The sequence below is a fragment of the Canis aureus genome, chromosome 34, assembly GCF_053574225.1.
Source record: "Canis aureus isolate CA01 chromosome 34, VMU_Caureus_v.1.0, whole genome shotgun sequence".
NCBI classification, from domain to species: domain Eukaryota; kingdom Metazoa; phylum Chordata; class Mammalia; order Carnivora; family Canidae; genus Canis; species Canis aureus.
Window position 1 is genome coordinate 29,212,666 of NC_135644.1, and position 144,179 is coordinate 29,356,844.

Here is a 144,179-nt window from a genome sequence, read left to right on the forward strand (position 1 = left end):
TTTCTTATTTCTAAATAGACTTGTTAAAAATTTTTTCCTTTACTGTTAGATGTGTGAAAAAATACAAAGTTCATGAATAAATTCAAATTTGTTTTGAAGTGCTGATTAATCATGTTCTAACATAACCCAAGATTCCTGACTCTGACCAGCTGCATGTCATTTCCACAGATTCATAAGGGAAAAGATGCAGAAGAGATTCTTCATGTCAAATTACTTACTCTATTACAAGACCTTCCATTCATATCACAGACAAGTCTTCAGAGGTAATAGCAACCACACTTGGACTTCTGCAAAGGCCACCAGAGGCTAAGGTCTCTACCAACAACAAATGGAGAAACTACTTTGGGAGTTTTCCAAAAATACTTTATCACCCTACTAGCATGAAGAAGTGAACCTGTTGTGGGAGGTGAATATCTATATACAGATTATTTACACTATTCACTCCATTCATTCTTTTTTTTTAAGATTTTATTTATTTATTCATGAGAGACACACACAGAGAGAGAGAGAGGCAGGGACACAGGCAGAGGGAGAAGCAGGCTCCATGCAGGGAGCCCGACATGGGACTCGATCCCTGGTCTCCAGGATCAGGCCCTGGGCTGAAGGCGGCGCTGAACTGCTGAGCCACTCAGGTCGCCCAACACTCCATTCGTTCTTTCTTCTAAGGCCCTCCACCTTCTGCTTGATTTTTTTAAGGGATGGGGTGAAATTGGAGAGTAGATTTCCAAATTTCTTTCACTTATGGCTTTGAATAATACCTATATTCCAAGAAGGCCTGCCACCAGAAACTGATTCCAAAGAAAAAGAAATAAAACAAACACATAAAACAAAGTAACCAAGCTTGTAGAAACTTTTTTGGTGAGGCAGTATGAAAGCAGAGGCTGTGAGGAATTTGATTAGTAAAGAAAGAACAGAACAAAAGCCAATTCTTGAAGTTTGAATGCTGCCCTACACTTAACTTTCCTCAATCCCTACATATATGTAGACAATAATGTTTGTCAACTATACTTCGAAACACCTGTCAAATCCATACCAACTGCTTACTTCTGGCCTCTATCATTTCTGGCCTCAGATATTTCAATTTTCATCTCCTTCCATGTCCTATCCTTTCCCCCCTTTTCCAGTTTTTCATTCTGCAACTAGAGTGATAGTTCTTAATTGAACTCTTGTTGATATTTGCCTGGTACATGAAGGATCCTAGAATGTTGCTAGATGAACATAGGTGGGAAGTTAAAACAGGATTTTCTAGTGGAGGAAAAGACACCAGAAAGGGGAGTCTGAATTGGAGAGTGCAGAGCTTAGAGTATGTGTCAGCAGGTTGGAGGTTTTTGTGGTAGAACCAGGAATTGATCAATATACAGCTGAACAAGTAGAGTAGTAGAAATGGAAGAGAAAGTTATTAAGAGAGATGGGCAGGAAAAATAAAAGGTGCTAAGAACTATTCCAGTAGAGAGCGTGAAAAAGAGGTAAAACTAAGTGACTCCAAGAAATTGAGACTGAATGGGTAGAAAACCAAACGAAGGAATCAGGGTTTTGTTATTTTAGGGCAGAAATAATCATTTGATTGTAACCCCTTAAATTTTATGGTAAAGACAAGACTATGTGAAAATGTTCAGAAGAAAAGCATAGCAAGGGAAAATAACTCACAGACAGAACTGGTTGCATGACAGATTTGATCCCAGCAAATTTTACCACCATTTAATGAGCATATGTAAGAGGGTGAGTATTTATTGTCATAAGTGATGGAAAAGTCCAGGCTTTCAAGACATTTAAATTGTTTCCATGTAGGGGCACCATGGTGATGCTGTTGGCTATGTTGGACTCTCAGTTTTGGCTCAGGTGCTGATCTCAGGGTCATGAGATCAAGCCTCATGCTTGAGATTCTCTCTTCTTCTCCCTCTGTCATTCCCCCTTCTCATAAATAAATAAATAAATAAATAAATAAATAAATAAATAAATAGTTTCCATGTAATTCTGCACATTATTCAATTAGCACATGGTCTTTGGTGTTTAATTCTTACTGTTTGGGTAAAATGTACCCTCATTCATCAACTATTTGTCCTTTGGCTTTATAGATAGTTTTCAGGCTTCCATCACATCTAGCCACTCCCTAGATTCAATCTCCTGTTGAGATTTTTCTTGGAAAATTTCCACTATGTGATTTCAAGCACGAATCTATAATCTGCCACTTTAAAACTGTCTCCATGAATAACTTGTATATAAGAACTTTAAAGACAACGTAACACTAATTTCTATGCATATTGTAAAGGCAATGTCAAAATAACACCAAACAGAATGAGGACTATGAGAAGAATCTTATGGTTGGCCTCCGTTTTCTTCATAAACAATTCAGCAACCGTTTCATATGTTAATAGAAAGTCTTACCTATTATTTATTTACATAAATACTTACTTGCTTACTTATGTTTGCAAGTTTACAACATGTTGCTGGCACACAGTCATTGCTTGACAAGTTAAGATGATCCTAAAAGTGCAGAAACTATTTCAGTGTACATTTGAATTTGGAATTCCTTGGCTATCCTAACCTGATATCTGCTATGATAGGTGTAGCTCCATGAGCCTAACCATTGAAATTTATCCTTATACTTAAGCTTTGTACTGTGGACTAGAAGCTTGTCTTTTCACTTCTATTTTTCTTCACCTGATAAATTCTATTACAGATTGTTTTCATTTAATGGTGATATTTAAATTGCAGACATCAATTCTAGTTTATAGACAAGATTAAGGTATATAATCCAATTAGTAAATATGCGCGTGTGCAGCAAGTCATACAACTATTATGGGAATCTATCCATTGAATTTCTTATATTTCATCTATGAGAATGTCGACTATAATTATATGGATTATACAATACAGTATTGCTTCATTTTGAATTTTAATATCACTTAGATTTAATAGATTTTTTAATCTTACTTTTTAATATTAGGACTTAATTAGTTAAAAAAAATTGAAAAGACAACTTAAGAAAAAGTTTGCATCAAACAAAAGAAATAAGTGGGTTTTTTTCCAAAAACAATTTTGTACAGATGTGAAAAATCCATACTCAATATTGGCTTATCTGGAACGGTTAGCCAATTGGGCCATAAGAGATTTTATAGAGAAATTATGTATACAAACCAATCAATTTTATATCTTTGGCTACATGGACCCATACAGCTAAATTTATAGTTGTCCCAGAATGTTCTCTCATGTCTATTTTTAAATTATTTTCTTCAATTTTCAACATTTGCTGTAGTTATGTGACATTTTGGAGGACCTTATTGTATTGGGCTTCCATTTAATTGAAGTAACACAAACTAGTTCAGAAATGTACTCACTAGGGCAGAATGAGAGATGAGAAAAGCTATCTGGATTTTAGTTAATATTCTTAGGTAGAAGAATTGCACAGATTGAGCCAGTGTCCAAAAAAATTGGTAAGCATAGGCGTAACTGGCAATTATCAGCAGTAAATGGTACAACATCAGAGATAGAACAGAATGGTGGGACATGTGAGTGGCCGATGATTGTTTAGAGTTAAATAAAAGGTGGTCATTCCTGAGAGACTAGATATAAAAAGAATTTTTCAGAAATAAATGGGATATAGGGACAATATGACTCAGCCTTTTTAAATGGGGGTGGTATTGACAGGAGCTCTGCAGACTCCATGATCCTAGTCAGGGGACATGAGTCAGAGTGATCAGTTTCTGAATGGGGCTAGGCAGAGGGACTTGTCACACTGTAAAGAAGCTTCAAGACTGATAGGAGTATGAACGATTGAAACTTGAATGGTCCATTCCCAACAAGTGCTACAGGTCATGGATCATCCCCAAAGTTAAAGAAAAACAGTCATGATTGCTACTAAGATATGTGTCTGGGGAACTTATGCCAGACCTGATAGACATAGGGCTCCATATAGTCTTCCCACTTGTGGCACAATTGGCTCAAAACCACACAGATCTAGAATTGTAGATGGTCATTATCCATAGTCTTAACTTTAAAAAACTGAAAAAAGAAAGACATTGCAAAAAAAGAGACTGACATCTTTCCTTGAATACATGAGACAGATTATTTTATAGTTAAAATGAAATATGTAAGTCTCCTCATTGATGACTGCATAAAATAGATATGGTGAGTAGATTTGTGATTGACATGAACTTTAATCATCTACCAAGTAAGTTGCATTACATTACAACAGAAAAACATGAAAGGTCATGTTTGATGAGAATCAGCTTTGGAAGAAACCACAGTTCATGAATAATAAACTTCAATAAAAGGAAATGTAAATCATAGAAATGTTATCAAGAGAGGAAAGTGAGCATCAGTGTCTGATATGGTAGTCTATTAACTGATGTAATGGAAATGAAGATCTTTCTAGTGAAAAATCTATAAAAAGGAAAATGGACCAGCTGTTCATAGCTCATCTGTCTTTAAAAATCAGCTCAGCGATACTGAAAGGACAGTGATTTCTTAAGCTAAATACGAATTTGTTTAACACATTTTGAAAGGAGTCAAGCACCTCATTTACTTTCACTTTCCTTATTCATGCTGAGTAACATTTTTCCACTTTTCACATTTGAGCTAATATATTTGTTTGTCCTTCAACTATGTATATGAAAGAAATCATCCACATTTTTCACTGATAACATTTCTTATATAGTTTTGAGTTTTGAAGTTTAACATGTATGTTAAAAGACCCATGAAATAGAAATGAGCAACCTAATTTCTTAATATACAGCAAACGGCCATACAAATTACCAACAAAGCCAAGAAATATTTAATACAGCACTTCAGAATGCCGCACCCTATCTTTTATAGCTTTCTTATAATAACCTCATTCGTGCCCCATAAAAATTACCACCTTCCTGAATTTTATTTTAAAGAAAAGAAAATCTTGTGTTTTATTATCTCAGGGGACCTCTTGTCATTAGTTTTCCCCATCTTAAAGCTTTAGTTAAAAAGAATCATGAAGTATATACTCATTTGTGTCTATCTTCTTTTACTCAAATACTGAAGTGAAAATTTCATTATAGAAATTCAATGGCAGATTTTAGCAGGCAGAAGAAAAAAAATCAGGGAAATGCAAGATAGTGCATTTGAAATCAACCAGTCTGAAAACTGAAGAGGAAAAAAGAAGGAAGAAAAATGAACAGAACATAAGAAACCTAAAAGACACCATCAACAATACAAAAATACAGAGAATGCAAGTCCCAGAAGGAGGGGAGATTGAGGAATGCACAGAAAAAAAAATTGGTAGAAATAATGACTGAAAATTTCCTAAACTTGATGAAGATATGAATCTATATATCTAAGAATCACAATGAACAAGCAGAATATATTCAAGGAGACCCATTCCAAAAAATATTATAATCAAACTGTTGAATGAAAACAAAACCAAACAAAAACCCCAAAACCAAGAAAGCCCAGGATCAGATGGCTTCACCAGTAAATTCTACCAAACATTAAAAGAATTGAAATCAATCCTATTCAAACTCTTCCAAAAAATAGAAGACACACTTTCTCACAGAATCAATGAAGCAACATTACCTTAATCTCAAACATTGCACTGACAACAAAGCCAAAAATAGCACAGGAAACAAAAACTACAGGCTAATATATTTTATGAACATAGTGCGGAAATACTCAACAGAACACTAGCAAATTGAATCAGACAGCAAATGGAAATGATAATACATGCTATGCAGGTGGCATTTATTTCAGACGTGCAAGGTTGGTTTGATATAAGAAATCAATGTTATCCATCACATTAACATAATGAAACAAAGAAAGATCCCATAGGATTGTTTCAATAGATGTAAGAGCATTTGACAATATTCAGCACTCTTTTATGATAAAAATAAACTAGAAATAGAAGACAATTTGCTTAAAGCAATGAAGCACACTTATCAAAACCCATAGTTAACCTCGTAACTGAATGGTGAAAGACTGAAAGCTTTCTTTTTAAGATCAGAAACAAAATAAGAATGATTGCTTTCACCACTGCAATCCAGAAGTTCCAGCCAGAACAATAAGGCAATTGTGTAAACGCCATTGCAATCAAGATATAGACTACTCACATTACCCCAAAAATGTACCTGTCCCCTTTTGCAGTCAATCTATTGTTTTTTGGGTTTTTTAAAATTTTTTATTCATTTATGATAGTCAGAGAGAGAGAGAGAGAGAGAGAGAGAGGCAGAGGGAGAAGCAGGCTCCATGCACCGGGAGCCTGATGTGGGATTCGATCCCGGATCTCCAGGATCGCGCCCTGGGCCAAAGGCAGGCGCCAAACCGCTGCGCCACCCAGGTATCCCTGCAGTCAATCTATTGACACCACAACCATCTCCTGACACCCACTCATGTATTTTCTGTCTTTTAATTTTGCTTTTCTAGAATTGTCATGTAAGTTTCATCATATAGGAGGTAGTCTTTGAGTTTGACTTTATCACTTGGCATAGCACACTTGAGATTCATCCATTTTGCTACCTATATATCGGTGGGCAAGATAGTATTTTATTGTATAAATATGTGACAGTTAGTTAATCCCTTAACTAGGTGAAGGACAAACGTTGTCCTAGGTCTTGGAGATTACAAAAAAAGTCACTGTAAGTACTTGCTTACATATGGTTTTGCATGGTCATGTGCTTGATTCCATCTATTTCCTCTTAGCATTGGTACTTTGTGCCTTTAAAGACTAGTCTCTTTCACCCAAGTCACCAAGTCTCTAAGCATAAAGGTGTCATAATATCCCTCATTGTCTTTTTCATTTTTATGCATAATATCTATTTATTGTGTAAGCATCTAAACACATTTGTTTAAGGTATTTTTATCAGACTCTTCAATGATTTAAATCCATTTAGATTAAACTGCTTTCATTGTTTCTTTGTGTCATTTGGGAGTCTAGCTTGCCAGCTATTTTGAGGGACATTCCCCCAAGGTTCCTCACCCCCACCGTAGTCATTCCTAGCTTCTCAAGTGGGTTATGTTGTCTCTAATGCTTTTGGACGGGCTGCAGCACAGATGTGCATTTTGCATAAATGATTTGGGCCTTCTGCATCTCCGTGTATTTGGGCATTTTGAAATAGCAACCAGACACATTACGTGTTTAGTTGTGGTTGCATATTTGTATGGATACCTTTTCTTCTGATGTCATGCCCTCTTGGAGGCCAGGACCCCCAGAATGACTAGTCACTGTTTTTCTTCTAATTCCTTTCATGAGCTGTACCCTTCCTTCCTAGACTTTCTTTTGAGGAAACGTATTTTCCTTTCAGCCTGACTTTAGTCTTCCACCCTACAAAGAACAAAATTTGTGTCTATCTTCTCCCTCGGGAGCTGAACTTCTGAGCACCTCTGTTTCTCCCAAGACACAGAGCCAAGCAGGTCGGCCGTATCAGCACTATCCTTAGCTCCTTTGTGTGAAACAATTCATGCAGTTTCAGGTGCAGGTTGATATTCCACTTTTTATGTGAATAAAGTTAACTGTTTCCAATGTTCTCTTTGTGTATCAAAGAAAGGAGTTGCCTCAATCTTGCACCTTAATCAGAAGTTTAACCTCTATGTTTTTCAGAAGCTCCTAGTCACAGATTTTACAAAACTAAGATATTTTGGGGGATGTGGTTACAAATATAGCAGAATAAAATCAGGCATTTTTTATGCCATTCAGACTGTGCACATAGATTAAAATGCAAATTAAGTTAAAGATGCTAAAAGGAGGAATATTATAAAACAAATGAATTGATTTTTTAAAAATAAATATTCCAAACTTCACTTAACCAAATTAGAATTTCTGAATACAATTATATTGATTAGTTTGAACAGACCTTTTAGAAAATGCTCTAAAAGAGAGAATTGTTGAAGAATCAGATAACTATGAGAACAACACAAGACACAAGGCCAAATATAAATCATGCGGTTTTCCCCCCCAGAGAAAGCTTTAAAAAAGAGAACTGTGAATTCAATGTAAAATTTCTGTCCCATTAAACTAGTATATTTACTCATACAGCTTCATGTGAATCTCTAATCTTGTCTAGAGTTTAATAGACCTTGCTGGGGGCTTGTGGGTGGCTCAGTCAGTTGAGCATCTGGCTCCTGGTTTCAGCTCAGGTCATGATCTCAGGGTCCTGAGACGGAGCCCCACATCTAGCTCCACACCCAGCACAGAGTGCATTTTAAGATTCCCTCCCTCTGTCTCTCTCCCCAATTCTCTCTCTCTCAAATAAACAATACATTTTTAAAAAACAGAGACCAAGCTGTTAGTGATAGTATTTACATCAGTAATGCAACAGAAGACATTATATCTTTAATTCATAAAAGATTTAAAAGAAAATAAAAACACTTCTTTTTTACTTAGTTGACTTTGACTCAATGGAAAATTTTATGCAAAATCTTAAAAGGATGAAATATAATTTTCAGTAGATTAACAAGAGTCAAAATGCTGAATCTTTACTAGCTAATCTTTTGGTCTTAACATTTTACTTTACAACTTTATGCGCTTCTATAGAAAGGGACACTCTTAAAGGCTGGGCAGCCCGGATGGCTCAGCGGTTTAGCGCCGCTTTCAGCCCAGGGCGTGATCCTGGGGACCCGGAATTGAGTCCCACGTCGGGCTCCCTGCATGGAGCCTGCTTCTGTCTCTGCCTGTGTCTCTCATGAATAAATAAAATCTTAAGAAATAAGTAGAAGCTATGGCATGCTCGTAAATACGATGATTTGTAAGCTAAAACGTGATTTATTTTAAAATATAATATGATCTATTTCTTTTTTTTTAAGATTTTATTTATTCATGAGAGACACATAGAGAGAGAGAGAGAGAGAGGGAGGGAGAGAGAGAGAGAGAATGAGAAGCAGAGACACAGGAGGAGGGAGAAGCAGGCTCCATGCAGGGAGCCCGACATCGGACTCGATCCCGGGACCCCAAGATCACGCCCTGGGCTGAAGGCGACGCTAAACAGCTGAGCCACCCGGGCTGCCCTGATCTTCTATTTCAATGAAAAGTTTTAAACCTGATTATTTTAAGTTTATGCCCTCTATTTTTATTCCTTCACAGTCCAACATCTTTATCTGAACTTTTATGACAAAATACAATGCGATACTGTATTTTGAACAACAAAAAATAATTAATTTATAGTTGTTATTTTAATCCCAGTTAGTTAACATACGTGTTATATTAGTTTCAGGTGTATAATACAGTGACTCAACACTTCCATGCATCGTCCAGGGCTCATCACAAGTGCCCTCCTTAAACCCTATCATCTATTTCCCCCATTTCCCCACCCACCTTCCCTCTGGGAACCAACGGTGTGTTCTCTATAGTTAAGAGTCTGTTTCTTGGCTTTTTTTCTCTCTTTTTTCCCTCTGCTCATTTGTTTTGTTTCTTTAATTCCGCATATGAGTGAAATCATATGGTATTTGTTTTTCTCTGATTTACTTCGCTTAGCATTGTACCCTTTAGCTCCATCCATGTCTTTGAAAATGACAGGATTTCATTCATTATTATGGCTGAATAAAATTCTGTTGGACATGTATACCATATCTTCTTTATCCATCCATCAATCCATGGACACCTGAACTCTTTCCATACCTTGGCTATTGTAAATAATGCTACTACAAACATTGCAGCATATGTATCTCTTTGGACTAGTGTTTTTGAATTCTTTGGGTAAATATCCAGTACTGTGATTGCCGGATCTATTGGGTAGTTCTATTTTTAACTTTCTGAGGAAATTCCATACTGTTCTTCAGGGTGGCTGCACCAATTTGCATTCCCACCAACAGTGCACAAGTGTTCCTTTTTCTCCACATCCTTGCCAACAGTTATTTCTTCTGTTTTTGATTTTATCTATTCTGACAAGTGTGAGGTGATAGCTCATTGCAGTTTTGATTCATATTTTCCTAATGATAGCTAATGTGTCTGTTGACCATCTGGATGTCTTCTTTGGAGAAATATCTACATTTCTTCTGCCCATTTTTTAATTGTTTTTTTGGGGGGGGTATTGAGATGTATCAGCTCTTTATGTAAATCAGATACTAACCTACTATTGGATATGTCATTTGACGATATCTCCTCCTATTCCATAGATTGGCTTTTAGTTTTATTGATTATTTCCTTCGCTGGGCAGAAGTTTTTTATTTTGATGTAGTCCCTATAGTTTATTTCTCCTTTTGTTTCCCTTGCCTCAGGAAACCTATCTAGAAAAATGTTGCTATTGACGATGTCAGAGAATTTTCTGCATGTGTTCTCTTCAATTTTCATGGCTTCAGGTCTCACATTTAGGTCTTTGATCCATTTTGAATTCATTTTTTTTTTTTTTGTAAATGGTGTGAGAAAGTGGTCCAGTTTCACTTGTTGCTGTCCAGTTTTCACAACATCACTTGTTGAAGAGGTTGTCCTTTTCCCATTGCATATTCCTTCCTGCTTTGTCAAAGATTAATTGACCATATAGGTGTGGGTTTAGTTATGTGTTTTCTCTTCTGTTCTATTGATCCATGTGTCTATTTTTGTGCCAGTATCATACTGTCTTGATTATTATAGCTTTGTAATACAACTTTGAAGTATAGAATTGTGATGCTCCTAGCTATGAATTTTTAGATCACTTTGGCTATTCAGGGTCTTTTGTGGTTCCACTCGTTATAGGATTGTTTGTCCTCACTCTGTGCAAAATGATCTTGGTATTTTGATAGGGATTGCATTAAATACTTTGGGTCACATAGACATTTTAACAATATTTGTTCTTCTAATCCATGAGAATGGAATGTCTTTCCATTTCTTTGTGTGGTCTTCAATTTCTTTCATCAGTGGTTTTTAGTTTTAAGAGTACAGGTCTTTCACCTCTTTGGTTAGGCATATTCCTAGGTATCTTATTATTTTTGGTGCAGTTGTACATGAGATTGTTTTCTTAATTTTTCTTCCTGCTGCTTTATTATTGGTGTATACAAATGCAGCAGGTTTCTATACATTGATTTTGTACTCTGCAACTTTACTGAATTTGTTTAGCAATTCTAGCAGGGTTTTTTTTTTTTTTTGTGGAGTCTTTAGGGTTTTCTATTATAGTATGTCATCTGCAAATAGTGAAAGTTTTACTTCTTCCTTACTAATTTGGATGCCTTTTATTTCTTTTGTTGTCTAATTGTTGTGACTAGTACTCCCAGTACTACATTGAATATCCATGGTAAGAGTGAACATCCATCCCTCTCAGTTTTTCCCCATTAAGGATGATGTTAGCTGTGAGTTAGCACAAATTTATTTTTCACCGCTCTGAAGGCTGGAAAGTCCAAGATCATGGTACATGCAGATTTAGTGTTTGGTTAAGGGTCTGCATTCTGGTTCATAGATGGTGCCTTCTCATTATGTCTTCAAATGGTGGAAGGGGTAAGGGATCTTTCTGAGGCCTTTTTTTCATGGGTACTGTCCTTATAACCTAATCATCTGTCAAAAACCTCACCTCCTAAATCTATCATCTTGGACTTAGAATTCCAAAAGATGAATTTTGTGCAAACACAAATATCCAGTCAACAGGCCTGGGAACCAAGCTATTCAATACATGTCTCCACTCTTTTCATTACTTGCTGTTTCTCTTAGTCAATGTATTGAACTCCTCATTCATAGTTAACTCAAATGAATATGCACAATATTTATTTCAAGTAATAATAAAATTATATTTTTAAATAAGTTAAAGCACATGAAAAGGTTTAGTAAACTGCAGTAGACTCTAAAAGCACATGATTCATGAGGAAGTATAACAAAACTTGGGAAGAATCTGGGTTGAAGTTCTGGTTTAAACATTTATTAGGGTAGCCCGGGTGGCTCAGCGGTTTAGCGCCGCCTTCCGCCCAGGGCGTGATCCTGCAGACCCGGGATGGAGTCCCATGTCAGGCTCCCTGCATGGAGCCTGCTTCTCCTTCTGCCTGTGTCTCTGCCTCTCTCTCTCTCTGTCTCTCATGAATAAACAAATAAAATCTTCTTTAAAAAAAAAAAATAATAAATAAATAAATAAATAAACAAACATTTATTAGCTGTGTGATTTTGATCAAGTTATTTCTCTTTTTGGTGTCTCAAGTCTCTTGGAAAATGAGACAAAGTGTTTCCTCGTAGAGTGGTTATGAGGATTAAGAGAGATAATAAATGTATGATGCCAAGACTGTGTCTGAGGGATAGTAAGCACTCTATAAATGTTTATTTCATTATTATTAATACTTTACCTCCTTGAAAGCACTGGGCTTAATCTAAGGATTTATTTGTAAAGATTTTTAAAAATTATTTTTGGGTAATCTTTATACCTAACATGGGGCTCAAGCTCACAACCTTGAGATCAAGAGTCATAGGCTCCACTGACTGAGCCAGCAAGGTACCCATAGCCCAAGAATTTTTTGAGCTTCCTCCCTTTTCTAAGACATACATTATATTTTTAAAATATTAGGTTATTCTCTTGGACTACTCTGAATTACTGTGCACCTATGAAAATTTTTATATAGATATATTATGAAAAGCATTACCAAAATAGAAGATATTCAATATATGACAGCATATTTTTTTATTCTAGATAGCAGAGATATATGAAAAACAACATAGCTTGGTTTATGGATTGACACTGAAGAGCAATTGGCTAATATAACTGGGGCTCAGGTGTGCTATTATTTGCTGAGACAGATCATGAATTCTAAAAATGCTGAATAAAGAAATTAATATGTACATTTTGGGTAAATGTTATTAATTCAGTTTTAAGTTTAATTAGACAAGCATGGTGTGTAAATTTTTGTATATACTGAATATGTTTTGTGCTATTACATTTTTATTATTGTTATTTAAAGGTTAGCAATTACACAAATTGCCAAAAAGGTGAGGCAAATAACATTAACAGCTTCTATGATAAGTTGTTCAAGTTAGTAAAACTGAGAATATATTTTGATATAAAATTTCCCTTTGTGTATGAATTCTAAATAATAGTTATGGATATGCACAGCAGATATATGTTAGTTATAAATATAGAGCTTTATTTATACTTTACTTTATAATTTTACTTCTTTTTAAATTAATTATAAAAATTAATGAAATTAAAATGTCAGTTTTATTTTCCCTGATTTAGTAAATAACAGATTTCTGATGGCCATACCCAAGGTTAAAATGTTTTAAAAATAGCAATAAATTAATTTAAAATTACATTTAAAACTTAAAAATTATTGTGAGAAAAATATTCTTTACTCTCCAAAAGAATAGACAGTAAAAGGTGCATTAAAGTAACTTAGTTTGTGTGCACACAATTCTGACATTCCAGACAATCTTGAAAACTTTATCATAGACAGAATTGTGATCTTATGAAAGCAGGATCAAATGTTTATTCCAAAAATTTATTCCACTTGATATTTTCTGATATTTTTCTTGCTCACCTTGTTAAACAAAGGGCAAATCAAGTTCTTAGAAAAGTATAATCCTTCTAATAGCTTTAGACTTCATAACCTATGGAGTATATTAGAAATGAAAAACAAGATTTTCCAAGAAGAATGCCAAGATGAGAACTAAAGACACAAATGCCACTAAATAGGTATCTCTGGCATCATATTTAATGATGTATATGAGGCATGTTAGGTGAAAGCATACGTCCTTTATGGTCTCATCTAGGTCCCATATGCTATCCTGCAATAAAAAGATCAACAATAAAACAGCAGTGACAACAGCAGCCACCATTAACTGCATAGATCTTATAGGTTAGATTCCTATTGCCTTGAGAGGTTTTTTTTTTAATTTTATATTGTAAACAGTCAATAACAAGCACATAGATACATGGAAAAATAGTACAGATTATGAAATTACTATGCATTCTGTAGAATAATGTGATGAAGAAAGTGAGGTTGTGCCTTCTACTTTTTCCCAGGTTCACTGAGATATAATTGGCATATACATTATAAGTTTAAGATGTTATGTTAGGCATTTTACACATATCTTATTTCATAGCTACAATACTTTTACAAACATGGTAATGAAGGATATTTGAAGAACAAAAGTTAAGAAACTTTCTGGTTATCACAAAGATAGTAAGTGACAGAGTAGAGATCTGAAGCTAGAGTATGATTTCAGAGTTCCCGTTTCATATATAGCCTTTAGAAAAAGAACAATTATATTTTGAGTAAAACTGATCTTGAAATGAAATAATGTGGTTTCCTGAACTGTCCTAGCTTAGATTGTTCACAAGTACAAACCTCCAGGCAATCCACTTTCTTTTTTTTTTTATTATTAATTAGCTAGCTACTTTATTTATTTATTTATTTATTTATTATTTATTTATTTAATTTATTTTTTATTGGTGTTCAAATTACCAACATACAGAATAACCCCCCGTGCCCGTCACCCATTCACTCCCACCCCCTGCCCTCCTCCCCTTCTACCACCCCTAGTTCATTTCCCAGAGTTAGCAGGCTTTACGTTCTGTCTCCCTTTCTGATATTTCCCACACATTTCTTCTCCCTTCCCTTATATTCCCTTTCACTATTCCACTTTCCTTTAAGCCTTGTTGGACGGTTTAAAGGCAGAGAATGCAAATCGGAAGGTAGTCTGTTGGCGATCATATGCATTCAAAATTTTACTGACCTGTGTTCATAATCTTATTATTGCCTTTTAAATGATCTATAACTTTAGGAAAATTTCCAATCATCTTAAGCTCTTAATTTTCCCAGAGTTAAAACGGAACTCAAACCTTCTTTGTACAACTATTACCACTATTAATGAGATAATAGCAATATTTAAAGTTCTGTGCACTGCGTCACAGCAGATGGACAGTAAATAGTAGCTTCTTGGGGATTTTGGTAAGAACACTTATCACGTGATCTACCCCTTTAACAAAATTTTATATATATAGCACCATGTTGTTAACTATAGGCACAATGTCATACAACAGAGATCTGGAACTTAATCATCATGAATAACTGAAACTTTATTTTTTTAAAGGCTTATTTATTTATTTATGATAGTCAGAGAGAGAGAGAGAGAGAATGAGAGAGAGGCAGAGACATAGGCAGAGGGAGAAGCAGGCTCCATGCACCGGGAGCCCGACGTGGGATTCGATCCCGAGTCTCCAGGATCGTACCCTGGGCCAAAGGCAGGCGCTAAACCGCTGCGCCACCCAGGGATCCCTAACTGAAACTTTATACCTGATAAATAACAACTCCCTTTGCCTCCCCTTCACAGCCCCTGGCAATCACTATTCTAATTCACTGATTCTGTGTATTATTTTATATGCCTGATAAAAATGATATCATACAGTAATAGTCCTTCTGTGACTAGTTTATTGCATTTAGCATAATTTCCTCTAGGTTCATTCATGTTCTCACAGGATTTTCTCTTTTAAATCTTAATAACTATGTAAAATGGATATTCACATTAAAAACAAATAAAATTGGCCTCTTATTGTATATTATTATACAAAAATCAACTCAAAATGGATTAAAGACTTCAAATAGAACAAGACTCAAAACTGTAAAATTCTTAGCAGAAAAACAAGACATAAGGGAAATGCTCCATACCTTGGTTTTGGCAATGATTTCTTAGATATGGCCTTAAAAGCACAGATAACTAAAGCAAAAATATACAAGTGAGACTACATCAAATTAAAAATCTCCTGCAAAGCAAAGGAAACAATTAGCAAAGTGAAAAGGCAACTATAGACTGTGAGAAAAGATTTATAAACCATATATCTGATAAGGAGTTAATAGCCAAAATATATAAGGACCTCCATTAACTCAGTAGCAAATAAAAAAAAAATAGAGCAAAACCACAAAAAACAAATAATCCAATTAATAAAAGGGCAAAGAACTTGAAGATACATTTTGGGAAAGTAAAATGGTGCAGCCATATGGAAAAAAGTATGAAGGCTCTGCAAAAAAATTGAAGAGAGACCATACCATTTGTTCCAGCAATCCCCTTCTGGATATATATATATATATATATAAAAAAAGGAACTGTGAAGAAATATTTGCAATTTCATGTTTATTGCAGAGTTATTCACAATAGCTAATATAGAGAAACAACATAAATGTCCATCTCTGGAACAGGGCATGAAGAAAATGTGGTGTATACAGAAGATGGAATATTATTTAGCTTTAAAAAGGAAAGAAATCTATTGCTGTTTTTATGATTATTAGCCTCCTGTTAAAATTATGATTCTTTTCAATGTTTTTAAAAATCCTATTTAGAATTAGATTAATTCACTTGTGCCTATGCTACTTGAGAATTCTGATAAAATATATAAATTATTTCATATATTTTTGTATTTAAAAATGAATAACAAAAAAACTACTTTTATATCACTTATAAAAGGACACAGTAATATAATGTACTAGATCACATGCAACGAGACTATTTCTGAACTATTAAGTGTGAAAGATTCTGTGATATACTAATACATTTGATTGACTAACATGATCAAGTGGTTGATGAGTGGTAAATATTTCTGCTAGGAAAGTAATTGAACATTCTTGGTATAGAGAGAGATTTTTCAAGTGGTGGCATGATGAACTCTCTGAATTCAAAAATGTCCTCAGAACTTGCAGAAATTCCATTTGAGAAATACACTGAATAGTATAAGATGTGGAAAAATCAATTTAAAAAAAAACATGAAAATTATGTTTTTGTTGAAGCGATTTTGATATCTCAAAAGTGTTATCTCAAGCACAGTTCTTAGTCTGTATTATATACAAAGTTGATAAACTAGGTCTTAAAATGCTACAGCCATAAGGGGGAGAAGAAATTGAAACATATATTTGAGTTTACAGTTTGGTTTTAATGAAATCATCCAGCTGAGTGTAGAAGCAACATCTGCATCCTTGTTTTGTGCAGGAATCTGTGGCTAATTTTTGTGCAGAACAAAGAATAGAGTAATTAGAGTGTTTGATGAGTTTTTTAAAAGATATTTTCACTTCCCAAAGAGAACATATAGTTCTCTGATCAGATGTTGGGCAAACCTGAATTAATATCTGTGATTTTCCCACAACACTGAAACAACAGAAAGGGGATTGTTTTTCCACTTTATTCAAAATCAGTGAAATTATCATTGCTCTCTAAATTTTATATAAATACTTTCTGGATAACACTCTCATCTGCTCATATTAATTCATATGGGGGATCTTGAATACTGATTTTGTTTCATTAACATATTGGAAAGTACAGATCTTCATTAACCTATTACTAGCTATCACAACTCCATTAGTCTAAACTAGAGTTTCTGAAAAGTTTTGGCAGTTTTGACATTCCAGGCTAGATCATTTTTTTGTATACAGGGAATATTTTGTGTCTTCTGTACCGCTGAGCTGTAGTCTGACCTCTCCCACTAGATGCCAAGAGCTACCCACCAGATGGCAGTAGCAACTTGCCTCTCTACAGCTTTGACAATGAAAACTGCTGTTTGAGGCCATGTCAAATATCCCCAATGGGGTGAATTTAAAACCAGTTGAAAATCACAGCTAAATGAAAACTGAATAACTATTTACATTTAAAATTCATCATTCATTCACCCATTTTTTGAACTTAGACTATGCAGGAAATGTGGCCCAATGCTATTTTGAAAATTAGAGACATAATCACTGCTTTTGTTTAATGTGGGTGTCTGAAAAGTTTAATTTGATGAACCTATAAACCCTCGGGGTCAAAGATTTAGCTCAATTTTTAACCTTAAACATTGCCTACCTCCTTTAGTGTGGTTATATTTTTCATTGGTAATATAGTTAGCTTTGGGGGTTTGGGGGGTTTTTTGTTTTGTTTTGTTTTTATTGCATGTATTCCAGTCTGGGTTCCCACCACATCCATTTTAAATATTTATTATGGGGCATGTGAACATGAATATAATTTTAAGAGTAAAAGCTATACGAAGTATGCTCATTGTAATGTCCCTTCCTCTTCATGCCTATTACTCAATTTTTCTTTCTTTCCACACTTTTCCCATCCAGCCCTTGTAAGTAATCAATCTCTTTACTTTCATCCTAATTTTTTTTTGCACAAATGTGCATGTATGTGTGTGTGTGGTGTCTGAATGGCCTGAATGTTTCTGTTAACCCAAATTCATATGTTCATATGTTGAAATCCCAATACTCAAAATAATAGTATTAGGAGGTAGGGTTATTTTTATTAAGTTTTTATTTATTTATTTGAGAGAGAGAAGAGAGAGCCCACAAGCAGTAAGGAGGCTTAGAGTAAGAGGGAGAAGCAAGTCCCACTGAGCCACCCAGGCATGCCTAGGAGGTAGAGTTTTTGAGAGTAATTAGGTCATGAAAGTGGAACCATTATGAATGGGATTAGGGCACTTAGGAAAGAGATCCTACAGAGCTCCTTAGCCCCCTCCACTTACTTGAAATCTGCAACCTGAAAGAGCACCTCACCCAACCATGATTAGGTCTCCTGATCTTGGACTTCTGGTCTCCAGAACTGGGGGGAATTTATGTTATTTATAAGCCATCCAGTCTGCAGTATTTTGTTATTGCAGCCCTCACAGATTAAGTTACACAGCTATGGGTGTATTTTCCCCTTAGATCCCCTTTCCTGTAAGAAAGATAACATACATCTATATTCTTTTGCATTTTGCTTTTTGCAGATTCTGGAAATGATTCCAAATCAGTTTATAGAGATTTCCTCAGTCTTTTTACAGCCAGATAGTATTTTTTATTTGGATCTACCAAGCGTTTCCAACTATTCTTCTAAGTTTGGGCACCACGTGTCTAATATGTATCAATTACAAAAAATGCTGCAGTGAATAACCTGGTGCATATCTATGGTTGCAGGTATATTTTCCAGTAGTTTCTTGGCAGCGGGATTACTTGGTCAAAAGGCAAGTACATTGTAATTTTGTTACATATTGTCAATTTCCTCTCTTGAAAGATTGTACCAGTTTGCATTTCAACCAACAACATGGAGCATGTCTTTTTCTCTCCTACTTTGCCAACAGAATATGCAGTCATACTTTTTTTTTGCCTGATAGATGACTGTTATTATGTTTATATCTATGTCTCTTTGCACCTCTTATAGATTTTTGCTTAATAACACAGTCTTTATATATATGAGGAGTCTGGCTCCTGGCCAAGTCCTAGGTGTGATCTTTTAGGCCCGACTGTAGGCAATTACAAAGACTTCACCTGGCCAGCACGTGGCTTAAACAACAAGTATTTGTTTCTCACAGCTCTGGAGGCTGAAAGTACGAGACTGTATACCAGCAGGGTGAGGTTCCGGTAAGCATTCTCGTCCAGGTTGCAAACAGCCAACTGCTCCTTCTGACCTCACTTGGCAGGAAGAGTGTTCTCTGGGGTCTCTTTCATAAGGGCACGAACCCCACTCATCTCTCATGAACACTCATGCTCATGACCTAATTTCCTCCAAAAGACTCCACCATTCAGTATCATCTCAGTAGAGGTGATCACATTTGAGCATATGAATTTTATGGAACACAAACATTCACACCACGGCCTTTTTTTTCTTTTCCCTTTGTCGCCTGGTTACCAAAGAGTGCTTCTTTTTTTTGTTTTGTTTTGTTTTCTCTTCTTTTTCTTTGCCTTTCCTTTCCTTTCCTATTTTTTTTTTCTTCTTTTCTCCTCCTCCTCCTTCTTCCTCTGGTTTTGTTTTGTTTTGACTTTTTGCTTTTCCAGAGTTGTGCATCTGTTTCCAGGAATGCCCATTTCGACCCTGCCTGCCTCTGTAAACCACATGCACATTGGAATCCCTTCCCTGCAGCCATTGCTATTTTCTGGCATACTGTGGTGGTGGTGGTGGTGGTGGTGGTGGTGGTGGTGGTCGTGGTCGTGGTGGTTGTGGTCGTGGTGGTTGTGGCTTTTAGTCGTGGTGGTTGTGGCTTTTAGTAATTTTAGACTTAGGAGAGATTTAGACTTTTTTGGCAGTAGTATTAGGCAAACACGCACAATCATCAATTTCCCTGTTTGTCTTGCCCTCAGATTTTCTCATTTTGCCTTTGCTTGCCACAAATTCTCAGGGTGGGTGGGGACTGGAAAGGAAGCACGAAGTTTGTGTGCAGCTTTAGGGTTTCTAGCTTTTTACGTACCGCTATTTTGAAGTTTTGGCAATATCTGCCTTCAGCTTATGTTGAGAATGTGGTTTAGGGTAGAATTTAATTTTTACTTCTTGTTCTTTTATTGTATGGGAGGAGGTGGCTATTTTTGTCACCATTGCTATCGGCTATCTCGAAGTATCAGACTATTACCTCGTAAAAGAAATCCTTGCAAATAAGTTCTAAGAGAGAGATTACACTTTTATTAAACAAGTCAGAAGAACCTGCAGAATAAATTCTATGGGCTACAAACAAAAAGACATAATTGATATTACACTCATAGCCTTATTCATACAACTCCACTACTTACTACGTTTAATTACCATCTTGCTTTTAGTGTCCATAAGGCTATAGCAACTATGTGCATAGAAAGGTAAGAATAATTCTACAGAAAAACTCACATGATCCTAAGGTTTTGAGACACTCTACAGAATCTAGGCTGTATCTGCTGACCCTGAATATATGACATCCAACCGATGGATGAATACTTCAGGTAACAGTTGTTTCAACACCTATTGTAACTGCTTTGAAATATCTTTTATTTTTTAAATGGGGTTATTTATTTATATACAAATGTCTCATTTTTGTACTTTCAACTGATGAAATGGTTTCTCCATTAATCAAAATTATTTATAAACACTTTTAAGTTAATAAATATGTATAAGTCTATCTCTTTATTTCTTCCCCAATAGAGCTGTAGAAATGTTCATGAAAGGCCACATATCTTCATGGTTTACTGCAGTATTTCTCAGCATCTAGCAGACTGACTAGCAAAACATTCAATGAATATAAGTTCAAAGTGTGGGGCAGCTTGGGTGGCTCAGCGGTTTAGCGCCGCCTTCAGCCCAGGGTGTGACCCGGGAGTTCCGGGATCCAGTCCCACGTCAGGCTCCCTGCATGGAGCCTGCTTCTCCCTCTGCCTGTGTCTCTGTCTCTGTCTCTGTCTCTCTCTCTCTGTGTCTCTCATGAATACATAAATAAAATCTTAAAAAAAAATAAGTTCAAAGTGTAAATATCTTCTAGGAATATGTAGAATAAATCTAGACCTTCGAAAACATTAAAAAACAGGCATAACACACCCTAAATATTATGAAGTCTTTTTATTTTTGAGTCGCTTTTTCATTATGGTAACCATGCTTGTAAATGCTAGATTCTTTACTGTTACTCAAAAAGCTATACACAGTAAGAAAAAAACCTCTATAGTCTGACCAATCATGTTAAATTCTTTGAGCTACAATTTAAGACTCTTTAAAATGGAGAAACTATTACTTTGAAAGGTTATTGTAAATATCATAATCTATTACAATACTTGGTACATAGAAACTGCTCAAAAATAGCAATCTGTGTTATTTTTAAGAATACAGTTTTTATAAAACACCTTTAAAATATATTCCCTCAGTTAATCATCAGTTGATCTTTTGATAAGAATGGTAAGAACTATTGCATAGTAGCTTGATCACACTTAAATTATTTATGTGCAAACAAGAGATTTATAAAGAAATACTATATATGAGAAAAATTTGTGCTAGAAAGATTGTTTTGTAATACATCTATATATTGTACAATTTACTTTGAGTGGTTCTCTTGGATCCAATATAAGAACTTCTGCTAAAAATTAATGTATTTTCCATTAAAAATAGATTATTAAATGGATTAATAAGTACTTGGTAGTATGTATATTTAAACATGCACTTCTTGGTAGTTATCTTATTCCAAACTCCTTCTAGAAAATAAAAATATAACAAATAATATGCCCATCAAATAGCCTGGAAGTTTTTCCTTAACTGAGGCATGACAGTTGTTTTTCCTTTTTTGAACTTTAGCATAGTATAATAAATATGCTTATCTATATCTAGAACATGTGATCTAAAAATTCAGCAACTGTTGAGGATGTGAGCAAATTATTGACCTGTTTTCTGTATACGCAAGAGAGTAGCTTGGTCAGATGAGATTTTTTTTAGAATCAAAATCAAACAACCCAATCCTATATCCTTTGTCTAGAAGTAGAAAATAAGATGTTTAAAAAGCTTACCAAGGCTTGTGGAGAAGTAACATATGCATATGACTTCTGAAGGAGTAAAGCAGATATTCTATGGCCATTTCATTTCCACGGTCATTAATATGTGAGGCATGTGTGGTTTCTGGTACTCCTGTTGGGAGTAAAATGCCATTATAGAAGGAGGTCAGAAGATCAAGGGGAGGAGAAGGAGCTGGGACAACTGAAAACAGACTGGAAAAAATCACTTTAAAGTGGACAAAGGGGCAGGGAATGTAGCTGGCCTTTAGAAGCTGGAAAAGACAAGGGAACAGATTGTCCCATGACACCTCCAGCAGAAATATAGCCCTACCAACCCCTTTGTTTGTTTGTTTGTTTGTTTGTTTGTTTTTAAGACTTCTAACTTCCAGAACTGTAAGAAAATAATTTTGCATTTTTCCCCCATGGCCCTAAGTATGTTGATATTTGTTACTGAAGTAATAGGGAACTAATACTTCCTCACCTGCTTAAATATTACCTACTTCATGTAATGTTTAATGCATTGCAAGTGCTCAGTAGATGTTTTCTATGATAATAGGGATTATTTTTTTAAAGGATGATGTACAAATATGGGATCCAATGGAATGCAACCCACTGGCATTAGGTAGTACAGCGGGCCATTGGAAAAGAGAAAAATATTTGAGTTGGGAATTCTTCAGAGGATTAGAGCAACAGGAAGTGTAAAAAAGAAAAAAAAAACAATCTGCAGAATATTTAAGTCAGCACTGAGTGATAAACATCAGTTTTGCAGAACCAATTAACATAACAGAATTTATATTGCATATTTTAAAGAGGAAGTGAATTGGTTTTTTTCCTGAAAAGTACCAGGTGATGACAATTTGAATGTGATTTTATAGATTTTGAAGTTAATTTTCACACAGGTTCTAAAATTATGATGCTATCTTGACAAAAATAGATCTGCTACATTGCCTTAAAATAACAGTATGTGATAAAATTAGACACAAATTGTACATACAAAATCCTTTTTATCTTGAAAGAAAATGGAAATTTGCAAGTGCATAAACTGACAGCTTATTGCCGTGTAAGTATGGGAATAGATTAAGTTAAAATAGATTTCTCTTTTCACCATATTAGATTTTTCATGTTTCCAAAACATCAAATAACTAGGTCTATTATTAATGTAGAATATTAGAATCAGTAGGCATCTTTCCATAAGTAAGTTTTACAACTGAACTTTTTGTGTCTACTGAGATTTGGTCCTAGATACACAATTTCTTATAAGTTATTTCTTAATGTTTATCTTACTATTTGACTTATTATGCCAAATATTGAATTAATCATTCTCATGTACCAATTTTCCTGTCAAAGTTTTCAGTATTTGCTTAGTTATCCAAAATAATAAGAAAAAAAATCCAAGTAAAAATATCCTATTTAGTTTTTTCTTTCTTTTTGTCTCATCATATCTTGCATGTTTTAAGTTCCATTGGTTCTTTTTTTTTTTTCAATCACTCTATACCTCTTCCTTTCTAGGCCAGTTGCTGATATCCCAGTTTTAACCATCTCAAAATTAGTATGATGGAAAAGTCATATAACATGTTGTAAATTCCTTTAGCTTCCAAGTTCCAGTTATTTTCTTCCAAGGCATCATGTATACTTCCATCTTAATTATTGCTTATATCATGTAACCCTATGATAAAAATTCTCTGAAATACTCTGTAGCTCAAAAAAAATTAATTTACCACTGACCATAATGTCTGATATATTATCATCCCTTTGAACTTGAATGCAGGCTCCTTTCAGGGATCAACATGGAACAATTGCCTCTAGCACCTTTTTACTTGAGCCTCAATCACTTTTTTTCTATTTTTCTTCATTGATGTCATGAAGACCATTTGGGGGTAACTATTAGTGTAAGTGCTGATAATGAAGAGATTACCTATAAGATTGTAATGTCAGATATCTTCTAGAAGTATATATTAATACCAGTTTATTTGTAAGTAACTTCAAATTTATAGGAAAAACGCAAGAATCTTGCAAAGAACTTCTAGGTCCCATTAACATATTAGTCAGTTGTTGATATCTTTGCCACATCTGCTCTATCATTCTCCTATTACTATGATTAATTCATTTAAGATCATGATACAGCAATATATTCCTTTGTGCCTAAATATTTCAATGCATTTTTCCTCAAATTAAGGACATTCACTTACATAATCAATGTTCAGTTATTAAAATTCTATTATCCTAATAATATTTTATGGCAATTTTTTCCGATCCAGCATCCAATCCTGGATCAGGGCCTACAATTAGTTTTTATCTTTAGTCTCCTTTACCTAGAATGATTCATCAAATTTTATGCTTGATGACATCAACATTTGTTTAAGATGGGACCAGGTATTTGTAAAATGTCTCTGTGGCAGACAGAATGATGGTTTCTTAGGGTTGTCCACCTGCTAAATCCCTGAAACTTGTGATTATGATATCTTGCATGGCAAAGGGAACTTGGCAGATGTTATTAATTTGAGCATCCAAGATGGAAGTATTATCCTGGATTATCCAGGTAGATAGAACAGAATCAATAACAGTACTTATAAAAAGGTTAAAATCAGAGAATATTTGTCAATGAGAGTAGAAAATAAATGAGAAAAAGAGAGAGAAGAGAAAAGGGAGAAGAGAGAAGAGAAGGAGGACGGAGGGAGAGAAAGAGAGAGAGAGATTTGAAGATGCTAAATCACTGGCTTTGAAGATAGAAGAACGGGCCACAAGTCAAGAAATGCAGGTAGCCTCTAGAAGCTGGGAAAGGCCAGAAAACAGATTTTCCTCTATAGGCTTCTGAAGGAACACAACTCTACGGATACTTTGCTCTTCGCTCCATAAAACCCATTTCAGACTTCTGATCTCTAAAACCACAAGGCAAAGCATTCCTGGTATTTTGAACTACTATGTGTGCAGTAATTCTTTATAGCAGCAACAAGAAGTGACTACAATCTCCCGGTCTGTATTTGCCTGGTGTTTTCTCATGATTGGATTCAGGTTGTATCTTTTGGAGAGGAATACCACAGAAGTGATGTTGTGTCATGAGTGCACCGCACCATGGGAGACATGGTAAGTAAATTTGTTCCAATGCTGATGGTGTAAAATTTTGATCATTTGGATAACTGGTGCTTATAAGGTTATTATTTTTCTCATCGTATACTCTGTGTATGTGTATATTTTTTGGTAGTAGTGTAATTATAGGATAAATTCTTAGAAGTAACGTTTTCAAATTGTTCTTCACAAGTGTTCCATTTACTGCAGGGTAAAAAATGTGCTGCTTCTCTTAGCCTTATTAGCAGAATTTTCTGTCGGACTAAATTTTTGCCGACTTAATAATGTAGGCATAGTTTCTTCTTTTGTTCTGCATTTCTCTTACTGTGTGAGAAGTTGAACATCTTTACACAGGTTCAAATTGTATTATTATGCTTTATTTTTGACATTGTCTTGTCATTTATTCTGCCCATTTTTCAATCAGATTCTTGTACTTTTTCCACTTCAATTTTAAGAGTTCCTTTTATACTAAGGATGTTAGTTCTTACAAAAAAAGATGTTCATTCTCTATTAGTGATGTATAAGTTGTGTCTTTCCACTGAGTTCGCCATTTGTCTTTTGATGTTTCTCATAGTGTTCATTGCCATCTGAAGAGGATTTAATATTATTTATTTAAATTTGCTGGTCTTTCATTTTGTCTCATCCTGATATTGAATTGTTATTAGGAAATCTCCTCAAAACTCAATTATAGAAGGATTTGTCCATATAATACAGTACATTTTAAAAACTATTTTTCATATAATCTGTGATCCATTTGGAAGTTTTTTTTTTATTTATGGTGTAATATATGGATCCAATTGTATCTTTTTCTAAATAGCTGTCATTAGTTCCAACCCTATGTATATAAAATTCTATCTTTGCCTCAGTTGAGATACAATATCACATAATAGATTTCTCATTATGTTTGGGTTTATTGATGGACTTTCTATTCAATTTTACTGGTCCATCTATATTTATATGTCAGTAACATGTGCTTGGTGTACCTCTGTTTCTGTTTGTCAGACTCTCTATAGGTTTATCACTGTATTCATACATCAGAACCATACTTCTAGGATATTTTAAGACCTCTATAGCTTTACTTTTTCATTATAGAAAGTGCATTTTAATAGAAGGATATTGGATATAAAAAAAGCACTCAAGATTCAAAGATTCCTGTTTCATGTCTCCTATCTCCTGCAAATAAAACTACTTTTCCCTTTAGAGTGATATTGCATTCTTACATATTTATTACTATATATCCCTTCTTAAGGGAAAGTATCAGATTATATTTTTTCTACCTTTGTTTCTTCAAGTTAATCTCTTCTTCTGGGATGAGATACCTCTCCTCCCTTCCAACTATTCAAATATTACTATACCTGTAAAATAAAACTAAAGTTGTATCTTCACTTTGAATACATCTTAGTATTAAACATTCACTGTACTTTGTACTCTCTAGTCACATCTGGCACTTTTATACAACATAACTTAATTATTTATAATATATTTGCTGGGCACTAGTGCCTATTATAAACAGTACACAATAATCTTTTTCTCTAAACAAGAACAGAATAAGCTTTTTGAAAATAAGATCACATGATAAATACCCTTTATAACTCCTTAGCTCTGCAACAGTAAAAGTATTTTGTACATAATTGGTATTGAACACGAATTTCTTTAGGCACATTTACACCAGATAAGGAGGTCCTTCTGCCTTTTTTCTAGAATTAGACAAGAGTAAGAAAAACAAAATTTACCCAAAATAATTGGCAAATATGTAGCTAAAAAAATCTTTCAATTTTCCAGTAACATTGGCATATATGTTTATTTACAAAAAAATAGTGATATTAACTCAAAATCATTATAAACTCACTAAAGCAAGCACAATGGGCAATATGTGTAAAATAGGTGTAAATATCATCTAAAAACCAAATAATATTTACTATTTGAATAACTGAGTAACTTTTGCTTATTTTACTATAAGAAAGTGAAAAAGAATCCTAAATACTAACTTCAAAAAAGGTGCTGCTATGGGTGATCAAACAAACGTTAGGTAGCCAAGCAATTCAATTAAACTGGAGATTTTTTTTTAAACTGGAGATTTAAATAAGACAGTTAAGTACACAAGATCTTGTACATAGTTCTTTTGTTTCCAATTAGTATGCAAAAAATGTGGATTTTAAAGTAATTATAATTCGGTGGGAAAAAAACATTAATCAGCATATTACATTTAAGGCAACTACCATATGGACTATATTTAAAATATATTAAGAATATATATTATTTTATAAATAATTTATGTATGCTCGCTCTCTCTTTTTTTAAAGGTTAAATATACTCCCTTTTTATACATGAATTTAAAAAGAGGTAAACCAGAGACAGAACTCTAAGGAATAGTCATTTCATTTTTTCTTTTTCTTCTTCTTGTCTTTGTTTTCTTCTTTTTATTTTTGGAATATGTTGATTATATATTGAAAACTCCAAATCATTATGCAAGTTATGCAACAGAACATTTTAATTGAAGGGTCAGGTCTTTGCATTTAGGTTGAATTTTCTTATAAAAGCTCAAAGCCCTGTGCAGACACTTCGTTTTCCATAGAACATACTAAAAAGTTTCAAAAGTGCTATCAAATTCTGATTTTTCCACTTTTCATGGACGATATACTATCTTGGAATAGAAGGAAAGTCCTCCATTTCAAAATGATGACTTAAACCAGCACATTTAAGTTTCCTTCCTTTAAAATTCTCATTGAATACCACAGCACATGAGATTTTTCTGGAAAACATAATGTAGAAGGGATTGGAGAATGAGAAATATCACCATGTCTGTTGGATGATGAATTCAATAAAAAAGTTCACTTGAGCATAATTTGAACAGAATCTTCTAAAAAAATAAAAAGATATTTCAAGTTAGAATGCCAAGTGCTGAAAGTGAAGGTGGCCCTGACAGACCCAGGAAAGTGTTTAGGTATGTATTAACTTCAAGAAGCACAAAGAATTGTTGAGTAAATGTCAGCAAGAGGAGGGCTGCCACCATGTATTATCGCTGAGCTTCAGTAGATACACAGAGATTATTGTGTAGGGACTTAATGCCAGGACAGGCTCTCAACAAGACCAAATATGCCAGTGTTTAAAAAAAAAAAAAAAAACTTAAAAAAAACCCAAAAACCCAGACATCAAGTGGAGTCATTTGTGCTAAGCCCTACATCAGTAAAGACTTAAAACCTAACTTCTGTATTTTCAGCCTCTCCCAGGAGTATAATCTTAAACCAATGGATGTGGAATTTCCTGGTCAGCAGTGGATGGGTAGTCAGACTGATAGCTCCCTTCTGTCCTTGAAGGAAAGATGAGGTAATCAGCTTTTTCCTTGTCTCGGCCTCCTTCTGCCTGTAAGTTTTCCATTTTGTACCACTCTTTGAAGCTTCTTTCTAATAGCTACATGAAATGCTGTCTGATTTATGAATTGTTGAATAAAGCCAATTAGATCCTCAAATTTAGTCTGCTCAATTTTGTTATTTAACTCCATGTAGAGAAGAGAATATTGCCCCAAGCTGATACTCGACTATCACAATTAATCGCCACAATGGTAACTTTTCCTTCCATCCCACACTCTTCTCTGCAGAGCTCTCTCTGTTTTCTGTGAAAAACCATGGTTCTCAGTTAATAACACAACAATGCAAATCATCCTCTCTCTTCCATCTTTGTCTACTACTGTTTTTAAATTGCACCTGTAAAAAATCTAATTGGACAATCTTAATCATAATGAGGAACAAACACATACTTTTCTGAAAGAATAAGCAAAGTAAAAAATATCAGTATATATAAATATTTTAAAGAAGGAAATTTACATAAAGATGAATAAATAAGTGTTCACCTCTTTGAGAAACACTGATAAACAGGAGAAACATTTTCAAAATACTCTTTTTATAATTTTAACAAGGCTTAAGATGTCAATGAATTTATTAAAAATCCTGAGAGAAAATATTGAAGTTTTTAAAGATTATCATTATGAAATTCAAAAAAACAATCACCCAGCAGGAAGTAGTAAATAGCAGAAAAGAGTAAAATTGAATCAGTGAAGTAAAACCCGCTTGAAGAATCCCCTAAAGACTAAAAGAAAAAGGCCAATAAGATTTTGTCACAAACAAAAGAGCTAGGGATATGGAGGTAATTCACTACTGATCTAATATATTCATAATAAAGATGCAGAAGAAAAAATGACCTAGAGAAGAAATTCAACAATCAAATGAAAAGTAAAGACAGATCTAAGTTCTTCGATCAACAGGGTCTACTAGGTATTAGGAAAAAAAGCCTTTGCCAGTTTGAGTCAAAATTGTCTTCCTGCTTTAAAGAAAACCAAAACAAATATGAAGTCCATGATAATACAGAGATACTGATTTATATTCTGTTTTCACACATTTTTTTCTCTTTTATCACAATGGTTTCTTTCTTTGCTTCAGGTTGGACTGTATAGTTATGCCTAAAGCAGAAATTGGGGGGAAAAAAACAAAAAAAAATAAACAAAACATAACAAATAAGAAAAACATAAATAAATCTTGCTTTAAAAAAATTAATCTTGCTTTAGTTTTTAAAAACAATTGATTGAGAAAAACATAATTTATTGTATTCAGGGATTTTATAGGAGGAAACGAGAGGCAAATGCTTACAAGGGGTGGATGAGAAAGTGGAGGTATTAGAGAGAGTGGTAGAAAATATGAGATATATGAAGTTACTAATTAATATAGTTGATAAGGGGCTGATACCTAAAATATGTAAGGAACTCCTACAATTAATAGCAAACAAATAATTTGATCAAAAACTGGATAAAGAACTTGAAAAGATACTCAAATAGACAACAGGTATATGAAAAGATGTTCAACATTACTAATTATCAGGGAACTGCAAATCAATACTAGAATATGCAAAACCTTACACCTGTCAGGATAGTTGTTATAAACAAACAAACAAACAAAAGACAAAGAATAGTACACATTGGCAAGGATCCAGAAAAGTTGGAACTGTCATATATGTTGGTGGGAATTTAAGACAGTGCAGCCACTATGGAAAACAGGATGGAAGTTCCTTCAAAAATTAAAAATAGAACTACCATATAATCCAGCAATTCCACTTCTAGGTATTTATCAGAAAAAAGTTGATATCAGAATCTTTCTTTAAGATTTTATGTATTTATTCATGAGAGAAACAGGGAGAGAGAGGCAGAGACACAGGCAGAGGGAGAAGTGGGATCCATGCAGGGAGCCCGATGTGGGACTCCATCTCAAGTCTCCAGGATCACACTCAGGGCAAAAGGCAGGCGCTAAACCGCTGAGCCACCCAGGAATCCCGGTATCAGAATCTTGAAGAAATATTTGTACTTCCATGTTCATTGCAGGATTATTCACAATAGCCAGGATATGGAAGCAAATTTCTAAATTTCTACTGACCGATGAATGGGTAAGATATAAGATTTATGTACAATGGAATATTTTCAGCCATAGAAAGGAGGAATTCCTGTCACATGCTAAAACATGGATGAAGCTGGAAGACATTATAATAAGTGAAATAAGTCAGTTACAAAAGGACAAATACTAAATGATTCACTATACGAGGTATCTAAAAGCTCTCAAATTCCTAGAAACAAAGAGTAGAATGATGGTTGTGAGGGCCTGGGGGTAAAGAGAAATGAGGGGTTGTCCAGCAGGTGTGAAGTTTCAGTTATGCAAGATGAAGAAACTCTAGAGATCTGTCGCACCACAAGCCTACAGAGGTGCTAAGAGGTAGATCTCATGTTAAGTATTCTTACTACACAATAACACAATGACAAAACAACAAAAAACAAACAAAAAGTTCAAAGCAGAAGGAGGATACTGAAGGAGGTGAGAGAAATGTGGTGATGGTTTCAAAAGGGTGTTTGCAATGTCTCCAAACTCGTTAAATTGTATGCGTTGAAATGTCCAGCTTTTGGTGTATGTTTATGAATCACATGCTAACAAAGCTGTTTAACATTAATTTAAAGTAAAATAAGTGGCAAGTTAGAACTCTGCATTAACATGAGCAGCAGGGATGGAATCCAAATGAGAAGCCCATTTATTAACTCTCTAATTAGGAACAGAGAATAAGTGCAGGCATGGGGATATTTAAGTACACAATTGGAATTTTAAAACCGAAACCAAACTAACCTATCTTCTTTTAAACCAAAAGCTCACTATAAATTATTATAAACTGTAAAGACACTTAATCAAGGTCAGTGCTTTCTTCTTGAATCCAGTCTTATCAGTTAATAACAGGCAAGTTTTTTTTCTTACTTTTTGATTCAGACACAAATGCCTCCCCTTGATGTATTTCTTTTCATGTTTCTTTCTAGACCTGCAAAGTTTAACTTTACAACTGTTCCTGTTCTTTAAAGTCTCTCTTGTTAAGTGATGAGTGAAACATTTCTCCATACCCTGTCGTTCTAATTCTTAGAGCCTTTTCCTACCACTAACACATGTTTAACTGGTCTACCTAGCTCCAGGCCCTTAAAAATCATCCACCTGACCAAGGGCTTTTCCACTGGCAATTTATAAAAGGTTCTCTGCTCCAAATCTAGACCTTGTAACATTGCCTCCAGGGATTTTTCCAGCCCTCATTTTCCTTAGAACTTATTTTCAGTTGCTAGTTTCTAAACTTGTTTTTACTCCTCTGGGCTTAATTATTTTTGGTATGCTCCTTTGTTTCCGAGCCAACTTCTGCCTCTCCAGTACAGCCCACAGCCCAGATCCATCCTCCTCCACACCCCTATTCATCCTCACTCAGAGGATACCAGAGAAATTGCACACTTAGCAGAAAGAACATTCAAAGTACTGATCCAGGCATCTAGCTAAAAATGTAGACATAAATCTTTCCAGACAGAGAGATATCTTTCAATGTAAATACTTTCTGGAGGAAGATCTGATGACAAGTTAGTCTTTCAATGTTTAATCGTTTTGTAAATAAACTCTACTATATCTGGATTTGGATTATATTGTCTCTTTATTTTTTTCTTCCACAGACACAGACATGAAGCAGCAATAACACTCTATATTACAACGATCCTTCAGAAGTTTAAGGTACATATGTTTTTACATTGTCAAATAATGCCATTAAAGCTTAATCTTAATAATTCAACATATATTGAGATTTTAACATCAACCAGGTACTATGCCAATTTTTTTTTGAAAAAAAAGTATGATTTTCACCATGATCTTAGAAAGTACATGTTGTTGTCTTATATGATACTTAGAATGGTTAAGGAATCTTTCTCCGATGGCTATTTATATGTTTTCAGAAGCATTTGTCAGATGAAGGATTTCAAATTTGGTCTCTATGACTCTAAAAACATTTTTAACTACTTACTATGTTTACCATTGTCACTTGAAAAAACTAATTTTGTTGAATTGGCAAATATTTATTAAATGAAGTGACAAGAAATTTTCTAATTTCTTATCGTTGCTTTACATTTTAAGAAGTTTATGATACTGGATAAGTACCATATTGCCTTAATTCTAAGAATATACTGATTTTTCTAATGTACTGTGATGCTAACACGTTTTTCAGGAAAAGAAAGTCTATAATATTAAATATACTCTTCAATGTTTAGTTACAACTCTGTTTCAAAAAGGTTAAATCGGGAACCCTGGGTGGCGCAGCGGTTTAGCACCTGCCTTTGGCCCAGGGCGCGATCCTGGAGACGCTGGATCGAATCCCACGTCGGGCTCCCGGTGCATGGAGCCTGCTTCTCCCTCTGCCTATGTCTCTGCCTCTCTCTCTCTCTCTGTGTGTGTGACTATCATAAATAAATAAAAATTAAAAAAAATAAAAAAAAATAAAAAAAGGTTAAATCATCAGTAATATAATACTATACATAATACAATAAAAATAATAATGATGAAGCTTGTAATATATTTTTAAAGTCTAGACCCAAAGATTCTCCCGTTGACCACACTTAAGTTCCTCTGAACTCTCTTTTCAACTAGTCCTTGACCTTGACCCCTGTCCTTGTGGAGCCTGCATAGCCCAGTTGCAGCAAGAATTCTGCTCAATCAGTTTGGGGAAAACCTTCACCCTATTGTCTGACTCACCCTTAATAGCTCTGATCAAACGCTTCATCCCTCACCCTTGCTATAATATAAATATCCCATAGTACCCTTTGAAATATTTTCGGCACATAAATTTGAGTCTCTAGAAGATTCCATCTAAAGCTGTTGATAAAAGGATAAATGACCTTTGCCCATCCATGATAAAGAAATATTTGCTAAATTAATTTCTCCAAACAGAAAAGTATATAAAACTAGGACAAAATATAAGAGACAATGGTTCTCAGGCAGTGAAGAATACATGGGGCAAAGCTATGATCCCTGACACAGAAGTTTGAGAGGCAATCACTGGACCCATGAGCTCTCCACTTGAGAACAAATTCCTATCAATACCACAGAGGCCTGAAGCAACTAAAAAATTAGAGTTAAAGAAAGGTCGGGTATCTGGGACGTCGAGGGAAAGTAGGAAGCTACACAGAGCTGGGGCCCAGTGTCTGTTTGGAGCTGTTCATGAATCTATAGTTGGGGCCTGAGGTGTAAAAGCACAGGACGGTACCACCTAGGGTTTCCTGCTCTTGTGCATTGAGAGTGAAATAGAGATACCAGGTGCAGAACAGCGTGCAGGCAAAAGAACTGCTGGAGAATATTGTAGTGCAGGCCCAGCCAGAATAGAGAGATCTTATAAATGTTTAATAATACTATGGCTTTTAACTTCTACTTTTACAGAAAGTAAAAGTCTTAAGAATAAGCACGTGCCCCCCAAATATCACATTCTGCCAAACAAAATGTAAAACCAAGCTTTAATAAGGTTTCTGGACAGGAGAGGGTGTGAAAGTGGAGTGCTTTCAACCTTTGATTTTTCACAGATCAGCAATAACAAAGCATAAAACCAATCCTTAACAAGCTTTCATAATGATAATCATGTAATTGAACTTCCTGACAAAATTCAAATTAAAACTCCTCAATGAAAGATAACAGAATCCAAAGACTCTATGACATATTATTCACAGTGTCTGGCATCCTATCAAAAACCATTAGAAACACACATACAGGAAAAAAAAAAAGGGGGAAATTGGGATCCATAAAAAATTTTAAAAATCAGTCAATAAAAAATTGTGTAAACAAGATGATCCAAGGTGTTAAATATAAAAGACTTTATGGTAGCAATTATAAATAGTTACAAAAATTAAAAGAAATATATTCATAGAATTAAAGACAATATCATCTACTGTGTTGATAGAGTAAATTTCAGCCAAGAAATGAAAGTATAAATGTAAAATAAAAATTCTAGTACTAGAAAATGAAATAAAAAAAATTCACCAGAGAAACACAAAATAAAATTAGAAATGACAGAAGAAAGGATCATTGATCCCAAATACAAATAAAAATACATTATCCCATCTGAAAAACACAGAAGGAAAATAAAAGATTGAAGACAAGCAGAGTCTTACAAAGAAAAGAGAGTACAATGGGGAAAGAAAAACACATTTGAGGAAATAATGGCCCAAAAGTCATATACATAATGAAAAACACCTACTGATCCCATAAGGTCAGGAAACCACACACACACAAAGGTAAGTGTAAACAGTCACATCTAGCAATATCAGAGTCAAATTATTAAAGTAAAAGATACAAGGAAAATCTTGAAAGCAACCAAAGAATATTTTATATTGCATGTAGAGGTGTATTGATAAAATTATGGCTGATTAATTTTCAAGAATAATAAAGACCAGAAGAAATAATATATTTAAAGTAATGAAATAGGGGATCCCTGGGTGGCTCAGTGGTTTAGCTCCTGCCTTTGGCCCGGGGTGTGATCCTGGATTCCCAGGATGGAGTCCCACATCGGGTTTCCCGCATGGAGCCTGCTTCTCCCTCTGCCTGTGTCTCTGCCTCTCTCTCTCTCTCTCTCTCTCTCTGTCTCTCATGAATAAATAAATAAAATCTTTTAAAAAAATAAAGTAATGAGATAAAAAAAAATCAATCAACCAATAAGAGCCAAGTAGTCAGCTACAAAAAACTCTTCCGAAAATAGTGGCAAAATAAATATATTGTCAAGTTAACAATAGCCGAAAGAATTTGATGCCAGAAAACATGCTGACTAGCCCTGCTGAAGGGAAATGATGTCAGGAGGAAAGCTGCATCTGGAAGGAACAAAGAGCACCAGGGAAGGGAAGCAAGTGGATAAATATAAGATTTTGCTTTCTTGTCTTTTCTTCTCTGACTTTACTTGAAGAACAACGGACTGATTAAAGTAAATAATAACACTGTGAGATGTGAGTTTATAATGCAGGCAGAAATGAAAGATATGACAACAATCAGGTAACGAAATTATGAATCTTGTAATTATAATGGAATGGTAGTGGGATCTGCAGTTAAATCGAATTATATTCTTGTAAGGTTACTGCATTTATAAAGCAGAAAATGAAAAGTGGGCAGAGAGAAATGCAAAGTGATCGGAATTCACAAGGCCCAAGGGTGAAATAGACTGCATGAAGTGTCAGGTGTGAAGTACAAATTGAAAAGAGCTCAGAGGAACAATATTGACCGTTAATGTATTTTGGTAAGATAAGGATACATAGCCTTCGAGTAACTGCTAAAATAAATAATAGCAAAGCAAGTGATATCTAATAAGCCAATCGATGAAATAAAAGGAATGATAAAGATATTCAATTAACCCAAAGGAGGCACCAAGAAGCAATAAAGGATGAAAAATTGGGAAGGACAAATATAAAACAAACAGCAGGATGGTAAACTCAAACACATTCAAAGGCAGAGATTAATAGACTGTATAAAACCAAAGTAAGAAACCCTGCATGTTATTTATGTGGTGTACATTTAACATACGTTATGAAAAGAGATATCATGCAAAGAGTAAGCAAAAAAGCGAGCATGGCTATATTATCATCAGGAAAAAGGGACATAAAGACAAAAAGTCCTACAAGAGAAGAAGGGACTCTACATAACAATAAAAGAACTGTTTATATGAGGACCTGACACCCCCAGATATGTATGTATTTGTAACATGAGACTAATAAAAATGGAGCTAAAGGAATCTAGCAATTTGACCTAGTTGACATGTAGGATGGAACATTACAACCAATAACAGTAAAATATTATTTTCCAGGATGCACTGAATATTGGCCAGGAGAAGCAACCTTGACATAAAATAGCCCTCGATAAATTTTTAAATATTGGAATCTAACAGAGAATTTACTCTGTTAATGAAGGAATTATATTAGAAATCAGTATCGACAAAATATCTAAATATTCAGAAATTTTAAACATGCACTCCTTACTGATAACTCAAGAATTCTACAATATGTATAATAAAATATTTCAAACCAAATAATAAAGAAACAAGTATATTAAGCTTTGACAGAAACACCTTTGGGAAACTTGGTGAACCTTTGGGATTCTGGTGAAATCAAGCTGTCTTAAAATGAATTCTTTTGTAATTTGATTACTTTTTTCCAGCCTCAGGGATTTATTTATTTTTTTATAAATTTATTTTTTATTGGTGTTCAATTTGCCAGCATATAGAATAATATCCAGTGCTCATCCCGTCAAGTGCCCACCTCAGTGCCCGTCACCCAGTCACCCCCACCCCCCGCCCACCTCCCCTTCCACCACCCCTAGTTCGTTTCCCAGAGTTAGGAGTCTTTCATGTAGCTTCAGGGATTTAATTATGTTCAATCTTGAAATGCATGGTCTTCTTTAGAGATCAATACTCATATTCCTATTTATAAGATTCTAATCACTGAATAATTATATAATTATTATTGCAATGTTTTTGTTGACATTCTCATTAGTTGTTGAATAGGAAACTCTTACCAACATGCTTTATAATCTTAATGGTCAAGTCTTGATGATTTGAGGTAATGAGAAGAATCCTTTAGTTCCTGATGAATTCAAAGGCCTAATTTTAATCCATTTCATACTTTCATGATTTTAAAAGGATCACATACTTTTGAAAAAAAAAAAAAAGGATCACATACTACAAGCATTTGTCGATTTAAATGTCCCACATGGTCTATTCCTTACAAGCCCTCTGGTGTTAATAAGCAGTAAAATGACTGTAAAGCGGGCAATGGAAAGATGAGAGATAAATAAAATGGATTATCCCAAAATTAGATAATTGAGAAGTGACAGATATTCCCAAAGCCATAACAAGTATATCTTTCTTTTCATAAAAAGAAATGCTGCCTGCTTCCCAAAGCAATTTGAGATGCATTTTATTTTATTAGAAATACAGAGGGGATTTTATAAAATCATATGTTTAAGTTCAAAGGAGTTTCTCCGATGATCTGCACCCATATCCTCAGCACAGGGATGAAAGAATTGAGACCACAGGTGTCTTTGTGGCCCAATTACAATCCAGGTTATTAGCAGTCACTCAGTGGACTGCTCTCCCCATGGTTTTTGGAAACAGCTTCACTACTCTTCTATTACACATCTTTGTCATGCTTTTTCTCTCACTACTTGTGTTTTTTCTTTGCTCTTCAAGGCCTTTAATGTCACATGTCGTATTGAATTTTATAGTTTTATAATCCTGTCTTTTAAATAGCACTTGTTTTAATATTACATGTGGTAAATATTACAGCTAAGAGTGGAAAAGACAGCCCTAAGCCATGAAATACATAAAGTATTGAGTCCAGGCACAGTTTTGTTATTTATGTTAAATATGGTCAATCTGCATAAACAGACTTACTTGCACTTACAGAAAGAAAGAAAAATCTATGTGAAGCCAAAGTCGACCTTCAGTTATGACTGATTAAACAATTTATGAACAATTCATGACTTATTAATTTACACACACTAGGACATGATTCCTTTACTTAAATATAGCCACTTACCTACCATGCTTTCTAGCTAAAGTGAAAACAGATAATCCTAAAATATGGAAATTGGAATATAGCTAACTATGTGAAGTATCTTAGGCTCATAACTTGAAAAGTAGCCTTAAAAATAATCTAATACAAGGTCCTACTTCTACTACAATGTTCCAGTTAAGGAATTCTGTTTCAGAATTTATTGAGCTTCTCAGTGAACACTCCTGAACTCTCTTAATAGGTGATTTTTATCATATGTTTAAATCAAAATCTGATTCTATGTCTCAATTACAAAATTTTCATTAATTCTATATTTTCTGTTGGATGAATACATACAATTTAATAACAATCCTCTACTTCTGCTTTCTCTGTCATGCTTGTTTTTCTACAAATAAACATTTCCCATTTCTCTAACTTTTCAACTCTTCCCATAATCGTATATCCCAAAGTTTCATCATTCTGTTTATGTCTTTGCATGCATTTTATTTCCAAAATACAGCTCCTAAGTGGACAAATCCCCAGTAAACAGAAGAAATTAGATTTCTCATTAAGAAAGAGTAGTGTGTGAACATTACTGTCTGTTCCTGAGCATATTTTTAGCAAGACAGCAAAATATATTATTGCTTCTGGGTTCCCTGGGTGGCTCAGCAGTTGAGTGCCTGTCTTTGGCCCAGGGTGTGATCCTGGAATCCCAGATCCGGCTCCCTGCAGGGAGCCTGCTTCTCCCTCTGCCCATGTCTCTCTCTCTCTCTCTCTCTCTCTCTCTGTGTGTGTGTGTCTCATGAATAAATAAATAAAATATTTAAAAAATATATATATCATTTCTTATAAAAGACACATGATTTTATTGTTTAATGTTCTTTTTACAATCAGAAAGTCACCTCCCAGTGCTGTACCTAAATGATGTATTTTTCTTTTTTTTTAATGTATTTGTTTTCTAATCAGAAAACAGAATGATACATTTATCCCTCACAAAATACCTTTCTAGATACTAATGAAATAATATAGGATTTTGTTTTCTAAATGAACTTCTAAGCCAGTAGGGGGCACACAGGAAACATCTAGCACACACTAGGTAGTAAAATATTTACTGAATTTTTATGCAAAAAAGAATTAAGTATCCTCATGGAGATATGAACAAGTGTTATAGCAGAAAAAAGGAAAGAAAATGTTATTTTAGCCCAAGACTTCAAGAAATACTTCATTGCATAAGAAATTTTATTAGGTTTTCAAAGATGAAAAACTGTTGAAATACTTTATTACATTATAGTTTTTGGTTTACTTGTCTATGTCTCTCATGTGACTGTGTTTCTTTTATGGCAGTGACCCATCCTAATACTTAATGTTCTTAATACCAAATATAAACCCTGGTATAGTTTAGATACCATGTTCTTGAGTGGATGAGTAAATTACAGAGAATATTAGAAAATAATATAAGATTGAAAAATATTATAAGTGACACAGCAGGTTCTCTTTCCATGGTAACCATAATAGAGGTTTCATGGAGACATTTGTTAAAAAAGACCGTAGAAAGGGCACTTAATATATAATAACGGTTGTGGTTGCCATGGTAAGGATGTTAATGTGTGGAGCCATGACACCATCTGAAAAGCAGGTGGTATATGATTGGCATGGTTTTATAGGAAAAAACCATTAATCATTTATAGGAAGGCACTAAAAAGATTCTGTTAAAGTAGGATGGTGACATCAGGAACTATCAGAATAACTCAAGACAGAATGAAATGTGTCAAAATTAATATTAAAGTGCTGTCAGAAGAAAGTTTTTAAAAGTTGATTACAAACAATTTACATCATGAGGATACATATTATAGTCTCCCTTGCTAAGTTCTTGGGTGAAGTATTAAGAAAAAAGAACCCAGAAACCTAGTTATGCATCTGAGAAGATTGAGATGGCTTTAAAGGAAATAGTTCTCTAATCTGTTCCACTTACCCACTACTCATTCCCAAACTTTCTTGCCATTGGTAACTCTTTTTTAATCCTTCAGATTTTTCTAGGTTTCCTACTCCCTCTGTGCATCCAAACTAGCCTTCACTTATGCCTTCACTTTAGCTACTTCTTTAATTATTTTTAAGGTTCATTCTTTACTCAAATGGTTCCATCTCGAAGGCAGGGGTGATTCCTGACTTAGATGATGTTGTGTCTCAATGTTTAGTATCCTATATAGTGAACAAAATGTAATAAATCTTTTTAAAATAATTCTTTCATTGTACATATATGGAATTAAAGGTAAGCTATTTTATCTCTTGGGTTCATGGTCATCAATTTATGTATTCATTTAGGTGAACATTTATTTATTCATTTATTTGAACACATTTTATGTTCCTGTGAACTAACCTAGATGATAAGCAAAGATAAAATAGAAGATAGCCATATTCTCCATAGAATTGTTTGCTGGAAGTTTCTTGATATTAATTTCTGTCTTGCAAGATAACCAGAGGAAAAAGAGCTATTGAACCTTTATTCTGTTGTCACTAAGTGGGGCGCCTCGGTGGCTCAGTCAGGTAAGCATCTGCCTTCCGCTCGGTGACCCCAGGGTCCTGGGAAGGAGCCCCACACCTGGCTGCCTCTCAGCGGGGAGTCTGCGTCTCCCTCTCCCTGCCACTCCCCCTCCTTGTGTTCTCTGTCAAGTAAATAAATAAAATCTAAAAAAAAAGTTATCTGTTATCAATAACTTTTAGATTTTTTTTCCAAATCCAGGGCTCATGGATTATTCTCTTTCCTCTGAACTATCCATCTTTATCCCAAATCCCTAAATGGCACAAGAATTTAAGTAAATATATATAGAATATATTTTAAAAACACAATAGTATCAAACAGGCTGATGATTTCTCTAACTTCTGATGATTTCTCTTTTTAATAGTCATAAAAATATATTTTTGTAATTATCTAATATATATATGAGACAAAAGGAAATATTTTCTGTAGAATTTTATTCTCAAGAAAATGTGTCTTTCAACAAACTGCAAAGGACTAAGAGGCAAATTTGTTGCTTTAGCTTTAGGCATTGCATCCAAAAAAACAAACATAAACAAGATTCATGTCAAGGAGCTTTTCTCCTATCTGTACATCTGTGAGTTTCATTGTTTCAGGTCATATGTTTAGGTGCTTAATCCATTTCTAGTTAATTTTTCTGAGTGATGTAGCCAGGGGTCCAGTTTTATTCTTTTACACATCACTATCCAACTCTCCCAGCAACATTCCCGGAAGAGGGGCTCAAATGAGGAGGATGGGAAGGATGGGGAGCATGGGGCGGATGGGGCGGATGGGGCGGATGGGGAGGATGGGGAGGATGGAAGTGGGGGGAGGATGGGGAGGGTGGGGGGGGAGGATGGGGGGGTGGGCAGATGGGGCGCGCGGGGGTGGAGCAGCGGGAGAACGGGGTGGGGGCCCTGGGGGGGGGGCAAGCGGGTGACCTGCTGGGGCGGGGCTGCGGGCTGCTGGCTTCCCTGGGGCTCCAACCTCGAGGGTGGAGCCGGGCCTTGCCCCGCGGGTGGTGGGGCAGTGATTGGCCTCCCTGCCGGCGGGGGGGGGGGGGGGGGGGGGCATTGCCTGAAGCAGGATTTTCATCATTTATGTTTCCTCTTTTGTACCCGAGGACGAAGTACCGGGCTGTTCTCTAACAGGGCACAGGGCCTCGGGGGACAGCGAGGTCACCAAGGTGACGACCTTTTTCCTCATTTCAATCGGCCTCACGAGAAGAGCCCCTGATGGGGCGTCGGGAGCAGGACCCCGAGAGCGCTCCCAGAGCACCCTGAGAGTACCCGAGAGCGCCCTGCAGCGGGTGGGCCCCGAGAGCGCCCCGAGAGCGCCCTGCAGCGGGTGGGCCCCGAGAGCGCCCCGAGAGCGCCCTGCAGCGGGTGGGCCCCGAGAGCGCCCCGAGAGCGCCCTGCAGGGGTTGGGCCCCGAGAGCGTCCCGAGAGCGCCCTGCAGTGGGTGGGCCCCGAGAGCGTCCCGAGAGCGCCCTGCAGTGGGTGCGCCCCGAGAGCGCCCCGAGAGCGCCCTGCAGCGGGTGGGCCCCGAGAGCGCCCCGAGAGCGCCCTGCAGCGGGTGGGCCCCGAGAGCGCCCCGAGAGCGCCCTGCAGCGGGTGGGCCCCAAGAGCGCCCCGAGAGCGCCCCGAGAGCGCCCTGCAGGGGTTGGGCCCCGAGAGCGTCCCGAGAGCGCCCTGCAGTGGGTGCGCCCCGAGAGCGCCCCGAGAGCGCCCTGCAGGGGTTGGGCCCCGAGAGCGCCCCGAGAGCGCCCTGCAGGGGGGTGGGTCCAGAGGCGCCAGCACCCAGGGCCGCCCGTGGTGACAGCGCCCCTCGCGGGACGGTCCTCGTGGGCGGAGAGGCCTTGCCGCGTCCCCAGCAACCCCCGCCCCCGGGGCAAGGAGCACCCCCAGGCCCCGTGGCCCTGCTCGCCGCCCGTGGCTGGTTCCGCGGGAGCGCGGCCCGACGCCCGCGCAGGGCCTGGGCGGGGGGGCTCCCTGCAGGGCCGAGGGGCGGGGGAAGGGGGGGACAGGCGGCCCGGCCGGGACGCACACCCCAGGCCCGAGGGCTGAGCCCACCTGGGAACTAAGGGAGGGGCACACTCCAGGCAGCGAATGCAGACCAGTGTAGACCAGGGACTCGGGGTTCGCCCGAGGAGTTTTGCTGACCCCAGAACCCAGTTGGCGCCTGTCCAGGTAAGGTGCTGAGTCACGGTCCCACCTGCGGGGCGGGGTCTCCCAGCCACATCTGACCTGACGGGCCTGTGACAAGTCCCGCGAGCTAGCACCCAGGGGTGCTGGATCCAGGGGAGGTGCGCATAGAGCAGACTGCCTCCCCCCCCCCCCAGGGCTGGTGCGAGGCGTGCGGTCTCCCGTGCACCTGCGGGCGGGGCATTAATTCATACACTAGTCTGAGGGTGGCCCCTGGGCCTTTCTAGAAGAGGCTGGGAAGTTCAAGGTAGCCTGGAATAACCTCTCTCCTCCCGCCTCCCCCTGCTGCGGACAGTGTCTTTCAGCCCCGTTTGTCCAGAGGCTTGGTGAAAACAATGGAAATGGACTAAAGACTTAAATGTAGGACATGAAACAATGAACTCACTGATGAAAACACAGGAACGAATCCTCTCGGTGTGAATCCTGTTAATGACTTTTTGGATAGGACACCTAAACCACAAGCAACACAACAAAGATAAGCAAGTGAGACTACATCAAACTACAAAGCTTCTTGCACAGAAAAAAAAATCAACAAAGCAAAAGGACAATCTACAGAATAAGAAAACATATGTGTAAGCCATATATTGATGAGTTAATATCCAAAACACAAGTTACTCATACAACTCAACAGCAAAATCCCAAATAGCCCAATTTAAAAATGTGCAAATGACCGGAATAGACCTTTCTCCAAAGAAGATACATGAAAGTGCAATAGGTACATGAAGAGACGCTCCACATCACTAGTCCTTAGGAAAACACGAATTAAAACCACAGTGAAATCACTGGTCTGGACATGGAGAAAAGGGAACTCTGGCGCACTGCTGGTGGGAATGTGAGGGTACAGCCATCATGGAACAGTGCAGAGGATCTTCAGAATATTACAGATAGAACCATCATGTGATCCAGCAATTCTACTTCTGGGAATAAATCTAAAGGAAATGAAAACACTAACTCAAAAAGCTACATGCCTTGCCTTGTTCATTAGCAGCATTATTTACAATGGGCAAGACCTGGACACTCGGAGCGGCCTCAGCGCTCGCGTGAGTGAGGAAGCTGTGGTCTGCACGCTCCGTGAGCAATTAGGCCACAAAAAATGAAAAAATCCTGCCATTTGCAACAACATGGATAAATCTTGAAAGTATCATGCTAAGTGAAATAAGTCAGAAAGAAGAGAAATATTGTATGGTATCAATTATGAGGAGTCTCAAAAAATTTTTTGTCATAATTTATAAAGAAAGAGATCAAACTTGTGGTCACCAGAGGCAGACGATGAATTGATGCCGGGTTGTCAAGAGATACAAATTTCCAGTTACGCAATAAATAAGTACTAGGGATGCAACGTCCGATACGATGACTATAGCTAACACTGCTGTAGGATTTATGGGAGAATTATTAAAAGAGTAAATCCTGAGTTATTGGCCTGAGGAGAATTTGTTTCTTTTCTTCTTTTTATCCTTTTTTATTGTATACGTAAGAACACAGATATTAGCGGAGCCTGTGGGGGTAGTCATTTCACAATACTGAATCCTGCTGTCTGCTTTAAACTTACATGGTGCTGAATGTCAATTATTTCTCAATAAAACTGGGAGAAAAAGAGATCATGAGACAAAGCAATCTAGATATCTATTAGCTCCTGTTAAAATCAGTGAAGTGATTGTTTCAGTTTGTCATTACAATCAAAGGGAAGTTAATCATAGATTTTGGCACAAAATGTGGGGTTAGCATGTTACCATGTATGTAACAGACATTTGAGAACTACTGAGCTATGGAACAACTCGAGTGACAGACTCTTGACTATTTGAGCCAAGTTTGTTAATTTCAAGTAAATATAATCTTATAATAGTCTCTGCACATAAGTTCAAAAAAGCTTGGAATTTATGGAATTCTTCAGTCTTATTTATGAAATTTATGAACAACAGTAAGTATGTATTTCAGATATATTTATTAAAATAACAACAATTACAGTCTTTCATGGGGCACTTGGGTGGCTCAGTCGGTTAAGCATCTGCCTTTGGCTGAGGTCATGGTCCCAGGGGCCTGGGATGGAGCCCTGTATCAGCTCCCTGCTCAGTGGGGAGCCTGCCTCACCCTCTCCCTCTGCCCTCTCCCTGCTTGTGCTCTCTCTTTCTGTCAAATAAATAAAATCTTTAAAAAAAAAAAAAACAATTAGAATCTTTCTATAAAAATAGACTTAGTAGGCATACACTCAAGGGATCAGTTTATCTCAAAGTATGCTTAAATAAAAGGATCACCCTATCTCTATTATTAAGAAGCTTGTTGTTTTTTACTTAATAATGTGGCTTGGAGAGCTTCCCATATCTGTACATCAAGATATGGACTATGAACTTATCATAATTTATTGAATACATTTTTTGTTTCCGTATTTTTCATTACAATCCATGCTGTTAATATTTCTTTCTCTCATTTTGTACACACATGCTCATGCATGCACAAAGAGAAAGAGAAAGAGAAACAAAGAGACAGACACAGAGAGAGAGAGAACTAGATGTTAAAATACCAGAACAAAGTTTACACTTTTTTTTTTTTTGCATAGACAATTCTAATTTCCTCCAAAAAAGGATAGGAAATTTCACACTTCCACCAAAAATGTGTAATGATATATATATTTCATCACACACTTATTAGCAATGGATAAGATTAATATTTTTATACTTATAACTATGTTCAGCAGAATCTTTTAATTATATTATCTAATAGTAATCTTGCTAATACTAATTAGCAAACAGTAAATTTGCTAATAAATGGAAAAATTGTATATTTCTTATATCAAGCCATATTAAAATATATTTTGAAGGTATTTTGTGTTTTTACATAATTATTCCTATTATTATTATTATTATTACTTTATTTTAGTATGCGGTTTAAGATAAATAATTATTAGTCTGGCAAATCAGGATTTGGATCTCAGGTTTAAGTGACTTTTAAATCTTAGGTAAATTCTTTATTCTTTCTTTAAAACATTTATAAAAAGTTTTGGCTTTAACTTTGACTACCAATTCTATTTCTTCTGTGGTTATTAGTCTAGTTAGTTAGGTTCCTGCCTTTTTTTGTGTGTGTGTGTGTCAGTTTTGATGTTTTAAATATTTGTAGGAATTAACCTGTTATATTTGATTTTAATTTTATATCTGATTTTAAAATGTATTCCTATAAATTTGCATTATGCTCACTAATTTTTATCTGTTTATCTTCCTGATAATTTATATTTCTACTAAATTTTATTATCTTTGATAGCTTGAACAAAGTTGGGGTTTTTTTAAACTATTCTATTCTGAATAGGCCTATACTTTTATTGTAGATTCATTACTTTTAGCTCATATCTGTTATTTTTACCTGAAAACAATTTTGGCTATATTTCATAGATATAGTATGGAAAAATCTAGTTGTCTTTGATTTCTGAATTACCAGTATAAGCCCCCCCTCCTTTTTTAAAAAGGATTTAAAAAGGATTTTATTTATTTATTCATGAGAGACATAGAGAAGAGGCAGAGACACAGGCCAAGGGAGAAGCATCCTGATGTGAGACTCGATCCCAGGGACCAGGGCTCATGACCTGAGCCAAAGGCAGACGCTCAACCACTGAGCCACCCAGGGGCCCCCAAATTTTGTTTTTAGTGAATTATAAGTTAATTTATAAGTGAACACACTTTTAAGACTATGTTTTTGTTGTTTTATTTTGGATTTATTGCATTTTGGTTAAATAATGTAGGTATGCAGGATTCTTAAGTTTTCTAAACTCATTGGGATTTCTTATGTTTCCTAATACATAAAGTTTGAAAATGATGCTTCAATGGGATATTTATTAGTCATATGCTATTTTTTCTTTTTCTTTTTTTAAATAATTTATTTATTTTTTAGAAAGAGAGAGAGTGTGTGAACCCGGGGGAGGGAGAGTGGGAGAGGGAGACAATCTCAAGCAAACTCCTGGCTGAGCACAGAGCCCAACGTGGGGCTGGATCCCACGACCCTGAGATCATGACCTGATCAGAAACCAAGAGTTGAATGCTTCATTAACTGAACCACCTAGGAGCCCCGTATACCAGTTTTCTTTACTCATTTATTAAACACATGACTTGTCATTCTTTGACAGAGACTTATTGAAGCTTATTAGGATAAATACAAATTTAAACATTTTGTCTTGTGTCCAATATTTTTGTGCTTTACACAGTTCGTAGCTATACTGTTAAATATATAGATACTTACATGTATACATCATACATACGTATTCATTATTGTTCTATCTGCTGCATGGATTTAAACTTCTATTAATGTAAAATATTACTCTTGTTTCCATTTCAAGTATTATGTCCAAAATTATATTTTATATTAGATATATTGGAATATATATTAGTTTGCCTTAACATTGCTCACAATTGTTATTTTCTCCTCATATTTAGCCATGAGATAGTTGTGCCTGCAATATAGTTTCATGATTTTGATTAAGGTACATTATTTTTACAAATAATTATTTAAATATAGTATTGTTTTATTTCCCTCAACAATGTGTCTTGTACCCTACATTTGTGGGGGGATTTGTTTCTGTTTTCTTCAATTTATCATCAGTAAATTTTGCAAAAACATTTTTTTCAGAGAATATCTTCTATTTTGTCTTTAAATTGGAATGTTTGTTTTTTTCTACATAGGAGGTAGGTTCAAAATCATTTCCTTTCAGGCTGTCATTATCTTTTAACAGAGATTTAAAAAAGCAAACAACAACAAAACAAAACAAAAACAAAACAAAACAAAAACAAACAAACAAAAAAACCTCTGCCCAGGATTTTCTGTTGTTTTTCTTTTTGGAGTTTTGAAACTTGAGAAAGCTATATCTGTTTCATTAAAATGTACTAAGTTGTTTTTTGCATTTTTGTTTCTGCTTAGAAATTTCAAGAAGAGTATATATCCACAATTGAGAAATGTGCTCAGCCATGTCTTTATTTTTCTGTTCATTCTTTATGTACTTTTTAAATTTACTTCTCTTAGATGGATCTTGGAACATATGGGTCTTTTCATTTTGTCTGCATTCTCTCTAATATAGTCTATCACTTTGCCCTTGGCACAGCATTTAGATAGAAAGTTTCAATTAGACCTTCCAGCTTACTAAGTCAGCATTCAGTCATGTTTATTTTGTTTCTTGTAAAATATGTTGTTTTAATTTTTTTAAACACTCTTTCTTTGTGTCAGCTGCATATTTTTATTGAAGATATTGAATATTCAGTTTTACTATAGCTAAAAATCCTGCATATTATGAAGAAGAAAGAGTGTGCAATTAATTTTCTTCTCGCCATGACAATTATGCATCCCTCTTAGGCTCCAGAGTTTGGGGACTCCTCTACTTTCTGCAGCCAGAGCCTGCCATGTCAGAGGTCTTGCCTCTGGGAGAGTCCCTACTTCTGAATGGGAATCTGAGTCAGATGTGTTTCTTTTGGTTTTGTTTCTGCCTCAGTGATCCTTACGGTGGTTGGGAGTTAGATCATCTGAAAATCTCTAGTCTTTGTTACTGCAGTAGTTGCTGTGCCTTAGCAGACACAGTTCACTGTATTTAGACACTGTACGAGGGAGACTGAGAGCGAAGACTACCATCCATGCTGCCGATGGGTGGCTTCTCAGAATAAAGGTCTTAAAAATGCTAACGAATGTCCATGGAGATACCCTCTTGCTTTTGATAATTCACCGTCATTTGAGATTATCTACGATTCTTCTGCAAAGATGATGTAGCTTTGGTTGTCATTTTCTCGGATCTTTTTCTTATCCATGAATTGAACCCCATCTACTTCCTATTTTCCAATAATTTCTTGAAATATAGGATCTACTGCTTGCATACTATCTAGTTTTCCATCATGATTATGAGTTTACTCTTTAAAAATGTGCAGATTCTATTATATCATTTCAAGGACTTCTTGGGTAAAAATCAGGAGAGGGGCAACTATGCTGTCGGCTTTTAATTAAAAATGTAGATATTAATTATTGTATAATCATCCCAAATCAATAATTTATTAATCCTCTTGCATTGTTGTCTTCAGTATCTTTGTGTTTAATATACTTATTTCTTACCTAAGCACCCGTGACATTTAATTAAAGCCAGTTGTAGCACCAACATTTTACTATGCACTGTGGAGACTTTGCATGAAGAACTTTGATATACAATAATAGTATAATGTAATATAACAACTTTAGATTCAAATAGAACTGAATTTGAGTTCTAGTATTGACAGCTACTAGTTGTGTGACCTTGAAATATTTATTTATTGTTCCTAAACCTCTGTGGCTGTAGATGCACAATCATCATCACCATCACCATCATCCGTTGTGAGGGTTAAATGGGGTAATGCAAAGTACTTAGAACACTGACACCAGTAAATACTCAATGAATTCTAGCACATTATTAATATTAATAATATTAATAAAGCAATTTAAATACCCCTTTTTATATTGTTTAAAACCATTTTAGATACATTGATGACTGTAAGATTTTCCAAACCATAACTAGAATATGATTAAAATGAAATATGCGTTTTTAGTGATGTGGGTCTAAACCGTCATTTGTTGCTTGACAACAGCCCCATTCGATATGAGAAGAAATGAGTTTTGATACTTTTATTGTTTGTTTGTTTGTTTGTGTTTATTTTAGGTAAGCTCCACGCGTAAAGTGGGTTTCAAATTCACAACCCTGAGATTAAGAGTTGCATGCTCTACCAACTAAGCCAACCAGGCACCCTTATTTTGGTAATTTTCATCTTAGCATCTCCTAGAGTTTTTCATGGCTGTGTATAAACTTAAATTGTTCTCTGAGAAAGTGTGCAGAAATAATAATCAGAATAGCTAACGTTTTTAGATTTGAATCTTCTTTGAACTAGACTACCTACCTGATGTCAAGGCTTCCGTTGCTTTACTGATGAGTTCAGGGATGGTGCTGACTATCTTACAGAGATGGTGTAAAATGAAATGAATGAAAGTTCTCAAAGCATCACACACTTTTAAAGTTGAAGCTTCCTGTCTCCTTCTTAAATTTCCCCATGAGGCTGAACACCCTGATGCTGACTTTACCTCCACATCTCCCTAGGCCTTTCTCTGCCCCACAGTCAGCCTCCATTCTATTTGCTCAATCTCTGTCTTCCACTGTCACTTAGCTTCCTACAGTAGACTGAAAAATGGTCCTTGGTCTTTGTTCCCACCCCTAATTACAGCAAGAGTTCTCTTTCTACAATGGAGATGGTAATTTAAATTGTATAATGTATCTCTAATCTACCTATTAGTTTGGTCTCTGTCGTCTCAAGTCATGGCGTCTCCAGGTTAGGTGCCCTGGATGCAACCCATCACGTAAATGCCCCACGTAGTTTACCACGTCTTCTTTTATGTCATTTCCTGTGCTTGGAATTATCTTTATTTTTGTCCTTCTTAGTTTGACAAAATCCTATTGACCCATAAAGTTTTAGTTCATATAGTTCCTTCTCTCGTACTCTTTAACTTTTAGTTTGTGTAAAGTATTTGCACACAGGGTCATGGCCCATTGCATTGACTCTATCTCATCTGTTAGGTGGCATATTTCCACTTTGGGGGCAGAGGTTTCATATTTCCAACTTGGAATTCCAAGTGCTTAGTACAGTGTGTAGTTTAATGTGTGAGTATCATGAATTGGATTAGTAAGCCTAGTTTGTTTGGCTTTAGGATTCACAATGATTTATTTTCTGTATGGTCATGCTTGACGTTCATCCGGTTTCACTTGCCTTAGATCTGCACGGGTATATTTAGCATGGTTGCAAATTTGGGAAAAATATAAACCGCATTCTCGTTTAACACCAGCATGCTTCATATCTCACTGTCTCCTTTATTCTTTTCTCATACGGTGCTTTGGTTATAAAACAAAGTGTGAATAATGACATTCGGGAAGTAACGTTCTGGGCTTCATTAAGGACGAGCGCTGAGCTGGTGACAGCGGGGAGACTCTTCTTTGTGGTGCTCTCTTTCACGATGCAATTACCTAACGTCAATCAGTTGGCTGAGAGGAAGGTAACTTTCAACCATGAACTTTCTTTCAAACGACGGGACTTCCTCGGGACGGCAAGGACCATCAGGCGCAGGAAGCCTACTTCGCGGCTGGAGCGAGGGCAGACACGTCTGTGCGGCAGAAATCCAGAAAGCGCGCTCGTGGCTTCCTCAGATTCGCACGGCCCGTCATTCCCGTCATTCGGAGCAGGGATTCTTTGAAGGTCCGCAAGACGCGGCGGCAATGAAGTCATGTCATCACCTCGGGGTCATGTGATGTGATGTGATGTGATGTGATGTGCTCCTCTACTTCTGCATTCTTGCCTCCAAAGTAAAGATGGAGGCCCTAAAACAAGATGTCTTCCGCGGCACAAGGAAACGAGGAGAGACAAACCTGCGCTCGCGCGGTTCTGTGGGCGGCACGCCGCGGCCTCGCTGCCGGCACCGGGGTGTCAGGAGCCGCGGCGGCCACACCGAGGGACCGGCAGGCGGGGCCCTTCCCGGCCGTGAGGAGGGAGCCAGCGCCCGGGGCCGCGGCTGCGGGGCCTGGGGGGCCTGGGCCTCCTCGCAGGGCGCAGGTCGCCGGCCTCCGCCGCAGGAGCCGGCGGGGGGCGGGGGGCGGGGCGCGGGGGGCGGGGCCTCACCTGCGTCCTTGCATCACGGGCCAGTGGTCTGCGCGCCGGGGCGCCCCTGGGCCCCACAGCCGGGCTGCGCGGAGCGACAGGGCACGGGCTCCTGCGCCTGCTGCGGGGACGGGCGCGCCCAGGCGGCGGGCGGCTCGCTCTTTCTCGCGGGACGTGAGCCACAGGACCGGGAATTTCAGCTGTGGAAAGAGCGAGAAACGAACGGCGGCCTGAGCGGCGGCTCCTGAAGCAACTGTGACCCGTCAGCAGGGAGGCCCCAGCGGCCGCCTCCTCGCCGCGGCTGCCCGGCGCCCGAAGCCCCGCACCGCTGGCGGCGCAGAGGGGAAAGGCGGCCGGGGCCGGGGCGGCTGCGCGTGGGCCCTCAGCTCCGGCTCGGCGGCCACTGCGGAGTCCTGGGATCGAGCCCCGCGGAGCCGGCCCCGCCCCCGGCCCCGGCCCCGCCCCCCGCTCCTGCGCCCGCCCGCCGCCCGCCGCCCGCCCGCGCTCCCTCTCTCCTTCATTCTCTCCCTCAAACAAACAAAGTCTTAAAAAAAAAAAAGAAGCAAAGGCTGGTGTCTGGCTGGCTTAGTGGGTGGAGCATACGACTCTCGATCTCGGGATTTGGAGTTCAAGCCTCACATCCGGTATAGGGATTACTTAAAAAATAAAATTAAAAAAATAAATAAAAATAAATAAAATAAAATAAAATAAAATAAAATAAATAAAAAATAAAAAAATAAAAAATAAAATAAAATAAAAATATAAAATAAAAAATATAAAATAAAAAATATAAAAATAAATAAAAAAAATAAAATAAAATACAGATCTTTAAAAAAGAAAAGAAAAGCCAACCGGCAGGGCTATGCTACACAATCACAAAGCCTGAAATTGAAATAAAATAAAAAAAAATAAATAAAATAAATAAAATAAATAAAATAAAATAAATAAAATAAAATAAAATAAAATAAAATAAAATAAAATAAAATACAGATCTTTAAAAAAGAAAAGAAAAGCCAACCGGCAGTGCTTATGCTACACAATCACAAAGCCTGAAATTGAAATCACAATAAGATCATCAGCACTGAGATGGTATGAGGAACCAAGTATGCTTATATTATTTTGTAGGATGAAAGAACAATCTCTTGGAAGATAATTTTGATCTTAAATAACAGTTACATAAAAAGCTGTATTTCACATGGACTGAGAAGTTCTAGAAAAATCTTCACATCTCTGGTCTATCGTGTGCTGGCCACACACAGTGGGTAAGGCCCTTAGCTGCTCTGAGCAGTGTTTCCCTATCGTGTCAGGGGCGCTAGGTCTGGATCCAGTTATCGCATCGTGGTGAGGACTGATTAAGGGGATTCATGTAAAGCACTTAGCATTGTGTCTTCTAGGTTAAAAATTCTCAACAAATCATAGCCATTTGTAAAAAATAAATAATGGCATGTTTCACAACTTGTCTAAAGTTGTATTTGGCTGATTCTTTTTCATTTTCATTACAACTCAAGAAGTCATATTATATGAATTTTGTCAGTTATAAGTACATAAAATATGAGACACATACAAGGAAACAGATACATGTGCACGTATCCGTGAATAGATTTATATATCAGACAAGTCAGAATTGAGAAGAAATCGTGTCTTATAAAGGAGATTTGTTAGTATATCACAGAAATCTAAATTATTACACTTTTTAATTCTATATTTTTAAAGACCTCTTATTTATTTATTTGAAAGAGAGCCCAGTGAGTGAAAACATGAGTAGAGGGAGGGGAGCAGAGGGAGAGAGAGAGAAGGAGGCTTCCTGCTGACACAGGGCTCCATCCCCCACCCGGGATCATGACCTGAGCTGAAGGCAGGCACTTAACCGACTGAGCCACCCAAGTGCCCCTAAATTACTACACTTTAAAAATGGAAATAATTTATTTCCCCTGCTATACAAACAAATTAGGCCGTTTATAAAGAAATAAGTTGGAAAAAAAAAAAAGAAATAAGTTGGTAGCTTTTACCCATTTAGCTCAGCAACGTTCACTATTTACCTTAGCTGAATGACCTCCTAGGCGTTTTGTTTGTTTGTTTGTTGATTTTACTTATTTATTCATGAGAGACACACAGAGAGAGAGAGGCAGAGACACAGGCAGAGGGAGAAGCAGGCTCCATGCAGGGAGCCCGACGTGGGACTCGATACCGGGTCTCCAGGATCACGCCCTGGGCCGAAGGTGGCGCTAAACCGCTGAGCCACCCGGCTGCCCTCCTAGGTGGTTTTTGATGAATATGCAATCCACATGTTTTTGGCGATTGAGCATGGTCATTCATGCTGCTTCATAACATTTTTCATTTAAGGATTAGTCATGAACTTCAAAGTATTAATTTAATTGATAGAAATGTTTCTATTTTGTCATAATTAGTATTCATTATACTACCGAGCATATAGTAGGTGTTCAATAAATATTTGTTAAGGAAGTGAACACCAGAATATTGGCATCATCACATTTCAGGATAAACACAGATCTGCATTGTTTTAATAAGTGAATTTAGATAAATTCTATTGATGTGCTTTCATTCAAGTGACCTATGCTCGTTAAACATTTAGGTTGTTTCCATATTTGTTCATTTTCAATAACACATTATTACGTTAATAGTACATTAATCTTCATACACTTCACTTGGCCAAAGCCAGAAATTGAGCCAAGAAAGCTGTCACACCAACTGGCGACCACAGTTTCCCGTCACATTAACTGCACTTTGCCATCTAAAAATCAAGAAGGGACCACCAGAACTATATATTGGCATTAAAGTCACTACACACCTGCTTGCCCGTTGGATGCCTTACCTCTCGTATCCTTTTCTTTATCTCTGTCGGTCTCTTTTTTTTTCTCTGACCTTTCTTGTCTCTTCCTTATTTTAATTCAGTTTTCAATTCAGATCTCTTATGAATACATCTGCTGATAGAAATCTAAATCACACATAGCTGTGTGAGAATTCAGCTGCTGTGAATTCACGGGCTATATTTCTTTGCTTTCTAATCTCTGCAGCACAGGAAATTACATGGGAAGGAGGTTGGGTTGGATGACGGATAAACTAGAATACTGAATATGCACACCCTCTGGCTCCGGTTCTCCAGCCATAACCTACAATAGGAAATACTGTTATGATTTCCTTGATTTTCTATGAGATACTTCCAGTAACTCTCTTCTGGTCTCTGGAAAGGCATTTTCTATTAACATCTGATATCTTACTTCGGTTTGGTTCAGTCTGTACTGTATGCCTCAGACACTCCAAGTCATTGAGATGCTGTTGCCTGGTACAATGATGAAATTATGGAAATTTATTTCTCTTCAGATATGCTTTCTCAGAGAGCATAGCAAACATGTTTTCTTCTTTGCTATTCTTTATGATCTGTTTCAGGAAAAGGGTTCCTCAGATATTTTACCAGAAGTCATCATTTTAATTTACCAATTTGGTGACGTTGAAAGATTTCCTGATTCCAAGTGTGAGTTTTGCCAAGTATAAAAACAAATATACAGCTTTTCTCTATAAAGTTCCTAATTTTGAAGCTGATATGAATGTCTTGAACTAAAGGCAACTTAAGTCATTTCAAATGACATGTTAAATCAAATCAAGACATTGAGATCAAGGTTTCTCAATCTTGGTGTTACTGACATTTTGAACCAGAAAATTGTTATGTGGAGTATCCTGTGTGGAACGTCTATTAGTAAGTACCCTTGCCTTTACCCAGTAGATACCAGCAGCATCCCCAGTTGGGACCAAAATTGTCTCCAGACATTGCTAAATGTCCCCTGAAAGCCGTAATGGACCTTGATGAGAATTACTGACTTAGATGTTATTTCCAGTGTTTCCACTAAGCAACTAACCAGTCATTTACAAAATTGTGAATTCTGGAGCAGTCTATAGTTGACACAATTTTGCAGACTTTGGTTCACATTTTTCTTTTTGAAAATATTATGACCCAAAGGAGTTGACGGTGAGAGTTACAATGTATGTTTGGCTGCACTTACTTCCTCCTCCCTTTTGCTTCATGACTGTTCATCTTGATCTAGTTTTAAGAAAGGAAATGAGCGATAGAAGGAAGCCTGTGTCACTCCTTAACAAAATGCATGATACACACAGTTACCTTTATTTGGAGGTAGAATATATGACTACTAGTTTTGCCGTCCAAGACAATCGTATATTTAAGTATATGTAATATATTTGTAACTTTTTTTTAACTTTTTAAAATTTATTAATGATAGTCACACACAGAGAGAGAGAGAGAATGGGGCAGAGACATAGGCAGAGGGAGAAGCAGGCTCCATGCACCGGGAGCCCGACGTGGGATTCGATCCCGGGTCTCCAGGATCGCGCCCTGGGCCAAAGGCAGCCGCTAAACCGCTGCCCCACCCAGGGATCCCTATATTTGTAACTTATATGTAATATATAATGTATGTAATGTTTACATATGTGTACTTAGTTGATGAGTTGGAGTACAGATATCCAGCTTAAAGAATAAAATCAGTTTAGATGACATTCTTTTTATAAATTTGATCTCCCATTAGCGGAGATACAAAGAGGCTACATCTATGACAATGAGCAGATAGGCCTTTGTAGAGAAGTCATACACATGACTAAAAAACGTGTATATTCACACATTAAAATGCAATACGGTGGTGAAGAAATAGAATTAGAATTTCAAGGTGTACGTATCCAGGCGTATTTTCAAATATTACTGAATATAATAGTTCATTTGATATTTTAATAAATTTTAGCCTTATTCAGAGCTTGTCAACAGTAAGATTCTAAGGCAAAGTAAATACTGTAACTTGTTAGTATTCAGTGTTACAGAAATTATCTTTCATAAATAATTCCTTATGATATGAAATATGTTTGGAAATTTAATCATTTTCCCTAAAAAGTAGATGAATCAAAAATTAAATTGATTATTTGTTAATCAGAGTAAAGTGATGTGGTTTTTTTGGTAAATATAATTTCAATTTTGGTTAGGTTTAATAATGAACCAAAGTGGGAAACATCATTTTAAGTTTTTATTTTAATTCCATTAGTTAACATATAGTGTTACATTAGTTTCAAGTGTACAATATAGTGATTCTACACATCCATACATCACCAGACGTGCACTCCTTAATCCCCATCACCTATCTCCCCAGGCCCTCATCCCTCACCCCTCCGGTAATCTGTTTCTTTTCTATAATTAAGAGTCTGTCTCTTGATTTGTGTGAGTCTCTCTTTTTTTTCTCTTTGCTTGTATGTTTTGTTTCTTAAATTCTACACATGAGTGAAATCATACAGTATTTGTCTTTCTCTGACTGATTTATTTCACTTAGCATTATACTTTCTAGCTCCATCCATGTTGCTGCAAATGGCAAGATTTCATTCTTTTGTACAGTTGAATAAGATTCCATTGTGTATATATATATATATAATATATTTTGTTCTTTGAGTTTTTATTTAAATTCTAGTTAGTTAGCAATAGCACATCTTTATCCATTCATCAAAGGGCACCTGAGCTGCTTAAAGTGGGAAATATTTTTGATACCTTATTTTTGTTCGGTATTTGTAAGTTTTTATAAAACATCAGGAATTTATGTTTTAAAAATTGATATATGAATGAATAAAACTGTATTTAGGCTGCATTTTCTAAGACACAAATTTATCTTGCCAATTTATTTTCTGGGAAATTCTCAAAAAAGGAAAAAAGGAAAAAATAAACATTCAATATTTATTTCCGGAAAGATCAATATAAAAGATCCAGAAACCCTCCAAATTTAGTATCCTTTCCATTCATCTTTACTAAGGTAAGAACTCCCATATATTTACATTCTTGACGAGATGAGAAGGAAATGAGATATTGCTCAAATGTTTATGTCATATTATTTAACCTCAAAGTTTTACAGATAAATACAAAAGAATGCATATAAAAGTTTTCAATTTAGGGGCACCTGGGTGGCTCAGTGGTTGAGCGTCTGCTTTTGGCTCAGGGCATGACCCCCGGGGTCTTGGATCGAGTCCCGCCTCGGGATCCCTGCATGGAGCCTGCCTCTCCCTCTGCCTGTGTCTCTGCCTCTCTGTGTGTCTCTCATGAATAGATAAATAAAATCTTTAAAAAAAAATTTTTTTCAATTTGAATGATGTTCAATGTTGTTATTCAACTATGTGTAATATTTGGTGTTTGTTTTAAAAGAGTCACAGAATCTTCCACTTCCTGTTACTTCTAGTAAAATTCTGTCATAATTGTTTCATGGGATTTGCTTTATATTTGAGTTCATGCCATTTTTAAGCCATAAAAATAAATGGAACATGTCGACTTAATAAAAGTCATTGTCTAACAACACCTGGAATTATTTATTTTTTAATTTTGAACTCCAACCTCTTAGTATAATGACTTCCCTGTGACATCAGATTACAGTATTGTTGTTGCTTCTCAGAAGAAATAGATTGGAATGGACAAATGAATTTACCAGTTGCTTCATTTATCAGGTTTTCTTTTCTAACGTCAATTAGAAAGACATCTGCTATGTTTTACTTTTGTAATCATATGGTCAGTATTTCCACCCCAGTCTCTTTTACAACTTTTAGCCCCTTCTGTTTCTGTCTTTTTAAAATGATTGTAAATAACTCTTTAAAGATCTAAGCAGTTATTTAAATGAAAAGATAAAAATTTGCAATATAATTATATATTTATATGTTTGCAGGAGGGCTGGAAATAAGTCTCACTTGTTCATACATACCAAATTATTACCTAACCTATTCCCAGGGTAATAATAACACCTAGGTCTTTCATGTCCTATCCATATTTGCCAACATATCACTCATTCATTCATTTATTCTTTATTTTAACAGATGTTTATTGAGCCAGGACTTCAGTGATGGGCGTCAACGGTCAACCAGACTGGAGATTATCTGCTTTAGGGGATCTTATGTTCTAATGTTGGGAGGCAGGTGACAAACAAAAATTATTACACCAAATATATTTGTCTAATAATAATTGCCTGAAGAAAATAGAATAGGATAATGGAATAGAGTGCCTCGTAGAAAAATAATTTTTCATTTCAAAAATAAAAATTGAAACTCCTCTAATTGAGTCTCTATTTGGCATGTAATATAGAAAAACAGAATATGGTTAAAGAATTAGAAATAATATATGCATAGTGTGAAGAAAACAGACTGTTATTGCATTTTAAATCTAATTTGCTGTGGGAGAAATTCAGTTTCAAGTTTCTCAGACTTAAACCACACGTATACTTGAAGAGAAACTAAATTGTATATGTAAGGAGGATTAAGATGAAAAATAGTAAAGCTGTACAGCTGAGAAACTCTGCCTTCTTACACTAACTGTGCACTGACTGAGATTATCCTCTGTGGAGATTGTGCTTTTATGACAGAAGAATGCACATTAATAGAGAAAAGAAATTTACAAGTTAACATTTCTATCCAGAGAGTACTTTTACCCCCAACTAGCCATTTCTTATTCCCAGAATCGTCTCCATCGCCAGCTGACCCATCCATGGCTTTGCCTCACTTACTCTCAAGCGCATTGCAGTTTAGAGACCACTCCAGGAAATATTTTTCTCATCATCCAAACTGGGCCCGGGTTTGCATTTTACTCTCATAATATCACTTAGATTTCTTCATCATAACAATCAAGCTTTGCTTGTATCTTTATTTCTGTGACTCTGTCTACTTCCTCCTTCATATTGGGCTACTGGAATAGACCAGAGTGATCTTGAGCTAGCTACTTTTACCTTTAGATTCATTTTGACAGTTATAAAAAAAAAAAAAAGTTTTAAAACTTTCAGAAGAAAACACACAAATTAAAATGTCTAAAATTACTTAATTCCTATAAAACTATAAAAATAATTTCAACTTCACAATTGTTAAATCTGTTTCTTGGTCTTAGTCAGTCTTGAAATAGCACATTGGAATTCTCTCTCTCTCTCTCTCTTTGAGATTTATTTATTCATTTTGGGGAGAAAGAGAGAGAGAGAGAGAAGGAGAGCAAGGGAAGAGGCAGGGGGAGAAACTCAAGCAGGTTCTCACAGAGCTCACTGCAGGGCTCCATCTCATGACCCTGAGATCTCATCCTGAGCTGAAACCAAGAGTTGGACACTCCACTGAATGAGCCACCCAGGCGCTCCCCACTTTTTTTTTCATAATCACCACCCTTCTACTTTTGTCTGTTTCCTTCCTCTCTTCAGAAAGAAAAAATAATTAGCTTTTGAAATATTTATTTCCAAGTGCTACCCTGACATATAGCAGGGCAAAGCAGCCAAGAAACCTAAAGAAAGAATCTTCTCCCACTCAACCTCCTGGAGAAAGGTTTTTGCCACAATAAAGTCCTTGAGGGCAGATTTTTCTCCTCTTTCTTCCCTATTACCCAGCACAGTGCCAGACTCAACAGAGCCACATAGCAAACATCACTATTCATTAATGAATGAGTAAATAGAAATCAACTGAATTTGAAGAGACCCAGCTTTGTGGGAAGAGCTATTTGCTTTTTGCATCATCATTTTTCTTCTGTATCAGAATATGGAAAAGCAAAACATTAATTAGGACTAAAGAAGAAAAAAGGCAGATGAGAATTCTCCATTTGAAATTCAAACTCCCCATTGGAGGGATATAGAGCCAGGTTATTTTACCTAATAGTAATTGTGTTTTGTTTTGTTTTGTTTTGTTTTTTTAAAATTGATTGATTGACTGAGTAATGATTTATTTATTTATTTTGAAGAGAGAAGAAGAGAGAGAGTGAGGTGTAGGGGCAGAGGGAGAAGGAGAGAGAAAATCTCAAGCAGACTCCCTACTGAGCACAGAGCCTGACATAGGGCTCAATCTCATAAGCCTGTGATCATGACCTGACCCCAAATTAAGACTTAGATGTCTAATGAGCTGAGCTACCCTAGCACCCCTTATTTATTTGAGAGAAAGAAAAATGGAGAGAAAGAGAGAGTTGGGGGGAGCGGCAGAGGGAGAGAAGGAATCTGAAGCCGACTCCCCGCTGAGCTCAGAGCCCTATGTGGGGCTCAGTCCTAGGACCCTGAGACCATGACCTAAGCCCAAATCATGGTGCTTAACTGACCGAGCCACCGAGGCGCCCCCACCTAACAGTCATTATTATTATTACCTCTAGAACTAGAGCCTCTAAATTTCCTACAAAAATTACCTGAGATGTGAAAGAATAGGATAGCTCCCAAAATGCTTAAAGAAAAAATTTGTGACAGCTACCAGTGCGCTGCCTCTCCGCTGCGAGGACCTTGGCTGGTGCTACCCTGCAGTCACCGCCCGGGATGCAAGGCCCCGGGCAGCAAGCTCTGGCTGGCGTAATGATCACCGCCCTTTGGGCAAACACTATTTCCCGGAGGGCTGCTTTCTGCTTTCCTAGTGACAGTGTCCAGCTCTGAGTCTGGTGGCCCTACAGCGACCACAGCCAATCCTCTCCAGTTAGGCCTGAATCCAACCAAGGGGAGGACACTCCACTTCCAAGTTGCTTCTTTCCTGGGCTCTCTCCCTCAGGTCTGGAGTTGGATTTTCCCAAAGATGTACACTAATTACCAAGAAATTATGGCCAACTAGAGATTGAATACGTTATTTATAATCAATGAACCTCAAAAATCATCATGATATCTTAGATTTATTTTTAAAATAAATGTTCATAAGACAATCTTGAATTTTTAATATTTTCTTTTTTTGAATTTTTAACGTTTTTCTATGATGTAGTTTATAGGTCTCCAAACTAAGAGTGCCAAGGATATCTACTAAGGTATGGAGACTGACCTGGTCAGAATAAAAATTCACCAAAGTTAAATGATAAAATCATGTCATAAGAATTTCTTTTTCAAGTGTTAATAACTTTTCATTACAAAAGAACTGCTTATGTGTGATGGCTGTGTCTAGGGCTATGAACTTTTCCCTATTTAAACGGTGCAGAGTGTACTTAGAGGAGAATATAGGGTGAAGATTCTACTGGTGATTGACAACTGCTGTAACTGTTTCAGTGTTATTACTTGACACACGTTCTCCAAAATACCTAGCTTCATGTTTTCTAACGTTTGGATTAAAACTGTTAATATTAAATCTTACAAGATTTATCACTGCCGGATCCTTGGTTGTGACCACGTCTGTCTCAGTTCTCTAGGCTGGAGGAAATTTTCATCTCCCCAGGGGCTTTGTGACACATCATTGAAAAATGTTCCTTCATATGGAAGGTAGTTTTACACATGAGGATTCGGTAGCTTGAAATATGTAATTAAAACATTTAATTTAAGTTTCAGACTTTATAAGTTTGTGAGACTGAGTAATTGATTTTACTATTTTCTGATACCTGTTAGCTCCTCGCTAGCTGGCTCCTTGCCCGCTTCTTCCGTTCATAGTTTATCTAAAGTGTGGAACTCCGTGGGCAAGTTCTCCTTCCAATACTGCAGAGCAAGTGTATCTCCCTCCTCCTCGCTTTCTCTTTTTTTAAAAAACCTAATTGTTATTAGTTGTCATTTTTTATCTTGGTAAAATATATATATGACATAAAACTTACCATTTTAATCACTTTTACATGTGTGGTTCTGGGGCTCCAGGTAGATTCGCAAGGCTGTCCCGCCATCACCGCCACCCGTCTCCAGAATGTTCCCACCTGAAAACACTCAGCGGAAGGCTGCACCTGCAGCGCGGTGGCCCTGGAACATCCCCCCCGCCCCCGCGCCGCCTCGCCCAGCCCCGGGCAGTGGCCGTGCGCGTGCCGGTGCGTCCCTGGCCTCGGAGCCGCCCCCCGCCCCAGGTCACGCGGCGAGGCCCGGTCCTCCCGGCAGCCCTGGGGTCGAGCCCAGCCGCGGGGCCGGGCGCGGAGGTGGGGGGGCGGGGGGCGGTCCTGGCGCTGAGGGACCCGAGGTCCTGCGGCCGCAGCCCCTGGGCGGGCCCCGGAGACCCGTGACGCCCGCACCTGGTCCGGGAACCCCGAGCCCGGGCGCGCACCTCCGACGGGCCCAGCACGCTTCCCGCGACGTGGCTCTTTACTTCGTGAGCTCTGTGAGCACGTGACGTCACTGGCTAGTGTTTCATGGTTTCAGACAATTCTTGTAGCAATATGTCGCTTCATGATCGTGTTAATGTAACTGTTCCTATATTTTTCCAAAAGAGAAGAGCGATGGTCAGCGCATCCACTGACGGAGGTCGCGCAGTCCCGCGTGACGGAGCACGTCACCAACCGAGGAGGGCAGCGGGGGCAGCGGCTCAGGAAGGCCGTCCTGGGGGATGACGGCGCGGCCCGCCCGCCCCACGCGGGGCTCTGCGTGGCGCCCACCAGCCCGGCCCCGCGCAGGCGCAGGCGCAGCACAGGGTCCCTAACCGTCCCGCGTGCCTAACCTCAACGTTTCTGCTGCAGCGGCAGGGGGAGCTTGTCCGCCGGCGCCCCGGGCTTCGCGAGGCCTTCGGCCCGGGGGCCTGGGGCGGGGCTCCCCGGGGGCGCCGGGCCGTCCGTAGGCCCTGGCCCCAGAGTCACGGGGGAGCTCTGGGCGCCCCCCCGCCCCGCCCCGCCCCGCCCCGCCCCGCCCCCCGAGGGTGAGGCCCCGGGGCCGGCACGCGCTGCTGCCGCCGCAGGGTCACCCAAGCAGGGCTCCAGCGCAGTGCTCCGGGCGTCAGGGGTCTCTGGCTGCCTGGTAGGGCGCCGGGGGGAATCCGCTCCCGGAGCTCAGGCCTCGCTCTCCCCGCGGCCGCGTCATCCCTGGGTGGCCCTACGGCTCCCCGGCCCTGAGGACCCCGAGCTGCCACAGGCGCCTGCAGTGCGCGTGACGCCCAGCCGGCTCCGGGGCCTGCGGGGCGGATCCCTCGGCCGCGTGCCTTGCCTGGACGTCTCACTGACGTCACTCCTGCCCCTGTCCTGCTGCTGGCACGCACACCTGCGTGTGTCACCCGCCTTGCAGCGGCTGTTGCCTTCTCCCTGACTTGCCGTCCGGGTCTGTGGAAACATGTTCCCGGCGGCCCGGGCGTGCACCTGGCGCCTTTGGGGGACCTGATGCTCCTTGATGCTCGGGCTCCCTCTCCTTCCACGGCCTCGTTCGGGGCGCTACCCTTGAGGAAGGGACACTGGGGTGTCTCCATTAGAACGCGTTTCTCCAGATCTTGAGACACAGTGCCGTCCCACGAGGCAGAGGAGCTGCCGGAGTTGTGATGAGTCAATCCTTCGATTAATGCACTTGGTGTAGCTTAATGTGAAATAAAAATGGATGATGTTAATAAGCTTAACTTTCCAGCAACCCAGCTTCATTTAAAGCAATCCCTCTGGGAATGTACATTAGACTGCATTTAGCAGAATATAAATTTGAAAGTCGTAGTTTTATAAAAAGTCATAAATATTTTGTTTAGTGTTATGAGTGCATTTATGATGAATATAGTAGTTTACTTACCAAATAAACCAGCATTACTTATGAATAGAGCCGAATCGCCAAATGGACAATTTAAACATAGATACTAATATCCTTTACACATTATGATGAAATCTGAATAATTATTGAATCTAGTTCATCTTTAAAATGCAGGCTACCTAAGGAAAAGTTTCTTTTCTTTTTTTAAATTTTTATTTATTTATGATAGGCACACAGAGAGAGAGAGAGAGAGGCAGAGACACAGGCAGAGGGAGAAGCAGGCTCCATGCAGGGAACCCGACGTGGGATTCGATCCCGGGTCTCCAGGATCGCGCCCTGGGCCAAAGGCAGGCGCTAAACCGCTGCGCCACCCAGGAACCCCCTCTTTTCTTTTTCTTAAGATTGCATTTGTTTGAGAGAGAGAAAAGTGTGCGCGCGCACACAAGTGGGGCAGAGGCAGGGGGAGAAGCAGGCTCCGCGCTGAGCAGGGGTCCCCACACAGGGCTTGCTCCCGGGACCCTGGGCCCATGACCTGAGCCAAAGGCAGATGCTTAACCCATTGAGCCACCCAGGCATCCCAGGAAAAATTTCAATCTTTTCTTAAATTTTTGTCAAATGTTCACCATGAGCTTCTGGTACAGAGGTAAACACAGTCGCAAATATGTGTTGTAGACTTAGGAAGTACGTGCCATTAACGAGGGCATTACACTGATTGTGTCAAGTTTTTTAATAGCCTGATTAAAAGTACAACCTGTGTCTCTAGTAAATGAACAAGCCCGCATTTTGCGTACAGTTTTGTGCATTCATCAACTGTCTACAGTCTCTAGAGGACCTCGGGGCTCCTAGGATCTTGTTAAGATGCGGCACGTATGCACAAAGCACCTCACACTGTCATATGAAAGTCTACAGAGTAGCAGTGAGAACTGACGTCAGCTTGCCTGTAATCTCAGTACAAATAAGTTTACGTAATTAGGAGTCATTTCAGCAATCTCTACATTTTTGTCTTGACTAATCTATTTGGGGGAAATATTATTGATATTTGAGAAAACATACCCCTAGTCAAAAGAGATTGAAGCTATACAGAAGATGTTGCCATTTTGATAAGCATTATAGCAGCTGTTTCAGGGAATCAAATGCCTATCATCATAATTGTGTACTTCTGTAAACTCCTGGATAGAGATATGACACAGTGGTAGAGACCTTAATAGAGTATTTCAAAAGAATCTCTTCAGCACCAAACCATTTTTGTTCACTAGTATGAAGTACCTCTATTAAAACACGAAGTAGAACGCTTTCTACTGCTTCTCATTTTGCCCCTTTTTGTTTTGTGAGAATGAAGCTGGAAACATGGCATATTCCTCCTCGACTTTAAGTATCAAACAATTGTGTTATAACTAATCCGGTGTAAGTGGCTAAAATCAGATAATAGAATTTTAATCCACCAAGGAAAGATGTAGTCAATGCATTCATTAAAATATCGAGATAATAAAACTAAAACAATAAGGAATAATAATAGTGAGAAAAATAATTACTTTTTAAACCTTCTTCGTATTGCACATTATGTTAAGATCATTAAATGTATTGTTTCTATATCTAAAAATAACCCCGAAAGTAATACAGATTCCAACTTTTAAAAATGGGAAAATTGAGAAATAGTAGTGTTAGAGGACTTGTCCAGGTGTCAAACTCTAAATCCATGATTCCAAACAAATTTTATCTGGTTCCAAAATTTTCTCTTTCTAATAATGTAATATGATATCTTTAAAGGAAAATAAAAACTTGATAAGTGTTGCTTTCCATTGACTTTATCTTCTTTGTGTTAATAGACATAACGTGGAGCTTAAATGCTCTTAGTTAAAAAAATAAAATAAATAAATGTAAAATAATAAATGGATTCTTTTAAGATTCAATAAGCCAGAAATTTCTCATTTTCTTTTATTTTAAATTTGAATAGGATTCATGTATCATAAAATTCAGACTTCAAAGTGTAAAATTCAGTAGTTTTTAGTATACTAACAAACCTGTGCAACTGTCATCACATGTAACTACAGAATATTTTCATCAATCCCAAAATAAACTTGTACCTATTAGCAGTCAGTATAAATTCCACTTTTTCTCATCCCTTGGCTACCATAAATGACTCTGGCTCTATGGATTTGCTTATTCTGAACATTTTGTAAGTAGAACCATGTAATATATATGGTCTTTCTGTCTGGCTTCCTTTGACAAGCATAGTTTCCAAGGTTCATTCATGTTCTTCCATGTGTTAGTAGTCCGTTCCTTTTTATAGCTAAATAATATTCCATTGTATGGATATACCACCTTTTGTATTTCCATTCCTCAGTTGATGGACCTTTGGGTTATTCCCACTTTTTGACTGTTGTGAGTAGTGGTACTATGAATGTTAAATTACACATACGTGTGTGTGTGTGTACTTTTTTCTGTATGAGCCTATGTTTTCAATTTTCTTGAAACTGAATATATTCCTAAAGAATGGATTTGGTTGAATTATATGGCAATCCTATGTTTATCAAGAAACTACTAAATTGGGATCCCTGGGTGGCGCAGCGGATTGGCGCCTGCCTTTGGCCCAGGGCACGATCCTGGAGACCTGGGATCGAATCCCACATCAGGCTCCCGGTGCATGGAGCCTGCTTCTCCCTCTGCCTATGTCTCTGCTTCTCTTTCTCTCTCTCTCTCTCTCTCTGTGACTATCATAAATAAATAAAAAATTAAAAAAAAGAAACTACTAAATTGCATTTTTTCTTTTTTTTCCTTTTGCTTTTGGTATCATATTTAAGAAACTATTGCCTCTAAACTATACCATGGCTATAGCCTTCATGCTTAAAGTAATATACTATGTTCAATGTCTTAAAATGAATTTATTAAAAGGTAAATGTTTAATTAATTAACTCATAAACCACTAGTTCTTTCTGAGAAATAAAATAGAAAAACACAAAATCAAAATGAGTTGATATCGTAAGTATATTTAAATAGAGCTTGGAAAAATTTTTACTACATGGGAATTTAAATCTAACATTGAATTTTAAAGAGATAAATAGAACTAAATACACAAATGTTACTAGGATTATAAGTAATTTGGCTTAGACAAATGCCAAATTAGGCTCAAGGCCCAATTGTTCTGTTTCCCAAAATACTTATCAACTATACTATGATTCAGGGTTCTTGGTAATATTGTCAGGACCGATTACAGTTTGATGTATCTTCATTGTTTAAATTAAATATTCTGAGTTCCAGCTGCACCAGTTTTGCTTAAAATATCATAACTAAATACACAAGCTAAAGGATTTTAGTTGTTCATGAGCATGTTTCCGTAAAATAAAGCACATAACAGTTTTATATTGACCAGGACATTTAAAGAAAATGATTGCTCTGTGATTTCTCATTTCTACTCATTGAATGAATAGGCCTTTCTTTCAGACATAAAAATGGCAGATTGCAGCTCCCCGGCATCTCTATTTGGAATCCTAGCTATTCTAAAAATGAACACTGCTGATCGCGTCTATGTAAATTTCCAACATTTGCTATTCTATTTTAATAGCTGAATACATTGGAGGACAAGGAAATCACATCATCTGTGTAGGTAAGGAATTTGTTTGGCAAAGGAAGAAGCTGAAGATTGTCCTCTTTATATAACAAGTGCACAAAGGGAGCTGCAGTGTGTAACCAGTGAGATAAAACCACTTACTGATATAAGCAGCTGAATTACATTTGATTATGGCCTTTTTATTTTAATTTTAAACAAATTGTGCATCACAATATCACTCTTAAGTCCAAAGTGGGACTATTACAGTCTTCTGGCTTGAATGAAGCATCCAGGGTTGCCAGGATACCCTGTAGGTGGCTGCCAGGGCAGTCGGTCTATACAGTCTATACAGTAGTTTGTTGAGCTCTGTGGCTGGCTCCAGTGGTAATCCTCTTCACCCTAAGGGCTGAAAAATCAGCCTTTAAATTCAAGTATAGTGGGGATCCCTGGGTGGCGCAGCGGTTTAGCGCCTGCCTTTGGCCCAGGGCGCGATCCTGGAGACCCCGGATCGAATCCCACGTCGGGCTCCCTGCATGGAGCCTGCTTCTCCCTCTGCCTGTGTCTCTGCCTCTCTCTCTCTCTCTCTCTCTGTGTGACTATCATAAAAAAAAAAAAAAAGAAAAATTCAAGTATAGTGAGATTTTGGTTTTGAGTATATGTGGTTGAGTATATGTGGTTTTCTTGTTCAGTGCTGAGTTGTGTTTATTCACTGTTTCTCCATAAAAGTCAATCCCTTGTCATTGCTGAAAAACCTTGTGCTGGAAAGCTAGCTGAGTTGCAAAGAGGGTTTCCTCTCTTTCTTTGTTATGTCAGGAAAGAATACTCACTCTAAGCTATAATGGCTATGTGACCTTCATTTCAACTGCATTGCAACAGGAGACACCAGGTGTTGGTACAGAAATTCATCTCCTTGATGAATGTGGTTCATCCAATGCACTAGGGTATGGTTATTATACTTAAGTTGGCATTTCTTACCTTGCTTCTATTCTTTGTACATTTGTGAGAACTAAAAGAGATTTAAGTAATTGTTTTTGAAATGTGTGTATAGATTATATTTAATTAACCAAGAGTAGTGTAGTGTTTTCCAGAAATATGAGTCTACGTGCTTGTGGTGTGCATGGTGTATGCGTTTCTGTGTGTACACTAATTAATAAATATTAATTCCTAGTGTAATTTATTTATTTTGGAAATGTTTATTAATTTCTTAGCTTGAACACACAGTGTCTACACGTAAACATATGGTGGTAAACAAGATTATATCCCCAATATCCTCAGGCTTATATTCTGGGGGAAGAAGTCGAAAGTAGTTTTCTATGACTTCCATAACCCTTACCACAGATTCAGTGGCTTTAGACCACACACATCAACCAAACACATTTATTCTTTTACAATATTTGGAGGTCAGTTTTCTATAATCAAGATAGAACTATGTTCTTTCTGGAGGCTTTAGGGAAGAATCTACTTCCTTGCCTTTCTAAGCTTCTAGACCCCGTACACTTCCTTAGCTTATGATCTCCTCCTCATGATACTCCAACCTTTTGTTTCCATTATCATGTCTTCTACTCTTCTGATCCTCTGCCTCTGTTTTATAAGGACTCATGCTCTTAGGTTTGCCTGGATATCTAGTCATCTCAAAAATCCTTAATTTAATCATATTTCAGTCACCTTTATGGTGTAAGGTAGTAAGTTCTAGAGATTAAGACATGGACATTTTTGTGGGGTATGGGAATATGGCATTTTCAGCCCGTCCCATAGCAAGTAACATTTTTGAAATATAAAATAATATCAGGGGATACCTGGGTGTCTCAGCAGTTGAGTGTCTGCCTTTGGTTCAGGGCGTGATCCTGGGGTCCTGGGATTCAGTCCAGCCCCAGGCTCCCTAAGGATGTCTCTGCCTATGTCACCCTGTGCCTGTATCTCTGCCTCTCTCTCTGTGTCTCTCATGAATAAATAAATAACATCTTTTAAAAAATAATATCACACATTAATTAATGCTATGGATAAAAAATAAGCAAGTTAAGGGGATAGTGTGTCCTGACAGCCACTAAAGATCCTAATAACAGGGACATGAAGAGCGGATATTGAGCAGAAACTTAACTAAAGCAAGGAAGAGAAGAGAAGCAATAAAGCACGTGGTAGAAGCACTTTCAGCAGTGGGAGCAGCCAACACAGGGTCCTAATTCAGGCATAAGTTTGACGTGTACAAGAATTAGCAGAGGCAGCAGATCAGAGCTGGGGAAGAGCTCACTGAGGCCAGTAGAAACCAGAAAATCTAGGACTTTGTAAGCCCTGGCAAGGATGATGATTCATTAGCAGTTCTTTGCATCAACACAAGTGGTCATCTGTCATTTTGCTGGGGTACAATTCCGAACTCCGTGCTTATCGCGAGCAGGTTTATCTGCAGGAATGGGTCACTGGGCTTGTGAGAGAGGTTAACTAATGGCCCACCACTGTACCCATCATTCTCTACCTGGGTGTAGGAAAAGTCACTCCTGAAGTGATAAGCCCTAGTTTTGTTAGATTAGCCCCTGGAGAAAGTCAGTCTATTCATACTGCATAGTTTATGAAACTGTTTCAGCTAGTTCTCCAAACAATGCAACATGTTTGGAAGGTGAGAACTGACAAGTTAGAGAAAACGGAGTATTGGTTAATTTCTTGTTTTAGGATATGGAAAAGTACAAATGATTTTAGACTTCAGGCCTTGTCATGCTGTCTCGATCAGCAACTTTGAGCTCATGTTCCTAAATATCTTTTTTCAGAGGTTTTATTGATGAGAGATGAGAGATGAGAGATGAGAGATGAGAGAGAGAGAGAGAGAGAGAAGGGGGAGGAGCAGGGGAAGAGGGAGAGAATCTCCAGCAGAGCCACTCTGAGTACAGAGCCCGACCAGGCGCTCGACCCTGAGACCATGACCCAAGCTGAAACCAAGAGTGGGTTGCTTAACCGACTGAGCCACTTAGGCGCCCCCTTAATATTTTTGAATTCATAGTTTTTGTCTCCATTAATATTGTTTGATTCTAAGACACTGTTATCTCTCGCTTGACTGTTACCTAGGTCCCTTACTCTGGTTCCCTCCATTACTTCTATTAAACTTCCAGCAGCCCAATGTTTTCCAGAGCGTGGACAGAGTAATTGTTTACTTAAAACAATTAAAATATATCATACAGTTCCTCTCCTTAAAACTCTTCAGTGCTTTCTTAATGAAGTTAACTTCTGTAAGGACGATCAAACTCTTATCTTCTCCACACCTTCTGATTACAATTTCAAGCAAACATTATGACTTTTACCCCTGTGTTTTTATACAAGCTGTCTTTTCCTCTTCAAGGCTAACTCCCTCCCATTTCCAATTAACGATGGCTATCATCCTTCAGATCTCAATTCACAGATCACTTTCCCAAAGAAGCCCATTCTGGAAAAGACATCACTGTCATGTGTTTGCATGCCTCTCTACTCAATGTTGTTTTCACAACTGCTAATTACAAGAGTTTTAATGACTGAGTGCATCTCTATCAACCACAAGACGATATGATCTTGGGTATAAAAAGTACGTCTGCCATATTCATCGTCATCCCCAAGACTTCAATGCTGTGGGAGCCGGAGAGGACTTGCGTGAGTTTCACTTACCGGTGTGCTCCCAGCTTCTCTCACAGTGTCTTCTAGGCAGCTAGAAAATATTTGTTGAATTGATGAATAATAAATAAAATGTGAAAGAAGGCCAACATGCTTAGCCCGTAACACTGTGGGTCGTTAAATCTATTATCTGCACCTTGGAAAATAATGTAGGGGACTGTCAGCTGTCTTAAGTATCCTTCTGTCTCCCCAGTTTTCATATGAGGGTTCTGCTTTCAGTTCTCACAGCTTGCATGGTGTGAAGAGCTGTATGCAAATATTTGCCTGAGATTGCCATTTGTACAGAGAAAAGCCTTGTTCTCTGAGATGGATCATTCATAAAATAGATATTATAATGTTTCTGGAAATTAAATATATGTATCTATTCAAAATTCACGGTAGTCACTCACAAATATACCATAAAGTTTTCAGTTAAAGCATGTAAGTCAGTTTAAAGACCTAAAAAAATAAAGGCACATAACAAGTTTAGTAACACATGAGAGAAATTACGGATGCTTAATTTTGGTTTAACTCTCCAGTAAAAAAAGATGAATTCTTCACAGGTGGAATGACGGAAATAGAAATATTTGTATTCAATGTCAAAATAATCAATAAAAAGAAAATGGCACATGTAAAACTAAATTTTAGTTAAATTGATTAGATTTTTCTTAAAATTAGATTTTACTTAAATTGCCTGGAGCATAATTCTGACTTTTTTATACATTATTTTTTAAAGCATTGAACATATTTTTATGCACCAAATACATTCATGAAAATGTGTTAGAGACTTTAAAATTACCTTTTCTCCTCTGCTCTTTAGGAAATCATCCTGTAGTTTCAAATGTATAGTTTTGGGAAGAACAACATTCATATTTCCTTAAAATTTTCTGTTAATTTCTTTTAATCAAAAAAGAATGCATTATTCTTCCTGAGTAGAGCTGGCAACTTCTAGGTATCGTACTCTCGTTTGTGAAATCACCTAGATGTAAATGGGGGAAGAGAAAGTACTCTTAAGATGGGATGATTTAGTTAGACTGTCCATTTTATTAGAAACATGTGAGAAAAGTGTATCTTTAAATAAAGAATTAGTAATTTGATTTTAAGAGTTGGAACCATCTCCCTCTTGAAAAACAAGTCTCTTTAAAAAGATTTTATTCATTTATTTGAGAGAGAGCATGAGCAGGGGGAGGAACAGAAGGAGAGGGGCAAGCAGACTCCCTACTGAGCACAGGGCCTGATGAGAGGCTTGGCATGGGACATGGCATGGGGCTCCACGTGGGACTCGATCCCAGGACCCTGAGATCATAACCTGAGCTGAAGGCAGACACTTCACTGAGTCACCCCGGTGCCCTAGCAATGATCTCTTTTTATCCTGGTTTATTTATTTATTTATTTATTTATTTATTTATTTATTTATTTATTTATTATGATAGTCACACACAGAGAGAGAGAGAGGCAGAGACACAGGCAGAGGGAGAAGCAGGCTCCATGCACCGGGAGCCCGACGTGGGATTTGATCCAGGGTCTCCAGGATCGCGCCCTGGGCCAAAGGCAGGCGCCAAACCGCTGTGCCACACAGGGATCCCTATCCTGGTTTATAATGGCAAATTTCTAAGTGATGGCTACCATATGCCAGCGATTATGGGTGGATATCCTTGTACATTGTCCCTTTTGTTTCTAAAAATAACTAATGGAGTGAGGATTATTCTTTTTGTAGAGATGAAGAAAATAATGCTCAAAAATTTTGGAGTCTTCCTTTACATAGACAAGGAACCACAATAAGAATATCTAACCAGAATGATTTTTTTTCTTTTTGCTTCAAAGCTTTGTTCTTATGATCTGATAAAAATTTTCCTGTAAATCTCTGTATCTGAGAATGCTAGATATGACATCAAAAATGAACGTAGGGTATGATCAGTCTGTTGAATAAATATTTGTTAAATGCTATGTGGGTGGTGTATAAAAATAGATAAGTACTACTTTGAGCTGTTTATCATATATTCTCAGGAGACAGATATGCAAATAGATCAAGTAGGGGAATCCGAAAGATACACAAGAGAGGGTTTTGTCATCAGTGAAACTGGAGCAAACAGCTCTGGAAGACCTTCTAAAACACCTGCTGGGAGCTGAGGCCATGAGTTGGTCTTAGTGGCTGACACTGCAAATGGAATAGGGGATATTGGGTATCGAAAAGGGCCGAACCACACTGCCACTGAGGTATGAAAGCGAAAATTCATTGCACCGACTTACTTATGTGGGTTCTGCATAATTAAAAAATAATCTGGCCAATGTAGCATAATACATCAGCTTTATTAAACTTTGCCCCCTAAACCACAGGCTCACACTCAAGAGAGGAAGACCCAGCAGGCTGCACACACATACGTGTGTGTAGGGGGACATAGAGTAGCAGCAGGGTATGCCTGCTGTTGGTTGTTAGAAGTCGAAGAATTAGAGCAGACGCCTACCTTCCTATCTAATTATCTGTGCTCAGGTTCTTTCTCGAAGTTCACCACTAGGAAGCCATTCCTACTCAGCAGATACTGGAGTGAGGATAGACGTTTGAAAGAACAGAAATAGCTTCCTTATGACTATTTCTTTCTAATTAGGGGGAAACAGAAGTTTCTTCATTGTCACATGAACATAAGTGATGGAAGTGCTTAATTTTTTCTAGAGTCTTCTTCTCTTACTCGCTTTGATCATCAACCCAGTAGTCAAACTCTTCAGAGGAAAAGAAAGACTAGCACCGTGTCACCTTCATGAGGCTCTCTCCAGACTACCCATTGCTTCTCTCAGTTTCCTGAATCCCAGTAGGCGGAGGAAGGCTCTGGAAGGGGTCTGAAGAGCTAGCTCCAAGGCCACGCCGCGCCTAAGTCCGAAGTTGCCTCTCTCTTCTATTTTCATTGAAAACATACAAGCCATATCCGGTATGATCCACGGAGAGCGATGCCGTGAGCTCAGGGCAGCCCACGTGCCCGTCACGCCGTCCGCCAGCCACGGGGCGTGCTTCGGGTCTGAACGCTGCAGGCCCCTCGGGTGACCCAGGTCTCCGGGAGTCATCAAGGCTGGTACGATCAGGTGCTCGCGCCCTGTCTTTTATAACAAAACAAAACAGGAAATTCAAAGTCGGTAGGATGTAGTGAGGGGAACCGTAAGCCCTCTGGGCGCTTTCCTGGCCACCCGCTTGTTCTCTGCGGATGCCGAGGGGGAGGCTGCGCGGCCGTGGCAGTGGGACGAAGCTGCGCTCGGCCTTCGAGGTCGGACCGCATCAACCCAGAGCTCTCCGTGTCCTGCTCCTCACGTTGACGCAGCCTTAAATGCACGGCATCCAGGAAACACAAACATGTCCCGGCACCTGAGGCCGCCACGAGCAGCTCAGGTGCGCCTGGGGACTTGGGGCCATTCTCCCTCCTCCCACGGCTCCCGCGGGGCCCTAAGCTCGAAGGACGGTGTCAGGCCCGTGCCCGGCTTCTGGGCCACCCGCAGGGACTGAGGCCCGTGGCTGCCCTCTAGGCCTCCTGCAGACATTCGTCACCGTAAACGTTTTGAAGCGAAGGTTTATCTTCTTACCTCCGTGGGTATGGAAATCTCTTTACCCGTGTTTAGATAAGGTGGGGTTTAAAAGAAGAAAGTAAAGTAGCAATACTTTTACATAGACTGCACCCCTATTTTGACTCATTTAAATACCCTGCACACAGATTTTTATGTAAATCCTCCTTGTCAAATGAAAGGAAGTTCCGATGGGCTAGGCCTTAGCCTCTGTATGCTGGGATAAGCAACTCCATCTCCTAAGTTGCCACTTTTGCAACTGTAGAATGAAAATTTAAACAAAACAAAAATTTTTGGCCCATCTTTCCCATAATTTGAATTGTTTTTAACAATAAAAAGTGCCATGCCTATAAAATTTTGGTTGCTTGTATGTACTTTATGTGTTTGGATTTTCATGCATTGAATTTCTTTAAATTGGCATACAGATGTCTGATTTCATCTTATTTACATTTTAATAATTTTTTATCTTCATAAAACACTTAGAAATTGACAAAAAGTTTCACACACACAGTAATTCTGATGGGTAGATATTGTTAGCACTGCCAACCTAGCTTTTTGCACATTTAAAAGACATAAGTCACTGACCTATGGTAGTGACCTCCAAAAGTGAAACCAATTTTATACTGCAGCTTATCTGAACGCAGTTTTAATGCATATTAACTAAAAAATGTGTTTTTTCTCATGTGGGCAAATTAGGGTATGTGGATGTTGAATAATGTCGAGTTCTTAATTAGATAACATGATTATCCAGTTAACAAGACTCATTGAATATCCTCTATATTCAGAGGTGAAAAAGCCCTAAAAGAGGTAGCATTCCACATGCCTTAAACACAGGAGTGCGTGAAAAGGAGGCGCAGCCTGTCTGAGGGAGAGTCTTTTAAGATACAAAAAGTGTGTGGCCTTAAAAATAGAGGACTTGGTCAAAGCAATGATTTCTTTGTGTCTCTGGAGCAGCAAGGCTGATCTGGAGGTTGATTATGGAATTTCTGAAGGTCTCATTTAATTTTCATTATACCAATTAATTTATATAAATGTAATAAACATTGATATTTATGCATCATCTTCATGTCTAAGTTTTAAAGGTAATAGCTGTAATTTATACTGTTCCAAATGCTTCACAGTTATATGGGAATTCTTCCTCACTATAGGTAAGAGCTACAAATAATTGAGTAGGTAAAAATTATTATAAACAGCAGTGAACCTAATTTGTACTGCTAGATCACTAAATCCCTTTTTGAAAAAAAATTTCAAAATCCTTCCATTATAAAATGTGGAAATTTATATATTCACATGTACATATAAACATTTATTGAGTATGGAAACTATAAATATAAGACAAAGTTTCAGTGACTACAGTATAATAATCATACACTCTTAAAATACTGAGATTGGTGGTGAAAAGAATGGATTTCTAGATCTTACACTTGAATACCCTCATTTTCTGTTTACCAACTTTCAACTAACAAAACCAAGAGGCAACGTGGATCTCCAGACTATGTTAACTGTCATTATCTAGTTTCACTTTGTGTTTATGAAGAAAATGTTGTCAGTAGGCTTTCAGGGTGGAATCACTTTTTAACTAGGGAAGCTTCTCCATATCAAAAATAAGATTGAAATATAGCTGATTTTTGCTCTATTTCTGTGGATTTTTTTAAAAAGAGATTTTATTTATTTATTCATGAGACACAGAGGCAGAGACACAGACATAGATGGAGGGAGAAGCAGGCTCCCTGCGAGGAGCCGGATGTGGGACTTAATCCAGGGACTCGGGGATCACGCCCTGAGCCAAAGGCAGACGCTCAACCACCGAGCTTCCCAGGTGTCCCTCTATTTTTGGTTTTCATGCAATTTCCTAATTTTCTTTACAAATCACTGCTTAGAAAATTTAAACATAGCTCTACTTTTTTATATACCATACGGGTAAAACGTTGAAACAAATTTCTAAATTAATTCACTTACATCTCATATGCCCCAACACCCATTTTTTATTTGCATGTACATGTACATATTTTGGAATTACAAAATTATCAGTGTTCCTTTACCTAAAATGGTATGTATTCTTCTCAGTGTTGAGTAAGATTTATTTAATATTAATGAATGAAAATATAAATATAAAGAGAGCAGGCATTGAAGCTATTACTGCAATATGTAAAAATAACTAATGGTCTGTTAGAATAATGTTGGAAAATGATTAATTTGGAGTAATGAATGATAGAACTTCACTCCATAGACCTCAGAAGTTTCTCAGGCTTGCTTTGCATTTTTTTTTTTTTTAAGATTTCGTTTATTTATTTATTCATGAGAAACACAGAGAGAGAGAGAGGCAGAGACACAGGCAGAGGGAGAAGCAGGCTCCATGCAGGGAGCCCGACGTGGGCCTCGATCCCGGGTCCCAGGTCCCCAGGATCACACCTGGGCCAAAGGCAGGCGCTAAACCGCTGAGCCACCCAGGGATCACCTTTGCTTTGCATATTATTAAGTATTTTGAGCTCGTTACCCCTTAAATCCACTCAAACCAAAATGATTCTCTTTTTACCTGTCTTCTTTATAGATCTTTGTTTTAAAATTTTGTTGCTAGAATGGTTTCCCTAGGTCAAAAATATTTGAAAACATTTTACTGCTATAGAATATTAGAGTATTTCTTTTCCATTAATGTGCTCCATGGGAAAGTATGCATTGCACATGATTATTGAGCAGGATTATTTATTAAATTAGCTTCCTATTTATAGGAGACCAATAGAAAGTTTATGGTTTATGGTTATGGTTCCCATATGACATTAAAACACTTATTATGTGTATTTACTATACGTGTTGTGATCACATTTTCTTCAAACTCTTAAAAGTAACATATAATTGATACCTATTTTACCAAAATAAAACAACTTATTATTTTGTTAAAGAAAAGAGTGTCATATAAATGAGTTTTCTTAATATTTTCAAAGTTGCAAGTATTTTCAGTTCTGTAAATGGTATCTTTTAAAATTTGTGTCAGTTTTAAAGTTACCAACTAAAACCAATTAATCTAAAAGTAAATAATGTTAGTGAGATTTTAAAAAGTAAATGTCCTTCTTTCATTCTTCATAAAAGAAACTTGACCTTAGCTTTATCTTTTGTATATGACTCACTCATAATATTTTTAAAACTTATAATTTTTTAAACTTATAATATTTTTAATGTTCAGTCCATATGGAACTTTTTTGTTACTTAATGGCCCGAGATAGAAATGTACAATTATTGTAATAGATTACTAATTGTCCTATATATTGAACAATCTATTTTTCACACATTTGAATTGCCATTTTTATTATTCACAAACTCTAATGACTTAAAAAGTGCTACCAAGCATGAAGAATTGGGTTCCATAAACTTAGATGTTGACATTGATGGTGAATTTCCATTCTGAAATAAGTGCCAGATGGAGTCATAAGCATTGAAATAATCAGAAAACCTGGTCTAGATGAAGCCAACCATGGTGAGCATTGTAAAGAGAAGTGCTCTCATGAAATACCGACGAACAAGGATAAGAGACAAGACAGCAGGTTAAAAAAAAAATGTAGGAGAAAACTAGGCTATCTGTTCCCCACAAGCGAAAACCTGTATACTCAGGAAAACAAAGGAGCATGATGTTTGAAAAAGTTCAAGGATGGGAAGAGAATATTGTGTCCTTTGTCTTTAGTAACAAAGATGCTGTAAGTAACCTTGGTTAGAGGGGTTCCAAAGAAGCAAAGGATCAAAACTGAGATTTGGAATGCTGTTTCGGAAGTATTTCAAAACTTTGGGATCTAGAAAGTGGGCATGTGATTTTTTTTTTTTCCATAAAATTCATATACCAAAGGGACACCTGGGTGGCTCAGCGGTTGAGCATCTGCTTTTGGCTCAGGGCGTAACCTGGGGGTCCTGGGATTGAGTCCCACATCGGGCTCCCCACAGGAGCCTGCTCCCTCTCTTCCTATGTGTCTGCGTCTCTCTGTGTCTCTCATGAATAAATGAGTACAATCTTTAAAAAATTCCTGTATAAAATAAGTGTTAGAATGGCATTGAAGCTAATTGACCAAAAATAAATGAAATAGAAGGAAGTAAACCCACAGGAAATGGATGTTTTTACTTTAGAGAATTTTAAGTGGATGACAAGGGAAAATTGTGCATCTTGCGCGTTCAACAGATTCCTAGTCTTATATCAATTCATGTGAAAAATATTGAACATGTACTTACTTCAAATGGCAACACTTTGTTTCTCTGTGGGTAAAATGACTTCATTCTCCAATCTGGGGGCAAACATTCTCCTTTAAAATTTGTTTAGATAAGGGAATCTAATTCTGTTTAAGAAAAAAGGAACTGATGATCCCAGATAAATTGAACTCTATTGCTGTAGAAGTTACATTACTATGACTGTACTAATAAAACTCTATTGTTCTAGCATGTTTCCATTTAGAATTACATATAATTATGCTAGAGGATCAAGTGCTATTTGTTATTATCAAACGTGATCTTAAAAATGAGTATTCATATTTGAGACAGAAACTCCAGGAAGCAAATGAGGCCTGAAATTGCAACATATTGTAGAAAATACCTTAGGTCTGTCTAAGTATCCTTATGTCTTCATCATATATATCATCCATTCAGTCAAGGTACATCAAGTTATCTATTTAAAATGTAATTTGCTTTAAATTATCTAAACATAACTGCAGTAGTTAGACCCCATGGATTCAAAGCCAAGGTCTATCTCACGCTCTCAGGGACTTTGGAGTACAGTGGGATCATGGAACTAAAAGGGTTGAGAGGTTGTTTCAGGAAATAAGGACAGTTTTGGGGGAGGAGAGTGACACACTGACGGTGTGGAGATCAGCTCTGCACATCCAGTGATTATAGATCAGCGGGATGAGCCCAGGTGTCTGGTGAGGAGCCAGGAGGCCTGGGAAGTCCACATTTCTCCCCCTTGTCCATGCTCTGCAGTCCCACATCAGCATTTCAGATCTTTGTAAAACATCACTCATCAGCTTTTAAAGGTAATTCTGTTTATTTTGTTGTTGTTATTACTTTATATATAAATAAATAAGCAAACAGATTGTTCTGAACCAGAAAAGTAAGAAATGTCTTATTAACCTTTCCTCTATTTAACTGATGCTCCTAGTTCCCTTCCTTTCTTGATTCTTACTTTTCTTTCTGAACCCCGCTGCTAAGGGGAGTGCACACCTTCCCCGGTGGCATTCCAAAATTGGGTCCCTCTGTACTGATGAGGAGTCTGAACTCCTTGACCGCACAACATGGTGGTGTGTTCCCCTCAACTTCCAGAAGTGGGGTGTATTTATCTGTGTGTCTCTGTGTGTTTCTCACTTCTCCCTGCAGTAGCAACACCTTGGGAGAGTTAAGCAGAAGCCTTTCAGCATTCCTAGTCTCCCTGTGGAATCCACTGCAGACAAGATTTCTTCTTACTTATGTGCAGCGTTGAAAAGGCAAGTCCCAGGGGTACATAACTTGCAGTCGCCAGGACTTGTGCTGCTGCCTTCACACGTCCTCCTTTCCTCATTTCTCCAGGCTTAGTCAGGAAACACAGTGGTACAGGCACTTTGGTGATGCAAATTTCCTTTGTCCTCTTTTTTTTTTTTTTTTTTATTTTTTGGATCTTTGATCTCAGGTCTAAGATATTCCTTATAACATAGCACGCCTGTACTCCGAATGCTTTAATACTACTGGGAATTCTTTTGTTTCAGATTTCAAATTGAGGCTAAGTCATTCATCACATAAGACTGCAGCATGTCATTCAGCAGCTCTTCTAAATTTGACACAAGGCAATTCTTTCATTATCAGTGCCACCTTTCATTTATCAGCACGTTCTTTCTGTTGAAAATAGGGACTAATGATTTGAAGTTAATGTCATTTTATTATTCAGTGATTGCTTTTAATCATATAAGTATTCTATATGTTATTTCCAATTTCCAGCAACAGAAAATCATATTGGTTTACTTAAATATCCTACTTGTTCTATTTTTCCTATCAGTATTTCTGCAAAATACATTTGTCCTTATTGAAAAACAAATGCAAATACATTAATTTTGAAGAAAATGATAGCATTTTCAAATTTTATATTAAAATCTTCCTTTGGTAAACCATTCCTTTAATAGTATATACATTTATCCATTTTCTACTTATATCCTGAGCTGAGTATTAATTTCTCAGCCGTGTACACTCAAAGATGTTTTGATTTTTCTGTATATATTTTATAAGTGAATAAACACTGACTCATGAAAGTTTTCTTATATTTAATTCTGGAAATCATATTTTTTTCGGTTTTATAATAGTTGATTAAATTATGACAAAACACATCCAAGTGAAGTTTTAGCTATATAAGAGTCTACTGCTTTCCTGGGTAAAAGAGAGTAAGTTTAAAAATATTGATTCCAGTTGATATTATTTCTTGTCTAGTGTTTATAAACATTCCAGTTTTAGTTTAAAGCTTATATTTGGAATTCACTTTCTTAAAATGTAGATTTTCAGATATTACACTATAATTCATGCTTGAAAGTCCATTAAAATAATCAAAAAAGTCAGGGCATTTCATCTAGTTCCTAAAGGAACAAATATGGAAATATCACCAAGTTCTGTCTTGTGTTATCAGAAAAAGGAAGAACATCAAAGGTCACAAATTCTTTGATATGTACATTTGTGATAGTTTAACACCATTGTAAAGAATCTAATCCCTTCCCTTATCTCTTGCCCTTACAAAGTTGGTAAGTGATGTCTCTTAGTCACAGATCAGATCATAGCATCCCCTTTCTATGCATTGGTAAATAAATAGCTCATAGCTTAGGAGCATTTTGAATCATAGTAACACAAGAGAGTTCTTCAGCTTGAACCCAGGTTAGTATAATAAAAACTTGAACTTCTAGCTCTGAAGACAGCCTCAACTAAAAATATATAGATGTTTATTTCTGTGTCCATAGCTTGTGCAGCCTTGGTAGTATGATTCTATTTTTTCAACAAATAATTACGGATTATCTGTTGTGTTTCAAGAATATGTGAAAAATGGCAGATTAATAAGCAAATAAATCCAGCTTTTCATCAAAGGTTCTTTCGACCTGATGAAAAGGATAGCCCCACGAACGGTTACCATACAATGTGAAAAGTTCTGTGGTAGACTATTGCCTAGGAAGTTATATAAGGAAAAAAATAAGATACAACCAATGAGGCATGGTTACTCTGCCTTCTATAAAGGGAACTTCAGAAAAAACATGTTTGGACTGAGAGTATGTGATGTGGCGGGAACTGGAAAGATCATTGCATCTGTTGATCTGTGGAGGCATAGGAGGGACCAGGTGCCTACAGGTTGTGCAGTGTTGGCTTTTTCAGTGATGGTGGAGGTGAAGCAGAACAGGGACACCAGAGTAGAACAATAGAGACCCTCCCACACCACTCTAAGGCTAATATGGCCTTTGCTTTACCTTAAATTTTCAAAAGTATATTAACATTCATAATTTTATTTCTAGTGTTAAATGATTTATTCTAAGTAAGATGCCTAGCCTTCTTCATTCTCATCAAGATGGTAATACTTGTGGCATATCTGAGGTAATCTAATATATTTTGGCTATCTTTTTTTCATTTTGAAAGGAAAGCTATGCAAACATCACAGCTACTTTCTATAGGATAAAATCATATATTCCTCACATCCTCCTGCTTGAGGATCCGACTTTATCTCTCACCTTGATACTGAAGGTTGCTCTCAGTTTCCAGATACCCAAGAAACCCTTTGTATGACCCACATGCAACATCTGGAACTGTTAAGAATTTTTTCCCCTTCAGTTTCAACATATTATTAGAGACTTCAAATTCCTGCATAAAACAGAATTTAGGACAATAAGGAACAACTATCATTTAAGAAATGTAATGAATGAATCAAATTTGTAGTATTGACATGGCATTCATCTACGGTCAGTAGTAAGCAAGGAATAAAATAAAATCTTCCTTATTCAGAGTGTCAAGTAGCCAATAATTTGTATCAAATAGAAGAGATGTAATGATGCCAAGTAAAGAATATCATGGCATAATAATTTCTTTTCTTACTACTGTGTGAAGATTGATATTAAAGGAACTTATACAGCATGAAATGGAAGAGAACATGCATGGATAAAGTTTTAAGAATATTTCAGGTATAACACAGAGGGACCTAGCAGACAGTTGCACCTGGTAAGCAGCAGTTGGAACGAAGGCGCTTTGTTTTGAGTAAAGATTTCTGGGCTGGTTCTCAAACCAAAAGAGTCAAAAATACCTGTGTCTACAAATTGTTACAGCAGCCACATATTAGAGGATCATTTTTAGTTATTCATGGTTTTGTGATGAGAGTGGGAGGTAAGCCTGCCCGGCCAATGATAACCTATATTCCACGGAGGCTTTTAGCAAGATGCTCTTTGTTATAGTTTTGTGATTTCAAGTGTACCAATTATAATTACAGGGAGACACTACCACTTTAAGGCACGGAGATCTTTATATGACAGGGGAAGAGCCAAAATTAAAATTAAATTATACCTGTTCAAAAAAAAAGGATGGAGCCGTGTTCTTTTACATTTACATCTATAATTTAGCATGCCAGTTCAGATACGCCCAGCAATGGGTTTCCTATTCTCAGTTACCTTGTGGGTGTAATAGCATGGTGCAGACCTACTCAAAATTTATAACAGGAATGTCTGTCTTGCAATACTTTGACTTTAACTCTACTAAAATAATAAGTAATCATTATAGTTGGCATTTTTCATTGAGAAGTGTGGGAAGATTCTCTGGGACAAGGAAAATAGGGGGAAAAGCATTCTGGACTTTTCCAGAAGAAATACAAATTCTAGTGACCAGTGGACTAGCTCAATTTTGTACGAGTGTAATGTAGAGGAAAGGAAATGATATTTGAAACCAGTGGGTACATATTCATGTGACTACCCAGGCCTGCCCCGTAGAAATACTCCAACAGAGTTCTACCACTGATTTTCTAAGAGTCTCCCAAACTAGATGGACTTCGTATACTCAACAAGTAAGAATATGTCCTGGGTTGATTCGTTTTAGGTTAATGTCTGTAAGACTGAGTATTATAAGTCCTGAACATATGATTATTTGCATTAACAAAAGCAAAACCTATTTCCACTGCTATCCTGAATCAGTGACAGCAAAATTAGAACCTATGTAATTTTTTTAAAAGATTTAATTTATTTATTCATGAGAGACACAGACTGAGAGAAAGAGGCAGACACAGAGGCAGAGGGAGAAACAGGCTCCATGGAGGGAGCCCGACGTGGGACTCAATCCCAGGACCCCAGGATCACACCCTGGGCTGAAGGCAGCCCTAAACCGCTGAGCCACCCAGGGATCCCCCAGAACCTATGTAATTTTTATCCCACATTATTAGATTATGAGCCTGCAAAGCCTACTAGCCCGGTATTAATCTCCTACAAAAAGAATCATCTTTTGAGTTTTATTTCTGGGGTGTTCTCACGGTGCAGTGCTCTGTAGATTCCTATACCCTGGCCCTTCATCCTGTTTGTGCCAATGCTGACCCTCACGGCAGGACCCCCGTCCTGGACAGATGCGTGCTCAGGGGCTCAACACAACCTGGGCTCCCACGTTGATCCCTGAGGACTGCTGGACTCCAGGTTGATCCCTGAGCTGCTGTGGTCCTTTGCCACTGCCACTCTATGAAGAGTGGGGGCTGCTTATGCTGCTCCTTATACTCAGGTTATCCCCACAGCAGAGTAGGAATAGCTACTGTTTCTTTTACCGCCCCAACTGCCAGTGCATTCCAGGTTGACATGTCTCATGTCAAAGTCCAGAGACAGGTAGAAATCTCTTCCTCTATCATATTTATCAGATTAGTTGCTCTCCCCAGAGTTAACTAGTTCATAGAATGTTCGACATAGCATCATCCATCCCCTTAACAAGGGCAAAAGAGTATTTGCCTCATCCAGAAGAGCCAATCTCATCCTCCAGTCCAAAGGAGATTCTCAAAATATAAATAGATAGACAGACAGACAGACAAAGTAGCTGCTATAAACATTTGCATGGAGATCTTTATTTCGGTGTGTGTGGACATATGTTTTCATTTCTCATGAGTAAAATCAAGGTAGGTGACCCAATAATTTTATTCCTAGGTGTTTACCCAAGAGAGATGAAAACATATGTTTGCAGAGAAACTTCTATATAAATGTTCATGGGAGTTTTATTCATCATAGTAAAAAATAACTAGAAATGATACAAACATCTCTCAACCAAATGAATTTAAAATGGATTTTATATTTAAAATGAAATTTAAAATGTGGTATATTCATACAGTAGAAATCAACAAGAGAAATAAAAATGCACAAACTTTTGATATTGCGACAACATGGGTGAATCTCTCCAGCATTATGTTGAATAAAAGGAGCTAGACACAAAAGAATGTGCACTGTATGATTCTGTTTATGTGAAATTCTGGAATGGGCAAAATGAACTTATGGTAACATAAATCTCAGCAGTGATGAACAGAGGTTGGGAAGTGGAGGAAGGGGCATAACTGCAAAGATAGAAATGTTCTGTATTTTGATTGAGTTGGGATCACTTAAATCTGTGAATTTTATTGTAGGTCAATTACTCCTCAATAAATATGTTTCTCTTTTGGGACTTAGGGAGCATAGCTTCCCAAAGTATGAGTCATTCAGTTCCTATCCTGCTCCTCCTATCTTTTATACTACTTTACGAAAGCTTTTTCATATACATATTCTCAATTGATTTTATAACTACTTTTCTACATCTGGCTTCTATAAATTAAATAAGGCAGATATTAGTACCCTGTTTTGCAAGCTTTTGCATATTTTGAAACATGATTGACTTTACCTGGACTTGGTTCCCTTCTCAGATCAAAGCCATGGTACCTATTAATGCCATATACAATTCACCTATTACTAATGGAGAACGAAGTTCAAAAAAGTTTCTTTGTGAGGTGCTTGGATGGCTCAGTCGGTTAGGCATTCAAGTCTTGGTTTCAGCTCAGACTGTGAATTCAAAGTCATGGGATCCAGCCCCACATTGGCATCTGAGCTCTGGGTAGAACCTGCTTGAGATTCTCTCTCTCCTTTTCCCACTGCCCCTCCTCCCAACACAAGTGCACACATGTGTGCTCTCTCTCTGTCTCTCAAATAAATAAATCTGTTTTTAAAAGGGTTTCTTTGTGATACCTAATAGAAGAAAAGTGTTTTGCTTTCTTTATTCTTTTCAGTGCATTTGTAATAATAATCTAGTTTTAACTTGTGATAACATGATTTTGAAGTTTGACTTGAGTTAGAAGGATATATCCTTGATTTATGCAAAGAGCATCTAACCTCTATATGACATAATAATTCATGACATTCGTTAATCATATCCCTTCATCTTCTTACCATCTGGTCATTTCCCCACAGAGTAAACTTTATAAAGCAATTTCCAAAAATACATTTTTCATGTTTTTAAATGCTTCACAAAGTCATCTTTATTCTTTTCACTTGATATTTTTAGCCTTATCTCAAGGTTGCCACAGTTGCATTGCAAAAGATTTATCCATTAGAAATGGTACTGACTGTAAAATAATGTTCTTAAAATAACACTCCAGAAGTATTATTTATTTTCTCATTGGCACAGAAAATATACTGCAACAACTTTATAAATTTGTTCAGCAAAGTCAGCCAAGAGCCATTTACAACATATGCTGTATACACAAGGGCAGTGTGCCGGCTTGAATTATTAACTAATTGTGTGTAACAGAAAAGAAAACCTTTAAAGTGTTTTGAAAAGTAAGTACTCCATAAAACTTGCTTCTACCTCATAAAATCTATCATAATCAAATTTTCCAATGTCACTGAGGTTATTGCTCCCATTATCACTCAGTATATAGTCTTTTCAACAAACACATGGAGTTACAGCCATCAAACAAAATGAGATTGATTAATATTTCAGGTACTATCTTAGTAAATATAAACCTATGTGCATAATCTCACGCACAATTCCTACATAATTAAGGCAACAGGTTTCTTTTTGTTATTTTTTTTGACTTATGTAGCTTTATATACCTAAATTATTGTACCAGATTAGCATTTAATTTTTTTTTTATTTATTTGTGATAGAGAGAGAGAGAGAGAGAGAGAGAATGAGGCAAAGACACAGGCAGAGGAAGAAGCAGGCTCCATGCACCGGGAGCCCGACGTGGGACTCGATCCCGGGTCTCCAGGATCACGCCCTGGGCCAAAGGCAGGCGCCAAACCGCTGCGCCACCCAGGGATCCCCAGATTAGCATTTAATGTGTATAAGTAAGATACATCGTAATGTATCTTCCAGTCTTTGAAAGAATTGTTTGAATAACTTGCACTTATATTTTTATTCTATTTGCAACTTGTCAACAAACCTCTAGTCAAATTACTCTTTGGTTGTCTCTGATTTCTTCTTAGTTCTAGAAATTGTGTACCATCTTTACTTCTTTACAGAATGAATGCATTCTCCAACATTTGTATGGCCTTGAGTAATCCTGAATGCTTAAATTTGTTTCTATATTACTGAAATTACAAAGAACCTGAACTTGAAGAACTTAATACATAATATAATCCGATATTAATCTTTATTTTGACAAAGTACATAATTAAGGGAAAAGGTGTCTAGGTGTTATAGTAAAAGCATATAACTATAGGATACCTGGGTGGCACGCTTGGTTAAGGAGTCAGCTCTTGGTTTTAGCTCAGGTGTGATCTCTGGGGTCCTAGGATCAAGCCTTGCATCAGGCTCCACCATCAGCGAGGAGTCTGCTAGAGTTCCTCTCTCTCTCTCTCCCCCCATCTGCCCTATCTCCTGCATCCTCTGTCTTGAAAATCAGTCAATCAATCAATCAATCCTAAAAAAAGGCATGTAACTCCGATTGAGAAGAGGGACTCTATCTACATGGTATAAAATGAAACTAAAACTTCAAGTTTTAGTTGTATCGTTTACTAACAAATTAAATTTGAATAAGTCTCTCTTATTTCACTTTACTCATCTTGAAAAGGTGCAGAGGAGGGGCAGGACTTCAACTTCAAAAGGAAGGGTTGGAAACTTACAAGCATTTCTTTCTCTTTCCAAGTCTACCTTGATAGCTTAATACACCTGAAGTAGCTTTTTTAATTAGTGCAAAGATGTGAGCAAATTTTTAAATGGTACTGATGCAGCAGTTTTAACTTAAAAAAGCATGAGAGGTCTGGCCCCTTGCTACATGATTTAGAGAAGATATATGCAATTTGGTTTTTACTAAATTAATGAAAGATAAATAAGAGGCCAAGCTAAACTCTAAAACTTCATAATTAATTTTAAATTGCTTTATTTACAAAATAAAAGAAAATTGGCATTCTTTCTGAGACCAAACTTACAGAGAACAAATGAAGAAGTATGTGATAGATAATGTCTTTGGTTTTTAGTCTTTATTGAGGTTTGAATATGTACAGAAAAGTATGCCTATCCTAACTGTACAGTTTTGGTCAGTCTTCTGTGTATCTCATAGCCTAATAAAGAAATGAAGCATTAGTAGAAGCCCAGAGTCCCCCTTCATGCTTCCTTCCAGTACTAGCCACCACCCGCAATACAAGTGTAACCATTCTCTTGACATCTAAAAGAATACTTCGTTTTGCATATTTTCTACTCCACAAAAATGAAATTATACAATTGTTTTATTGTGTGATTACACACACATTTACTTTTCATTCATCTAGTAATAAACATATGTATTGGTTCCAGTGTTTGATGGATCCAAATAATGCTACAGTGGCCATTTGAAATATATCTTTTGGGGAATATAAATACATGTCCTGCTGGGTATATGCCTAGAAGTAGAATTGTTGGTATAGAGAGGATGTGTGTCCAGCTTTTCTACATACTGTTGTGTGATTTTTTTTCAGACTGATTTTATCACGTGGCTCCCATCAGCAATAAATGAGAATTCCTATTGCTTCACATCCTTGCCAACACTTAGAATTATCAGACTTCTTAAATTTTTAGCATTTCTAATGTGCGTAACAGCAGTATTGCATTGTGTTCTCAATCTGAATTTCTCTGATAACTAACAATGTTGAGTATCTTCTCTTATGTCTTATTTACTCTTTTCTCTGATGAGTTTGTTCAAATATTTTTCCTGTTTTCCCTTCAGTTGTGTCACATTCACATTATGAAATTCCCAGGATCTCTGAAATACCGTTGGGTTGGGTTGTTTTGTCTTGTAGGGTTTTTTTTTTTTTTTTTTTTTGGTGCAGAAATACATATATAAAGAATAGGAGAAGCAGAATTTGTGGAGGATGCTGGAAGGTCTCTAGTCAGTGCTGCTTCTCTTGTCTTCCCTGGAACCAAAATAAATGTCAGTAAGTATCCAAGCACAGTTTCATGGGGATATCACAAAAGCCACACCTGGAATTTTTCACTAGCAAGCATGTCATTGATTACAATTTGTGTCATGTTGCTGTGAGCATTAGCTAACAATAAATCAGCTTTGAAAAGATATTTTGTGTTTTTACATAATATTTTTATCCCTGTGTAGCCACTTGCCTTTTTGTAGCATGGCTCTGTGCTGGCTTTTCTACCGCAGGTTTCACCATTGCAGATTGTGTGTGTGTGTGTGTGTTTGTTTTATAATGAATTGTAGTAATTCCTTATACATTTTGGATATGAGCTTTTTGTTGGATACCTGAATGCAAATATCTTCTCCAATTCTCTGAGATGCTTTTTCATTCTCTTAAAATTTTTCTAACAGAAATTTAAAAATTTTAGTATAACCTAATTATCAATTCTCCCCTGGATAATCAGCTCTCTTCATCTTAGTCTATTCCAAATTAACATAGTTGGTTTTCTCTATTGTCTTCTATAAGTTATACTGTTTTAGAAGGTAATTGCCATTTAGATCAGCAATTTCTCAGAAATTAAATTTTATGTGTAGTGTGAAGAGTCAAGATACACTGGTCATTTTATCTACAGTAGAACTAATACCATATTATTTTAATTATCTGGTAGATTTTGTTTTGTTTTTCTTTTTTTCAAGGTTACCTTGTCTATTCTTGGTTCTGTGCATTTCTATATAAATTTTAAAATCATCCAGTTGATCATCCAGTCAAAAAAAAAAAAAGAAAACAGACTTTTATTTAAATGACATTAAATATAAATATATTTTGTCCTGTTTATAATGAAAAATGAAAGCCTTGTATGGAATGCCATTGCTATTTCATATCCAGTTCTTATAAAAGTAAATAACTCCCACCTAGTAGGTATAAAAGAAAACAAAGTAATGAGCTGAACACTCAATAAAATCAGATTTGCTAAAGATGAGTTATCACTTAAGAACCATAAAAATATAGGAAGAATTTAAGTGGGGGGGGGGGGGAGTTAGTAGAAGATCGTTGCTTATGATTCAAATTTTCCCTCTAATTTTCATTCAAATAAAATTGGAAGCTTTTATTTTATTTTATTTTATTTTAAATTGGAAGCTTTTAACACACACACTCACACGCGCGCGCACACACACAAAAGCAATATAAACAGGGATCAAAACACTTAAGGAGAATTTCAAATGTTGGAGAGATTTATGAAGTAATATCAATAAACATTTTCAATTGAGATAAAAAAATATGTATGACTTCTTAGGTCCTCAACTGACTAAGAAAGAAAACTAAAATGTCTGGAAGTTGACAAAGTAGAATAATATAATAAGAATCTAGTTTAGGGATCCCTGGGTGGCGCAGCGGTTTGGCGCCTGCCTTTGGCCCAGGGCGCGATCCTGGAGACCCGGGATCAAGTCCCACATCGGGCTCCCGGTGCATGGAGCCTGCTTCTCCCTCTGCCTTTGTTTCTGGCTCTCTCTATCTCTCAGTCTTTCATGAATAAATAAATAAATAAATAAAATCTTTAAAAAAAAAAAAAAGAATCTAGTTTAAAAAAGACATTATGACCTTTTCATATTTTTTTAAACCTCCAAATTGTGTGTTCTTATAAACAGTACATTTAAGCAATTGAAATGATTAATATCACATATTACCTGTAAAATTTTCTGAAAATGTTAAGTTAACACAAAAAAAGCCTGGAAATGTAAGAGGAATTTTAGTAAGATCCTAAAAATGATAAAATATCACTTTTAAGTATTTCACTATCATATTAGCTTAAAATTTTCTCCCATTACATTGTATTCTTGACTATCAATTGAAGAGCTGTTGTGATTTATCAATTGCATATGATGGATCTATTTCAATATACAGACACAAGATATTTTTTTCTTCACAAATGCTAAAAAAAAATCACTCAATAAGCAAAAAGTTAGGCTAAGAATTGGCAATCAGATATAGAATAACTGAAGTGCCTTGTTTCCCAGGAATATTTAATAGATTAAATTTTCTTTAACTCTGTCTATACCCAGTGATCATCTTGCACTAATCTTCCGGTGAAAAGTCATTAGAATAATGGGGAGATATCAATTTATTAACTTTCCCAGTTTATGATTATGTATCACTGAGAAGGCTAGTACAGGCTTTCAGAGAAATTATCCTTCATGTAAATTTGACAATGGTTCTTTCAGAAGTGGAAAAATGTGAAATAACTTGGGAAGGAATGGTTTTCAGGAATTAACAGGATAAGGGCACCTGGCTCTGCAGGAAGCAACAGTAGCTGTCCTGTTTTGAATACTGCGACCTCCCCTCCTCTGGGTCCTTCATTTTAGGATCTTTCTCTCTCTCCCACGCCGCCAGGCAGCCTTCCGAGTAAGGACAGAGCTGTTGCAAGCATTTGCTTTTATTCCTCCGTCTCCTCATCGGCCACACATGCTTCATTCTCTTCCAGGGAGGCACTTCGGAAGAGGGGACCCTGGACCCAGGAGGGAGGAGAACCACCGCTCTCAGGAAGTCGCTGGGTCCTATCAAGTTGTTCACGGCCCCTCGCCTGGCCCAGACCTCAAAGAGCCTGCATCGAGCCTGTGCTCTTTTCTTTTTTCCCTCCTTTCTTCATCTTCACACTGCCTATTTGCTTGCGTCCGTATCTCAAGGAATTTCTGCCCACTTTTATGCTGCTGAATTTGTTTTAGACCCTCCTTTCGTCTGCTCCTCAAATCGCCATCAGCCCTATCCTGATGCCTTCCAAGCTCCACCTTGACAAAACCTGCATTGTTTTAGTGGAGAGTATATATTTAAATTTTGGGGTGGCTTATGATGAAAAAGACCTTAGAATGTTTGGGTCTGTCCAAACAGAGCGATTCAGTTAAGACTGGACTGAGTGCAGGGGCTGTCCCGGTGGCTCAGTCGGTTGAGCGACCGACTTTTGGTTTTGACTAGGTTTCGCTCAGGTCATGATCTCAGGGGTCTTAAGATCAAGCCCTGCTTTGGCCTCTGCACTCAGCAGGGAGCCTGCTTGAAGATTCTCTGCCTCTGCCCCTCGGCCTGTTCATATTCTCTCTTTCTCTCTCTCTCTCCCCTCAAATAAATAAATAAACAAATAATTCTCTTTTTTTAAAGGACTGGATTGACTCTATATTAAGTGGGTTTTTTTCTAAATTAAATCCAGACAAACTCCCTAATTCTGTTATACTTCTTTTTTTTTTAAGAATTTATTAATTCATGAGAGAGAGAGGCAGAGACACAGGCAGAGAGAGAAGCAGGCTGTCCACGTGGAGCCCAATGAGGGACTGGATCCCAGGACCCTGGGATCACGACCTAAGCCAAAGGGAGAGGCTCAACCACTGAGCCCCCCAGGAGTCCCACAGTTTTTGTCTTATATTGTTCTTTCAGCTTTTATAGTGCTAAAAAACGACAATACAGTCATGTTATAGCTATAGTTTTAGTGTACTTGTTCTCCTAGAGTGGATAGTTATATTTAACATAATATCAGAGAATCACCTAAAATGTATCCTATAGGGACACCTGGGTGGCTCAGTGGTTGAGCGTCTGCCTTCAGCTCAGGGTGTGATCCTGGAGTCCTGGGATTGAGTCCCGCATCGGGTCCCTGCATGGAGCCACTTCTCCCTCTGCCTGTGTCTCTGCCTCTCTCTGTGTGTTTCTCAAGAGTAAATAAATAACATCATAAATAAATAAATAAATAAATAAATAAATAAATAAATAAATAAATAAATGTAAATAAAAATAAAAAATAAAAAGTATCCTATAGAAATCAGTCCTGAGAGATGGCCGAGTCAAACCAAGAGAGATTATTTGACCAAAAACATTTGGAGTTATGATTCATACCAGAGACTCTCTTGCAGGTGTTTAAAATGCACATTATTACATTAAGGTTCTGCAGATTAAAACATATATATTATTTTATTAATGCATATTAATACATAATAATAAGCCATTATCTCTTATTTTTATTTGAAAGACTTTGGAAAGACACCACACCATTGTCCTCTTTTTGTAGGAATATATAATAGTTAATATACCAGTCTACATAATACACTTCAGAACACTCATCACTAGATCTATATATTTTATCTCTCATTCCAAAAATGGGTGGAAAGGGGCTCTGAGAACTATTTTTCAAGAATTTGTCTGCTTATCTTATTTATATTGCTTAGGACTCAAATTCCAACTGAGTGGCTACTGGTTTTGTTGAACTCCATTGTTTGATAATAATAATAATAAAAAGTGTGTGTTTTGAACCTAAATAAAGACAGATCTATTTCTTGATCTCTCTACTTACTATCTTTGTAGCCTTGGGCAACATCATTAAACTTTCTGGGTCTCTGATATCTCATCTGGAAAACAGTAATGGAGTTACCTTTTTGTACCACAGAATTAAATGAGATAAGACACATGAAGTAGACAGCGCAGTTCCTGGATATAGTCTCCCATAAATGTTTGCAGTTGCAGAGAACTGTTTCTGAATGTTTTCTGAAAGTCATTGCTTTGTATTCATTTTAAATTATAATCTTAAATTATTTCTTAACACATTGTAGGATCTAAAATCATGGATCCAGACTTGTTCTATGTGAGAGAACATGACATTTTTAAAGTTATTTTATTTAGTTATTTATATTTTACCTGAATGCTTAGTGAAAATTAAAAAAAAATGCTTAACAATTAAAAAAGAAAAGGTCTATTTTAGATAATGTTATTGAATATAATTCTTGTTGATAAAAATATATCAACATTCCTTTTTATCTAGATATGAGTCAAAAGACCAAGAAACACTTGAGAGAAATGTCACCTACACTCTCAGTGTATTTATTTATATGACTTTGTAATTTAGGGTTATATATGAAAAGTTACTGTTTAAAATCACGATTATTCTTTTATTAATTTTGAATATATTTGGTCTTACATTTGGTATAGTTCTCTGGCCCCTCACCTTCATGTAGCCTCCTATTTGATTAAAACTACGTAACGCAGTAGGAATCAGAGAAGCTGCCCCCCTGTCCCGTCCTCTGCTGCGGGAGCAGCAGCTCTCCCCCCCCCCGCCCCCCCCCCCCCCAGCTCACGTGTCCCCTGGGGCCCGGGAGCCTCTGGCGGGCGCCGCTGCCCAGTGATGCTACAACCACCGGAGACCGAGACCGGCCAGTCCCGCGTCCCCAGGGCAGGGCGGGAGACGGACGGGGATGGAGGCGGTGGGTGAGGCCCCCAGGAGCCCCGAGATGCCGAGGTGTAAGGGAAGCAGAGGGAAGGGCCGAGCCAGGGCCTGCCCTGGGGGGTGGGGGCTGTCGTCGGTAACAGCGGGGGCCTTTCTCATCCTCTTCTCCATGTGAAAGAGGCCTCTCCACCTCCCTGGCTCTCTCGCCCAGTCTCACCGCCCTGCCTGTTCCTTTCCCTGGGCCTCCCCACGCCGCCCGGGGACAGGGGTTGGCTCAGGGTTTGGCAGAGGAAAGACAATAAAAATACTGTATTAGTAGATGGAAGAAGAACGGAAAAGAAGGAAGAAAGAAGAAAAAAAGAAAAGAAAGAAAGAAGAAGAAAGAAGAAAGAAAGAAAGAAAGAAAGAAAGAAAGAAAGAAAGAGAAAGAAAGAAAAAAGAAAGAAAGAAAGAAAGAAAGGAAAGAAAGAAAGAAGAAAGAAAGAAAGAAAGAAAGAAGAAAGAAAGAAAGAAAGAAAGAAAGAAAGAAAGAAAGAAAGAAAGAAAAGAAAGAAAGAAAGGAAAGAAAGAAAGGAAAGAAAGAAAGGAAAGAAAGAAAGAAAGGAAAGAAAGAAAGAAAGAAAGAGAAATCCTTTTATTTTAAAATAAACAATGAATATCGAAACTTAGAGAAAACTGAGAGAAGTTTGAATTTAAAAAAACAGAAAGCAAAAAAAAAAAAACCCAGAAAGCTCTATTCAGACCACAAAATACAGAAATAGGTATGTGTTGGTATATTGATTCCAAACGGGCCCTTCCAAGACTGACACTGGAGTGCGTTGCTCGGTCCTCCTATGGAACCCAGGAGTCCTCCAGCCCCTCACCAGAATTTCCTGCATCCAAAGGAAGATGCTCCACCCACCGTGACATGCTCTCTGCAGGGCGGCTGGCATCCTAGGCCTGTTAATGGGATTTCAAAAGGCCCACGGGTCGTGTCCACCCCCCCACCCCCCACGTCAAAAACAACTTCCAGGGAGCTGCACCTCTGGAGCTCTCTGAAAGAATGAATGAAGCTCTGTTGTTGCTTTCAAGTCCTGCTCCCATGCCTCACATGGCATTTTCTCCCCAAAGAACCCGTATTAAACCTTTGGTTGCAAATCTGATTTTTAGTCTATTTTGCTACAGAAACCAACCAACAGAAATCCTAAAGGAAGTTGTGACAGATAATCTAATTACAACTCAAAGAATTTATATCTTCCTCTAATTCCATTGTATTCCAAAACCTTTGTTGAAAAAAAAAAGTGAAAAAATAAATAAAAAAATAAAAAAAGTGAATTATGAGGTAGAAAAAACTATAACAATAAAGATAAAGGATCTATGGGGACATAATTGAGAACAATCATGTGATCAGTTTATGGCAAGATCTGAAAGCTCTAATATCCCTCAGAATTTTTAAATGCCAGTAACTGCACACACTTAAATCCTTTGATATTTATTCAGGTGAAAATGATATATGAGGGCATCCTGTTCCCTATTATCTGTCCAATCCCTGGAAATAACATACAAATAGTTCTTTCTCATATGCTCTCTAGCACAGCGAACAATGTAGTCCAAATGTTTTCATTAGTTTACAGGCTGGAGGTGATATGGATTAACAATTCAATACCATTGATTTGTAAGTATTGATTAAATTGAAAGCCCTCATTAAATATTGATTAGATTGAAAACAATACTCTTGATCATGAAAAGCATGGGTAGGCTTTAACAGTGTAGAAAGAACTGCATTTAGTTCCTGGCAGCCAACTGGAAGAAGAAAATAAAGAGAATGACAAGGATAATAAAGGAAAGTTCCACTGCATATCGGTCAGATAGATTCTATTCTTCAAAGAGGTGTAAGCCTGCACATTTACCTGAAGAAAAAAAGTAATAAACCCTATAATTTAAGCAAAGAGAAAAACAGCACTGATGGAGTACAGACTTAGTGCCAAGCCTTTAATATGCAAACAAAATCTTGGAGATCAAGATTCAGATTCAGCTCTTAACTCATGGCTGAACTCAGAAAAACTCACATAAAAATTTTCCCTGAGGGTTTGATATAATAATTTGCAGCCTCTTAGGCTCAGACTCCCCTATGATCTGAAAATAACTTCAGATTCTATATTTGGAAACATATTACTATTGTCTGTAAACTGATAAGAATTCTATAAAGAGCAAGCTGAAAACATATAGGAAACTAAATGCTTATACTCTAAGAAGAATAAATAGTATTCTTGTTCTTAAGAAAAAACTTGAGTTGTTAGATCCTGTAACCCCAGGACCCCTAAAACTGTGTTAAATTCCCAATTGCTACATCTATTTGCTCTATAATCTTGCAAGAGTCAGAAAATCAACTTTCTTAAAGGAGAACAATAAAGTATCTATCTCATATGATATGGATATGAAGTAAAATTTCATATGAAAGTACAGAGTACAGAGTTTGTATGCTGGATTAACAGTTCATGAACTGCTAACTATTTATTTGACCCACTTTCAGTAATTGAAATTTATTATTAACCTTATCTTAAGTCTAACGCTTTTCCAATAATACTAATTTGTTTTAATCAAAATCAATCATTGGAAAATTAGGACTATGTTTTAAATGTATTAATATAAGGTATAAATGATGTTTTCAATAAATAATTATACATATGTAAAATAAGTCTTTTTAAATAATATTTTTCTTTTCAGAGTTCTGTAAATCTTATTAATGAGTTTTATAATTTTGTGAATTTTTCTCATATAATCTGAGTATTGTGTAGCACTAGGTAGATTTACTACTCTGATATTGTCTATAACTGGTTTTCAACTACCATATTATTATTCCAGATTTTCAGAATCTTTTTAGAACTTCTTATATAAAAAACAAATGGGTTGTGATTGAGAAGCAAATGTTCAAGGTCTCATCTTCCAAAAAAAAAAAAAAAAAAGCTTTTCTATTCCAAAGCATAAGAAATAGAAATCATTATCTCAATTTGAAAGAAAAAAAGATAGAATTAAATGAATACTTTTAAAAAGCTAAGAAAGATCATTGATTTACTAAAGTATCTATTTTGAGAAGTCAGAAACAAAAGGAAAAAAATCAAACATAATGAATGTGGAAGTTAGGAACTATTAAAAAAAAAAAGGAGTAAAAAATCAAAGTAGAAACCAAAACCAAATATAAAATTGACAAGTCCAGAAATTGTCAAGTTGAATCTTTGTAAAGCTTAATAAAATTGGTATCTTATAAGAATGATCAAAAAGAAAACAAAAACTGAAGAGATCAGAAATACCAGCAACAAATTGAAAATAAAATTAAAAATAATAATTAAATTAGATTGAAATTAAAATACTACTAATAAAAAGGTATGAAGACATCATATAAATAAAATTAAATTTATGTAAGATCTTTGAAAACAAAACAAAATATAAAATCCTACAAAATGTGTTTGGGAGAAACTAAAGACTAATTAAAATTGTGCTATATTCAAAGATTTAGAGATAACATTGTAAAGATATTACTTTTTGGCACATTGATCTATAGATTTAATAATTCAAAGCAAATTCCCAGTAGATTATTTTATGAAAATTAACACACTGATTATAAAATATTCATGAATATGCAAATGATCAATAATAATCAAGACAATTATGGTACTAGAAGACGTGTAACACCAGATATTTAACTTCCATAGAATTCTAGTGTGAGTAAACAGTGAGGTATTGTATTGACACATGTATAAACTGGTCAATGGAACAGACTATAAAGCACTGAGGCACACACACACACACACACACACACACACATACAGCCAGCTGATTATGACATGAGAAAAATTAAGAAAAAGGAAAACTGACAAATTGGACTTCATTAGAATTAGAAATTCTGTTTCTCAAAACACACTAGTAGGAGTGTGAAAAGGCCGGCCATAGAGAGATCACATGTAAACGTGTGTGTAGTGTACGTGTATGTATGAATGATGAATACTGAGAATACAAAAATAAGTATTTCACATCAACAATATCAAGATAGACAACCCAATAAAAAATAGGCTAGCAAACTGGTCAGGCATTTCAAATAAAGGCCATCCAGTGATCCACAAACATGAGAAGATGCCCAACCTTCGTCATCATCAGGAATATGAAAATCAAAACAATGAATTACTACTCTAAATTTGCTAGGATGGCTAAAATATATTAAAATACTTTAATTTCTAAGGGTTGGTAAGGATATGGATCTCCTATATTGATGATGGGAGTGTTATTTTATATACTCCCTTTGGAAAAGTGTTTGACAATATTTGCTGAAGCTAAGCATACGTACATATTTTGTAAAGCAGCTATTCTATGTCTATGTATATGCCTAACAAGATGAATACATACGCTTGTCAAAACACATGAAAAAACAATCTTTATATCAACATTACTTATAATAGATAAAATGTCCATCACTCTTAGCTAAATATAGACTGACATATTTATATTATGGAGAGCTTTTTCAATGAATATGAATGAACTACAGTTATCCATAACAACATTGATAAATTTCACCACCAAAATGTTAGAGCAAAAAAGCTTGATCAAAATGTACATATGGTATAAGTTCATTTATATGCATTTCAGGTGTAGTCAGTGGTGATAGACATTCCAAGAGGGTAATCTTTCATGGCAGACGTAGTAACTGTGAAACACGGTTAATATGTTAAGTTATTAATGAGTGATGGGATGTACAGCTGTCAGGAGTGGAGCATATTACATTTCTTCTCTTTGATTTCCAATATATTTTTAAAATAGAGTTTCTAAACTACAGGACTGCCTTTAGTAGCAAATGATGAAGAACGCTTAACAGGTAGATTCTAAAAGAAATATGACCCAATATGCTAGTCCCATTGATCCAAGGCTAACTTGTTTTAAAGATCTATTATATTTCTCAATCAGAATCAAAACATACGCGTTCAGAATAACACAAGTCAGACTCACTGAAATTCTCTTTGTTTTATTCCCCTATAAATCAAATATCAATACCTTAAAATTCAATGCCATATTAAATTGATAAAATATCAATACCATCCAAATTAAATTATGCCCTTTGGTTTGTCACACTGTGGACCCATTTATAATCTTCCCCAGTTTCAATTAGCAGAATGAGGAGGAAAGATATTTTTAATCATTTTATGATCCATTCACTACCTGAACAATGTTGAAACATATAGTGATTATTTTTTTTCCTAAATCTGACCTCAGGACAAAATTGTCAAGCTTCCGGCTGTGCTCATTCTCTGCCACAATCTAAATCGTACACTCACGCGTGTTACCCCTCCCCTGTATTGTGTGTTTCACAGTGTGTGATTTTGCTAAAACAAGCCCTTTAATTATACATTGCCAAAAGTGTCACCTACTGTTAAATGATTCCTGTGCTGCAGACAGAGAGACTGTAGGTCCTGCAAGGTTCTGAAGTTTCCATTATGTGCACAGACCCCAGGAGCAGCTGTTAACAAATCTGTTGGTGGTTTTGTATAAAAAAAGAGCCAGGCTGTGCTCCTGCTGTACTTTTGGTCAGAGAGTGCAATTTACATTTTGATAGGCTTAGTGGGTAAGAGAAGAGACAGCACGTGTAAATAACAGCTCCACGTGAAACATTTGGACCAGCAGATTACTAATATTGAAAGTTTCATTAAATAATAAGCAGTGATTAGAGAGAAATTTATCTTGAAGGAAGGAAATATCAAAGCCATTTGTGTTGATTTTGCATTATTCTTAAGTATTTTTAAAAGAAATGTATAGTTTAATATTCTATTAGACTTTTCAAAAAATTTTTATTATTTATTTGAGAGAGAGAGAGAAAGAGAACACAAGCAAGGGGAGAGGGAAAAGCAGACTCTCTGCTGAGCAGGGACTCAATCCCAGGACCCCAGGATTAGGACCTGAGCCGAAGGCAGACAGTTAACTGACTGAGCCACCCAGGGGCACCCCTATCAAACTGTTTAACATGATTCTAATTTGGTCAAAATCAAGTAGAAAAAGACAAATTTGAATAGTGATATGAGTCAATTTTGTTTTTAAGAATTTTTTTTTTTAAATTTTGAATTTGCTGTCCTTTCATTATACTATAAAGCCTTTATCTAGGGGCGCCTGGGTGGCCAGTGGGTTAAGCATCTGACTCTTGGTTTCAGCTCAGGTCATGATCTCAGGGTCATGAGATTGAACCCTATATTGGGCTCCATGATTGCATGGAGTTGGCTTGAGATTCTCTCTCCCTCTGCCCCTCCTGCTCTTGCTCTCCCTCTCTTTCTAAAATAAATAAATTTTAAAAAAAAGAAAAGCCTTTATCTATGTTGACTATGCTGAATAATTTTAAATTATAATAAATTATATATAAATACAGATTATGTACCTTTATCTGGTGACCCAAATATCTATATTTACATTGTAGTCTCTGCTCCATTTTTTTTAATGGACCTTAAACATAGTGATTTAGAGTAGGGCATGAGCACAGCTGGATTATTTATTTATTTATTTATTTATTTTTAACATTTTATTTATTTATTCATAGAGACATAGAGAGAGAGGCAGAGACACAGGCAGAGGGAGAAGCAGGCTCCATGCAGGGAGCCCGACGTGGGCCTCGATCCCGGGTCTCCGGGGTCACGCCCAGGGCTGCAGGCGGCGCTGACCCACCCGCTGGGCCACCCGGGCTGCCCGCACGGCTGGATTTAAATGTTAAATCTAAATTAACTATTGCTGTAGCCAAACTATTTTCCTTTAAGTCTTCTTATGAGTAATAGAGATAATGATAACTTCAAAGTTTTTTACATCAACCGTGGATCTCAACATAAAATAATCCGCATTTATAAAATGTTAATAGAAAGAAAGACTTTTTAACTGGGGCGAGGTTGCTTCTGTTTAGCGATGTCTAGTTCTTCTCCGGTGGCCGGAGATCCTTCAACACCCTCGTTTCCCAGCCTCCTTGCTTCTGAGAGGGGCCACGAGACAAAATTTTGACTGGAGTGAAGGCCGCAGACTACTTATTGCTCCCAGAACTGCCCAAAAAGCCATGTTCAGCACATGCTCTCGGCCTCCTCTCCCAGATCCGAGACACCGCAGAGCGCGGGAAGGCTCTCCTAACACGACCGAAAGCTGGACTTGAACATGTATGAGAACTAAAATTTTCTTATGTTAGCCCCAGAGATTTAGGGAGCCATTTGTTCTGTGGTTACTCTACCGTGACCAATATGATGATGATGATGATGATATTTCATCAAGGTTTGCACGCCCCTCTAGAAAAGAAATCTGTATTAACTTCCTTAACTTAGTAAGGTTTTCTTTTCTTGTTGTTATTGTTGTTTATTGTTGTTTTTGGCAATTAGGCTAGACAATTTAAAGGCTAATGTAGTAGAGACTTTAGATGAGAAACTTAAAATACAAGGACTGAAATATAGTACATTAACAACCAAGAAAAAGTGCATAAGACTTTGAACTATTGTCTTAACTATTCATTATGTGACATAAAATAAGCAGATGATTTTAAAAGATAATTTTATTCTATTCCCAAGTTTGTAGAGCACCTATGCTGTGCTTTAATTGTTAGCTACATGGAAACACAGAAATCTTTTCTTTAAAAAAAATGACTTATAAGTAGGCATACTAAAACAGGCATGCACTTATCAATAAGTAGTATAGTAACTCTATTATTCTTAGGGATAAGAATCTTAGGGATTCTTAGGGATAGTATTTTTCAGACTAAAACTCAATCCTATTTCTTCAGTGATATTATTATATCCTAATCAATTTTTATACATTGTAATAGATTAATAGAGCTAAACATTTATTTAACAAAAGAGATTGAGACTAAATTAACATTGTATATATAATGCTACATATATAATCATATGATATTTTCTTGAAAAACAAACTGTAAATCATATGCAAAACTAGAATAAGTAGTTTTATGAGATAAACCGTTTAAAATAATACTTCTTAGACAACTTTACTATAATGGTTTTCTCGAACATAGATCTATAGTGAATAGAGAATAATTCCTGAAGACAAACAGATAATGATTTATTTCAGTGACTCACTCTATCACTGACCCATTCCTTATTTGTACATTTTTCCTTGAAGGAGCAGCATGTCACAGGCCCTGAAATGTCCAAGGTGAACACCTGCTTTGTCTCATATTCCATTTCCCCCATGCTCTCTGCCTCACTTCTTTGTTGTCTTCCCTGCTCTGTCCCACTAATTTTCTAATATCCTACCACTCATCGGATTCTTTGCGCCTCCTATCAATCATTATTCCATTCCAGGAGGTAGAATGACTTAGTACCAGTAAGTGTAGTTTTACAGAAATGATGTTTCCAGATTGGCAAATGTGAAGCTTAGCATGCCTAATTGATACTGCAGCTTTGAGCAGTATAAAGACTGTCCCAAGCTTATGATGGTTCAACTGACAATTTTTCAACTTTATGATTGTGCAAAATTGATATGCATTCTGTAGAAACTGTACTTTGAGTTTTGAGTTTGCATCTTTTCCTGGACTAGAGGCATGCAGTATGATCCTCTCTGGTGACACAGGGCAGGAGCAGCGAGATGCAACTCCCAGTCAGCCATGGGGGTGAACAACTGATCCGCTTACAATCATCCTGTCCCGTACATCCACTCCGTGTGTCACTTACAATGCAGTATTCAATAAATTACATGATATTCAGCACTTTATTATAAAAATATACTTTTTTTTAGATGATTTTGCCTAACTGTAGGCCGATGTAAGTGTTCTGAGCATGTTTAAGGTAGGTAGTCTCAGTTATGATGTTTGGTAGGTTGCATTGTTAAATGTATTTTTTACTTATAATATTTTCAATTTGCAATGGATTTATCCCAACGTAACTCCATCATAAGTTAGAAGGATCCGTACAAAAGATCTTAATAAGCTTTGCCTCTGGATAAGATTGAGTTATGATGTTGATTGAGAAGTTCCCAATTGATTAAAAAATTTCTGAACAAATGTTAAAAATCTAGCCAGTAAAGCCACTCGTTTAAAGCAGACCAAGTATCAGGACGTAGAACAAATGCACATCTGGAGACGCTTTAGTCCAGACAGATGGAGATTAGCATGGAGTAAACCCATGTGAAGTGGACATATTTCTGATGAAAAGTTCCCTTTTGTCCACCAAGTAAATTTTCGATCAACCAGGTGGATTGAACAAAGAAAAAATCACCCAACAGCCAAACTTGTGAGGTTATCCTAATATATATCAGTACAAAAATATTTCTTAAAAACTTTATACAATATGAAGAATCACAATGTTTTATCCTTTCCTTTTACTGCCAGACTTCTTGAAAGTTCTATAGAATGCCTTGCTTTTATATTTCAACTGCAATTCACTGTTTCCTCAAGTCTTTATGTCTGGCTCCTTTCTTCATCATTTTTTTAATTTTTATTTATTTATGATAGTCACAGAGAGAGAGAGAGAGGCGCAGAGACAGGCAGAGGGAGAAGCAGGCTCCATGCACCGGGAGCCTGACATGGGATTCGATCCCAGGTCTCCAGGATCGCGCCCTGGGCCAAAGGCAGGCGCCAAACCGCTGTGCCACCCAGGGATCCCTCTTCATCATGTTATTAAGATTTATGTCTTAAGGACCATGGAGAGACTTCAAATTTGTTAAATCTATAAATTGTTCTAAGCCCTCACCTCTGGCATTGTTTACTCTCACTTGTATTCATGAAATGCTCCTTTCTTAGACTCAGTGACATCATTTTTTTCTCATTTTGCTTTTTTGTGATACATTTGTGCTTTCGTTTGTTTATTTATTTATTTATTTATTTATTTATTTATTTATGATAGTCATACAGAGAGAGAGAGAGAGAGAGAGAGAGGCAGAGACATAGGCAGAGGGAGAAGCAGGCTCCATGCACCGGGAGCCCGATGTGGGACTGGATCCCGGGTCTCCAGGATCACGCCCTGGGCCAAAGGCAGGGGCCAAACCGCTGTGCCACCCAGGGATCCCCCTTTCCTTAGTTTTTAAATCATGTTTTAATTGCTGCACCAGATTATCTTTCAATTTACTTGTAAGACTCTTCATGTTCTAACTGCTATGGACTTAACTCCAAATACTTGCTCATATTATGACGCTTCAGACTGACTGTGCTTCTTTTATTTGCTTGTACATGACATTTGTGTGAGCCATCCTCTCTACAGAGTCCTTTGTACTTTCCTTTTAAATTAAGCTCAGCAAGATGGCCTTAAAATTTCCCTCTGCTTGAGCAAACTTTAAACAGGCTTATTCCTGCCTCTAAGCCCTGACCTCTCGATCACATAGATCTTTATAGAACCTTACAGGCCTAACCACAGAGGTCTATTGCTTCCCTTTTGTTAGAGCACTTACTTAAAAAAAAAAAAAAATGTAACTGCAAATTCTTTCTCTGCCCCTTTGAGGTGTAAATCTTTTATAAAGCTTCTTATCAGTTTTATATCCTAGGACTTTCTTTCTCAAGGACCTGAGAGCCATCCCTTCAAAAGTAATCATTAAGGAAGATAGCATCTCTATCTCTAATCTCTGTGTGAGGGTAAGAGCCTAACTTCAGTGGGTGCCTTGCTCTAAGTTGTAATATTGCCAGCTGTTAAAGATATAGGGAAGTTTACTTTTCCTTTGGGTAAGGCCAATTAGCAATACAGATGGCCTATAATCTTTCACCCCAGCTATATGGAAATGACCACATGACAGAGACTTTGTCTTCAGTAAGGGTCTCCTTCAAATCCTAGCAACCCTGGTAGAAGAAAACTAGAGTGAGGGATGTTAGTAGAATAAATAACCTGATCATCACCTCTCTCCCAGTATCTGAAAGTCAGAAGTTAACAGAGCCTGTGGAGGAGGTCATATGGGTCACAGAGCTAAGTTAGCTAGTTGATTCATCAATCTGACCATTAACCCTTCAACAAACGTTTTTATGTGACAGATACTGTATTATGTCCTAGAGATAAAAAGATAGAATACAGCATTACATTAATAACTGCCCTGTAACTGCTATTATAGCAACATTTCCAAACCCTGTGGAATTCCAGGAAATAAAGCTAGGAAAGTAGTGAAATCTTTACTACCATTTGAGATAGGGCTTATAGATAAATACATTGCCAGAAAAGAAGTAGAAGCTAAGCTTGCTAGACATGAGGGGCTCTATAGATTCGGTCTACATTAATTCATGAACGAGATAAAACAATGTTCAAAGATGTTGGTAAAATGATAGATAAATGATAGATAGGTACAACATCACCATAGAAACCAAGAAGGACAGTCTCCAGCAGCCCCAATCAGCAGTGTCCTTAATGTGGAACACACAAAGAAATCAAAATGAAAATTGACCTTTGAATTTTGATTGTGAGAAGAATTGTTGATCTTCACAAGATTTGCATAACAAATTACAAAAGGTGGATCTCTATTCAAAGTTGAAGAAATCTAAAAAATCTAAATAGTTATTACATAAGAAATTTTCAAAATGACTTATGATAAAAGTAAAGGTTAGTTTTATTTGAAGTACAACCTCTTATCTTATCTTTTCCTTTTCTTATTTTCCTGAAGGAGGAGATTTTAATGGTGGATTTTATCCTTATTGCCTTCCAAACCCTGCCTTTCCTCATCAGAGGAAAGAATAAGAAAAGATGAAACCATTATTTTGCACATAGCATATGAGATGTTCTAAATTGATATTACCACTTACACATAAATGCTGAGCCACGTCAACATAAACCCTAAATATATGAGAAGTAAATTCAATGTTTTTTTGTTTGTTTGTTGTTGTTTCTAAGATTTTATTTATTTATTCATGAGGGACACGAGACAGAGAGGCAGAGACAGAGGCAGAAGGATAAGCAGGCTCCCTGCAGAGAGCCCGACGTGGGACTTGATCCCAGGACCCCGGGAACATGCCCTGAGCTGAAGGTAGACGCTCAACTGCTGAGCCGCCCTGGTGCCCCAAATTCAGCATTTTTAATCTATCAGATCATGCAACAAAATATTTTTCTTTCATATTCTGTTTTTAACTTATAAGGCATCAATGAAATTGTCACCTATAATCTATTAATTATACACTTCTGTTATTCTATCGAAAATCATTTTAGTGGTACTTTTAGATAGTGTATGCAAGTTATTAATTATAGGTTTAATTATAAGTACTATGAGAAGACATTTATACCTTAGTATTTTTAAATTTTATTTTGGAAAATGATACCTTATCCTATATATAAGCGCTCTTAGAGAAGATGAATCAAGAGTAAATACAAGGATAGGGCAGCTGGCTGGGTCAGTAGGTTAAGCATGTGACTCTTGATCTTGGGGTTGTGGGTTTGAACCTCATGTTGCGTGTAGAGATTACTTTTAAAAATTGCAAAATCTTTTTTTTTTAAAGTGAATATGAAGGAAGTGCATATCGGTTTCTGAGAGAAGGTTGAGGCAAAGACACAAAGCCAGACAGAAAGACAGTTTCAATATAAGAAGCAACAAAATAATTCAAAGTCTAGATAGATCATACTAAGAATACAACTTCTAGTGATGAAGATAATAAAAGGATATATCAATCTAACAAATTATGCCAATAAACCCTTACTTTCCCATTGTTTGTAATTCCATTGTCCATTAAGATTTTCTGCAACTTTTGTAGTCATAAATGTTTGAATTTTTATCATTGTATCAGTAAACTTGTGTAGTTATTCGGCTAGGATTTTTTCCTAGGTAGACCATAGGGGCTACAGTGCAACATTTCACACTGTAATATTGTTGCATATATCTTTTGTCCACTCTACACTCTAAGCTCCTTATGGCATAAATTATTTTTTTCACCTCTGCAGTTTTTTTTCTTTACTACCATGGTGACAATGTATGAATAAATTGGAATATAGAAATACAGATCCAGCACAATAAACAAAGCACCATAATGTATATGGTCACAGTTTACATTGAATTATATCAGCAATGTCTAGAAATCAACCCATAGCGTCGTGAAAATTCTGACATGCTGAGCAAATACTAAAGGAATGGCCAAGTGCATCATGCATGGGCCAGAGAATGTCCTACCTCGAGATTGGCAGATTTGGTTTCAAGCTGCTCTAGGGAATTAATAAAAATCTGAAAACCAAGATTTAGGAAAAATTCTGAGAGAGAGATAAAAAATAAATGAGAGATATATAGAGATAGAGAGCTATCAGCGGTAAACAACAAAATCTGAGAGCCCAGAGTATGCTGACACAAGACAAAAACAGGCAAACTGGTGATGAATTCATAAGTTTATGTAGATCGTTATACAGATACAGTGCCAGTAAGCACAGGCTCTAGAGAACCTAGAGTGAAATCTTTGTTTCTGTAATCTCTTTTCTAGTTAGGGCCACATGTGGCCCAGCCTGCCTGTGACTGGAATCAAGAGTAAGAGCTTTCATTTTCTCTTTCAGGGAATAGATAGATCTCAGATAATAGGAAAACATCTCTCATATAGAAAGTAATAGCAAAAATGTTTTATTTCCAATTTACACGACAAGCAGTTCATACTCTTAGGAAATTAGATTTGTAAGACTTGTTTGCCATCAACAGTAAGAACCAAGGGTGAAATAACTATCTTCTCTTAAATGAATATCCATCCATTTGTGCTCTTGTTCTATCAGACTTTAGGTAGACATAAAAACACCCTGTCTCATGACTGACTGAAACTTACCTTTCCTATTTCCTGCACATTGAAAGAATTTTGCCATCCTTGTTAAAGGCTAATATAAGGGCTAATAATGAGTTTTTCAGCATTCAGTGTTTGGTCTAAAGGTCGAAGGCTATGAATCTTGAAAGATATTTGAAATCATTAAGATTTTGTCTACTGGCCTTTTATTGGTAAATAAAGCATCTGTAGTTTGAGAGTTATTTGGTATTTTTTTGTTCCCCTCAAAGTTGAAGTAATAAACATTTTGATAACAGGTTTTGAAGTGGAACGTGCTACCGCATGAAGAAATTAGCAACCACTCTGAAATTCCCAAGCAATTACATTGTATTTCCCTCCTGAATTTATCACCCATATAGGCCTATGGAAAAGCTCTGTGTTAGATGACGATGTTTTCCAAGTACGATCACTAATGGATGTGGACATCCAGTTGTATCAGAAACGCTCTGTGGATGAGGTGATACTTTGTGTTGTGGGGGAGTGTCTTTGAAGTCCTCAGGGGGTCCTCAGGGGGAGAAAGAGCATTATGTGTAATCAGATAAAGAAGTGAAAAAAACCAAATGGGGGAGGATGGTGTGTGGCCCTTTCTGAGTAAATAAGCTTGTAGAGACTTGTGTGACAAACAAAACAACAATCATGAATCAACTGCATAATTTAATCTTAGATTTTCTAGGACTTTTTCTGTTCCTTATACGGATTGCAACTAATCATTATTTGAACTACTAAATAAAAATGCTTGAAGGAATGTCAGAACAACTATTTAAATAGTAGATATTATGATTTTAAAAAGTCACACATGAAAACCCAATTAGATACCACATGCAATTAAGCAGGAAATATGTCACAATGCTGTTTCTAAAAAAAAAACCCCACATCTGACCATATTTTCAAACTGAGAAATGATTAATTAAGCAAAATAATTCTAGGTACAATCTTTAAGTATACTCTGTGTTATGAATTTCTTTAGAAATTTATGAAGTCTTCCATTGGCTTTTTGAAGACAATATAGACTATATATTAATAATTTGTTTGATAAAATAAGTATTATTATGTGAACATCCTTAGGATTCAGAACACTAAGAACTTATTTTGTTTTTGCTGCCTTCATTATTATTCTATCAGAACCAAAATATTTTTACTTCTGGAAGCTCATCCTGAGGAAATGATGGGTGTAGGAGAGTTTTAGACATATTTATATATGTTAAAAACTATCTATTGGGTAAGTTGGATAGGCATGCAAGAGTCTATTTGCACGTAGAAGGAGGTGCCTTCTGAAAGAAAATTAATTCTAAGGTGAGAAAGACCTGGACTCTATAGATGCAACCCTATAAAAACAACAACAATAAAGTTATAGACAGGAACAGTGATTACTAATTCTATTTTTCTCCTTATCCAGCCTATATCTATATGAGGAACCATAAGTAAAAAAAACTGAAATCTATAAAACATTGGACTGTGAACAATATTGTTTTAAGACATTAAATGCATCACTAAAATAGAATAGTATAAGGTTCACAGTTTTATCCTCCTAATTCCACAGCTACCACCCTGCTTTTGTAGCAGGCATCAGTGTTAGTATCAACGAGGCCTGCGGAAGTAAAATGTTGCAGGCTGGGCCACCTGGCTGGCTAGTTGGTTAAGCCTCTGACGTGGTTTCAGCTCAGGTCCTGATCCCAGGGTCAGTCATGGGACCAAATCCTGCGATGGGTTCCACACTCAGTGGGGAGTCTGCTTCCCCTCTCTGTCTCCCCCTGCTGCTGCTCACGTGCTCTCTCTCTCTCTCAAATAAATAAATCTTCACATTTTATTTTTAAAATTTTTATTTAAATTCAATTAATGAACATATAATGTATTATTGGTTTCGGAGTGGAAGTCACTGATTCATGAGTCTTATATAACACCCAGTGCTCATTACATCACGTGCCCTCCTTAATGCCCATCACCCAGTAGCGCCCCTCAGTTTGTTTCCTATAGATTAGAGTCTCTTAGGGTTTGTCTCCCTCAAAGAAACAAATCTTTAATATGCTACAGGGTGTTAAGGCCTGCAAGAGCAGCGGTGGTCCCTGGAGGGAGCCCATGAGTAAGCCCTGAAGCACCATCAACACTGGTGGCGGCAATGCTGCTGGTCCCTCTTTGGAGCAGAAAACAAATCTCCCTCAAAGTTTCTGCATAAATCCTGTAATCCGACTCCAGCTGCGGTCTGTATCTCTGGAACGCGCATTCCGCTCATATTGGATACATCAACTTTCTCGTGTTATTTATGTTTTATTTCCTAATTTATGTCCTTTCACGTCCTTTCTGTTCCTAGTTTTGAAATACTTTATTCAGGAAGCTTTCTAAATAACTAATATGCTTCCCCGAAGTTCTCACTATGCTATTTGTCGCCTCCACAGTACTGACAACTCTGTTTTGCATTTCTTTTCTATTACCGGCATGTTTTAATAATTTATTTTGTATCATGAAAGTCTGCTTTTACATCATTTATGAAAAAAAAATCCACAATGTTTTCATAGAGGTTTCTTCCAGTGAAGTCCATTTGCTCTGAGTGCTCTGATGATATCCATATTTTAAGCCCCACCTGCCCCCCATTGCCTGAACTTATTGGAGATGAAGTTTAGTCAGTATTGGCAGTTAATTTGGGTTTTAGAAGTAATTGGGTAAGTCACTATTAACTTCTTTCAAACACAAGCTAGAGAAACATGGAAAATTCAATTTGATTTCCCTTTGGTAGTACCAAAGTGTCACAAGTTATGCAAACAAGTGTCAGAGTTGTAGCCACAAAAATGTAGATAGAGATTTGGGACATGTTTATCCTGAAACTCTGAAGTCAATTAGGGAAGTGAAGTTGTTGTTGTTATGTTTACCATACACCCTGACCTGGATGATTCCATCTCCCATTGTGACATCCTGTACACATCTGTTTTTTTAGAGGGAAGGTGACTGCTCTTTGTAGGCTCATAACTGATTTAAGGTCTTGGATATATTTCATGCCTTTCCTGTTCTCATCACCTTTCTGAATTTTCTTTTCTATTGGACTCTTGTCTGTTATTATCTTAGATTCAACTCTCATCAAATAGCCTTTGTAATCAGCTAGAATTTGGACAAATATGGGTTTTACCTGTTCTGTGGCCACTGAAAGCATCCTAATTTGTCAGCTAGACTGCCCTGGCTCTGAAAACAGTTGGGTGTCAAAGGCATGGGCGTATTGACTACTACATTGGTCCTGAAAGTCATAGATGATTGATAGATAAGTAAATCGAGCAATAAATAGATAAAGATCTCTCTCTCCATATATATATATATATTTTTTTCTTCCTCACCCACCAGAGTATAGCCACCTAGCTTTCCTTCTGTTCCTCCAATAGCCAACGTTGTTTAAATTCGATATTTATATATATATTCCTATTTATATAACAGTTTTATTGAAATATAGTTCACATTCCATATAATTTTGGTTATATTCACAAAGTTGTGCAATCATCACTATAATCAGTTTTAGAGAATATTTGTTACCTTGAAATGAGAGTCCATACCCTTTAGTTATTACTTCCGTATCCCCAAATCCTAGAAAACCTGTAATATAATTTCTGTCTTTAAAGATTCGCCTATTCAGGACTTCTATATAGGTGGGGTTATGTGTGATCTTTTGTGACACATTTTCTTGACACTATATTTTCAAGCTCATCATGTTATGGCATGTGTTTGTACTTCATTTGTTTTTGTGATGGAGCAATAATAGTTCACTGTATGAGTATATGACCTTACCAGCATGAAGTTGTACATAGTATATACATATATATATATATATTAGTATATATTAGTATACTAATTCCTGTAATACAATACCTCTATTTCCTTTCTGATGCTCACAATTTTCATTTTCCTCTCTTTTTTCCTCAATATAACTAAATGTTTATATACTCTGTTGATTTTTTTTCAAAGAACTTTTGGTTTCATTGATTTTCTCTATTGTTTTTCTATTCTCTATTTTATTAGTTTTTCAATCTAATGTTTATTTATTTTGCCTTTTTCTTATTTTAGGCTTAGTTTGCTCTTATGTTTTTAGTTTCTTAAGTGGAAGTTTAGGCTACTGATTATAAATCTTCTCTTTTATTATAGAGATTTACTGCTTTAAATTTTCCTCCAAACATTACTTTACTTATATTTCATAAGTTTTGCTATTTTGTGTCTTCTTTTTATTAATGTCAATGTATTTTCTAAATTTTCCAGATTCTGAGTCTGGGAAAGTTTAAACCTAAGGGTATTCTCAAAATCACTAGAGGCTTTGGTGGAAGGCAATAAAGAGGAGATTGTGAAATTTGAGATATGTTAAACATATCTCAGCATTTGAAAAATGTAAATCATAGGCCAATTTGCTTATCAGAGAGAATGTGTTAGTAGAAAGAGCCTTCTTGAGGTCAGAGTAAACTGAAAATATCGAATTTAAACAACGTTGGCTATTGGAGGAACAGAAGGAAAGCCAGGTGGCTATACTCTGGTGGGTGAGGAAGAAAATGACTATATTTTTTCATCTTTTGCTCATCATATCTCCTAATCAGATTAGCATATGTAATAAGCTAAGATATAGAGCTATTTATAAAAATATAATTCTCACTCTATAAACCAAATTTTATAAGTTCTACAAAACATGATTATTGTTACTAAAATGATCTCCTGTGCCTCTCATATCTGATTATTGTTAAAATATAGATATTTTGTAAAGAGAACTATTCTCAAGTTAGATTTGATTCTCTTGTTATCTGTCTATAGCCAATGTTACTCTAAAATGCTTTACATGTAATTCATAATATAGTAATTCATTTACTTCTGCTCGTTGGACCTCTGGCTTATTTACTCTTCCTCCATAAGTGTCTTTTAACTTCATTTAGGCAGATTATTAATTAACTTGCAATTCTCCAATCTAGAGCAGGCTCAGCACTGTGAATCATACAAAGTAGTTGTAGACTTATCATGTAGGAACTCTGGAAATTCTGTTGTCTGTGTAAAGAGCAGAGCAAAGTATATGATTCATAATAGGAATAAACAACGATAAGTTTTGTTGTTGTTCTTGATTTTTTCCTTCCTTATCATGTTTCTTTTCCATGAGAAGGGCCTGAAACAGGTGTTGGGACTGTCTATATTTTTGTTTATCCTGATAGCAGATACCACAGTGGTCCAGAAGGAAAGTGAAGTGGAAAATCACTGGTTTTGGTACCAAAATACTTAAACTTTTATTTTAGTACTAATTTTTCTTGGTTATTTGATCTTCAAAACATACTTAAATTTCTGATCATTAGCTAATTCCTTAGATTATACTGATAACAGAGCCCACAGAGAAGTATTATGAGCACTAAATAAAGTGAATAGATGGAATATAGAGAAGCACTTTCTGTAAATTGTTATTGTCATGTAATTTACCATTATTTAGCCTAGCTTAACCAAAGAAGTTAAAATATGTAGCTATGGGAATTTTCAAATTACACAATTAAAATTCATTTATATATTTAATGATCACATTTCTGGGCCATTTTTAGTTTATGGAGATACAGTGTTCTATTACATAGCATATATTCTATTGGAGACTTTGAAAATGCTAGTGTCATTTGAGAAAAATTGATATGTACCAGAAAAAGACATGAAGATTAGAACTTTTTTGTAAGTTTTCAGAATTTCTTCATCCCAAACCAATGTAAGTTAATTTCAGATATTACTTTAGAGTCTTTTCCATAGTCCTTTAAATCATTCACAAGACAGAGAACATGAGGGCACTTGAACTAAAGCCGCATCTGGCACTGCCAGAGATGGGAATGGTACAGAGTCGGGAGGATTGGGCTGTGAGAAGGGTAGGCATCAGGTGCTGTTTTCTATTTAACAGTTAATAATTACATTGAGGAATATTACTCACACTTCTGTTGTATTCTAATTATTTATAGTTCAGGTCCCCAGCTCTGTCATCCCACTTTCCACATAGGTCTCTTGAGATATCTGAAAGCAGCTGCAAGAGGACAGTGACTTCAGGTCATGGACTAAGTTGGGTTTAAAGTCTTCATGTTGCAGAATATTTATGTTGCACTTTCCTTCCTATAGTGGCAACACAACTTCTTTTGCGTTATTGATCATTTTCAAGCTATATCAATGAGTGACAGTCAATTGATAAATTGTAGGGGAAAAGGCAGAGAAGAGGCATTACATTCATTCAAGACTTATGCTTGTGTTGCTTCACGTGATATATTCAAATGAAGTTGTAAGTGTTGGGTAAGGGAAAATATTCCAGAAAACGTTGGGTTCTTGAAGGATACAAATCTGATTAAAACACAGAATCATACTGGGAGACTTTACTGTACCTTTCTTGTTTTAAAAATTCACATATTACGTTAAGCAGGATATGCACTAGTTTTGGATATGCAGAAGACTAAAAGATTGAGGAAAACTCTTTAAAATACTAAAATGAAGTAGGAGTTGAAGAAAAAAATAAAATAATGATAGGCATTGAAGAAAATAGCTCCCTCAAATAAAAGCTTCCATATGGAATAGCATATTGACTTGCTTCTCAAAGAGTGGCAAACTATACTTTGTACCAGATTGATTGAATTTATTTGCCTGTGCCTAAATACATGTGTGGAGAATGTGGAAAAGTGAAGGTCATATTAAGTGTTGTGTGTAGCTGCATTTCTTAAAAACAAGGCAATAACTACCCGTTAAGTGGAATTTAATTTTTTTATTTTAGAAACTATGAGATAATACTGTATTTAAATATTTTTTCAAGTTATGAATGTTATTACAGTGCATTCTTCTAGTCTGAAATATTTGTCAGTATAAATCCCTTGAATGAATACAAGATATTAGTCACAAAAATGGTTCCAAACTCCCCCCACTGTATAAATTCTTTAAAAATAAAGATTAATAGCTTGTCTTACAGTTAATTAGGAAAAATTCAAATTCTAATGATCATGTTTATAAACATGTGGTAAATATACTGATTTATATTATATTTGTATATGTAAACTAAATTAACAAATTAACTTCACTTCTAGTCTTTTTTATATATATTTCAAAGAGAAGTAACAGGTTTCTGGATGCTTCAACAGGGTAATCCTGATAATGAAAATATGTTGAAAGTCAACTGAAAAAAGTGGATACCCCACAAAAGCACCCTATAGAGATGGCATCAAATAATTCTCAAGTTTGTGTGCATTTCTGTGAGTTGTTTTCAATGGAAACATTTCTACCAAAAATTAAAGTAATTTTTAGTCAATTGTAGAACTAATCCAATTGAAATGATATAAGAGTAATTTTATTTTGGCCTATATTCAGGTTTTATCCATTATTCTGGATTCCATTCATAGATGATGTTTGGTAGGGTAAAAACCAGGAGGAATCTTAATACCTAATAAAATGTTTTAAAATTTTGAATATCTAATTATTATTTTAAAGTGTGTGCATGATTTTCAAGCATTGAGTTAACAGTGCTCATTTAAAGAAATGGTCTTCAATACATGTAGCTTCAGTCAACTTTGTGAATTGATCATTCATATGCACATTAAATGCATCTTATATTTTCAGCTGAAAAAGTCACTTAAGCATCATTTCTTGTCAAATTATTATAATTCCATAATAATATATTTAAAGAGTTATAATTAGCATACCATTTGAAACTCAAAACTGAAAGAGGATTATAGTTTAACCCAATTATTCCATTGCACATGATCTCAGCCTTTTAAGAACTTCTAAATAAACTTTCATAATATCTTTAGAGAATATGTGCCGCCTAAAAGAATTCTGATAATAAAATTAAAATTAAAATCATGTGTTTATTTGAGAGAAAACAATTTGATGATCTCACTTATTAATAGAAATATTTAAAAATTTCAAGTTTGATAATATTCAAAAATAAGAGAAACAAAGCTAAATATATTGAAACAATATCCAATTTTCTATGAATTGGCAACTCTATTTGTTTTGTGAATTCATAGGAATTGAGATTGGAAAAATATATCTATATTTTGTCAGGCAAAATTATCTTCTGTTTGCAAAATATTTGTGAACTCTACTGGAGGAAATGGAACGTTTTTATACTTGAGGTAAATTGTCAAGCATGAAAAGGGGAGAAGATAATTTTCTATCAATTTATGCTCCATAATTGCTAGTTTTCCAAGTTGTTTCTAATGACCATGTATTGTAGGCAGGCAACTTGGTTCTCGGAATGAATCATATGGAGCGTCAATAAGCCACTTGGCCTGAATGGCAGAGGATTTTTAAATGTATTCATTCTGTCCTGTACCTGATTCAGAAGTCACTAGGTTTGGGGTACTGGAGCGTCTGCCTTTGGCCCAGGGCGTGATCCTGGGGTGCTGGGATCCAGCAGGGAGCCTGCCTCTCCCTCTGCCTGTGTCTCTGCCTCCCTCTCTGTGTCTCTCATGAATAAATAAATAAAATCTTAAATAAAAAAGAAGTTACTAGATTCTTATCTTTCTGATAATCTCCCATGTTAAATTTTAACAGAGAAAGTATGCCTTATGCCCTGACTTTTAGGTGCCTGGGTGCCTAAGGTTGTTCACTTGCTTTTAGATGGGCATTCCTCAAGCTATCTGTGGTAAGAGAAAAAAAATTTTTTATTCTTAATTTCTAATGTATTGGTTTTGTGCATAAAGATTTTAAAAAGTAAAATAACCGGAAAATTTAAAAATGCCGACGAACACAAGCACATCTCTCCCATTATTGGACTCCAGCGCTATTATTATTAGGCTGCACCAGTTCCAGATCCCCCCATGGCATCCACCTCTTCACTGCTGACATTGACTGACAGGCACCGTTTATGGGCTGAGGTCATGGAGGGAGAACTGATTTCTTCTTGGCTGCTTCTTGCCAGGTCTGCTCCCTGAAAATGGAATATTTCTCATTGGCTTTTGTCTTTTGTCATGTAAATTCTTAGCTTGGCTTCAGTCCTGCCTGATTTATTTCTTTTTCATGCATTTAACCAAGTTCTGTGGCTCTTTTCCTGAGTCTCCCTCCTTTTCCAACCTCTAGGTCTTGCCTGAAACTGAAGAGAGCCTGTGCTCCTCATCCAGGCATTAGCTGACCCCCGGGCATTGCCCTGCCCACCGCATAGTCCCGACCTGGAGGGATCCTAGCTTCCTCTTCAGTCTGAAGTACCCCATGCTGCTGTATTGCTCATCCTAACCCCAGGGTTCTCAACTGAGCTTTCTAGACTCCTAGAGCAGCTATGCATTTACTTTAGGAGATTCGTGAGTCTACTAAATTATCAGCAGCATTTTGTGCATTGGTGCACATGTTCATATTCAAATCTTTTTTGTTAAAAAAGATTTGCTGTCACAATTTTAATGAAAATGTTATTGGGCTATAAGGCAATAAATTAATAGATTTAAAATCCTGTTCTTCTTGATAGGTAACTTGGACTCCAGGCAATAATAGTATTATCTGTATCATTACCATGCACTGTCACAAAGCATAGTTCATCAGGAGTTATTTAAAACGTTATACTATCCTTGCCTTCTAGATTATGTTTATGCTCTACATAGGCCAATTAGAGCTTTCACAAAAGAATCAAGCATATTTCATCAACATTCAGATCTACAGCATGTGATCATGAGCAACAGTCGCAATAGAGGTTTGAAGTTTATTACTGTAGATGCAACAAGATACAGTATAAGAAAGACAGAATCAGCCACTGCTGGTTTAAAGATGAAAGCGGATCACAGAGACATGAGGGCAGTCTCTATAAGCTGAAAAATGTGAGAATACTTGCTTACCTAGTAACTTCTAAAAAGGAAGATGGCCCTGCCAACCCCTTAATTTTAGCCTGGTAAGACCCTTTTCAGACTTGTGACCTTCAGGATTTTAAGACAATGAATTTGTATTATTTTAAAAAGCAGAAAGAGACTCATTAATAGAACAAACTGATGGTTGCCAGAGGGGAGGAGGCAGGTGATGGGCAAAATGGGGAAGAAAGACTGGGAGCTACAGGTTCCCAGTAAGGGAATGAATAAGTCAGGAGGATAAAAGGTACACACACGGGGAATACAGTCAGTGGTTCCTAAAAGGGTGTGATCACAGATGGGAGCTACACTTGTGGTGAGCACAGCATAAAGTATAGGTTTGTTGAATCGCTATGTCGTACGCCTGAAACTAATAGAACATTGTATGTCAACGATACTTTAATTTTTTTAAAAAGTGTTGTTTTAAGCTACAAATGTGTGCTGTGATAACTTATATATCACATTTATAACACAAATGTTACACAAATGTTATAACACAAAGTTTTGAAAGAAAAATAAATCCAAATTTAAATGAATACACCAGAAGTATTTTCTTGCTAAAATTTATCCTGAAATTCTTCTTTTGCTTCCATTTCCCCCCCTTTTTTTTCCTCTAAAAATCACAGTATGTGGTCCTGGAACTACATAGTAAAGAGACATTTTTAAAGACTATATTTGGTTTTAACATTTTTAATTTCTCAAAAGCTTTTTAGTAAATCAGTATGTCTATGATTAGTAATTTGAAGAAGCCATTTAATAATCACATAGTAGATTGATACACACTTCAATAGAAAAATGAATTATTAGACAAACTGAAAAATGAAGGAAGCTATATTTAGGTTAATCTAACCATTTTCAGTGCAGGTCTATGGAGCAGCAAAGACAAATTACAATTTCTAATAAATGACTGCACTGTATAACATTTTCAAGAAACCATGACTAAATAATTCTGTGCACTGCCGAATACATATTGAAATGGCAGGTGTTGTGTGGGCAGTAAGTTTAAAGAGCTACCATAAGTGTCTGTGTGTATATGAGTGAGAGAGAGAAAGAGAGAAAGAGGAATTAATGTCTGTCTATCCCATACTGAAATATTGAAAATGAGTCTTTTATTTAAAAATATATTTGTATCTAAAAATGACTTTTATCTTTTCATCCACACTAGAACAGAATCAGCTTTATAGGTTACTAAAATAACACCTATTTTAAGAAATAGAAATACATTCATTAATCATACCTAATTCATTTCTGTGATCTCATCAATGTTTTATGAGATGAATTGTTTTGTAAAATGAATTGGAAGGATCATGCCAAGTGAAATAAATTATTTTCTGCTAATTAGAATATGTTTATCAAATGCTTAATAAGTAAAAATCATGGATTTGACATTATAAAAAATATAATGATGTAAACCTTACCACCCAAGCCCTTCAAATCTATGATCTAAGGAAAAACATTTCATTTTAAAAACATTTTCACATTAAAGACAAAATAACAAAAGGAAACATGTCACAAACTTGTCTGTGTTTATTTGCCAAATGAATTGCTATGGCATTGAAATAAGGTTATTGAGATAATAACCTTATCTAAATCTATTCTAAAGTGACTAAAATGAATCTATCTAAAATGGCAAACAAAATGCCAATGGAATAAAATTAATTGCTCAATTGTTATAGGAAAGTTGATACTTGCCCGATGGCACAAGATTTATATAACCAGATAGAAGATTCCTTAACACACAGTATGAACTCAATTTATGTAATCATATTTATATATATATTTTAAAGTGTAGAAGAAAGAAGGAACGAGAAAGAAAAAAAGAGAAATGTTGATTACATTCTATAACTTGACCCATATGTTTTATTTACATGCAGAAAAGAAATGCATGCAAATATTTCCCGTTTAGATACCTACATAACAGCATTAGTATTGATTGTTATATTTGACTAGTATAAATTCTCCAAAGTTTCCATATTTTACATATATTACTGTCATAGGTAAAGAAAAAGTAATGATCACAAAACAAATAAACATACAAAAATGAAGGTTCAACGAAAAGGATTTAGCTTCAAAAGATATTTATGTATATGCCATAATGAATGTCTCTATTTTCCCAAGCACAGCATATTCTCTCTTTCTCTCTCTCTCTCTCCCTATCACTCAAGTCAGGGAAGAGTCAAATACAGATTTAAACTTTAGGTAATTACTCTAACTGTAGCTTGGTCAATGGACTAAATAGAGACACAAAAGCCATTGTAAAAAGTTGAAGCAAGTTTCCAATGATTGTGGCCAAATTTAGTAGTGTTGGTGGAGTCGGAGGGAAGAGCCATTCATGGTTTTAAGAGTTGTTTAGAAGAAAATAACCACAGAAAATTATGATTTTGCAATTTCATAGTATGAGGAAGAAAAGTAAGTGCTAACTTAGAAACAAAGAGATGATTGTTGCAATTCATTGAGATAGGAAACAGGAGTGAAAGTTGGAAAATAGAGTCATATTTGGAGTATCTTGCAATGTCTATGTTAGAAATAGACCAGTTATCTAGTAAGCACTCAGATGTACAGGTTTGATTTGAAATTCATCTATATATAATGTGATTGAATCATCCTAGGTAATGGGTAGGATAACTTTAGGGAATGTGTAGTGATAAGGAGAGATGGGAGCAGACTCTGTAAAATCAAAACATTTAATAATAGAAAGAAGAAAAGGCTATCAAAGTGGTTGATATCACAAAACCCAGGAAGAGTAGATTTCATTTACTTATACCAACTTTTTATAGCATTTGCATTTCAAATACTACATATGTTGGCACGATAAAAGAAAGGAGACATAGATTTTTCTTCAATGTAACAAGTAGATTGATGACGAAATTGTTGAAACTAGGGTGTGAGTTTTACCTTCTTTTGAGGTGAAACTTTCCTTCTTTCTACTTGATGCAGTTCAACATCTCCCTGCTCTCAGTGCAGATGATAAACATTATTTGTCACCATACACTGCTCTTTATATTCTCACTCCTGAGCTCCTGAGATCTGAAACACATAAAATCATGTTTTTGTGTGTGTGTGATGTAAGTCAGTTGTTAGCCATGTAATTCATTGCAGTTTTTAATCAACATTGAGGTACAAATAAATAAATCCATTTAAAGTGTGTAATTCAATGAATTTGATAAATGTATATACATGTGAAGCCATCACAACAACCAAGATATATGAAACACTTCTATCCCCCTTTGAAGTTCATTCTTTAAAGAAATACAAGTACCGAGAACCTATATGAATGTTTATAAGATCCTCATCAAAGATTCTCATCAAATTTTGTGAGTCAAAATAAAATGGAATGATATCTTTGTAATGGTTAAAGAAAAAAAGACTTGGGAACCCTGGGTGGCGCAGCGGTTTAGCGCCTGCCTTTGGCCCAGGGCGCAATCGTGGAGACCCGGGATCGAATCCCACATCAGGCTCCCGGTGCATGGAGCCTGCTTCTCCCTCTGCCTATGTCTCTGCCTCTCTCTCTCTTTCTCTCTCTCTCTGTAACTATCATAAATAAATAAAAATTAAAAAAAAAAGACTTAACTAAAATCTATATTTAGGGGTGCTTGGGTGGCTCAGCTGGTTAAGTGTCCGAATATTGATTTTTTTCCCTCAGGTCATGAAGTCAGAGTCCTGAGATGGAGCCTGGCATTGGGCTTCTCACTGGGCGTGGATCCTGCTTAAGATTCTCTCTCCCTTCCTTCTCCCTCTGCCCACCCTCTCTGGCTCTTTCTCGAAAAAAATATAATAAAATAAAATCTACCTTCAACAAAGACACATTTCAAAAATAAATACAAAATTAGGACATAGAAATGTGAGAGAATGAGGTTTAAAGTGTGACGTTATTTCTTTCAGAACATTTTAATAAAGTTAATAAAGTCAAACACATTCAGCCTTACCATTAGGGGGCTTATTAACCAAAGTAAAGAATCCTTTTCCAATGAAACAAAAATAAACTGTGAATCCAAAGAAGTGACTTTGGGCTCAAATAAGTCTGAGACTATTATGGTTTCTCTGTATCTGAGTTTCATGTTCACCCTTAACGAACAGAAAATCGAGTCTAAATAAACTTTCCCAAACTACATTTTAGGAAATATTAATCCCATATTATGATTAATAAAATAGAATTTCATGCTGAAATAAAGCTTAGAATGTGACTTATAAATATTAATACATCAGAGACATTTAAAATGAAGACATTTGTTAACAATTGTTTAACTGAAAAATATTTGGGTGGTAATGTGTTTTCCCTAGATGAACACTCGGTACCATTGTATTATATTTCTTTAAGGAAATGTTCTTACTTCCATTTCAAATTCCAAATTTTATACCTTAAGCTCAATACACTACTATATCCCAAATGGCATAATTTGGTTTGCAAGGATAGAATTATTATAATGCTCAAAGGTCTTGCCAATTTATTGTCTTCACAGCAAGGACCATATCAAATAACACATAGGTAGTATAATTTCTATGTGAAAATAATGATGTTTTTATATGGTAGATCAGATAAATGGGAAATTTTAAATTAATTTTAATTAAAATTAAACAATCATTCAACTGCACTGGTGTCCTAGTGCTACTGTAACAATTACCAAAATTTGATAGCTTGAAACAACACAAACTTATTATCTTTTCTTTGGGATCTTAGAAATCTGAAATCGTTTTCACTGGGCTAAAATTAAGGTGTTGTGAAGGCCACATTCCGTCCTGGAGGCGCTCAGGAAGAATCTGTTTTCTTATCTTTCCTAGCTTCTTGGCTACAGCCACTTCCTCTGTTTTCAAAGTCAGCTGCATATTATCTTTCTCTCTATGATACTCTTGCATTTCTCTTTTATTTCTCTTGGGACCTTTCTGGTTACACTGGCCACCTGGATAATCCAGGATAATCTCTCCATCTCGCCATCCGAAATCTGTTTACATCCTGCTAATTCCTTTTTGCCAAGTAAGGTGACATATTTCCAGGTTCTAGATATTAGGTCACGGGCATCTTTGGCAGGTCTTCTTCCTGACAGCTACATTAACAAGTAGTAATTTAGCATCTTCTGGTGCTGGGCACTGTGCAGGCATCTTCCTTACTACAAAGCGATCATCTGTGACATCTCTGTACCAAAAGATACACATTTTTGCCCTTATGGAGCCTACTGTGTAGCAAAAGGAGACGGACAATAAACAAATAATGTAATGAGTATATATTTTAGAAGGAGTTAAGTACTAGGAATAAAAAAACAGAGTAAGATGGAACAGGATTGGGGGTGGGTGAAAGTGATCATTTGTATTAGGTGGTCAGGATACAGAACATTGAAAGATAACATTTGGTCAATTGCATGCAAATATCTGGAGAAAGAACATCTCAGCCAGAGGGAACAGCTACTGGAAAGGCCCCAAGGCAGTAGCAAGCACGATACTCTAAGAAAGTAAGGAGAATAATGTAGTTGGACCACAGTGAAAGAGTCGTGGCGGGCAGAGAACAGCAGCCTTAGGGACAGAAAAGTAATACAAAGAATAAACAAACAAATTACGTAGGAACTTGTAGGCATGTGTAAGGACCCTTTCCTGTGCATGAGATAGAAAGCATTATAGGGTTTTCAGGCATAGGTAAAATGATTTCATTCATGTTTTGAAGAGTCACTATCGTTTATATGTCAGAGAAGGGAGTTAGTTACGTGGCTATCATGCAGTCACTCAGGCAAAATGGGTGGTGGCTTACAGCAAGATACAGCAGTGTTCACAATATGTGTCTGGATGAAACGTTTTGAAAGAGGACTAATAAGATTCTCTGAAAGAATGGATGTGCAGTGTGAGAGTAAAATAAAAAGGAACTGGTTGACTGCAAAGGTTTGGCTTGAGCGATTGCAATTGTCAGCAACTGAATTCAGAAGGCACCTGTGGAACTGGTTGTGGGAAAGCTGGAGCTGAGTTTGGTATGGGTTAGCCAGAGATGTCTGTTGGGACTACAAGTGACAATGTTGTAAAGGAAGGTAGGTAATAGATTTCCAGTGCAGAGGAGATTTTCATGCTCAGAGCATATGTTGTTTATTATATTCTAGAGATAGATAACTCCTGTGGGGGAATTTGTGTATTTTTAGATCTCATTTCATTTTTATTATTTTAAAAAAGATTTTATTTATTTATTTATTTGAGAGACTTTATTTGAGAGAGAGAGAGAGAGAATAAATGAAGGGGCAAAGGAAGAGGGAGACGGAGACTCCCCTCTGAGCAGGGAGCCAACAAGGGCTCCATCCCAGGACCCTGAGATCATGACCTGAACCAAAGGCTTAACGGACTGAGTCACCCAGTCTCCCCTATTTATAGAGGAGCTCTTTTTAGAGACATTATGTAGAGATACATAATCAATAACAGACATGAGTGATACAATGAGCACTGAAAAAAATGAAAATTACTCTGAGTGTAAATAACCAACACAACTCTAATTTAAATAACCAACAAGACTCCAAATTTCCAGGAAAATGAAGAATATGATTGGATACACCTGGCAGACAGCAACCACCACCTCAGAGTGGGATGATGGGAGTGAGGAACTCTCACTTTGGCAAGATACATACACTTCTTTCTTTTCTATAATATAAGTGAAATTGAAAAACAAAAGAAGGGATCCTGGGTGGCGCAGCGGTTTGGCGCCTGCCTTTGGCCCAGGGTGCGATCCTGGAGACCCGGGATTGAATCCCACGTCGGGCTCCTGGTGCATGGAGCCTGCTTTCTCCCTCTGCCTGTGTCTGCCTCTCTCTCTGTGTGTGTGTGTGTGACTATCATAAATAAATAAAAATTAAAAAAAAAAGAAAAACAAAAGAAAAAACAACCTAGACCATACGTGCTTGAAAGATGAATGCAAACCTAAGCAGAGCTCTAGGCCAATTATGGAGTACATAAAAAATATCAATCAACAAAATGAATATGTGTCACATAATTTGAAATATGTAGATGTGAGTTCTTTAAGTGAAATAATTTTTGCTCTAAGAAAATTCAGTCTCATGTGAGCTAAATAAAGTTCCAAGAATATTTACTTGACAAATGGCAGTTGAGATTGTATACGTATTTGTATATCTCTCTGTGTGTGCATGTATATGTGAGAGATAAAGATAAATAGAGATGGAGAGAGGGTGAGATGGAAAGGAAAAAGAGGAAAAAGAATATAAGGAACCATAAAAATCCAAGCGAAAATACCAAACCCCATTTTTTCTATGTAAATAAGTTACAGTTCCCCTCAACAACAAAAGTTTGATCTACATAGGTCCACTTTTATGTGAACTTTTTTCAACAAATATAGGACAGTCCTATAAACAGTTTCTCTTTCTCATGATTTTCTTAATAACATTTTCTTCTCTCTGGTTTACTTTATTATAAGAATACAGCATATAATACATACACATAATATGTGGGGTTTTGAATATATATGTTATAGGTAAGGCTTCCAGTCAAGTAGTTAAGTTTTGGGGGAGTTAACGGTTATACTCAGAGGGGTTGGTGTCCCTAACCGTCATGTTCTTCAAGGGTCAACTGTAATTCTAATTCTATAGAGGAATTTTCTATCTGGTGCTTTGCCAAAGATTCTCAACTTAATAAATCTCATTGCAATAATGCATGCTGAAAAGAAACTCATTCAAATGAAGCAACACACATAGAAGCAGTCTTTAGAGGAAATGTAATTAGAATTTTACCACTTGCTTAGACATTTCGTGGTTTTTCTAAAAATTGGACTGGTGTTTGGTACGATGCTAGATCAACGAGCTGGTGTGAATGACAGTGTTGAGATTGCTCCCAGCTTACTTTCGAAATACGACTTTATTTTTCCTTGCTTGTTAAACTATTTCTACACAATTGCTCCCAAATTTGTCTGTTTATGATTACACATGGTATTTAAATTTATAAAATAAAATGCAATTTAAAGCCCACGGTTCAGTGTTCTCAGGAATTTCTCTCTTTGAAACCATGGAGATACATCACAGATTTCTGATTCTTCATGGCCCAAGTTTTCCATGATGAAATCTGTGATTCCTTCAGCATTTGACTTAGGAGTATCTTTTTTTTTTTTTTAAGATTTTATTTATTTATTTGATAGAGCACAAGCAGGGGGAGCTGCAGGCAGAGGGAGAAGGAGAAGCAGACTCCCTGCTGAGCAAGGAGCCCAGCGCTGCTCCATGCAGGGCTCCATCCCAGGACCCTGGGATCACAACCTGAGCCAAAGGAAGATGCTTAACTGACTGAGCCACCTGGGTGTCCCTAATTTAGGACTATCACGTCAGACTGACAAATAAGTTTATTAAAAAAAAAAAACCATAAAGAATTATGAGCCAAATTTATTGTGAATATTTTCCTAAAACCATGTTTACATACACTGTCAGCAATTATAATTCAGAGACAAATTGTCTGCTCATTGTAGCATCATTTTCTTGAATTATAAGGGTAAATGAGATTTGGGAAAAGGTGGTTGAGACAGGAGTATAGTAGAGTGGTTTTCTTAATAGAGCCTCATTGTTCTTCTTGAAAGTTAATCGTCTGTTTGATAATTAAAGCTTAGTGCATTGTTTTAATCCCATTTCAAAATTTGTATATAAAGTCTATTGTGATGAATCAATATGAGACAACACTGACGCATATTTAAGGTATAAAGTTCTAACTAAAGCATTTCCAAACTACGATGTGCATTATTCATTTATTTGCGAACTTTATAAAAGATGCATGCTTGTTCCCTGCTGATTCAGAATATTTATTAAAGGAGCTAACTGAGAAAAATAAATTAACCTGTTTCTAGTGTGAGTCAAAAACATACATTGAGCATACCAAATTTTAAGAGCAAACTGAACTAAAATATTCTTGCTTGATAACAAGTTTAAAAAGTATTATAAATTGCTGTCAAATGAAGTTTGACTTAAAAATTGCTACATTGTCACTGAGTAGTATTAAATATTGAAATCATGAGTTTATTGATAGGTGTTAAGTAAAATGATAAAAGCAGACGTTCTGCATGTGGGGTGGGGTGGAGGGGATAAGCAGCTTCCTTAATAAGAATTTAGCTGTAACTGATGTTTTGAATATTACCCAAGTAAATGAACAATCTCCATCAAAGGTATAATAGTATTTTTTCCTCTATGCTCTGTATCTACTGAGATTATGATGTGACAAGCAAGGAAAGAAATTGTCAAGACACATTTATTTCATTTTTTAATTTATATGCAGCAATATTCAATTTTACAGCATGCAGTTGTATAAATTTTGATAAATACATACTGTCATGTAACCACTATTAAGGATACAGAACAATTTCTTCACCAGAAAAAATTACCTATTGCTGCTCTTTGTAATCAAATCTTCCCCTCAGCCCCCACCGCTACTACTACCACCAGCTCCTGGCAAACACTGATCTATTTTCAGTGCCCATAGAGTTGCATTTTCCAAAATGTCATATAATTTTCTTTTTGGAAGCCCTAGGTGGGGGAGTAGACTTGGCTTCTTTTGTTAGCATAATACATTTTAAATTCAGCCATATTTTTAACATTTAGTCATTCAGTTTTATTTCCGAAAGGTATTATAGAGGTGTCTGGGTGGCTCAGTCCATCAAGCATGGGACTCTTTATTTTGGCACGGGTCATAATCTCAGTGTCCTGAGATCAAGCCCCAGGTTTGGCTCTGGGCTCAGCAGAGTCTGCCTGAGGTTCTCTCTTTCCCTTTCCCTCTGCCCCTCCCCCTGAACATGTGTGCTTTTTTTCTTAAATAAATAAATCTTTCAGAAAATAAATAAATGAAAGAAAATACTATTTTATTAAAAAGATAAATGAAAGGTATCATATTCTACTGGTAGACTAGTGTGTTTGTCCATTCACCTGTTCAGGATATTGAGCTATTTTCAATATGTGATGGTTATGAATAATACTGACATATATAATTGTGTATATGCTTTTCAGTGAACAAAAGTTGTATTTTCTCTAAGATCAGAACTATTGAGTCATATACTTAGTGTGTACATATATGACTTTATCAAAACATACCAAACTATTTTCCAAAATGTCTGTATTCCTACTGTGATTTATAAAATTTCCAACTGTCCTGCCTGCTTGCCAGTAGTTAGTACTCTGACTTTTATCACACACTTACTCATTTTTTTCCATTCATTTTAGCTAATCTAAAAGGTGTGTGTGGGAATCTCATGTTGTTTTAATTTGCATTTCTTTAATGACTAACAATGTTTTCATGTGAATTTCTGGCATCTATATATTTTCTTTAGTAAAGTATTTTTTAAAATCTTTTTGCTTATTTTAAAATTTGGTTACTTGCTAATTATTGGTTTTTTAGAGTTCTTAACATTTCATTTTTTGGCTTTATTGAGATATAGTTGACAAATAAACTTGTATATATTTAAGATGTACACTGTGATGTTTTGATACATGTATGCCTTATAAAATAATTGCCACAATCAAGCTTATTAGCATATCCATCATCTCACATAGGTATCATATATTGTGTGGGAAGAAAAAAAACAGTGTTTAACATCTACTCTGTTAGCACATTCCAAGTGTACAATACAGTAGTATATTAACTTGTAGTCACCATGCTGTACATTAGATCCTCAGAACTTATTCATCTCCTCTGACCTCTGGTATCTCCCCATTCCTCTACGCCCAGCCCCTGCTAACCATCATTCTCTTCTCTGCCTTTGTGAGTTCAAGTTCTTTTAGATTCCATCTGTAGCCCCAGTGGCTCAGTGGTTTAGCACCACCGTGGGCTCAGGTCATGATCCTGGGGACCCGGCATCGAGTCCCATGTCGGGCTCCCTGCATGGAGCCTGCTTCTCCCTCTGCCTGTGTCTCTGACTCTCTCTCTGTCTCTCTGTGTCTGTCATGAATAAATAAATAAAATCTTAAAAAAAAAAAAGATTCCATATGTAAATGACAACTGCCTTATGTATTTGACAGGTAAAATAATAAATAAATAAATAAATAAATAAATAAATAAATAAATAAATAAATAAATGTAGCCCTTCTTGGGGTTGCACATGTGAATCCAGAGGTCCTGCCCTGCACATTTCCAGACTCATAATCTCCTGCACTGACCGCAGTGCCCCTACTTTTACATGCAAACCGAAGCCATTCAAATGCTCTTCCCAACCTGTTTGCAAACCACGTGCAGTCTTCTCTCCCTGGTTCACCAAAAGCCACACTCTGCCATACAAAAGAGCACTCTTTGTAAACACCCCCCCCCCCACCCTTCAAATAGCACCAGGACTCCCTACACTGTCGTGCTCCCTCTGGGACAAAGTGGGAAGAGAAAAGAAAGAAAGGAAATCAATAGCAAGAGTTTTTCTCCCACATTTAAGACAAAGGAAGTCCCCCTTCTTAGTCCCTCTGAACAGGGAGGCACATTTTCTCCCGGTGTTTTGAGTCCGTGTGTGACAGCTGCTGCAGCACTGCCACCACCGCAGCTGTAAACGTGCAGCTTTGACAGAGGCTGCTTGTACCAGGGCCAGGAAAGTAAAAAGAGAAAAGAAAAGAAAGGGCTTTCCCCCCACACAGCCCAAAGGTCTTCTCTTTTTAATTTTCTGGCCAGAAAATGGTTCTTGTGACTTTATATGTTCACACAGTTTTGGAATTTAGGCTTCCATAAAGTCTAAGCCAGGTCTTGGGAAGGGAAAAAGAAAATGAGAAAACATAGCTACATTTGTCTTTCCTTGAGTTATGATTTTCCTCTGTAATCCACCTGCCCTTGTTTTCTTTTCGGGGCCCTCGGGTGTCTGCTTCATGTGTGTGCCCAGGGTTTCAGGCTGTGGTCTGGGAGAGGCAGGGTGGAGTGTGCTTCCCGCATCTCAGCCAGATCCAGAAGGCCCCAAACACGTCATTCTGGTTACTTAGTTGTTTGCGCAGATTCCCCTTCAAGCTATAAATTGCATTTCCTGTGAAGATAAATACACTATCAATGCACAATAAAATTAATTAAATTAAGAAGCATGTACATGGATCCCCTCAGTGGGAAACAGTTGAAGTCTTGCTGTCCAAGATCAATTTTCAAACACCTGACTTTTCCTCCGGGGGTAGGGGGGGAAGCGCTGCTTTCCACTCTGCCCAGAGAGCTTGGTTCCAGTACAAGAATATGAATATGAATCAAAGGTCATCAGAGCTGATCTAGGCATTTTGTGGAGCGACCAGTGGAGACGTTTGTTTATTTCAGTTCACTTAAAGCAGGATGAACAGATGCCTGGAGATCCAGGAAACTGCGGCTAGGGCTCTCCTGTGCCACGTTCATAGGAGAGTGGATAAAGCACAGAGGAAAGCAGAATCATGAGTGATACAGCAAGATATACAGATAAAAGGAAAGATAAACTGCAGCCTGATGATAGCATCGGAGCATGGATCTTCTAGAGACTGAAGACTATCTTACTCCTGGGCTTTTCAGTTAAATGATCCAATAAATGTCTCCCTCTCTCTGTCTCTCCTTTAGGATGCTTAAAGTAAGTTCGATTTTCTGTCTTTTCCAGTAAAATTTTTTCCCAACATATCATATAATTCCTTCTGGTGCCCAATACCATAATTCAGTGTCTTCAAACTTGCATGATCATAAAAATAAGGTGGTATTTATTTCCCTGAGCATTTTCTTATAGTAAGGATTCTGTTTTTAAGAATGATCTGAAGATGAATTTTATAGTCAGGAAGCATAAAAATGTCATAATAGTATAATACCTGCAAAATAAGAAAAATATTAATATCTTACTTGCTAAATATTATATAATTATCTGATTTTCCTAGCAAATCAGCATAAAGGCACAGAATTATAAAACTTTAGAGATGGAAGGAATGGTAGTTATAATCCAGTCCAACAGACTTTTTTTACAATGAGAAAAGTGTAACTGAGAGAAGTAAAGTCACACATATAAATCCCATAGGGAGTCAGCAGCAAAATATATACTATAACATGAATCTCCTGCTAGATTAATGTTTTTATTACAGAAATCACATTTCTAAATTAGAAATGATAAGAAAAAGTATGTAAATAGCAAGATGCTAAAAATTTACCTTTATTTTTTCATGGGCATAGAAAATCAACTAAAAGAGCTTATAGCAGATTCTAAATTCTTAGCATCTTTATTTTGAATAAGCGCTCATTGCTGGAACGTTATAACAATAATGAATCTTTACTATTTAAACAGATTCTAAACACTTCCCCTAATCTATGCTGTGATTTTTGTAACCACAGCCCCTAATGCTCTTAATAACAAGCATTTTATTTATAATAACATGTGAGAGCTATTATGGATGAAAAGACTTTAAGAGTAAATAAGTCATGTTTTTTAAAATCTAAGAATTAACACAAGAATTGCATGAAGATTCAAGTTGTCTAAGTACAATGGTCTCAAAAGCAAATTTATAGAGTTTTGTATACTGAATAAGGGTTTTCCAATTTTATTTCCTCAGTGTTTGGTGAGTCTTTAGGCAATAAAGACCCACACCAGTGTGGCTGCTTATAAGGTTTACATAAGACCATTTGATGGATATACAGGAAAAGGCTTCTTCACATTATAAAATGAAGTATTCTAAACTAAACACTTCATCATATTTCCTATCCTTGAGGAGCGAGAATTAAACTGAATACCAGCTATTGCTGAAATTGTTGAAGAACGATTTCCATTAATGTTGTAAAAGGTGATATTCTAAACTATTTATTGCCATCTCAAAACTCCAATGACCTTAAAAATATGTAACCCATTGTACAGATAAAATAAGATACCAGCAATGCTCATCCAAGGAATTTTGTCAAAGTATCATAGTTATTATTACAAGCTGGGAAAATGCATGTATTTACTTAAATATTGTAGTCACATAAATTCATTATATATATATTCTACTCTTTAGAATAATTTTTTCACAGGAAATGTTTCTGAGTACATTTAAAGGAAAAAGATCAATCTTGTCTATTTGTAATACAAATAAGTAAATATCCATAGTTTGGGATGGGTTTGGAAGTAAAGTTAATAAAAGTATTTATACCATTGTACAAAATTTGTTAACATTATAATAAAATAATTTAAGTAAGCCCTATGCCTAATGTGGAGCTTGAGCTCATGACCTTGAGATCAAAGTTACATATACTACCAACTGAGCTAGTCAGGTGCCCCAAAATAAAAATTTAAAAAAATAGGGCAGCCTGGGTGGCCCAGTGGTTCAGCGCCACCTTCAGCCCAGAGCATGATCCTGGAGACCTGGGATCGAGTCCCACGTCGGGCTCCCTGTTAGAGCCTGCTTCTCCCTCTGCCTGTGTCTCTGCCTCTCTGTGTGTGTCTTTAATGAATAAATACATAAAATCTTTTTTTTTAATTTAAAAAATATATTTTGTCCCAAAATAATCTAACCCATACTTTTCCAAATTTGGCTGTATATCAGAATTAGCATGGATGCATTTCAGAAAAGCAGACCCCTCATTATAAGCTTGTTGGAATCTTAGGAAGTGGTGCCATGGACTCTGTATTTTTTTAAGAAAGTTTTCATCTTGATTTGTAGAGAATCATCAATGTCATCACTGAGCTCTCTTTCTTTGTGGATTCCTGCAGCCTATCTAGAGGAAAATGTGGACAGCAGCATCTTTTCCTGAATCTTGGGCAACCGTACATGTCTGTCAAGGCTTTTTGTAACAATCAGTGGTTTGATGTCCAAAAGATGAACAAACTTCAATGTGTCTATATATCTTTTTTCCTCAGCAAATAACAACAGCAAAAAATAAGTTTGATTAGATTGTGTCATTGAAGGTAGTGGAAGCTAGGATTAGTGTTGATTGTTTAAAAGCCCTTTAAAGTTTCCTGATTTTCAATTTAGTTGAGGGAGCGAATATAAAGTTATTTTATATAACCTCTAATGTCTATGCATGTGCGATCTAGTTAGGGGAGTAGCTCTATACATTTATAACTAAGAGAATCAAAGAGGGGCAGCACCAGAGAGCTCCTCAATTTGGGTTGCTGCAGTGCCTTTTAATAATGTCTTATTTTCATCCTGTGCTTTTCCCCAAACCAGTGTCGGTTTGGGTCTTTAGGGATTAAAGATAGAAACACTGAATACATTTTTATGTGGTACTTTCACTTCTTTGGGGTTTAAACTACCCATCCTCTCTACCGTCTGAATTTCAAATCATCTTAAAAGTTGATAGCCTCATTTGAAGTGTTATGCTCTCGGTTTGTTTTGATATGTAAATCACTCTGAGACATCCATATAAGCTGCCTTATTATACAAATGACAGACTGGATTTTCATCTTTTAAGTGGTTTTTCAGCTCACTTCTTTGAATGAGAAAAGTGTAATAGCTCACTGAAGCATATGCACATATGATTTTATTTATTTTGAAGAATATCCATTTCTCACTAAACTATAGTTTGTTATTATGAGGAATTCAAAGAAAATACTACTATGATATTTCAACATGTGAATTACCATACAACACATTTCTTTTCTCCCATCAAGATATTAACAGGTACTAACATCCTTAATTTTTAGGATTTTTCTTTCTTTATACAGTTTGGTTGCATTCAGTTGAATCTTTTCTTTTTCCTGTTCTTGTAGCTATTTGATCTATTGAGAAACTTTTGTATTATTATTTAAACCAAAAAGGAAGCCTAGGGCAAATGGTGTGAATAAAGTCAAATTATAATTTTTATAATTTCTCACAATGATTTTTTAAAAGATTGATTGATTGATTGATTGATGTAATCTCTACACTCAATGTAGGGCATGAAACTCAGGACTCCAAAATCAAAAATTGCATGTTCAACCGAATGAACCAGCCAGGTGCCCCCCCCCCCCCATAACTTATTTATTGAATGAGAACACGTTAACAATATGAGAAAAGTTATTTGATAAAATTATCAAAACACATTGAGGAACATGGTTCAGATTACTTTAGAATTCAGGGTTTAACTATTTTTATTTTCAATGTTAACAGACAGTGAATGTACCATGGCAAAAACATTCTTACTTCTTTTTTCCCCATATTCCTTCCAAACTATGAATATTTGCTTTCTTTCATTATAAACCATTATTTTGGGACACCTGGGAGGGTCAGTGATTGAGTGTCTGCCTTCGACTTGGGGTGTGAAGTCCCGCATCAGGCTCTCTGCATGGAGCCTGCTTCTCCTCCCTCTGCCTATGTCTCTGCCTCTCTCTTTCTGTCTCTCATGACTAAATAAATAAAATCTTTAAAAAATAAAAATACATATATATAAACCATTATTTGAATCCACAATAATCACATAAACCTATTACCCATAGAAACCTTATATAATTTTATCAAACATTTTGCCTAGACTATAATTCCTTTATGTAGAAGGATACAACACATGAACCTTGCCCAAATCTAGTGCAGTTTCCAAGAGGAGGAACAGGAAAACATCCATGGGACCCCATGTAAAGTAGAAGCTCCTAGGCTGGTAAAGTGGCCTTCTCAGAAAGGGGGCACACTGGAGCTCGTGGACTCATCATGTAAGCCTCCTCCTTCAGGAGCTCACTGAGCTAGTTCTCTGCTTCATTTTCCAAAATGGTGAGTAAATGAGCCTACCAGGCCATCCAGGTTTGTCTTCTGAATGCTGAGAGAGCACATCATCAGTACATCCTCTGTTCCTAAATAAAACCATTGGGGAGACTCTTTCACGTCCTAGAATTGTTTCCTTAATAACATAAATTAAGTATCTTCACTCCATTTTCAATTATTTGGGGTGCTATAACCAAGTGCTTTAGAGAGTTAATGGGACTGTGAAATAAAATATATTCTAACTTTTAAAACAAATTGAATTTCAAGATTTCAAAAACAACACAGGAATATTACAGATTTCTTGATTACCATCTCTATTTAATTTCAAATTCTGCTGGAAGTATGCATGTTACTTTCTTAGCAAATAAATTCAAAGACAAAACATCCCAGGACTAAAACTGATAATGTATGGAAAATGAGCTAATGACCATTAGATTTCCTGCTATTCTTTTAATTAATTCTTCTTAACTAATTTTTACCATATGTATTAATTCTTAATTAAATCTTACCATATGTACATGGAAAAGCAGATAGAGTATTTGGGGTAGTTTTGTAATTTAGCATCCTCTTTCCCTTTGAATGTTGCCTTTGCATAGTGTGGGAATTAGTATTGACAGATACATACTAAAGGTATACATACATATTTTTAATTGTTTGTTTAGATGCTGATATTTATATTTTAAACAATCCCCTCCTGTTCTGAAGTTGAAAAATCAGATAATGAATACCTCCATTTCTCAAGACTAATATTTTAAAAACTAATTTATATTACTATTTTTGAAAACCTTAAGTGAATCTTGGAATCTACTTAGGAAAATAATCAACAAACTAAAATTATAAAGATGGCATTATAACATGAATGGAACTAGAGAGTATAATGCTGTAATAAGTCAGTAAGAGAAAGACAAATACCATATGATGTCACTAATATGTAGAATTTAAGAAATAAAGAACCATCAGGAAAAAATAAGAGAGAGAAAGGAACAAATCAAGATAGAGACTCTTAATTATAGAAAACAAACTGATGGTTACCAGAGAATAGATAAGTGGGGGGAGTAGTTTAATAGGTGATGCACTTATCTCTTGATGAGCAAGGGTGATGTATGGAATTGTTGAAACACCATATTGTACACTTGAAGCTAAGATAACACTGTATGTTAACTAACTGGAATTAAAATAAAAACTTATAATTAAAAAATGGTATTATAAAAACTAACTATTCTTAATGTAGGGCTAATTATTAGCAAGGGGGAACCATTCCATTCAGAGCAGTAGAATAAGGAAAATAAACTTCTCCTGGCACATCAATATGGCAGAAAAATATCAGCAAATATATAAATATAATGTGTTTAAGTGTGATAAAGAGAAACCAAAAGTGATTTATAATAAAAATATCAGTGTGTGTTAGAATACATAACAATCTTAAGATTCGCTTTCTTCTTTCTTTACAGTTAAGTATTTAAGTATGAAGATCAGAAGCCATTCCATACAAGAAGAATAGGAAAATATATGGTTAAAGATATAAGTGAATGGACTCAATAATTAAAGCAAATATTAGCTAAGGTCAATATTTGAGAAATAAGTTATATTTCTATACATTAGTTATGAACAATTAAAAGTCAAAATCTAAAAATAACAGGTATATTTAGATGTGATTCTAACAATATATAAACAAAAATGTATGCAATCACTAGAAAACATCAATGAAGGAAATCAAAGAATGCCTAAATAAATTCAAAGATATGCTATATAGATCGGATAACGGAATATAGTCAAGATGCCAAGACTCTGCAAAGTGATTTACGCTGTCAACAATTCAAATCAAAATTCATTAGGCTATTTAATAGATATTGAAAAATTGAATCTAAAAATTACATAGAAGGCTATAGGAACTTGCATAGCCAAAAAATTTCAAAGAGGAAAAACAAAGTTGGAAAGACTCTCCCTAATTGATTTCTAAACTTACTTTATTATTATTTTTTTTAATCAGCCCTAGACCCAACATGGGGTTTGAACTCACAACACCAAGATCAAGAGTCACATGTTCTACCAACTGAGCCAGGCAGGCGCCCCTCAGGACTTTAAAACTAAAATAATTGAGACAGTATATATTGACAAAAAGATACTTGCATTTATCAGTGGAACAGAGTTTAGAAATAAAGCTACATATATATGGTTGTTTGATTTTTTAGAAAAGTGAAAAGACAAATCATTGGAGAAATAGTCTTTTCAAAAAATAATGTTGAAACAACTGAACATTTATATACAAACAATCGATCTCAACTCATGCCCTCACACTTCATACAAATATTAACTTAAATGGGCCAGGGATTGAAATATAAATCTTAAAATTACAAAAGTTCTAACAAACTAGTAACAAAACCTAGTAGAAAAATTTTTGTGACTTTGAATTAAGAAAAAAAAATTTAGATGTGATACCAAAAGCACAAATAAATTGATAAATTAGAGCTCAATAAAACAATATGTTTACTCCATGAAAGACACTGTTAATGAAAAGACAAGCCACAGACCGGGGAAAACTTTGGCAATTGCGTATCTGACAAAAAAATACTAGTATCCAGAATGTTAAAGAACTTTGAATTCTCAATAATAAGAACACAAATAACAAGAAGATACTGAGCAAGTAGACTTCCCATACACTGCTGGTGGAAACACAAAATGGTACACTCACTTTGGAAAATAGTTTGGCGGTTCCTTATGAGTTTAAACACATACTTATATGACCCATCGATACCATACCATCAATACATACTCAAGAAAAGTCAAAACTCTTGATCACCAAATGCCCCTGAGAATATTTACAGTAGTTTTATTCATAACCCCCAAAACCTGGAAAAAGCCCAACTGTCCTCCGACTGGATGGAGGGATAAATGTACTGGTACAACCATACTACGGAACACAACCCAAGAATAAAGGGTAAGGAGTAACAGATGCACAGAACAACATGGATGAATCTCAAACATGTTAAGTGAATGAGCCAGACTCAAATGTCTAACCAACTCTAAGATTCCACTTTCCACTTGTACAAGCATCCAGGAAATAGTAAAAGTAGAAGAATAAAAATAGGCCAGAGCCCTACAGGGGTTATTGTTGGAAGGAATTTAGGGGATTGATGGACCTGTTCTGTATATTGATTGATGGTGATGTTCATACAATTGCTTCCATTTGTTAAACACAATAGTTGATTCTGACATCATGTTGATATGATAGCTCACTGATAAAACGGTTCATCTGATAGAGTGAATTGTACTATGTCATCTTTAAAAAAATGAATTAAAAATTTAAAAATAATAGATATAAAATAGCTGACTAAATTTGTGCTCCCTAAGACAGAGTGAACTAACATTCCAATCAGGGAAAACATTCCAAGACACATGACATACCATTGCCACAGAGTGACACAGAGTGAAGTACCGAGTGCTCAAAGGCAAGCTTCTCTCATTTACATTGTGACATAGGATAAAGTAGTGACAGATTGTCACCTGACCTTATTTCATATCTTGAAATGTCACTATCTACCGGAAGTATACTTTGTCTCTCTGTATTTAAAAACACCTCAGAGATCATATCTTTAGACTGGCAGCAAGGAAAAGAAGATGTAATGGGGGAAGGAGGAGTGGGGTTGGTGGACAAAGGGGTAATATAAGAAACCATGAGGAGGCAGGTTTAATTTTAATCCTTTTCCTAATAGTGTAAGGTTCAGCATGGTCCAAGGTCATTTGTGCTATTCCTAAAGAAACAATGGCCTCTCTTTTTTTTCTTTAATGTTAAAGTTATTTTTTTTAGCATAAAAATATAGTTATAGAGTTTTTGAAAGTTTTCCCTGAGGTATGTTCTATTTGTCAACCTTATCAGCAGGTTTCATTGTAAACTAATTTATTCAACTTAATATTTAATTATTTCATTAAAACAAAAATGATCTGCATATTAGGGACATTGATAACCATTATTTGTGGCAGATATTTAAAACCCACCTTGAAATATACAACCAAAAAATTGTTTTATATGATTTGTAGTTAATATATTGGAGTTAGTAGTAAATCCATAAGAAATAAATATTTTCTTTTTCTTAAGAAATAGATATTTTCAAATATTAATATAAAGTCATGTGCAGACACAGACTGGCATAAGTGAAATTACTAGCAATTAAAATCCCTCAAATAATTTTGCTATTAGTGGTATGATTTCTAATGTATTCAATTACACTGTGTAAATTGGAAACTAGCTAGAGTATAATCACTCCTTAATTTACTTATTGAATTAATTTGTAAATATTTAAATGTCATTAAAGCCAAGCACAAGTTTTTGTGTTTTTTTAAAGATTTTATTCATTTATTCATGAGATATACTGAGAGAGAGAGAGGCAGAGACACAGGCAGAGGGAGAAGCAGGCTCCTCGCAGGGAGCCCGACATGGGACTCCAGGATCAGAAGGCAGACGCTCAACCACTGAGCCACCCGGGTGTCCTAAGCATAAGTATTTTTGTGTGGATTTACATTTTAAAGAATAGATTTTATAAATTTGTAATGTACATCATCATCCACCAAAGCATTTGAAAGTTGTGTGGGATATGAAACCACCATTTCTTGTTTAAAGTAGTCCAACCCATGGCAAAATGTCTTGTATCTATGGCACTTAACAGCTAACTTCCACCATCATCATCATATCATTGAAACAAAATTCAGATAATATCCCCTGGAACTGCACCGCATGGGTAAAAATCTCTTTTACATGGCATTTATGCTGTGCAACTCTACTCCTGGCATCTGTATCTCTTCTTTGATTCACGCATTACACGGGTTTGGAAGAGATGAATTATTCATCCTAACTGGGTTTGTCCAGAATGTTTAGCCGCTGGAAATCAATTCTTAACATACACAAAATTATTATTCTCTGCCACAAATATTATTCACACACCTACATCCATATATCGAGTAATATTAAGGTGTTAAGAAAACATTCTTCCATTAAAATCTTTTGGGAATAGTTTATCCCGAAGCTCAAGATGCAAAAATCTAAAACTTCTTTTTCAGATATTCAACCTCACCTGATCCGTGGCAACATAATTAATAGAGTTGCTTGGTTCTCAAACCATTTTTAATTAGAGAATCTCATTCTTTCTAGACTCCTAGAATTTCCACTGCATTTCTCCTGGCGCAAAAGTGACAAAAAGAGACTTAAGCCCAATTAAAAAATAGAGCTTTCAGATTCAGGCTGAGCCTACATGTATGGAGTTAAATCAAAATGATCGATAGGTCCTAGTAGGGTCAATCTGCTGCAAAACGTCTGCCTGATTGTCCCAGTGACAAAGCTAGATGAGCCAGCCTCAACTGTACAAGGACCATGTGCACAAGTCACAGCAAGTTGGGGCTGTGAAACGACCTAGTTTCAGTGATGCCCCGCAGAAATGTCGACCAGGCTAAGGCTACTGGGTAAACTCACTCAAGCCCACAGGATCCAACATTAAAGAAAAATTTGCTCTCTGTGTTGTCTTTGAGTCCTGGAAATAACAATCGCAAAAGTATGCATAGCTTTATAGTTATAATGGAGACATATAAACAATGGAGAAAATGGAAAGCAGAGGAAAATGTTAAGGCCAAAGATATAAAGAAGATAAAGGTATTTAAAAAGTTAAAGGCAAAGTAAGAAAAAACAAATTTTGTGGTAATTAGGAAGTCAACAAATTAACAGAACAGATTATCCCCATCTTGATGTTCGTAAGTAGGGGAAATTTGGACTAGACTACAGTGGCCTGGTGTTAGGCAAAAACATACTAAACTAGACTCTCCATTCAACACTACCACTTATTAGCATAGTGGCTTTGTTCAAATTATCTCATTTTTGTGAGACTTAGTTTCACCTGATTTCTTTAGACTTCAGTTTCCTTGTTTGAAGAAGAGTTGCTGGTCTTTACAATATCTTTCAGTTATTAGAAATTCAAAGCTTGTTTATGGTCTTGATTAACACAAAGTTTCCGGCTTGGGTTGTTTTCAGAACTAATCTTTTAATGAACCCTTTTCCTGAAAACGATCTTTGTATATCACATGCTTTGGTTGACCACTTAACTACATGTGGACACTATTTTAAAGAATGCTAGGTTTTATTTTGTTTGCAAATTTATGGGATCTTTTAGTTGCATTGATTCCTGAACATTCCCAACTTGTCCCATGACCTACTTAAGTTTTACTAGAGTTGGTACAATGGAATATCCTCTTACTCCCTAACATACTTTGGCACTGTTCATCCTTGGTTCATATGGGAATCAAACCACAGCCCTAGGCCATATATGAAGTCACCCTAGCGTCTCTCTCAACCTACTTAAGTTCTGAGAAGCAGGAACACTCTGCTATACTACTGCTATAAAGAGTATACATGTGACTACATTAAATAAATTTGTACTGAAAAATATTTCCTCTAGTACAAAATATTTTCTCTCTCCCATAAAGTAGCATAAATGCTGGTTACCTACACAAGTGTAGCAAACCAAATTTTTTTCTGTTGCTGATAAGCAAAATCACATTTTTATGTATATATAACATAAAGATTTATATTTATTTGCATATATATACACACATTTTTTAATATTTCAGGACTGATCTAGATAATTAAGATCTATTTATGATGAAAAATCATATATGTAAAAATTTCTTAAGAACTTTGACTTCAGCAAAAATATTGTACTTGAATAAACTTACCATAATAAACCACTATCAAATTGGGTAAAATATATACGACAACTTTTTTTTAGGCCTTCACAATTAGTCAGTATTGTCGGTTCAAGACTGCAAGTCCCGGGAGAAGAAAAACTCATGATTTCCCTAATTTCCCTATGTCTCTGCCTGGGGATAATTTCCCAAATGTGATTCAGTGAGCTGGAGTCCAGCAGACAATGGCACCTCCTCTGAGATGAGGAGCCAGAGAAGGGAAAGCAGAAAAGACCACAAAGAGAAGGAAAGCACAGAATGGGGTCCCATTAGGAAGTCCCTGTGTGGACTCTCTGGGGGGTCCACACCCAAGGGCTGGGCTAAGTAGTTTTGAAAACCACTGTACCACCTATTTACGGTTAAAATCCATGCGTTCGCCTTTTGATAGCAAAGGAGACTGAGACTTAAAATGCACTGGAGGAACTTGCTAAAGCTGACAGAACTGGTGTATGCTGGTGTTCATCAACCCAGATGTCACTCGGGGGCCTGATTGCTTTCCACCACACCTCCTGACTCTGCAAATTTGTCAAAACTGGGTCCAGGCAATGACAGTCAATGTCTGACTGCTGTAGGCAGCAAATATAAAATGTTTGGATTTCACTTTTGGATGTGACTTAATTATCCTTTCTCACTACTAGTTTTCAGGGTTAAATAAAATGATTGCAACTTTCTTTAAAAGAAAAAAAAAGATTTTATTTATTTATTCATGAGTGACACACAGAAAGGCAGAGACATAGGCAGAGAGAGAAGCAATATAATAAATACTGAGCCACCCAAGGATCCCTGATTACAACTTTCTACACTACTTTAGCTTCCTTAATAGATATAAAACCTTTTCTATTTGAAGTCTTCCCACTACAGTTAGTTTTATATAAAAACAACAAACAAACAAACAACCCAAGGGCAAGGAAAACTGTGGAAGAACATTTTGAGAAGAATAGTGAAAGATAGGAAATCATCCTAAATTTAAATTTCCTAGACTTTAAGCTTAATATATCTCCCCTCCTTACATGGAAAGAAAGTTTCTCATTGGGGTGTTGTTCACTTATCTAGACTGTCTTTGGAGAAAATACCTTATTTACTTTCTTCTGTCCACCTCCCACCTGGTCCCCAGGTTCTGTGATGTGCTTGCCTGAGGCTATTTGCACATTTTCACCTACTTTCCAATAGAACTAGACTACATCTAATAGAGTTAAATATTTGCCCCTTGCATGAATGTTAAACCTATGTGGAATCCCTAAGTTTAATTTTATTATAGTTGTGAGTCTCAGGAATCTTGTAATTATGTTTCCTAGGTTAGTAAAGATATGCAGTCTTATGATATTAACTAACATACTATAGAAAAATTTTGTGTCCACAGAACAAAGTTAGTGTCCAAAATCCTCAGGTTTCTTCTTTGGAAATTAGATTTGGTCTAGTTTTCTTTCTTGTTCTGATTTCTTACCATTGCTAAATTAGTAGTCTCTTGTTTTACCAATATTCCTTCTCTTTACTGCCTATTAACCCAAGTGTAGAACAAATCTATGTTTCCCCAAATACATTTCACACAAGTTAGCTATTTGTAATAGAAATTTATTAAATAAAGTAGATTGTTACTATTTTATTACCCATCATTTCATTTCCCTTTTCTGGGAATAGTATCCAGATGTTTCATCTTCAGTATTTAGGCAATATGCGTCAGTAATGCTCACTCATACCTAGATCCAAGGGATAGTCATGTGGCCTCAGCTAAGCCACACTTAACATTCCATTCTCTGAGTACCTGATATGCATCAGACCAATCAGGTCAAGGTGGCCAAACACAGAGGTGCATGATGGAGGCACTCTTTGAAGTCTGAACACCATGTTTGAAGTGGTCTCTAGGTCTTAATTTTTCAGTTGATATGATCCAATGAATAATTTTTTGCTGAAGCCAATTTGGATGGAAATCATAGCATCTGTGATATGAAAAATACCATCTGATACAATGTAGGCTGAAGGGGAAAGGAATACCAGGAACAAATTAACATACAGTAAATAGATAGCCCTGCTTATAAACATCATCTCATGGCCATTACGAATAGCTCAGATAATCTTTTGACTTCCATTCCACCTCACCTTGTCTTTTGAGCCCTTCCTCTTCTGTCACATTCATCCTGTTCTACTTTCTCCCTGGGGACTCCTCTCCTCCTCCCCATCTAACCATTTTGCACAGTTTATTATACAGATGAGATAGAATTTTCACAGAATTGATCAGTCAAATTATTATTTTTATTTTTAATTTTAAAAGGCAGCACATGCACCTAGTACAAAATTAGAAAGGTACCAAGGATACTCAATTAAAAGGAAGTTTTCCTACCTTTACTATCTCCCAGATATACAATTTCCCTCCCAAAGAAAAAAAGAAAAAAGACATTTAAGAAAATCTTTAAACTTTTCTATGGATTTTTAAAGAGAATTGGTAGATTACACTTTCATAGAGAATTTCAAAAAAATATTACTTAAGTTACAGCAAATTATTTTGCAGAAAAGTATGAAATAATTAGAAATATAATTTTATACTTCTTATGGAAGTACATAGAAATTGCCTTTTCTGTTTGCCCTTAGATTTATTCCATAAGAGGGTTTAATAAGTTATGAGTTCAATAAAATAGAAAAAAATGATTCTGTATCCCTTAGTTATCATATGTATTATTTTTAGGTTTACATGAAAAGAACAAAAGAAGAATTTTATTATAAATGATATAAAAATATACATATTTTGAAATATGCAGGTAAAATAGCCATTTAAATCTAATTATCAACCAATCAGTGTCTTGGTTTTCTTTCTACAATTGAGCATCCTAAAGTTAAAAATGAATTACTCTTTATATCACACTAATCTTTTTAACCATGACTAAAAATAGATCAACTATAAAAGAGCATATTTTTAAAAAGAAAAATTGGAATGTCAGTGAAATGTAATAGCATTAGGTTTACTTTAACTATGCCTATTCTTAGAACCCAGCATAGCCTAATCTAATTCCATCCAGCCTATATACACATGCAGGAGACAAGGACTGAAGCACAGATAAACATATACATTGTTGAACAATATAGATACTTTCCACTGATTTTCATGTGGTGCTTTACACTACTTCCTTTGATTATCTGTGAAATACATAAAAATAGAATCAAAATCTTCTTTTAGCAGTAAGTTACCAACATGGTTGTACTAGTTCTGTCAGTTTTGACATTTCCATTATTTTGCATTACTTACATTATTTTGGATTAAAAAAAATTGTACTTTTGCTTGAGAAAATGGATTATTCTTTTTCAAGCCCCATATAGTGCTCAATATGAACTCATCTTTTCTATCTATATATCTTATATTTTGAAATATCAAAACCACTAATAAAGCTTTTAGGCTTTACTTTTATAGCAATTTTCCTTATTTTATATTGGAAAAAGAGCACTGTGAAAAAAAGCACATTTTACCAAGTGTTAATGTTCCCACCATGACAGGCTATTTTTTTGTTCCCTCATCACTGACATAATGGCTTTAATGTATTAAGTCTGAAAGGGTAGGTCTCTGATTATCAT

The 144,179-nt window shown here is 36.5% G+C and overlaps 1 long non-coding RNA gene across 1 annotated transcript; it reads right to left on the reverse strand.

Moving 5' to 3' along the window:
• Positions 1-500: 500 nt before the first annotated feature.
• On the reverse strand, positions 501-51,696 carry LOC144304611 (uncharacterized). Its single transcript, XR_013371543.1, has 4 exons — positions 51,316-51,696; positions 22,060-22,177; positions 2,413-2,484; positions 501-788 (listed from the first exon to the last, which is right to left on the reverse strand). It is a non-coding gene; the product is annotated as an uncharacterized LOC144304611 (long non-coding RNA).
• Between the last annotated feature and the right edge of the window lie 92,483 nt (positions 51,697-144,179).